The sequence below is a fragment of the Lontra canadensis genome, unplaced genomic scaffold, assembly GCF_010015895.1.
Source record: "Lontra canadensis isolate GAN:19392208 unplaced genomic scaffold, GSC_riverotter_1.0 scaffold93, whole genome shotgun sequence".
NCBI classification, from domain to species: Eukaryota; Metazoa; Chordata; class Mammalia; order Carnivora; family Mustelidae; genus Lontra; species Lontra canadensis.
The window spans coordinates 7,065,814-7,189,013 of record NW_022631087.1 but is presented as its reverse complement, the minus strand read 5'-3'; the positions used below and the strand labels follow the sequence as shown (position 1 = coordinate 7,189,013).

Below are 123,200 nucleotides of genomic sequence, written 5' to 3'. Positions count from 1 at the left end.
AAAAAAAAATCTTAAAAAAAAAAAAAAAAGGGGCGCCTGGGTGGCTCAGTGGGTTAAGCCGCTGCCTTCGGCTCGGGTCATGATCTCAGGGTCCTGGGATCGAGCCCCGCATCGGGCTCTCTGCTCAGCAGTGAGCCTGCTTCCTCCTCTCTCTCTGCCTGCCTCTCTGCCTGCTTGTGATCTCTCTCTGTCAAATAAATAAATTAAAAAAAAAATCTTAAAAAAAAAAAAAAAAAAAAAAAAAAAGAATGTTGCACTGTGGACGCGTCACTGGTTTGTGGTCTGGTCCTCTCGGTACCCAGCTCTGAGCAGAGGCTGCTGCTGCCCAGGGCAGCCAGCTATGGGGGTGCGATTTCTGGGGCTCTGAGAACTTGCCTGTCTCCTCCTCAAGCCAGAAGGGCTCTCCTAGAAGGAAACCCTGGGTGGTGCAGAGCCATGACATCCCAGTCCTGACAGCCCTTGAGAGCCCATGCCCTCAAGCCTTAACCCTGGCTCCAAGGGAGAGCAGCCCATGGAGGGCCAAGGAGAGGGGGCTCGGGAGATGGGGGGGGCGACATGCCGCCAGAGGGGCACCTGGTGGGACTGCTGGTTGGCCTCGGCCTTAACACGTGTCCTTGGGCTCTTGACAAGCTCCAAGAGCCTCCATTTCTCGTCGCTGCAGGCGTTTGAGGACGGAAGGGGAGGGTTTGAGCAGCAGGCCTGCCACAGGGCTAGGCCGGGCCTTGGTCAGGCTCCAGCTCCTGTGGTCTCCTCCTGGCCTGAGACTGGGGGCAGGGGCAGCAGGACGGCGGCGGAGACAGGCTCTCCGGCGGGTGGTGGCCCCTCCATGGCCCGTGGCGGCCACCAACAGAGGAGCAGTGTGCTGTGGTTGTCAAAAGAGAAACCCAAACGAGCAGCAGCCTCCAGCTGCAGGAATAGAAGTGGAAGTGTGGCTTCGGGGTCTGGGAAGTCCCACTGCCCCTGGTGTGGGGGGGTGGAGGTCACCCTTCGAGAGACAAGAGAACGCGTCTTCCCTGTTCTTCGTTCCAGCCGGAGGGCTCCAGAGGCTCTGGGTCTCCTGTGTGCTGCTCGGTGCTCCCGACTGCGGGCCGAGTGGACACGTGTTACTTGGTTCAGACTCCTCCAGAAGTGGAGGCTGAGGACCATCTCCCATCATCAGACCCCAACCCCTCGGACAGTGGCGGGGCTCCCGTGGCAGGTCCCTTGGGTCCACACCCTTCCGGGCTCTCCATGTGACATGCTGAGCTCCCGGCTCACGGGTTCCATGCCAGCCTCTGAGCTGACCCCAGGGCCTGCCTCTCATGCGGGCTACTCAGAGGCCCCTGCAGCGTGGCAGACAGCCCGACCGACTAGGGAAAAGGGAAGCGGGGAGGTCGGGAAGATGAAAAAGATATCCCTGTCCCTGTCACCTTTGGGTCACTCCAGGCCAACACCTTGGGGAACCAGTTTGCTCAAGGGCTCTTCGAGAAGGCCTCAGGGGCCCTTACAGCTCCCTGGGTCCTTCCCCACTATCGACAAGGAACCCAAAGGTGAGAAAAGGCAGCCCCTAGCTCAAAGCACATAGTGCGCCAGGGCCCCCACTGGGAGCAGAGAGACTCCCAGCCCAAGGCTGTGGACAGTCCCCCCGGGACTCCGGGGCAGGAGCGCAGGGAGCAGAGTTTCATCTGGGTTACAAGAGCCTTCCTACTACAGTCTTTTCAGGGACATCACAGATGTCTGCGCGGAGTCTGGCCTTTTGGGGAAGGTTACAGGAACCAGCCACGTGGCTGGGGGTGTGCAGGGGTCAGGGCACCCGGAAGTCCCACTGCAGGAGGCCTGTGTCTGGGGTGGGGGTGGGGGTTCTGCGGGGACGTGAAGCTCTCCCACGCGCATCCAGCAAGACCTGGGGCAGAGAGGCAGCCCTCCTCTGGATGGCAAAGAGTGAGCATGCTGGGCTCTGGGAAGACGTCCCAGTGGTGTCTGCGGGAAGGGGTTCAGCCCGGGAAACACCAAGTAAGGCAAAGTGAAACTGGTTTTTGAAGTACAGGACTCCCCATCATCTGCTTGGGAGGGGAAATAGTGGGCGGCCTTGCCCAGGCTCGAGGGGAAGCCTTGCCTGCAGAGCAGCATGGGAGGGCTTGCCCCACACAGCTCAGCAACACCCCCCACCCGCCCCGATGAACCGCCCCTTGCTCCGATCCTCGCTGGCTTTCTCTCTCGGCTGAGAGGCTGAGCCGTTCCCTGGGACCGGACTGGAGCCTCCCAAGGAAGAGAGGACTCTGGTAGCACCCGGGGGTGAGCGAGCCGCAGCTGGGCCTGGCAGGGGGCCCAGTGCAGCATCCCCAGGCCTCTCTAGAACTGAGCTGCCATTAGCACCCTGCTTCCTGGGAGCGGCCTCTGGGGAAAGTGAGAAGAGAAGGCGAGGCAGGGCCCTCTGGGGCCGCCACGAAGTCGTGTTTGGAGGGCTGAGAGCAGCAGGAGGAAGTCGTGAGCAGCCGGGGGGAGGGGGGGCTCCCACTCAGCATCTGCAGCAGCTGGGGCTCCTGGCAGGCCTGAGCAGCCACTCACTTCCAGCTGGGACGGCTCTGGGCCCGCCGCAGCCCTGGGCCCTCTCTGGTGACTGACTCAGCACCACCACAGGCCCCCAAGCAGGGCCTCTTCCGGTGAAGGGCTCAGGGGTGATGGGGGGCGGGGAGACGGGAGGGGGGGCTGGAGCTCCAAAGACTGAGCCAGAGAAGCCTGCGGGGCAGCCTCAGGGCCCTCCAGCTCCTGGACCCCCATCTCCCTCCACCTCAGAAAGGCCAGGAGGGCAGCTGGTACAGGAAAAAAGGACGTTTTTATTTCCATAAATACTCCTGCTCTCACTCACACACTGACCCCACTCGGCCCCCGGACAGATGGATGGGCAGAGGGGAGGCGCCCACGGGAGGCCCCAGCAGAGGCCGGCGACTGAAGGAGACACACTGAGGAGCTCCACTGCAGGGCCTCCCTTGGCCGGGAGCCCTGGAGCCCCCAGCTGGGGCACCCTGCTCCGCCACAACCTCTGGGCCAGCAGCCACAGCCCCCACAGCTCCTCAGGAGGCCTGACGGCAAAGGGGGCAGGTGAGTGGCGTGAAACCCCCATGAGGAGTGGGGGCCACGTGGGGCTCCCCCAACTGGGCCTCCTGAGACGGTGACCACAGGGCCACTGAGAAAGAAAAGCAAAGAGTCAAACCACACACCACAGAGTGCAAAGAGCTGGGGGAGCAGGCATCACCCCCCCAGTCACCCGGTTCCTATGGAGGAGACCTGAGCTGGTTCCCGCACCAGCATGGCCCCCCGAGTTATGGCTGGGCCTTCCCATAAGGCATAAGAGAAAGGTAGGGATGACCCCACCCTGGGCTGGGGTCGGGGCTGGGCCTGAGGTCCTGGCCCCTACCTGACAGCCATGCTTCTCCCTCATGACCCCAGGTCCTTCCAGGGCCACGCAGTTGCTCCCTGCTCCAGGCTCCCCCCTGTGGCGAAGGTCCCCAGAAGTGAAAACCCAGGCCCAGCCTCCTGCTGGGTTCAGCTCCGCAGGGGAGGGGGACAAGGAAGAAGGGGGGCCAGAGGGGTGAGGGGAGAAGCACCAGGCCCAAGGGATCTCGCCATGGGAAAAAAGGGTGTCCTAGGCCACCACAGCCTCCCACCCAGGCTAGACGGTGCCTGGTCCCACTGCCCTCTCCTCTCCCCGCCCCCTCCCTGTTCTAGAGGCTCCCCCAGGTCTCGGGTGGGGGGAACTGGTCCACGTCCCCCATCTCGTTGTAGGTCTGGTCGCCCATGGTGAAGAGAAGCTTGTAGCGGAGCCGAACCTTCTCCTGGGGCAGAGATGAAGGCAGAGTCAGAGGGAGAGAAGAGGCCGCCCCACCCCCACAGCGGTGCGCTGTCACAGCCAGGCCCCTCACCTTCTGGGGGTTGGCAAGGAGCAGGACCTGGGTGATGGCTGAGGGGTGGACGATGGGGTTAAATGCTGGCAGCTCCGTGCCTGAGGGCGGCTGCAGCTTCACTTTCATGACCTGCAGACCGTAGGGCAGGACGGCACCCGGCTAGCCCTGGCTTCCTGGCCCCATCCTGATGGGCCGGGCTCAGTCCGCCTGCCAGCTCCTCCTCTGGGGGTCCTGGGGCTCTGTCCTTTGCTTCCCTTCTATCCCCTAATTCCCAGAGGGACCCTGCCCCCTGCCCCCTGCCCCCCCCACCCCGCCAGCTGGCTCCCTTCCAGCCCCAAGTCACCCTGCCTCCAAAGGAGGGAGGCATGCGTGTGTCACCTTGGGGACAGCTGACTGGAAAACGATGTTGCGGATGGGCTGGGGGGCGGTGCTCAGCATGGAAACCACCACCACCAGCACGTCTGAGCGCCCGGGCAGCGGGTCTCGGGCAAAGTGGAAGAGGACCCGGAAGCCATGCTGGTCATACACCGTCACTGGCAAGATGCTGCCTGGCAGGGGGAAAGGTAGGGGTGCTGGGTGGTGCTAGGCCCGAGCCCCGGCGAGACCAGCCCACTCCCCCAACCTGGCTCCCCGCAGGCACTCGCCGCGCTGCTGGGAGGGGGTGGACGGGTCCGGGAGCTCAGGTCCTCGCCTTGACCCTGGGTAGCAGGGCGGCTGGGGGCTGCAGACTGGCACCCAGATGGGGCAGGGACACTTTCACTGTGTTGGTGGAGGCAGGACACCCACCCCAGACGGGGTCACAGCTGGGACTCCCCCAGTGCTGGAGTGCAGGCCAAGGGGTGAGGTGGGGTCACGCTCTCACCACGCGACCCTGGGACAGTCACCCTGCTGTTCAGGGTGCTCCCACTCCCCACTTCTTGGGGACACTGGGGGTGAGGCCCTTGGTGACAGTGTAGTCACGAGAGGGACAAAGCCGAGAAGACCTGCCCGTCTTCATCGGTCTGTTCATGGCCTGAGCTGGGCTGGCCTCCCTCTTGCTCCCGGGCAGGGGCAGCTCAGGCGTGGGCCTCCAGCTTGAGCCTCATTTAGTTTCACGATCTTGGAGAGACCCTGAACCTCTCTGTCCTGGCCCTGCCTTTCTGGGGAAGGCGCACCTAGCAAAAAATGTCCTCCTGCCTATGGGAGCCTGGGCTCTGTGGAGCGCTCTGCCCTCACTCTGGCACAGATGAGAAAGCAGAGGCCCGAAAAGGTAAGGGCCTTGCCCAGAGCTCCCAAGTGGACGGCGAGGGGGTCCTGGCCCAGCCCGTACCCGCCGGCGCCCCAGGCCCACTCACTGGGTTTGATGGACTCCAGGGGCACAGTGATGCTGGCCAGTGAGAAATCAGTCGTCGCGGGCTGCTGCAGAGGCCCGGGGGGCTCGGGGGAGGCGGCGTGGAGGAGGCCGGGGGCGCCGGAGCTGGGCGAGCTGCAGTTGCTTTTATTCTGCAGGTCCCGAAGTGTGAGCCGGGGGGCCGGCTGCTGCTTCTCCCTTGTTGGGGGATGTGGCATTGGGGTGTGAATCTTGGGGGGCTGAGAGATCAGGGGCACAGGAAAGGCTGGGCTTCCTGACCATCCCAAATGGCCAGCTCAGACGCCTCCTGTCTCTCAGGCCTTGGTCTCCTCACCTTGGAACAGGCGGCTCTTGCTCTTCTGCCCACCACCCCTGCCCTGTAGGGCGCAGCTTCCCCTTCTCCCATAACCTCTGTGCTCCACGGGACAGGGGCCCTGCACCTGCCCTGGGCACCACCACCTCTCTAGCCCAGCACAGAGCCAGGCACATGGCGGTCCTCCAGCAGCCGCTGCTCGCAGGAGCACGCAGGCACTGGGTCTCTCCCTGCTGGGCCTGGGAGAGCCCTGAAGCTGCCACCCGTGGGGGTGGGTGGGGGACGGGATGGGTGCGACTCCCACCCCACGTCAGCCCGGGGGGGCGCTCACCACCGTACTTGCTGGGACTCTGGGGGCAGTGACTGCTGCAGGAGGGTCTTCCCCAGGAGATCCAGGTCGTCCAGACCACTGCTCGCTGGCAGGGGCATCTGCGCGGAGGGCTGGCTGTCCGTGTTGGGGACCCGAGGCGGGGCTGGGGGTTCTGCGCCATCGGAGGACTGTTGGGCATATACAAAGCGTGCAGACGGGTAGAGCTGTGCTGGAGAAGGAGCAGTCACCGAACTGCCCCGAGGCCCCTTCTCCACCTGGCAGGTGACATCCGGGGAAGCAGCAGCATGGAAGGGGACAACATTCCCGCTGGCCCACACCCCTCTCGTGGGCTGGCCTGATCTGGGCTTCTACTCTAGAAACCATCACATTCCAAGGAACTTAAAGTCGCCCCCAAGAGAAAAAGAATGGGGAACCCCATCACAACTGAACACGGAGACACAGGGAGAGGGTGCGGGGGTGAGGAGAGCACGCCGGCCCTCCACCACCTGCTCACGGTGCCTTAGCCCAGGGCCCCCACATGGTCCTCCCTCCTCACTGCCCCCTGCACGCTGCCTGGCCCAGCCATCCTCCCCCTGGGACGGCTCAGGCTGGTTCCTGGCCCTTCTACCTGGAAGCTGTTCCATCCGGCACCGTCTAAGCTTGGGCCTGGAGGAGGTGTGGGGTCGCTAAGTCCTGCGAGGAAGCGAGACAGAGGTGAAGGAGGCAGATTCCCGAGCGGAAGCACGGGAGCTGGGGGTGCTGCGTGCTGGCCTAGGGGTCGCTGGCGCCTGCCTGCCCCCTGCATTCCCCCCCAGAGGCTTAGCTCAAAGGGGAGAACCCACTTTTAGAGGGAACCAGTGGCAGAGCAGAAACAGAAACCAGAGAGCCTGAAGGCCCATTCCCCGCAACCCTTCATGCTTCCATGCCTGCCACTCTAAAGCCACCTCCACCACTGGACCCCAGAATTCTGTCTTCAAAGCGAGCTGGCAGCTGACAGCCCGGGGGTGGTGGGGAGGGAGGCAGGGTGGGAGATACCAGGTGAGGAGCTACGGACAGGAGGTACCATTCTGCACTCCCCCCACCCCCCACAATGGCCTCTGAGCGTCCGGGTTGGGGGGCAGGCGGTGCCCCAGACTCCGAACAGCCCCCTTGGCTGGGCTGTGGTGTCCCCACGTGCACACTGGCCGGCGGAGCTGGCGCAGACCCTACAGGCCCTCTCTGCCCTGGCCCATGCCCACAGCGCGGAGGCATGGCTCTGCTTGCTGGCTTGCCGTGCGGCAGGTCACCAATCAGTCTAACCTCCGCCAAGTTCACCACAGGCTTTACCTAGGGAAGACAAGTCATCCCATTTCTAGCAAATCCTGCAGGAGCGAGCTGCAGCCTGGTGCAGGCAGCTCAGAAGGACTGGTCTCCTCCGGACGCACTGCCCTGAGAACCGGGATGACACGGGGGTGGCCGCTAACATTTCCCACGCGTACCCCCGGCCCCTGATATGTCACGCTCCTCAGGCACGGGGCTCACTGACTCCTCGAACAACCATGGAAGCCAGTGCAGAGATGTCATCCCTCTTTCTGGGCTGAGGAAACGGATGCCCAGAGGGGTCAGGAAATCTGCCCCAGGCCACGCGGCCGGCCAGGGGCAGCATCGGGGCCTGAACGGAGTTTGTAACCTCCTTACAGGGGTTTGAACGCAGCCCGGCCACTCGGCTGTGTGACCTCGGGCAGGTGACAACCTCCCTGCGCCTCATCTGTAAAACCAAGCTGACGACAGCGTCTGCATGAGGGGACCATGACAAACCAGCCCTTCAGAGGAAGTGCCTGAGCAGGGCCGGGACACCCTCCTCGGCAGGCGGGAAGTCCGCGTGGCTTCCCCTGCCCCCAGCCCTCACCCTTCCTGCCGCAAAGAACCGTTTAGGACAAGCCCCCTCTGTGGTCCTGGGGCTTCCTCTATTCCGCTGAGCCGGGCGGGTGCAGCCCTGGCACTTGCGGTTCCTGTTCCCACATTTTCTCTGTCTTTGAGTAGAAACGAACGGAAGCTGGAGGCTCAGGGCTCTGCTGCAGCCGCTCAGCGGCTGGACAGGAAGTACCAGGCACACCTTGCCTCTCATGAGGTGGCAGCTCGGTCCCTGCTGGTCGCCGGGGGGGCTGGGCCCCACTCTCCAACCTCCCAGTGGGGCACCGGCCACCGGGTGCCGGCCCTGCTGGGCTACCTGAGCCTGGATGTCCTGTGGTCAGACCCTCTTAGGCAGGGCGTCTGCTGGTGGTCCACTGTCCCCTCTCCCTCGTGTCCCATTCCAAGTCCTTATGTCCCTTTCCTGGCCGAGGAGGTGAGTTCAAGCAGCAGAGAGGCTCGGAGAGAGGCCTCAGGATCAGAGCACCCCGTTCTAACCTGCGCGCCCCCCTTAGGGCAAGTCACCCCGCCTTCCTAAGCCTTGCTTCCGCAACCGTGAAGCGGGGACGTCGGCGGTCCCCGCTCCTGTGGATGGTGATCTGTGATACAACCCTGCGGTAGCAGCTGTTAGGGAAGCCCCCTACCCAGTCCCCTGCCCAGGACCCCGGCACATGAGCACTTTTTCCGGTCCGTCAGGTTGGGTTTTTAACCTCAGACTTGGCTCAAGAGAACACAGTCTGACTCCTGCCTTCCAAGTTGGTTCTCCAGCAAAACCTTCCAGATTCTTTTGACAGAGCTCAAGCTCTCTCCGCCTCTAATAACTTCAGGCTGTCACTACGGTCCTCCACTTCCAAGCCCTCAGATGGGGCCGCTGCACCAGAAAGCTAGACTCCTGACAACCGTCTTCCCCAGGAGCGCACCCGGTTCCCCGTGGGCCCTGGAGCCCTGCGCCTGGCCTGTGGTCCAGGACCAGCTTGGGGCACGAGGTGCCTGGGGCTCCGATGCGGCAGGGCCAGCCACGCTCCCCCTCTCCCCCACGGGTCCGCTGCCAGCCTGCGCCCCTTCTCGGCTCTAACCCGCTGCAGGGAAGTCCTGCTGGTTTCCCGTGGGCTACCGGAGCCCAGCTGTGGCAGGCTCACTGGAGGTGGGTTTAGAGGCTGGCTGGCCTCACCCACGAGAACTTGTGCCAATTCTCTAACCTCCCTGAGCCTCAGCCTCCTCAGCCGTGAAATGGGCCTAACCCCCACCCCAGCCTCCAGAGGCCTCACCTGCTCCCGCAGCCGCTCCGCCCTCCTCCAGGCCCCACCTCCTCCTCACCCAGAGACATGAGCTCATCGTCAAGCAGGGAAACTGAGGTGCTAGGCTGCTCGGGGCTGGCCGGGTCAGCAGGGCGGGTGGGCATGGGAGGGTAGGTGGTGCCCGCAGGAGGGAGATCCAGGCCAGAGAGGTCCAGCAGGGCTGAGGTGCTCCCTGTGGGGAAAGGAGTCAGGCACGACCTGGATGAAGGACAGTAAGGCTCTTGGAAGCCAAGGTGCCTGCGGGGGGCGGGGGGATGCAGCAAGCTGCACCCCTTCCCCTCACAGCCCTCCTGCTTCCTTCCCCCTCCTTGGCCACACTGCCCTGGCTCCCAAATTTGCCACTAGGCCCTCTGTCTAGCCCTTGGTGTTCCTTCTGTTCAGAACCGATTTCCTCCTTCCCTCTACTTGGCCAACGGCCTCCCATCCTTTGAGATCTCGCTTAAACTCTGCTGCTTCTGTGTGGTGCCCCCCCTCGCACCTCCCCCGCCCCAACAGGGCCTATTCTAACCCCTGTGGGCCCCCATGGCTGTCCCTTCACCCTGACTGGAGCCGAGCCCGCAACTTCTGTGTGTCATCCCCTCCCACCAACCACCGTTTGAGAAGTGACTAGGCCTGGAGGGCGCCATCCAGCCCTGCACAACAGGTACCTGATTTATCAAATGAAAGACAGGTCTTCCCTCTTCTGCCCATCCTTGCCAAAACCTGGCTCCCAACCCCCTCTGCCTCATGTCCACACTTCCTCCCCTCCACAGCTGCAGCCTGGGCACAGACTCCCCCCAGCTCTTTCCCTAGGGGCCTTCCCCATCTTAAGGGGGCAGGGTCACCCCGGCAGTCCTAGCCCCAGGCTCTAGAACCTGCGCTTCCCCTCTGGGCTCTGCACCGCTCCAGCTGCCAGGCCCCTCCCGGGCTCCCCTGCCACCCGCTCACCAGGCAGGGAGCCGGCTGCCGCATCACCGTTCACCTCCTCGCCCCTCACCAGCTGCTTGTACAGGTTGATCACCTGGGTGAGGTTGTCGTTGGCCTGCAGGATCTCGGCTGGAACAGGCAGGAGGAGAGAGACTAGGCTGAAGGAAAGTGGGGGGCTCTCGGGGGAGAAGAACACCCTGCGTCCATCCAAACCCTCCTGTGAGGGGGTGGGGCCGGGAGCATCCCAACGGCTCTGCTCACCCGGACCCTCTGCCACCTCCCCTGTCCAGTGTCCCTGCCGCCCAGACCATGACAGCACGCTCTGGCCTCTAGGTCTTGGCACTGGCTCTGCTGCCCGGATGCCCCCGCATCTCTGCGTGGCTTCCTTCCTGCTTGACTTCAGGTCTTCATGCTAAGTCCCCGCAGGAGGCCTTTCCTCACCACCCCCCCACTCTGTCCCCTCCCTGCTGGCTGGTCTTTGGGTCCCTAATGACCACCTGAGAAACGACCATGTTCACGGCCTTGGTTTCTTGTCCGTCCCCTCTCCTTAGGCTACGTGCTCTGCTGAGGACGTGGCTTTGGTCCATTTTAAGCACACCACGTCCCCAGGGACTAGAATAGCACGCGGCATAGACTAGACCCGTACCAACATCACGCCCTCAGGGGCCGGGCTCAGAGGGGTCCAGGCAGCAAGTCCCATGGGCAGGGACCAGGCACTTGGCACAGGGAGGCCCTCAATGGGCTTCCAAGGAGTCGGGGGCTGAGATGGTACCCAGACTGTGACCCCAGAGACTCTAGCTGACACGGCAGCAGAGAATAAGGACAAGAACCTGATACGTGGCCCTGGCAGCAGTCACGGGGCCCAGCTCTGGAACTGCTCTGATCTCTGGGATCTGTGCTCAGCTTCTGGCCCTTACCAGGGAGGCAGTGTCTGGGGAGAGCCCCCGGTATACCCTGGCTCTGCCGCTGTCAGGCTCGGTGACCTGGGCCAGTCCCTTCTCCCCATTCCAGGTTGTTCAGCTCAGGAGCAGCACATGAAATGCCTGAGGAGGGACTTGGCCCCCGGGGCTCTCCTGTCACCCTATCAGCCCCTACTCCCGGCTTTCTCCTCAATGCAGAGGAACCCAAGGTCGGGGCTGGAGAAGGGGGCCCCCTGGTGGCAGCTCCCATCAACTGCAGATACTTAACAAGGCCTGGGAAAGGAGAGGGAAGGAGGCAGAGGAACAGAACACTCAGCCAGGGGCTCACCTAAGGCCTCATCATTGTCTTCTGTGTCACTGGCCAGTCGGAAGAGCGTTGGCCGCATCCGCTCACAGCGCTGGTACAGCTCCTGGGGCAGCAGGGTTGGGGGGGGTCAGGCCGGCAGGGGCCCAGAGAGGGCAGGGGGTGGGCAGAGGAGGCGGCGCACCTTCATGAGGTCCTCGCTGCTGCGGGCTGAGGCCCCGCCCTGGCTGTGGCTCATCACCATCTCAGTCAGCAGCTTCACGTTGTTGTTGACCTCCTCAATGGCGCTCACCCGCTTTGAGATCTTCTCCATCCGCTTCTGGTCCTAGGGAGGCCGCCGCACGGGGAGCCCAGGTCACGCCGGCTCTGAGCCAGGCACTGTCCACAGCACTCTACGGAGTTCGCACTGGCTTGCTGTGACCCTGCTCACGGGGCTCGTGCCCACCACAGGGCACTGTAGACCAAGAAGTCCTCTGCCAACCCTATGCTCACTTCCTCTCATCCTGCCGACGGCCCCTGGCCCCCGGCCTCCGCATGAGGCTGTCAGAACGGCTGGGGCCTCAGACACCACCTCCAGGATCGCTCAGGAATCTGGCCCAGGTGCTACTGGAGGACCAGAGCTGCAGACCACACGTGTGGCTCTCCGTGACCCTTGCCCCCCTTGCGTTTGTCCTTTGAAAGGAGGTGCCTACGCTTAAGAGAGAATAGGGGCCTCTGTGGCCATCCAGTACAACCAGAAGCTAGGACAGGGAACCTCCCACCCCAGGCCCCCTGTGCTGACTATATAAGCTCCTTCCTTGAGGGATGGAAGGTGGGCTTGTGCTGTGCTGTGCCATAGTCACCCTCCTTGCGGGGGGCTGCCCCGGTCTTCTGCTGCACTGTCAGGGCGCATAGTTGGCCCTTGAGAGACAGCCTGGGACTCCTGCCCTGCGGGTCTCCAGACCCTAAGCTCTGATGACCTGCCCTCGTCCACACAAAATTTTCAGTGTAAACCCACAGCGTCCGTACACTCACTTAGAACTTAAACACGCACACTTCTCTCTCTTGTGATAAATATACGTACAGAAGTACCTTAAATACACAAAGACCTCATTTATTTCTACCTCTTGTGGAAGAGGCCGTCAGCCTCCCAGAAGCCCAACTAGAGCAGGCTAGCTCGGCTGCTGGGAAATTCTCCCTCCACATGGGTCCTGGCTCTGCCCACTGGGCTGCCCCAGTAAGCTCTTTCTTGGCTGGCACAGCCCTTTACGGGGCCACCACAGGGCTCTCATACGCACATACACAACCCCCCTCAGTGGCCCAGCTCAAAGCCCGCCTCTTCCTCCTCCCCGCACTGTGGGCTTCGCGATCACCTCCTGCACCATCTCCTTGATGAGTTTATTGGCTGCTCGGAGGTCCTCGGGGTGGGAGCTCTTCAGCAAGCGGGCCAGCATCTGCAGGGACAGAGGGGCACACCTGGGACATCAGTACTGGGCCTGGGGTCATATCCTGGCTCCCCATGTCCTCGGTGGGGGATGTGGGGTACATTCTAAGCTCTCCGTGAGACAGTGAGCATCTACCGAAGCCTAACTGGGGAGCACTGAAACATTGCACGTGAATACTCCCCAACAAAATCCTCAACAGATGGTACAGAATGTTATGTTATTCTAACCAGAGAATCTTCTGGAAGGACGTACCAGGAACTCCACAGTGCTTACTCTCTAGGTCAGGACTAGATAGATATCTGCTTTTTATCTTACCTCTTCCATAGTGTTTAGTTTCTCGCCCGTGAGCACACGCTTCTTTAACATGAAGTTAGTAAAATTATCATCACAAGGACTGAAGACAAAAATATGCAAACTCCTGCTCAACCTATGAAATGCCCTCAAACTAATCCCAGGGACACCAGACACGCGCTCATGTCTACTGAACGCTAGGACTCTGGGTGGGACGTGCTCAGCACACAGAAGTGCTTCACCGACCCTCCTGTCACCCACTACGGTGACCGGGGCCCTCATGAGCCCCTGCTTCGGGGCGGGGCAGCCAGCGCCTGGAGCTCAGACCCCGTAGGCCCCGAAGGTCCTCCTGTACCCCTCCTACCCGCCCCTGGAGCTGCACCTTGGATTTCTCCTCATCTTCGAAGATCACATTCTTGGGTCGTGGAGGAGGAAGAGGAAAGGTGGCATCATCTGGAAGCTTCGGGTCAGACTTCACAATCCCTGGAGTAGACGGTGGTGGGAAGGCTGTGAAAAAGGCCTTGGGCCAGGGTGGGGGATGGGAAGGCAGGAGGGGTCTTTCTCCAGCATGCCGGCTCTGGACTCTGGTGGGCCAGGGCTGGCTTCGGAACTACAGTGTTGAACTGCGTGGTGGAGCCTGGGCAGACATATTTTGAGGCCACTCTGTGGGGGCCACTCTCTGAGGAGAAGTCTGACCCAAACTCACCTTCCCTCCACCCAACCTAGCTTCAGACAGAGCCAAAGGAAGGCCCCACTAGCTAAAGGTTCTTGAAAAGGTAAAGGAGAGCCCCATGACCTCACTGCCAGAAGCTGCCAGAAGCCCCAGCTCGGGGAGGAGGGGCGGAGGCACTGCCCACACCCCGCCCTCGGGCCCTCACCCTGCTTCTTCAGCATCTGGTAGGCCTCGGCGATTTTCACCTCCTCGGGCAGGCCGACCGTCCAGCTGTAGAGGAGCTCCAAGATTTTGTTCTTCACCTTCTCTGACGTCCTCGAGCCCAGGTACTTCAGAGACCGAGGGGAGAGAAGGCCGCTGCCATCGTCCGGCCCCGCTTGCTGCGGCCCCAACCCCCGGCCCGAGCTGGCTGCCTCCCCAGGACTCCCTCCGGAAAGCTCAGCCTGCAGGGCCCTGGCATTCCCTCCCCGCCCCTGAGCGGCCCCGTGCCCCGTGCACACTGAGCTCACCTCCGAGCGCCGCCGGCCCACCTGTTAAGCAGGGATGACAGCAGCAGCACATGGCCAGGAAGAAGGGCTGACCCAGGGAAGGCGCACAGCCCGGTGCCCGAGGCCAGCTCGTCTAGGGCTTAACCCTGACACCTCGGGAAGGAGGAGCCGCCTGGCTGGGGGCGGGCCAGGGAAGGGGCGGGTGTGGCCCCGCTCAGCGGGTCCCACCCCCAGTCTCTTAGCAGCAGACTAGGCTGTGGCGGCTGGCTGTCACACCAGTGGCCTTGTGGGAAAAGAACGCGGGGCTGGTGGGGACATTCAGCTGCTCTGGTCAAGAGAGGGCCGGATGAGAGAAGGAGGGGCCGAAGGGCTGGTGTCTCATCCAAGGGGCCTCAAACAGGTGCACGTCCTATGGGAGGACCCCCCAGGCCAAGGCTGGGGCTGGGCCCATGAGCGGCTCCCCCACTTAGGTGTGGGGCCTCAGCATCCTGAGGTGGGGACAGGGAGACCCCCCACTAGAGCCTTGGGGCGGGGCACTGCAGTCAGGTCTGTGGGGAGAGAGCGGAGCCAGGGTGGCCAAGCTGTGTGCATGCCCTGCGGTCACCCCTCACTAAGCCTGGGCAGCCCCGTCTGTGAGCAGGTCCAGAGCCGCCAGCCAGCAGGTGGCCTGGAAGCCCCCGTCCCAGACCCCACGCTGCCCCGGACTTCGCTGTGAAGTGTTTGTGCCAGACTTCTAACGGGGGCCGGGCAGGATCCTCCTTCCCCAACTCCCCCAAGCGACAGTGCAGGCCTGAACTGGGGCTCAGAGCACCCACCTTGGGAGACACGACCTTGATGAGCTCGTTGAGAAAGCGGAACTTGCCCACCTCATCATGGAACCTTTTGCCGCAGCTCTTCATGCATGTTTCCAGAACCTGGGTTGGGGGGGATCCCAGGGAGGGAAGTCAGAGGAGACAGCCTCCCCTCACACCTTGGCCAGGGCCAGAAGCTCAGGGGTGGGCATTTGGAAGGTAGGGGGGAAGGACTCCTGAGGACCAGAGGACTCTGAGGGTCAGAGCCCCGAGCCTGATTGCTATACCTCAAGGTGGGCAAGCACCCTCGAGGGCTGGCGATACAAAACTGGCAGTGCTGGGGGAGCCCCGCTTTAGCCTGGCCACAGAGCAGCACTGCTTATAAATGATTTTCCTGTGATTTTCTTTTGATGATTTTTTAAAAGTTGAACAGACACCATCTACTTCGCCTTATCCCACACATCTGTGCCCTCAGAGGACTAGGATGTATCTGAAAAAAACTTATCCCATCAAAACAAATACGGAACTATGAAAAGAAAAACTTTACCAGCCGAGGTCAGCCATGCTCTACAGTGGGTTGCTGTGTGGCCCGTGCCTGGGGGCCACAGCGCACCCCCCACCCAGTCTTCCGCTGATACAGCTTTGAAAGCTCTGGCCTGAGCCCGGCATCAGCACTCAAACCGTCACAGGAAGGGCAGCACCGTCCTGGGTCTGGAGACCCCTGATGGGCTCCGTGGGCCGCTCACTGCTCCTGGGACCTTTATGAACATGCGGATTCCTGGGAGCAGATACTGAAGGAGTTCAGCGAGCCTGGGGTGCAGCCCTCGTTCAGCATGCGCCCGGCCTCCTGGAGATCTGACACGCGGCTGGAGCAGGGAACCCCCGGGCCAGACGATCCTAGGGCCTTTCCCCCCACAAGAAGCCTAACTGTGCAGGGGCTGGCGCAGGAGGCCATGGGCCCCCAGGGGCTGGCCCAGACTCCCAGTCTAGGCCATTCTGGCACCACTCCTTTGGGTTCTAAAGAAGAGCCTGTCGGGACCCCAAATCAACCTCAGTCTTGGCCTTCCCGGGTGCCATCCCCATGGTCGGGGCCCAGATGGCACCCTCTCTCCCCTTCTCACCGTCAGGGCTTGGATCGCCTCCCACTCCTGCGGGGACTGGATCTTGTGAGCCAACAGCCGTGTGGCAAGTGGAGGCCTGGACAGGAGGAACGGCACAGATCCCAAATGGCCAGCGTCCAAGGTGCCCCAGGGGAGGGCTGCCACACCACCCAGCTGGGACCGCAGCCCCTGGCCGCTTCAGCGGGGCAGGGAGATGCAAAGGCCCAGCTTCTTTTCTGGTCTGATGGGGCCAGAGATGGCGGCCCAACAGGGCAGGACCAAGCAAGGATGCAGAGCCGGGGACCTTCAAAAGGCATCAGCTCAGGCCCTTAGCTGGCTTCGCTGAGAACTGTGAGCGGGACAGGGGGCCACGGCCTCCAAGGGTCTGGTCTGGGAGTACACTATGACAATGGACCATGAAAGACGGGCAGACAGAGCTCCCTGGGACATTTTGCTGGGAGAAGGCAAAGCAGCTCACAGTGGAGGTGGTGATACCATCTACTAGATCACAAAAGACCCATCACTGGTGATCGTGACACTGAACATGGACAGGTGCTTAGAATGGATGAAGCACCCCAGCTGCCTTTCCCTGCACAGCCTTCAGTGGGGCCCTTCAGAGTCGACAGCCCTCTCGCCCCCATTTTACAACAGAAAAAAATGGAAGCTTGCCTGGCTGACTCAGCTGACAGAGGGACAGGACTTGCACCCCAGCAGCTAGACTCTGGGTCGCGCCCATCACGCTGTATGCACAGCCTCCCAGAGCACAGCGCCTGCGCGGTGGCGTGCTGTGCTCCCCAGACTTGAGCACCACCTGGGGAGCCTGCTAGCAAAGCCACCCCATGCTACCTGCCACTCTAGCCCCTGCCTGCACCAAACCCCAAATGTGCATTAATGACAAGCACTAATTCTAATGCTGGTGGTTCTCGCTCTCCCTTGAGCAGAGGGCCCACTGGCCTCCTCCCAGCTGGGGAGCATGTCCCAACAAAACACTGGCTAGGGCTCAGGCGGGCCTGGGCTTAATTAAGCCCAGGACTACTACTTTCTTTGTGGGGAACCCCCGAGTCCCCTGGGCCTCAGCTTCTTCACCTGTACGATGGGTTCAGCGAGGCCCAGTTTACAGGTGGCGCACCTTACGGTAGTGGTGCCATCATCAGTTTGTGAGCTCGTTGAGAATGAAAGTGGAGTTGCAACCCACTCAAGTCTCCGCCCCAGGCCAGGGTGTGGAGTGGGCATGCAGGCACACAGTGGATTCTGTTGAGTACGTGAGCAAAAGAGGAGGCCACCTACCCCTCAAAGTCCTCGTTAAGCTGCTCGCAGAAGCCGTTGATGCTGGCCCAATTCAGCTCCTTGTTCAGGGGGTTGGTGGCCCTGTCTGCAGGAGGAGAGAGAGGGCCCCCACGGCCTGGCGAAAGGGTTCCTGCCTCTGCCGCTCCCTACTCCGGCAGCAAAGTTGGCCGGTAGGGGACGGGGAGAGGACTGAGCAAACAAAAAGACTCCCCTTGACTTCCTGGCCCAACAGCTTCAAGACCTGAGTGATTATCTTTCGGCTGGATCAGTGGACAGATGAGCTCCTGTACATGGGCTTCCCCTTGTGGCCTTGCCCGGGAGAGCCCTACTGTAAAGATGGTGCTTGGGGTGGTTCCCCCGCTCCCCAGGGCTCCCATCTCCGCAGCTGCATGCCTGTACCTCTTCTGATTCTGCTTCAGAAAGTGTCCTCACAATTCTCATGGAATTTACACACTCAGATCCAGAGGTAAGAAAAAAAAAAAAAAAAAGCCATAGTTCTGCTCTCAAGGAGTCGTGTGGCTGGGAAGTGGGCCAAGGGAAGCTAGGTTCTCCGCACAATGTGAAAAAAGGGAGGTGAGGGAGCCACGAGCAGGGGACTGACTCAGTTGGCCTGGGGCCAGGGAGGCTGCCCAGAAGAGGCAACACTCATGCAGGAGTTAACCGGGCTGGGGATAGCACGAGGGCCGTGCGGGCAGAGGTGAGATGTGGATCCCTGGGCACAGAGCAGGGCATGAAGGACCTTGGTAAGGAGTGCGGCTCAGGTATCACCTCCTCCACGACGTCCTCCCTAACCCAGGCTCTTGCCCAGGGGGGCACGGCCGGATCAGCTCTCTCTCGTGTGTGCCTCAGCTCTGACCTTCATCAGAGGGCCCAAGCCTGCTGTTGTGCGGCATCCCAGCCTCTTGGGCACACGCTTGTTTCCCCTCGGCAAACGATGAATAAAGGAGGGCTCAGCTGACGGCAGGTGGGCGCAGGGTCTGGGGGAGTCTGAACCCAGGTACAGGTAGTGGCCAGGAAAGGGTACAGGCCTACAGGAGGGGGTGACACACCAGGCCAGTCACCTCCCTGACACCCAGCGCTGGTTAGAAAACAATCAAGTAGCTAACATAACCTCCCTGAACCTCTGTTTCTCCATTTGTAAAGCTGGAGTGAAACGTGGACTGACTTAGAGGACAAAACTCCTGATGTAAGGTGGGGCCGTGGCGACAGCCAGAGGCGGATCCTTATCGCCTTCCCAGAAGCCTGTCTTTAAGCTTCTCCCTGTCCTGGCCTCTTCTGCCCAAGCCTGACACTGAGCCAGTGTGTGGAGGGAACACAGCCTAGCAGGTGGGACAGAGAAGGATCTGTGGATGGCAGGAAGCTGGGGACCCAGCGGGTGGCGCATGCCCACTTGGGTTCTATGCTGTGGGGGGAGGCCCAGAGCTCCGGGACCCCAGGGCCTGGCGGTCATTTATTTAGTCCAGTCCTATTGATTCAACAGAGATTCTGAGAGCCGCGGCCGCAAAGGTGAAAAAGACAAAATTCCTGCCCTCCCTGAGCTCAGAGCCCAGCAAGAGAAACGCCAACGACTCAGACAAACAAATACACAGGTCACTGCATGCTGCTGTGAAGCATCATAAAGAAAATGAAAACAAGGAGAACGTACAGAAGGTGTCTTCATTGGGAGGGGGGCTGCTGCTCTCTCAGGGAGAGCTCTCAGAGGAGGTACAGAGGAGCAGAGATCTGAATGAAACATTTTCTCTCTGGGTACAAATCTCTGTTCCAGGAGCCCTTCAGAGCCCTCTAGTCCCTCAGGGAGACAAAGACCCTGCTGACCGCCCAGGGATCCAGGAATAGACGCTCTTTCCCCCACCCCCAACCAAGGGAAAGTGTGGCCATCTACTCTGCCTTCTAGTCCCCCAGTGTGGCCAGAGGCTGGGGCACACTCGTCTGGAGTTAGAAGGATAGAATGGGACTGGGTCTTGCCCTCTCAATGATGTCTGGCAGGGAGACCCTAAAACGGGAAGTCCTGTACAAGCATCGGACACATGAGTCTGAGTGAGGACAGAGAAGCTAATTCTAGAAACTGTTCCAGAGTCAGAAGCCAGTGAGGAAGAAGCAAGGGCATCACGAGACATTAGCTTTTCTCCCCTGCATCTGGCTCAGAGTGAGAACCGCTGGGTCCAAGGAGGCCTGACCAACCTCTGTGGCCTGGGCCCCCAACCCCCAGCCCTCTTACCTCCACCTGAGGGGAGCACTTTCCCTGGCAGGAAGCAAGGGAGAACACCCAGGGAGGGCAAGAGGGAAGTCTTTCACAATAGGGCACGACTCTACCCTGTCACTCCACGGTGGAGACTGTATCATCATTTATCTACCAGAAACTACTCTTTACCTCCAAACCACTCCCGAGGGAAGAGCTTATAATTTTGGTGGGGCACAAAGGGGCAGAAAAACAGGATGATTGTAGCCTCAGTCTATTGAAAGAAAATCCAGCCTACTGCCAAACCCAGGTGCCCTGACTCCTGTTTCTCAGATGAGACTTGGGACTCTCAGAAAATCCCCACTGTTGTTAAACCTGACAGTGCTTTGTATTACTTTCAGCTCAAGTCCTGAGGTTTGTCAGATCTGTCAGCCAGGGCCCTGCCCATCCTCCCAAGCTGCTGCTGGGACCTGGACACTTGTGGAATTCTGGAACAGTCTCGAGGGCCACCTAGTGCTTCCTTTCCACACCATCCCCCTCCACTGACTAGACTGACTCTGAAACATGCCTGGAAAAGCTGTGGTTCCAGGGCCAACCTCAGGGTTCAATTCTGCTCAAGACTGGCTCAAAAAGGGCTGACTGTGACCTCAAATCACCCTGCACAGCTCCCTGGTGTGCCAAGGGCCAAGGAGCTGAGCTGAAGGTAGACGACCGAGGGGTCTCGGAGGCCCTGACATTGACGTGGACCAAGGAGAGAAGAGACCTGGGAGGGAGCTGTCATTAGCCCAGGGAGAGTCCATCGTGGGGCTGCGAGAGCCGAGGAGCTCCATCAGCAATATGGGATAGGAGGTCTGACTCGTAGGAACCATTGCCTGAGGACACACACAGAAAAGCGTTCAGGGGCTGCTGGAGGAAGGTCAGCAAGGGCTGGGAATGGGGTCTCGGGTGGAGGTACAGAACCTGAGGGGCTGGGCTGAGGGTAGTGACAGAGAACTTGACATTACTTCTGAAGCCTCAAATGGTACCCTCCTAAGCCTGTGTGGTTTAAGGGTTTCTCACTGTGTGGCCAGAGCTTGGAGGATCTGATGCGCCAGTGAATCCTCCCTTCCTGGGCGAGGAAACAAGCAAATCTGAGAGGAGCTCCAGGATCAAGGAACGGATAGGAGGGAATCACGCCATGCAGGGCCAGAGAGTGGAGGACCTGGGGCCCAGAGAGAGTAGGGTCCCTCCCTCGGGGAGATGCAGCCCTAGGGCCGCTGATGTGCAGCCCTAAGGCCGCTGGCTTTCCCCCTCCCGGGCCTAAAGGAAAGACTTGGGGGTCCAACCCTCTGTGGAGAAGTCTGGGCCTCAGGGGCTTCGAGACTACTGTCTCCGTCCTGGGGGTTCTGGGCGCAGCTCACTCCTCCCCGAGGGTCGCGGCCCACAGATCGGATGGGTGGGCGGTGCCCGCTCCCACCGCGGGCCCGCGCTGCCAGTGGGGTCTTCTTTCACCCCAGGGTCGGAGGAACCGGCTCCCGGGACCGCCTCTCCTGGGCCGGAGGCGGAGCGTGGGGAGGGGGCGCCGCGTACCCCGCCCCCGCCGGGAAGGGGCCCGCCTCGTGCCCCCGGTTCCGGTTCCGGTCCGGCCCGCGCCCCTCCCGGACACTCACTGATTCGCGCCTCCAGAGTCTCCGGCTCCATCGCGGGCTCCATCAGCCACGGGCCCCCAGCCTCGGCACCGCCCCCCGCCCCCAGCTGCTCTCGCGGGACCTCCTCGGCACCGCCCTCCGCCGATTAAAGGGGCAACGTCCGCCCCGACGCGCGGGAGCGGCGCACAGGAGTGCTGAGCACCATAGAGATGCGACCGAGCTCGCCTAGAGCGTCACCAGCTCTCCCAACTCCTCCCCCCAGGTGGAGTCTACGGCGCGGGAGGGACCGGGCGCCTGCCTTCCCGGTCAGGGCGCTCAAGCCGAAGAGGAAGCGCAGGGACTGGGGGCCGAGAGCTCTACCATGGATACCTCACGGGACGCTGTAACTCGTGCGTCACGAAGATACCCGTGACCGTTTCCGGAAGAACGCTCCGCGGCCATGTTTTTGAGGGGCTCTGAGGTCACTTCCGGAACCCTGAGGGGCTATTTCCGCTTAGGTGCGAAAGTGGGAGGGGCCCTTAAAAGGGCAATGACGTACGTTGGTCGCGACGAAAATGACAAGTCAAAGTTTGTTGAGGGCTTACAGTGTTCCAGGCGTTGTTCTAAGCACTTTTTATGCATGAATGCGTTCACTCCCACAACAAACCCATGAGCCCATGAGATAGTTTGAGGGCACGCAAGTGGCAGAACCTAAACCCCGTGCTGTCTCTGCATTCGTTCTGCGATCTTTTAATGAACTCTGCCTTTGCTTTGCTCTGTGACGGGCGCTGGAGGAGAACCGGAGGAGAAAGGCAAGGCCGGATATTTATTACAGTGCGGTAGCGGAAGCTGTGGGGTCGTGGCATCTCAGGGGGTTGCCCCGGCTCCAAACTGGAGTTGAGGGGTCTCGGGGATGAGGCAGGGGCTCTTGTGTGGGGAGGTTTCACGGAGGTGACATTTAGCAGAAAGACAGACGGATTTCTCCGGATAAATCTGGTGCGGAAGGGTCTTTCAGGTGGAGGGAACCAAACGTTGCGGGGCCCGCAGGGTAGAAAGAGTAGGATGCGTTTAGAGAATTGATAGCATGTCTGTAGGGCCCCAGAGGAGGTGGGCCTGGAATTAGGCCAGGGCAAGATCATGCAGGTCCGTGTTTGGCTTTTTTTCAGTAAGCTATGTTGGTGTCGTTGAAGAGTTTCAGGGGTGGCGACAAAGTCAGGCTTTTGTTTTAGCGCGGTCCAGGCGGCAACAGTGGGGAGACGGTATCGGTGGGGGCTAGTCTGAAGTCAGGGAGGGCAGAATGGACACACTTCCTAGCCACAGTGTCTTTTCTCCTGCCGTTTCTCCCTCCATCTAAGGTCTCTCTCCTCTGGCTTTCCCACCGGCGGCCGGTGGATCGCAAGATGACGTCATGCCTGGGGGGAGAGGGTCCCCGGCTCCGGAGTCCTTTGCAGTCTATCGCCCCCTGGCGGACCTCGGGGGAACCACTCCATAGCGCCCTCTGGAGCCACTCAGTCCTGGGGAGGTTAAAGCCGCAGACCAGGAAATCTGGTGAAGCCGGTTGGGCTTGGTGAGCGCCTTGAAGGACCTCGAGTCACCTTGCAGAACTGCAGTGACCTCATCTGGGAGATGAGGGGGTTAGGTTGTGCTGGGGCAGTTTTTCCCCTAAACTCACCATGCAGCCGACTGAGATGCTTTTCTAAAATTCTCCCCCGCAGGCCATTAAAATTATGCAGGAAAGTGATATGTACGTTTATTGCCTTGCTCAATAAAAGCAGTAATATAATGTGTACTTCGACCTCTTTCTGCTTCTTTTTTTACTGAAATGAATTATCCCAGAAATAAATGGCAACCGTATTTACCGTATTGATTTAAGGGCAGTCAGGAGTCAACTTTTTTAAAGGTAGCATGGATTTGACCTGGATTCAAATTCTGCCTTCACTGCTTTCCAAGCTATATGACCTTGGGCAGTCACTTAGCCTCCCTAGATCTCAGGCTATGATCTCATCTGAAACATCGTTGTGAGAATCCAAAGAAATGTGTCTGCAAAGTGAACCCCCCAACACATGCTTCCTACCTACTTTCTTTGCTGAACTTTTCTCTTTAGTACTTACCTTTATTGTGTATTTTATGTATTTTTTTTTTTTCCATTGTGTTTGCTAGTCACTTCCCCACCAGAATGTAAGCTGTGCTCACATCTCCCTTCCAGCCTGCTGGGGAGGGTGGACGGGGGTGGGGGGGGGAATGACAAAGCACCACAGGTGTCCTTGTGTCCCGTAATCCTCACACAGACCTCAAAGCTGGGTGTTATGCTCCTAGTCCTACAGATGAGAATTTGGAGGCCCTGCGTAGGGCTGTGTTTGACCAGTGTCACCACATGGCCTCCGTCACAAGGGCCTACGTAAGACCTGAGTCCTTGCCTTCCAAGGACAGAAAATACAAAAGCAAACAAAATACGCTGAGTTCATTATAAAAACACTGCGATGGGCTGCTGTGGGAGTGGAGGCCGGGTGCCGGGGCGGGGGGGGGGGGAGGCAGCCCTTTCTGATGAGTTCACATTATAGCTGAGAAGGAGCTAGCTGTAGGAAGTGTGTCCAAGCCAAAAGAATCGTTGAGTGCAGAGGTCCTGAGGTCATCAGACTCAGCAAACCTGAGACAGAATCTGAGCTCAAGCTTGGGTCTCTGCACCCACTATGTGCTTGGTTCCAGAAACCACGATTCCGGGTTCTACTGCTGGCCGAGGGGAAAGCAGGCATCAGAAAGGTGAGAGGGTTCACGTGGCTTATGTCTTCAGCCATTCCCGTATGTGCACGGGGACAGGGACAGGGGCTCCTATTTTCTGAATCAGAACTAGGCCACATGGTATAGGGAAGATTATTGCCCTGATTTATTAATTGACATAAATGAAAAGGCTCATGAGGTATTAAAATTCAGCCCTATTTCCCGGTACATTTACTCCCCTCTCCCCCGTACATTTAATGAATTATCCTTATTGAAAAGATTGACCTTTGAGGTGGAAGGAATGATAAATTTAGCACAGATCTAAAGCCTCTATTACAGAAAAGGATCTAATTGGTTGTTTACAATGAGAGCTGTCCCAGCAAATCTGGATTGCCTGAGATAATGGGACAGTAAACATGTGTTCTCAGGGGACTGGGTCATTCTTGTGTATAGAGGGAGAGAGAGGGTTGAGGCCCCAGGGGAAATGAACTTATTCATTGAACTTTTCCGCATCCTGGGGAGGGTTGGGCAATGTGGGCATCTCTCCTGTGACAGTTTCACTGTCTTCGCTTTGATTCCATGACAAAGATAACCTGCCATCGGTTATGGACTCATCGGCTGTGTGTGCCAATGACTTGACTTGAAAGTCAAGTGTGCCGTAACTCTTACAAATATATCACACCTCCGAGATGGAGATTCATCTCCGCATTTTGCAGAGGAGGAAACTGAGGCCCAGAGAGGTTAAAGAGGATCATGACTGAGGCTGCAAGTTAGTGGGGAGCTGGGACCAATTTCTGTCTGATTTCTGAGGTTGCGCTGGGACTACTCTGCTGATTTCCTCCGAGGTGACTTTGTGCGTCAGTGTCCCCTGGGGAGCTACTGAAGGATACAGGCTCCTGGACAACCTCATATTCAAGTTTGGACTTGCTGGGGTTGTGGCCCAGGAATTCACGGTCCAGAGTTATTAGCCTTACCACCTCCTGCTCCCCGGGCCCCTAGCACCTGCTCATTCTGGATCCTCCAGGACCTCGGATCTGAGATGGGCACACTTAGCACTACACAGACTCATCCTCGAAGGTCCGACCAGAGATCATATGGATGACCTCTGCAGCAGAATGGGACCCCGATTCCTGGCCTCCCTCTGCCCCAGCTCATTGTAACATCAACCTTTCCCTGCTTTGGTTCTCAGATGTACCAAGCGAAAGGCACAGTTTCCAGGGACTGAATTGTACACGCCAACCCAGCTGGGAGGGAGGAGGAAAAGGTGGGGGAATGAAGGCTCTTAGCAACCCAGCTTTCCCCCTACACCCGTTTCCAGCCCGTAGGGAGAGCTGGTTTACCGGGGTGTGTGGCCACAGAAACCACACTATGACCCTCACCCTATTGGCTGGAAGGAAAGAAGCAACCTCAGAATTCACCAATCGGAAGGCAATATTCAAACATGGCTCTTCTCTAATTGTGGATGGACAGGTGCTTACCGTTCATTACTGTGCCCTGGTGGGATTTACATTCTATGAAACTGACAAACCTGTAAATGACCAGTGTAATATCCAATGGGGTGATGCCAGGAAGATGATGCCCCAGGGAGCTGTAAGCTGGCTGCACAGTCATCATCCTTTAGGGTGTCTTCTAAGTGTTGCAGGGGGGCGGGGGGGCGGGGGGGGGAGACCAGTAATCCTGGTGGCGAACTGAGGGGTGAGAGGGGAGGTGCCCTTGAGCAGAGAACTAAAGTACAAGCGGGAATGCCCTCCTCAAGAGAAGGGGACAGGATGTGGGAAGTATGGCTTGGCTGGAGGGAAGGGCATGCAGTGCAGGAGAGAGCAGAGCTACCTGTGACTTAGGGCAGGGCACTCCACTTTGAGTCGTGACAGCGGGGAGGATTAGAGATAACACGGTGCCACACCTAGCATACAGTAGGCACTCACTAAATGCTAAATGAAAGAAGGCTCTGAACGGTCACTAGTGCTGTTATAGTGGGAGTTCTCCCCCCCACCCTGTTCTATCCCCTAGGTTTAGGGTTTGGTTCCTACCCTTTTGTCTTCCCTTTGCCCCAAAGTTTAAACCTTCAAGGTATCCGTCTTCACCTCGCCCTCCAGAGCTCTGCATCCCAGTACTTTGGTCTCCCTGCCAGAAAAGGACACGGAGTACAGCAGGAAAGACTTGGATAAGCTCCAAGACAGGACTTCCTTGTCTTTCTGCCGAGTCAAGCTGAGGGGAGGAGGGGGGCAGGGCGCATTTCCCACAGAGAGAATTCTGGAGCTGGAGGAAATCTCTGAGATCGTTTATCTAATCCTTGGCAGATAAACCGGACAGTCCGCTACAGAAGAAAGCACAACAAAGGACAGTTGGAAGAAATTCAAAAGAAAAGGACCTGCCATGAGGTCAAATTCCAAAGGGCCATCCTTGGTGCATTTCTTGCTGATACAGAGGCCCAGAGGAATCAGAAGCCTGAAGTTAGGAAGGCTCAAGGAGCGAAGAGGCCATCAGGGCTGCAAGGAAGCAAAAAAGGCTAAGCAAGTTTCTAAAACAACAGCAATGGCTCCCACGAAGACAGCGACTAAACAAGAGATTGTGAAGCCTGGGAAGGTTTCTGCACCTTTCCTCCACCCGTGGAAAATGCTACATTGGGCTATCAGATTTTTATTTTATTTTAAGGATCTTATTTATTTATTTGACAGAGAGTGAGAGAGGGAACACAAGAAGGAGGAGTGGGAGAGAGAGAAGCAGGCCTCCCAATGAGTGGGGAGCACAATGCGGGACTCAATCTTAGGATCGTGACCTGAGCCAAAGGCAGACGCATAACGGCTGAGCCACCCAGGCGCCCCTGGATCAGATTTTTAAATAAACATCTGACTATAACTAGGGAAAAAAAGAAGGGGGGGTGTTCAGTCTTTTTTTTTTTTTTTTTTTTTGACAGGTAACCAGTGTAAGCAACGTGCTTTACATAAGAACAAGGGGAACTCAAGTTTTATGGAGCCTGAAGCTTATAAGACTTTGGAGACCTCATTAAAACAAAAGAATATGAAATGACACATGCAAAATTAGGTATTCATGAAGAGTGAGAAAATAAATTCCTATGAATTACAAACTTTAAAAAAGCTGACAAATACCGTACTTGTAAGATCAGAACAATAAGAAATTTTTACCTAACTACCTGACATGCCACCGTAGTACATTTTTTAAAAGATTTTATTTATCTGAGAGATAGAGTGCGTGCACCAGCAGGGGAAGGGGCAGAGGGAGAGGGAGAAGCAGATTCCCTGCTGGGCAAGGACCCTGAGGTGTGGGGGGGCTCACCTAGGACCCTGAGGTCACGACCTGAGCTGAAGGTAGATGCCCAACTGACTGAGCCACCCAGGCACCCCGACAGTTTTTTTCCTACAATGTGGGCTGTATGCTCTTCAGAGAGCAGTGATTTTTTTTTTTAAGATTTTATTTATTTATTTGACAGCATGAGAGACACAAGCAGGCAGAGCAGCAGAGGGAGAGGGAGAAGCAGGCTTCCCACTGAGCAGGGAGCCTGATGTGGGGCTCGATCCCAGGACCCTGGGATCATGACCTGAGCTGAAGGCAGTCGCTTAACCTACTGAGCCACCCAGGCACCCCGAGTGATTTTATTACATTTTTTAAAAGATTTTATTTATTTATTTGACAGACAGAGATCACAAGTAGGCAGAGAGGCAGGCAGAGAGAGAGGAAGGGAAGCAGGTTCCCTGCCGAGCAGAGAGCCCGATGTGGGACTCGATCCCAGGATCCTGGGATCATGACCTGAGCCAAAAGCAGGGGCTTTAACCCACTGAGCCACCCAGGCTCCCTATTACATTTTCTATAATGAGAAAGAAAAGTCAGGCTTCTAGCCTGTTTGATCAAAAAAGTTTTATGTTTTATTTTTTATTTTATTCTGCTTTTTATAATCTGTTACTGGAAATGTCACATGAATTTTAAATTTCTCATATTGTCAGGCTTGGGGAAGCCAAACTTGGTGTGTGGTTTCATCAGGAACTGTAAAGTTTGGTCAGAACAAAATGCTTTCTACGTCAAGACACACCGCCACGCGCTGCGTTCTAGAAAACCTTCAGCGTAACACACGAAGGCACTTGGTGTTTGCGCTAGTTAGTTACAGGCTTGGATCCTACAGCAGAGACGTTCTGGTCCATTCGATTGCACAGGATTCCCAACAAAGAAGAAAACAGAGTGTGGTACATTTAGAGTCACACGTGACGACGTGTCATTGACTGTCTTCCCGACCACACGGAGTTCCCTTGTTGCTAGGTGACAGAACGGAGTTCACTGCTCATCTGAGAACTGGAAGTGTTTTCCGTAGACCACCTGCTGGTCTGTACGATGCAGACCTCGGTTCTCCCACATTCTTCCTGCGTTGGGTGCCTGGGGTATAGTCTTGGTGACAGAGTGGTGGGACCTCTTTCCCTGCATCTTTATGTCAGAACACCAGCTGGATCAGCAGAGGGGGCATGGTATTGGTGATGGCTGAATTTCTGGAGACCACTGTCTGCACTGGGGCAGGGAGCCATTACCTAACTATTCCTGGCAGTGACTGTGAGCTTTATCATGATAACCCACTAACACTCCAACTAAAGGCATATTCAACTCGGCTTCCCATGGCTGGACCTCAAGTTAGACCCAGCCTCTAGAGAAAGAAAATTGTTTTAGTGATATGGAACAATTTCTGAGACAAATCGTTAAGAGAATAAAACCAAGATATGGGACAGTACGGATGGCAGGCTCTGACTTGAGAGGCATGGAGCGTCACTCTGGAAGGAAACGTGAGGATGGTGTTCTCCTCTGGGTGGCCGTGGGAATTTTCGTAAGGGAACACTTGCTTTTTCCCTGTCGAACCCTTTCGAGCTCTACGAAGTATTTTCTAAATCACATGCATGTCGTAATTTCTCATTTTCCTGATATAGATGCTTAGCAATTGATAAGCTAATTTTCTTGTTAACTTACTTTATTCTTTTAAAAATATTTCAGGGGCGCCTGGGTGGCTGAGTGGGTTAAAGCCTCTGCCTTCGGCTCAGGTCATGATCCCAAGGTCCTAGGATCAAGCCCCGCATCGGGCTCTCTGCTCAGCGGGGAGCCTGCTTCCTCCTCTCTCTCTGCCTGCTTCTCTGCCTACTTGTGATCTCTGTGTGTCAAATAAATAAATAAAATTAAATCTTAAAAATATATATATATTTCATTTATTTATTTGACAGAGAGAGAGAGAGAGCACAAGCAGGAGGAGCAGCAGTCAGAGGGAGAGGGAGAAGCAGGCTCCCTGCTGAGCTACGTGGGGCTCAGTCCCAGGACCCTGAGATCATGACCTGAGCCAAAGGTAGATGCTTACCCCCACCACCCCACCTTTTTTTTTTTTTTTTTTTCCTAATTTAGATTGTTCTTTTAGTGGCCACCAGGAGGAGGCAAATGCTTTCTCTCTCCTGGAGAGAGGTTATCCCTTCCACAGCTTCCTAAAAACACAGTGGCTCTGTTCTGTGGCTAGACCCCAGACTCCAGGAAGGGCCTCAGGAGGAAAATAACTGAAAGAAGTTGCCATCATGAACTCCAGGCAAGCTCTGATTTTAAAATAGTTCTATCGTGGGGCTCCCGTCTGGCTTAGCTGGTGGAGTGGGCAACTCTTGATCTCCGGGTTATGAGTTCAAGCCCTGCATTGGGTGTAGACATTACATAAAAATAAAATCTTAAAAAAAATAGCTCTAGGGATGTATAATTCACATACTATACAACTCAGCCACTTAAAGCGTACAGTTCATTTTTTTTTTTGTAAATTGCATTGTTAATTTTTAAAAACTGTAGCAAAATTGGGGCGCCTGGATGGCTCGGTCAGTTAGGTGTCTGACTCTTGATTTTAGGTCATGATCTCGGGGTCATGAGATGGAGCCTGTGGGCTCTGTGCTGGGAGTAGAGGCTGCTTAAGAGTCTCTCTTTCCGGGTGCCTGGGTGGCTCAGTGGGTTAAAGCCTCTGCCTTCAGCTCAGGTCATGATCCTAGGGTCCTGGGATCGAGCCATCGGGCTCTCTGCTCAGCAGGGAGCCTGCTTCCCTTCCTCTCTCTCTGCCTGCCTCTCTGCCTACTTGTGATCTCTGTCAAAAAAAAGAAAAAAAGATTCTTTCACTCTGAGTGCTGGGCACCCCCCCCCCACCGCCCGGCTCGCGCACATGCACACTCTCTCAAACAAACAAACAAAAAATCATAGCAAAATACATATAACATAAAATTTCCATTTTAACTATTTTAAGTGCATAACTCAGTGGCAGTAATCGCATTCACAATGTTGTGCAATGTCACCATCTATTTCCAAAACTTTTTTTATCCTCCAAATAGAAACTCTGTGTTCATCAGATAGTAACTTCCAGCCCCAGCGCCCCCGGAACCGCTAATTTCCTTTCTGTCTCTATGGATTTATCTATGACAGAGACTTCATCAAAGTGGAATCATGAGATGTGTGACTTCTCGTGTCCTCCTTCCTTCACTGAGCATACGGTTTTCAAGCTTCATCCACGTGGCGACATGGATTGGCTTCTTGTTCCTTTTCAAGGCTGAATACCGTTCCATTGTGGGTGCACGGCTCGTCCTGTTTAGGCATCCACCCGCTGACGGACGCTGGGCTGTTTCCATCTTCTGTGTGTTGTGACTGACGTTGCTGTAAACAGGGGTGTACAAGGATCTGTTCAAGTCCTTGTCTGTCCCTTTTGACCCTACCTAGGAGTCAAACTGTCGGGTCACGTGGTATTCCTACTTTGAGCTTTCTGAGGAACTGTCAAACTGTTTTCCGTAATGGCTGCATGCTTTTACATTCCTACCTGCAATGAATCGGGGTTGAAATCTTGATTTTTCCTTTCTTTCTTTTTCTTTCATTCTCTCTTTCTTTCTTTCTTTTTTTTTTTTTAAGTAAGCTCTACACCCAGCGTGGAGCCCAGAGCAGGACTTGAACTCACGACACTGAGATCAAGACCTGAGCTGAGATCAAGCGTCAGATGCTTAACCGACTGAGCCACCCAGGTGCTCCATCACCTTGAATGGTTGCATCCGTGGCTTGCAGGGAAATGGACAGACTGCAGTGAGCTGAGGGTGAAGTCCCTTATCCTCTTTGCAAATCAGTTTCTGGGGGCGGGGCCCAGGGTCACCTAGGGAGGGAGACCAGAGAGAGAGGGGCTGGTGGGGGGCCCTCTAGAATTCTGCTGGGGGGAGGGGCACTCGGGCCTGTGAGCCATGAGAGGTGGGTGGCCATGGCAGGGCAGAGTGGCAGAGGGAGAAACCAACACCCAGAGAGACCCCTGGACATTGAGCTGGAGGGTCATTGCTCCTAACTCCTCTCGGTGCAGCTGGGGAGCCTGAGGGTGGGGGCTGTCATGGGTCCGGACGAGAGGATGATTGTCGCCAGAGTGTTTCTCTGTAAGCGCCTCACGGTAAATGTGATGATGCGGGTGAGGGAGAGCGCGGGAGCCACCCGGTAAATGCCAGCCGTCAGCTACTGGTGACAGAAAAGTCGTCGTAGTGGAGGTCCTACCACGTGCCAGACTCTGTAGTGAAGCCCATCACATGTGTTCTCCCATTTAGCCCCGTGGCAATACTGTGAAATAGAAATCTCCAAAATGACTTTCCAAGGGCGCTAGGGGGGCTCAGACACCAGACTCTTGATTTTGGCTCAGGTCCTGATCTCAGGGTTGGGAGATCAGCCCCGGGTCGGGCTGGACCCTGCTTGAGATTCTCTCTCTCCTCCTGCCCCTCCCCCATTGCTCTTTCTCGCTCTCAAATAAATAAATAAATAAAATCTTTTTTTTTAAAGATTCTATTTATTTATTTGACAGAGCGATCACAAGTAGGCAGAGAGGCAGACAGAAAGAGAGGATGAAGCAGGCTCCCTGCTGAGCAGAGCCCAATGGGGGGGCTCGATCTCAGGACCCTGAGAGATCATGACCTGAGCCGAAGGCAGAGGCTTAACCCACTGAGCCACCCAGGCACCCCAATAAATAAAATCTTTAAAAAAAATAAATAAAATGACTTTCCTGGCAGGGAAACTGAGGCCACCTGGCCTGGCCAAGGTCACAAAATGAATAAGGGGCGGAGCCAGGACTTGAGGATGACGTCATTCCACTGACACCGCCCCCCCTTCCCTCTCCCCCTCTTAGCTTTTCTGGACTTGGGGTCTCCATGCTCACTGGTCTTCTCTAGCCCTGTGCCGGCGGCTTGTGGTCTCCCGCGGGGCCTCTAGTTGGACGGGCCCATTACAGCTCTGGGCGGTGGCTCTCTGAATTGTGAAGTTGACTCATAGAAGTATTATGGGTCCCAGTTTCCATCCCCACTTTAACGAAAGAGGGCCAGACTCTGAAATGGGTATTTCCCCAAGGACTTCACCAGCCCCTGGAATCCTGCATCATCTACTCTGATTCTGGGGTGCAAGATGGTGACGGATGTTGACTCAATAAGAGGGAAGTCTTTCTCGTGGCTTCCGGAGCTCAAGGTGGACTGGAGGCCTTGGGAGGGAGTGAGCTTCCCCTGGTGCCGAGCTTCCTCTGCTGTTCACCAAAACGGGGCAGATAAAGGCCCCTTCCCTTTCCCTCACCCACACAAAGACCGCCCATCTGCCCCAAGGCAGATAGAGTGCTGCCCTTGAGTTTGCCGGGACAGGGATGGGGAGCAGGGTGGGAATGTCAGTTTGGGGCTGTTTCTGTCCCCCACAGATCTGCTCCGTCAGCTGTGTGATAAGGGACATCAAAGCAGACCATTGTCCACAGGAAGACGGAGTGGCCCCGGGAGGAGCAGTGGGGCTCAGGGCTGGGGTCTCCCCTCCGCCAGAAAGAGCACTACAGGACCACCTAAGGACAGAAACAGTTTGATACACTTGCTTAATTTCTAGAGAGACGTTCTCTATGGACATGTTCCTCTTTCCACTTACATGAAACAGAACACAGCACATGATGGCCTCCTCTGTAAATCTTCCCAGCACTGTCTGGGCATAGGGAGGTGTTACCCTGACAGGGAGCCTTCCTGGTCCACAGGGCCTGGGTAATAAGCTGGGGGGCAGGGAGGGAAGTGATGGGGCCATGCGTCCCTAGATTGGAGCTCCTGCAAATTCCCCCACTTCTGGACTCTGATGAGGGCTTCTGCTACCAATCCTCCATCCAGCCACCCATCCACCATCCAGCTGCCCATCTTTTTTTTATTTTTTAAAGATTTTATTTATTGAAGAGAGAGAATGAGAGAGAGAGAGCATGAGATGGGGAGGGTCAGAGGGAGAAGCAGACTCCCCACTGAGCAGGGAGCCCGATGTGGGACTCAATCCTGGGACTCCAGGATCATGACCTGAGCCCAAGACAGTCGCCCAACCACCTGAGCCACCCAGGCACCCAAAATTTTTTTTTTAACTTAAATTCAACACCCACCCACCTTTGGGATGAGATGGATATGTTAAGTTCCATCCAAGAGCTGGGGAAGGGTTCTAGGTAGAGGCATCAGCAAGGACAAAGGTTTGAGGCTGGAATGAGCTTGGTGAATTCAAGGGTCAGCCTGGCCGGGGGGACATGGGAGGTGACATGAGGCTGCAAGGTGGACAGGATCAGGTCAAGTAGGTCTCGTTGGCCAAGAGGGGAGTTAGGATTTTGTTCTAAATGCTGGAAGAAGCTACTGGAGGGTTTAGTGCAGGAGGCTGGGGTGTTGTCTTAGATTTATAAAGATCCCAGTGGGTGGCTAAGGTTGTGGGGCAAGAGTGGAGGACAGAGCGGGAGCGGGGGTGCCTGGGTGGCTCAGTGGGTTAAACGTCTGCCTTCAGCTCAGGTCATGATCCCAGGGTCCTGGGGTTGAGCCATGCGTCAGGCTCCTTGCTCAGTGGGAACCTGCTTCTCCCTCTGCCTGCCACTCCCTCTGCCTGTGCTCTCTCTCTGTCAAATGAATAAATTAAATCTTTAAAAAAAAAAAAAAGAGTGGAGGACAGTTTGAGGGTACGGCTAAGTGACTGTGGCCCAACCTCTCCTACCACTTCTCCAAAATCCTTCCTCCTTCGAGGCCCCTCCCCAATTCCAGGTGAGGTGAGGATGACCCCAGGGCTCCAGGGGACCTCAGCAGTCCTGGAGGGATGTGAGCCAGGCCTGTGGCCAGGTCTAGCCAGCAGCTGGAGCTCAGAGTGGAGCCACAGAAACTGGGGTCAGGTTAAATAAGGAAGATCCCTGAGGCAGATGAGGCAAGAACCCCGTGGAAGTCTCTTGAAGGATGGACGGATGGCCGGCTGTTTGGCGCTGGAGCAGCTGGGCCGGACATCTTCTCCTCAGCCCTAACATCCAAGTCGGCCCAAGAGATAACATTTAATACCAGCAAATGCTTATCCAACACTGAACTTGGCTCAGCACTGTGTTTAGCATTTCATGCACATTCTCCTTTAAGATTCATATCCACCCAGTGAGGTGTGACCCCGGGAGGTGTGACAGTTCCCATTTTACAGTTGGACAACTGAAGCCCAGAGAGGTTGCGTGACTTGCCCAAGGTCACACAGCAACAGACCAGCCTCCCTGTGCCTGAGGCTAACACACCTGAAGAAAGACCGAGACTAAGAGGGTTTTAATCTCCACGGGGATTGGAAAGCATAGATCACGAGCCCCAGCTCTGTCTGGGAGATGGGGTCCCCAGTGGATTCGATATTTGTGTATGGTACATCTGGCTGTCACCAGGATCTTTCTTCTCATGCCCCATGCTCCTGTCCAGGATCCCAGGCTCTGGCAGAATGGACACTGGCTTCCCAAGGAGAACTGTCCTCCCAGGGGGCAGGGGAAGGAGTGTGCTCGCCGGCCACTGTCCGCGGCTGGTGGGGCTGCTCGCTCCAGATTCACTGGAGCTTCTGCTCTGTCCACTCTCCTGGGCTCTGGGGTCATCAGTGCAGGTGGAACCATTCCAGGAATCCTCCCAAAGGAAGGAAGATACCAGTTTATTTATCTTTTTAGCATCTAGGAATGTGCCCCACATGCCATGTAAGTTTTTAAATTAAATTAAAAAAAAACATTCTCCAGCCACCCCGTGAAGAAGGCGCTCTTAGATCCCTCTCACAGATGAAGAAACCAAGGCTGAGAGTGACTTGCATGGCTCCTCAGCTCGTAGGTGACACTTGACATTTTCCCATTTGATACCCAGAGCTCGGGGCTTCCGTGCTCCCGCCCTGTTCCCTCTGCCATCTGAAGGAGGCTGTTGAGGAGGAGGGGAGCAGGAAAGCAGGAAGAATACCAGGGATGCGTTGGGCTGTTTGTTCTTTGGGAGGAGCAGGACAGGAGAGGAGATAGGACGGGATCTCACAGACCTCAGGACCAAAGTCCCCCAACAGCAAAAGGCCAGTGGGCAGCAGTCCCCACAACCCCACGGCAGACCCCGTGCCATGAACGCAGCACCCTTTGGAGGCTCACCGGAAGGTTTCCATTTCTTATAAAATCGGAAGAAAATGAACTTTCAGGTCGAAAAAAGTGTGTGCTCTGGGTGTTTTTATTTTTTTAATTGAGGAATAGTTGACATATCACACCTTATTAGTTCCAGGTACGCAAGAGAAGGATTTGACATCCGTGTATGTGGAGAAGTGACCACGGCCTGCCATTGCCACCACGTGTCCCTGTTTTGTTTTTCTTGGCTGTTTCTCATGATGAGGACTTTTCAGACCTATTCTGTTAGCAGCTTTCAAATATGCTCGAGTATAATTAAGCATAGTCACCGTGATGTACCTCCCGTGACTTCTTTATTTTATAACTACCTTCTGACCCCTTCATCTGTTTCGCCCACCCCTGAGAAAATGTTTAATATATAACGTTAATTTTTTTTTGAGAGAGTGTGTGTATGAGTGGGGGAGACAGGCAGAGGGAGAGGGAGAGACGATCTCCAGCAGATCACTGCTCAGCACAAGAGCCCCCCATGGGGCTCGATCTCACGACCTGAGCTGAAATCCAGAGTTGGGTTGTAACATACAGTGTTAAGTTGGTTTCCGGTGTATTAATATAGAACACTGACACATTCATGAGCGCAGTGGAAAAGACAATAGGTGTGTGTGCTTATGTATGTGTACATGAATATACGCGTAGTTACTGCAGGAAGAGGCCCACGAAGGCCGAAGTACCCTGGGCTCGCAGAAGTCATAACGGGACCCTGGGAGGTTGCCAGAACATTCTCACAGGCCTGAGGTCTGAGACTGAGGGTCCATACGCAGCTGCCAGGTGTGGGTGTGTGTCGGGGGATACGTTACCCTCCTCACAGCCAACACAAGGGGGGCACTGCACTCCTGGTCCTAATAACAAATAATATCCGTTAACTATTAACAAAACTCCAGGCGTTATCTCCCTTAATCCTTTTAACACTTTTGTTCTCATTTTACAGAAGAAGAGATCGATCTGAGAGGTTAAGTAACTGGGCCTGAGGTCACACAGCTGGCAAGTGGCAGAACCAGGATTCCACTGGTTCCATATTGCCCTCTCCAGGACATCCGAGGACCCCTTCCGCCCCAGGCGTCTGGAACTTTCTGCAGCCTTCCGCCAGAGTTGGGGGGTAATTAATTGTTTTCTGGTTGTTTCCTGTGCTCAAGCTTGTCTCCCTGCTGAGGCTTGATCTCTTTATTTATTTAAAAGATTTTAATTTACTTATTTGACAGACAGAGATCCCAAGTAGGCAGAGAAGCAGGCAGAGAGAGAGGAGGAAGCAGGCTCCCTGCTGAGCAGACAGCCCGATGCGGGGCTCGATCCCAGGACCCCGGATCATGACCTGAGTGGAAGGCAGAGGGTTAACCCACTGAGCCACCAGGCACCCCAAAGGTCAAACTATATTTTATACTTTCAGTCTCCTGTGTGTTTTTTTTTTTAAGATTTTATTTATTTATTTGACAGAAAGAGATCACAAGTAGGTAGAGAGGCAGGCAGAGAGAGAGGAGGAAGCAGGCTCCCTGCTGAGCAGAGAGCCCGATGCGGGGCTCGATCCCAGGACCCCGGATCATGACCTGAGCTGAAGACAGAGGCTCAACCCACTGAGCCATCCAGGAGCCCCCAGTCCCCTGTGTTTTGAATAAAGTCGTAGGTGCCTGTGTTCCAGGATGGAGACCCTGTGTGGCCAGCTTGGAGATGTCCTTCTCGGCACCCCGGAGGTGCCCACATGAGCAGCTTTGCTGTGGTTCGTCCTCGATGTTGCCTCTTAGAGCAGCACCCCCCAAAATGTGACCTTTGACGGCCTTATGATGGTTCGTTTGCTTAGCAAACGTTCAAACGTGAACGTAGCCAACTCTGTATTCGTGATATTTTATTTTCCAACAGTTCCCCAGTGATGATGGGAGTCTCTCTTCAGTAGGTCAGTCCCCAAATAGTTCTTAAGCGTGTACTGAGCTCGGAGAACAACGTTCTGGTGGTCTGGCTTCGGTCCAAGGTAACACTAGGATCATGAGCAGAACATCTTGAAACTTCTGAGAAGTGGGGCGCCTGGGTGGCTCAGTGGGTTAAGCCTCTGCCTTTGGCTCAGGTCATGATCTCAGGGTCCTGGGATCGAGCGCCGCATCGGGCTCCCTCCTTGGCAGGGAGTCTGCTTCTCCCTTTCCCTCTGCTCCTCCCCCTTGCTCGTTCTTTCTCTCTCTCTCAAATAAAGAGATAAAATCTTAAAAAAAAAATTTTCTGAGAAGTGGCCAAAGAGGCAGCGAGGGAAATGTATAGCTTCAAATACATTTCTTGGTAAAAAGATGAGATGAAAAATGAATGAACTGAACATTCAACTTGAGAAGTGAGAAAAAGAGCAATAAAATAAAAGAAACGTCAAAGGAAGAGCTAATAGGACATAAAGGAAGGAATTAAGGACAATTAAGGACACAAAACCAGGAGCTGGGTGTTTGAGAAGACCAGTACGATGGGATGTCTAGGGACATGCCCCGACTGCAGATTCCTCAGTGGGGGCCTTCGTGGATATTTCTCCCACCGAGCTTTTGGTAGTAATCGTTCGGCCAAGTGTACTAGTTATCCCTTGCCGTGTAACAAATTCATCCAAACGTAGAGACATAAAACCAGAAACAGGTTTTGCACAGCTTCTGTGCTCCGGAATCCAGGCAGGACTTTGCGGGGTCTCTCACAAGGCTGCGGTCAAGCTGTTGGCGACCTCAGCCACCCCACGGCTTAAGACAGTCAGAGGGCGGGGGGGGGATCCATTGCCAGGTTCACTCAGCAGGCTGTTGGTGAGCCTTGGGTCTTCACTGGCAGTGGGCTGGGGACATGGATTCCTCGGCATGTGGCACACTGGCCTCATCGGTAGGACTGATCGTAATGTGGCTTGCTTCCCCCAGAGTTAGGACACAAAGAGAGAGGGAAGGAGGGCGAGAGAGGGAGAGGGAGAGGGGATAGTCCTCTTTTATGTTGGTTTTTGTAATCAGTCTTTTCAGAACCCAATTTTGGAAGTGACACCTTGTGACTTTTGCCCTATTCTAGTATTCTCCTGGTTACATGAAAGTCTCTGGGTCCAGCCACAGCTGAGAGGAATCAATATATGAAGTTGTGAATGGCAGGAGGTAGGGATCTCTGGGCACCACGACCCAGGCTGTGTGTCACACAAAGGTCATCCTTCTGCAGGGCAACTCTTCCTTTTGCTAAGTGAGGGCCTCGAACCATGGGCTGGGAGCTAAGGCAAGCTCTGCTACTCAGTCCTTACATGGGACCCTTCCTTCCCCATCTGCAAAATGGGATCATAATAAATATCATCTTGAACATTTGTTGAGTTTATTGTGATGAGGGCTGGATGAACTGCTGGACAGAGTACCCTATAGGAGGAAGGCTTTATTTTATTTATTTTCTCGAGAAAGAGTGAGAGAGAGAGAGCACAGAGGGAGAGGGAGAAGCAGACTCCCTGGGGAGCAGAGAACCAATGTGGGGCTCCATCCCGGGATCCTGAGATCCTGACCTGAGCCAAAGGCAGACGCTTAACCAGACTGAGCCACCCAGGTGCCCCGGGAGGCAGATGTTATTAAGAGAACCAGATTGGTGATGCAAGAATTGGACATTTAGATATTTTCTTTTCTTCTCTTTCTTTCCTCCCTCCCTTCCTTTTCCCCTTCCTTTTAAAAGATTTTTAAAAATTTTATTTATTTATTTATTTGACACAGAGAGAGAGAGACAGAGACAGAAAGAGAGAGCACAAAGAGGCAGAGTGGCAGGCAGAGGGCGAGGGAGAAGTAGGTTCCCTGCTGAACAAGGATCCCAACTCGGGGCTCGATCCCAGAACCCTGGGATCATAACCTGAGCCGAAGGCAGTCGTTCAACTAACTGAGAAACTCAGGTACCCCTCTTTCAACAAATCTTTCACTGATGTCACACATACACACAGAAGAGTGTCTGATTCAGAACGTGGGCATGTGCTCCCCTCTTTAAGGACTTTTCTAAAACAAGTGAGTGTGTAAGTTCTTTCTACTTTGTGAGCTTATCGAAACCTTCCTCAGGGAGCTAGAATTACGCTATAATCAGAAAAATAGCACCTTTACAAGGCGTAGTTTCTGTTGATTAGGGGTTTTTGTGTACAGAGCACTTGAAAACTCCTTATCTTGCTTGGGCTTTGCCGCAGCTCTGGGAGGAAGGCCGAGAAGGGATTGATTTCCTTGTGGCTTAAAATGAGGAAATCACCCTCCTCTCGAGGCTGGCGGGGGCCTGGAGGTGGTGTCCTCTGTGAGCACTGGGCAGCAAGCCACCCATCAGCTCCTGGCACCCGAAGGCTCCCCGCGGGGCCGGCTTCCCCGCACCCCCTCCCAGAGCGGCGGCTGCCAGCTTGGATGGAAACCACTCTGGCCAGCCAAACCAGGGCTCTAGAAAAATCCCGCTTTTTCCGGAATCCACCCTAAATTCCTGGTCAGGATGCAGTCAAACGTCCTATGCAAATAGATTTAATGCAGCCGCACTTTTAAGAGCAAACATTTAGAATTAAGGTTAAGTGTTCAGCAAAAGGAAATGGGTCCAATCAATTTAGCCAGTGAACAGCGTGATAGTTCAGGGGCATTACACGAGCGCTGTGAAATACAGATTTGTGAGCGTTAACGTTTACTCAATGAAGCAGGACAGAAAACTGCATCGACAGAGGGCGGCCTGTGATATGAGTCCACAGAAAACCAGGAGGAGGGAAAGGCACCCGGAGAGCAAGCAGGTTTCTTTCTGGTGGGAGGGTTGTGAGTGCCTGCTTTGTTTCTGACTTTTTTCACCCTTCATATCTCGAACTGCCTTTGTGAGCCTGTCAGTGACGTCACCGAAGATCAAAGCATTTAAACCCCCAGTTTAACTGCCCACCTCAGCCCCCTCCCTTCTCTGATTTTTAACAGTTGGATGTAGATACTTCGAGAGTTTTCCTTGAATCCACCACGGGTTGCTTTTAAGACTTACTCGTACAATCAGAAAAATCATAGGGTGAGGGGAGAAAACAAAACGAAAGGCTCTCGGAATGAATCTTGACATCAGAGAAAATGAGAAGCTTTGAGGTTTTTTTTACAGAGCAAGTCTCTGTTTGAGGATGAGGAAGCAGGGCTCGGGACCTCGGGTGGCTTGCCAAGCTCACACGAGATTCGTGCTGGCCGGGCTGGGCAGGGGGTGGGCGGTTAGGAGCAGGGGGTCTGGAGGCTGGGTGCGGGGCGGGGGGGCGGTGGGGGCTGGAGGCAGGAAGCTGGGAGAAGGAAGTCCGGAGGATGCTCTGGGTGGGGCTGGGCACGCCCAGGTGAGAAGCTTCTCACCTGTTTGCTCTGGGTACTGGGAGATACCCATGAAGAGACACCCGGCAGAAGGGACCAAAGTCCCCATTTATGGCCTTGAGGGAGTTAATGTGTAATATTCTAGAATATAAACTGGGCCAGGAAGTGTGATCCTGAGCTCAGGCCTCCAGGAGCCCCTGAGAGCAGCGGCCAGGAGCTGCCACCATGTCGGTGAGGATGCCGGCTTCCCGGCTGCTCCCCTCCTCTGTTCCGGGATCTCTGCCTGAGCACAGCAGCTTGGTGGGGAGGGGGGCTGGAGTAGAGCATCACCGCCCTACTCTGGGCCTCAGTTTCCCTATCTGTATAGTGACCGAGTGGGACAGACAGACCGATGGCCTCCACCGCCCTGTCGCAGGGGTGTTTTCTGCTCTTCCCACCACCCTGCAGCGGGAGCCCGCACCTGCCTCTCCCCCTCTCTACACTCCGTTGCTTATCCATAATAATAATAATAATAATATTAGGAGTAATAATAATTGCCAACACCCACTGAGTTTTAAACAAATTATTTATTTATTTGAGAGAGAGGGAGAGAGCATGCACACGAGCAGGGGGAGGGGCAGAAGGAGAAACGGACTCCCTGCTGAGCCGGGCCTCAAACTCAGGACTCCGAGGTCGTGACCTGAGACCAAGGCAGGTGAACCAACTGAGCCATCCAGGCGCCTTTCGACTGAGCTTTCCAGAGATGAAGGAACCGAGGCTGGGGTCGGAAGTGGCCCAAGGTCACCACCTGTGAAGTGCAGGAGTTTGAGTGGATCCTCTTTGCGGTCCCTGGTTCTCTGTCATAGCTGGCTGTGTGTCTTCAGACCAGTCACTCTCCCTCTCTGAGCCTCAGTTTCCTGCCTTTGTGAACCGGTCACCGACGGCGTCTGAGGATCAGAAGGTGTCTGAGTGTCCTGTGGCTGCCGTAACACATTGATTCAGAGTTTCAGAGGGTAGAAGTCTGAAATCCAGGGGTCGCCAGGGTCAGGTCTCCCCTGAAGGCTCCAGGCAAGGATCCTTTCTGGTCTCTTCCAGCTTCCGGTGGTTGCGGGGAGTCCGGTGGTCCTTGGCTGCTGCCGGATGGCTCCCATCTCTGCCTCTGTCCTCGGAGCCTTCTCCTCTGCATGTCTGTGCCCCTGGACCCACTTTCCCTTTGCTTATCAGGATGCCAGTCATATTGGGCTTAAGGCCCGCAATTCTTAACTTGATTGCAGCTGCAAAGACCCTATCTCCAGATAGGTCACAGCCTCGGGTGTTAGGTGGCCATGACTTTTTGGGAAACACCATTCAAGCCAGGACGGATAAGATGCAGAATGTGTGGGGCACCTGGGTGGCTCAGTCGGTTGAGCGGCTACCTTCGGCTCAGGTCAGGATCCCAGGGTCCTGGGATTTAGGGTCCCTGCTCAGCAGGGAGCCTAATTCTCCCTCTCCCTCTGCCTGCCGCTCTACCTACTCGTGCTCGCTATCTCTCTGTCAAATAAATAAATACAATCTTAAAAAAAGAAAAAAAAAGATGCAGAACGTGAATGCCACGGGGGAGGGGTCATGTGTGGCAGGGATGACGTCGTCCCTGTCCTCGGTGTCTGGGGGTGGGGGGAGCTCTGTGGCCCAGAGACCTTCCCAACCCTCTTTCTGCTTCTCCGCTCATCCCATCCCTGCCCTCTCTTCCCTCCTGCTCCAGAGAGCACCCAGTCCAAATCTCTTATATTAATGGTGGGGGAACCCTTCCCAGCTCGGTGCCCTTGAGTGTGCAGCCCCACGAGACGGTGCTTGTGAGCGGGCGCCGCCAGCAGAAAGGCTCCGGGCACGCGTGTGATGGGCTTTTTGTGGAATGCTTCTCTGTCGGCACAGGGAAAATTTGAGATAACGAACATGGACATGAAGTTGGGGACAACCCTGAAGATCAAGGGCAAGATTGCCAGTGATGCTGATGGGTGAGCAAGGGGAGGGGCAGGGAGCGGTGGGGAGTGGGGGTGGGGGGGGGGGGGGGGGGCAGAAGGGGGCAGGGGAGCTGTCCACAGGCCCGAACAGGCCTGGAAGGTGGCAGCCAGCAGGGCAGCCCTGTGAGATGCACACAGAGAACAGCGACCTCAGGCCAAAGGGGCCTTTTTTACATCCTTGCTCACTCTCACACCCTCCCATACCCCCGATGGCTCCCTTCCTGTGAGGGGCCTGCCTTCATGGCTGAGGCTGCTTGGGGACCCTCAGAATTTCACAGCTCATGCTATATGCTCAACTCCCCAAAGATGGTCTCCAAAGATGTTGAAAGGGCAGGTGGAGAAGCCCCTGGAGCTCTGTCCAGTTCCCTGGGGGTCAGGTTATCTATTGAAAGCCCACGCCCGCCCCCTCCATCACCCTCTTTACCCCGCTGAACGGGCAGAGGGCCAGCCTCTCACGTTACACCAGAGACAGCCACCAGGAGGCGCCAAGGGATCTCACTTGCCTCCTCTCCATTATAAGGGGCCTCAGTGACCCTCTCCATGTTACAGCTCAGCGTCAGGGTCTACCTGTGTGCTGAACCGATAGAGAATTTCTTGGGGCCAATCTCCATGAGCTTTTGGTTGGGAAGGCGCGGGCTGATGTAGGCGGGAGGAGCCAAGAGCAAGGTCACCCCCTCCTCCTACTTGGGTTCCTCGAGTTTACAGACATTTGTGAGTCCTCGGGTCTGAGACCCCCCTCTGAAGGCACCCTCTTTGTGACACAGCGTGTCCTACTCTCAGGCACCTTGACAGCCTAAGCCAGGCTGTAGTGATGCGGTCAAGAACTCACACAAGCCCTGATCGAGCACCTGCAATGACAGGGAGCTCACATTTAACGTTTAAACCTTAGCTTAAATGTTTAGGGCCAAACTCAATAGGCCTCCAGATACCTGAGGACAGCAGTTCTCCCCCGCCAGGATGGGCATCTCCCATCCCAGAGACTGTCACTCTCAATGACTCTCCTGTCCAGAGCCTGAGTCTGGGCACCAAACGAACTCGGCACTCCCCATGCTAAGTTTGACCGGGTTGTCGGGTTGTCGCCTCCTTTGTTTTAAGGCACGGGCTGCAATTAACACTTTCTCTCGTGATCCTTTCATCTTGTGGTCAACCCAAGCAGTTTCCCCCAGGGCTGGCCTCCAATCCTGACTTGTCACCCTACACCCGCCCCCCACGCCCCGCAGATTTGTGATCAATCTGGGCCAGGGGTCAGAGAAGCTCAACCTGCATTTCAACCCACGCTTCAGTGACTCCACTATTGTCTGCAACTCGAGGGATGGCAGCTGGGGGCAGGAGCAACGGGAAGGTCACATGTGCTTCAGCCCCGGGTCAGAAGTCAAGGTGAGGTCGAAGGGGAAAAGTGCCTGAGAAGGAGGTCACTGGGAGAGCCCAGAGGGTAGGGCCCCCTGGCCTAAACACTTGTTGGCACTGTTTTGAGCCACCGAGGGCCGCCCCGGCCCACTTCCAGGGCCTCCTGCCTCCCTGACACCCTCCTCCCTCCACAGATCACCGTGACCTTTGGGAATGACGGATTCAAAGTGAAGCTGCCAGATGGGCACCAGCTGACCTTTCCCAACAGGCTGGGCCACAGCCACCTGAGCTACCTGAGTGTGCTGGACGGGCTGAGCGTCTCCTCCTTCAAGATCGACTAAGGGGACAGCACCTCCCTGGAGTGAAGACCCCGGGTGCAGATGCCCTCTCCCAGGCTTCTCTACCCACTCACACAGGACCAGTGGTTCCTGCCCCTGGGACCCTCCTCTCCTCCCCTAAGGCTAAGAACCAACAAAAGAACCTATCTTTAGCCAGTCTTTCCATGGCCAGTGTTTTCCACACGTTGTCACGCCCTCAGCATCCTCATGCTACGGAGAAGGAAACTGAGGCTCGAGGTCACAGGGCCGCAAGGTGGGGGTTGGGACGTGCTTCCAAACATTGCGAGCACCCACTGCTGCCTATTTGTCTTCGATTATCACCAAGCCAAGCGCCAGGCTGCCCCCTGGGATCATGGGGCAGGCCCTGGTTCCAGGCACCTGGGCCAGGGGCTGTTCCAGGAACTGCAGATAAGGCTCCCACCTGGGCCTCTTTATCACGGGAACATTCATTCCAACCTGGTTACTCATTAGCCCCTGCCTCGGCCCCTCCCCTCACTGGGGGGCCCCGGGGGTGTGGGTGATGGGGGTGCGGAGAGGTACCGTGATTCTTTGGTTTTTCCAAACATGACGGGAGGCCGTTTAAGCAGGTGGATGGGGACCATGTTCTCCCAGGTCCCCAAGCATCTTGCAGGACACCTTTTATCAAAAAGCTTTTTTTTAATCAGGACCCAGAAGCGGGTCTAGGGTGCACAGGAAGGTGGGATTCCTCCCCTGTGAGGTCACACCTGACTTTTCTCTGAGACTTTTGGGATAAGCCAGGGGTTAGGTTTGTAAAGTCAGGGAAGCAGCCTTAGGCAAGGGCTGGGGCTCTCGGGCATGCAGCAGGGACCCTGCTTGGGGCAGCTCTAGGATGAAGCTAGGGACAGGAGGTCCCTTTGGGAGAGGAGACAAAGGCCCTGTGTGGTATGCACCCCGCTGCCCCCCCTTCCACCCCCAGCAAGGACAGTTTTTCCAGCACAAAGGCTGCACTGTGAAGCTGGGCCCTCCACAACCAGCGGGGGGGTGGCACAGGGGTGGGGGTGGGCCTCAGGAATGGCTGTGGGTCCAGAGTGGCAGGGGGAGCAGGGCAAGGCAGCCCAGCAGGACCCAGAATGAGCCTGGTCTCCTCCGGCCTCCCTCCCTCGTCTGTCCTGCAGAGGTGCGGAGGAGCTGGGGGGCGGCTCGGCTCTTCCATCAATCACCAGGAGACCTAGTTGTCAGGTGCAGGCTCTGCACCTGGGCTGTTCCTGGGCGGCGCCCTGGGCCCAGGCAGGGTCCTGAGCTCACACCTTGACTTCATCGTCCTCCTCAGCATCAGCAAACTCGAAGGTGTTTGCTTGCACTGTGCTGGGCACGGGGGTTCTGCTGGCTGCCTGGGGAGCCCCCCACTCTTCGTCCAGGCTCTCCCAAGAAGCCCGAGCCTGGGGAAGCACCTTCCTGGGCTCTGGCCAGGAATCTATCTCAGTGTGGTGGCGGCTGTCCTGCCTGTCCCTGTCCCCCCAGCCTGCTCCCCAGTGCCTGCCAGGGGCCATGTGAGCAGGTGCACGGGGATACTCTTCCATCGGGCTGGCCCTCATCTCAGCTGCTGGGCCCAACCCAGTAGTTACCCCATTGGGGCAGTGTCCAAGGGGTTGGGGGCTTGAGGCAGGGGCTGAGGGACTGGCAGCAGGGGCCGGGGGGCTTGTGGTGGGGGGTGGGGTCTCAGCTGCAGAGGCTTCTGAAAGGCTCATGACCCCAAGCAGCTCACTGAGGAGAGATGGGCCAAGGTCGAGGTCCAGGTGGAAGGACAGGAGGGAGTCAGAGCGGTGAAGCCCGGACTCCGGGGGGAAGGTACTATCACGGTCTCGGTCACGAGGCTTTTCCTGGCGAGGCAGGCGGGAGATAGTGCAGAACCCAGAGTCCACGCCTGGAAGAAAAATGGGGAGCAGGGTCATAGCTGGGGTCCCTAACCAGGAACTGGGGAGGGGAGAGCCAGGACCGGGCCCAGGTTGCTAAGTGGCCTCTAGCATGTCACTCGTCCCATCTGGCCTCAGTTTCTCCCCTCTTTCCAATATAGTGAACCCTGGAGTCTCTCATAGGATCTTCTTATCAAGTCTAGAAGTGGAAAATGGACACACAGTCCTCACTCCCATTTTGCACATTAAGGAAGTAAGACTCAGTTGGAGACAAGGGGAAAGGTTTGCCCTGGGGCACAGAGTCTGAGGGGGTGGAGCCAAGTCTGGAGCTCAAACCTCCTGGCTCTCAGTCCCAACTGATGGTCATGGTCCCTGGTCCCCTTCCATGACAGGGGCCGAGGGTTGCAGGCGAACCCACAGCTCGTGAGCTGGTTTGTAGGCACAGGAAAAGAACCAGCAACCAGGATCTGACTGCACAGAAATCACAGACCCAAAGGACAGGCAGATGCCCTTCGAAGGATCTCTGGACCACACTCTTGCTCCAAGACCGTCAGGCCCGAGGCCGGGGGTGTTTACTGCCGACCAGCCCCCCATGGGAGATCTGAGCAGCGCAGTGGGGAGGCGGAGCACTGGAGGAAGCCCCTGGCGGTGAGGCAAAGCCACATGGCAGGGAACGGCCACCAGGGGGCAGCAGGGGCTCCACTTCCCAGGGGCTCCACTTCCCAGGTGAGCTGAGCAGTGGCTCCCAAGTGGCCCTGGCCACTCGCCCCACAGCAGGAGGGACTTCTGGCTACTGTCCCTGGGAGTGTTTTTTCCAAACTGGCCAAGTTACAGGAACTTCTGTTCAAATAACAATACAGCAGTGAGTCCTGTGTCCTAAGCACCTACTCTGCGACTTGGGGCCATACCTGATGCATGTTATCCCATCTGTGGATCCCAGCAACGACCCTTGTGGACCCATGATACAGGCAGGCCTTGACCTGATAGAGGCCAGCTGGCTTGTCGGACATCAGGCAGAACCAGGATTTTAATCCTGAGCCCAGACTCCCAGTCTCTCCACTCTGTCATTCTGATTCAAGAGGGCTGCTTCCGTTGAAGTGGACAGGAGGGGATGGGCTGGCTTGGCCAGGGGCCCAGACACAGCGGGGCAGGTTAGAGGCCCATAGGAGTCCAACTCAAGCTCCTCACCTCTCAACCTCAGTGTGTTTTGGGTTTTGGGGAGTGAGCTGGCTTGTGCCCCTTAGCCCCCACCCCATCCACGGTCTGCAGACTGGGCCTGACCTCCATGGGGAAACCAAACTAACGTGGGGGAAAAGCGGCCACTCGGAGGCTGGGCTGACCCATCAAACCCTACAGAATGAGCAGCAAGCCTGGGTCCTCACCGTAACTGGAGCGGCCGTCCATGGAGCTGGCAGGGCTGCGGTCGAAGGTGAATTTGCCCACCACGAGGCTGTCGTAGGCGGCCTGGTTGAGCTGGGGCAGGGAGATGGCGTTCTTGATGATCGGGGAGACCGCGGGTGGAGCAGGGGAGGGTGCAGGTGGGGAGGCCATCCGCCGGGGAGGCACCCCCACCCGCCGCACCTGCTGGAGCTTCTTGGCCAGGAAGCTTCGAGGTGAGCGGTGAGTGCTCCCCGAGTTGCCCCCGTGGTTGCTGAGAAAGGAGGTGTCGCCGAAGACATCCCCGCCACGGCCCACGTGCATGGTGTGGCGGAAGTCCCCAAGCGGGGGGCTGATCATGTCTGCCGTTAGCCGCCTCTTCCCGTGCGAGCTGGACACCCAGCCCACGGGTGAGAGCTTGCCCAGGCTCATGGCGGGGGCTCTTCCTGCCCCCTGGGGGCCTGGCATCAGCTCTGGCTCTTCACAGATGCTGGTCCATGCCCCTGCCCGGGGCTTGGGCTCGGGGTCCGAGTCTCAGCTCCCTCCTTCCCTGCAGAAGGGGGTGCACGAAAGCTGTCCCCCTCACCCCCTGCACTCCTAAGGTGTCACCCCCAAAGGCTGTGGCTGTGGAAGGCCCATGGCTGTTCTCTCCCTAGGGCCTGCCTCCTGGCCCCGGGGAAGCCCCCGTAGGTGTTTGGTCTCAGAACAGGGAAGGGACAGGTTGTGTCTTGAGTGTGGTCAGCCCCTCTCTGCCCAGGGGTAGATTCCTGAAAGAAAGAGAGAAAATGATGGTGGGCCCGGGGGATCCTGGGTCCAAATCATCTCGAGGGAGAGCAGGGGACTACATCCACCGGACAGAGATGGGGGTCACTTCCAGTGCACGAGGACACGCTGTATAATGCCGGGCACCTGACATTGAAGAGTAGGCAAAGGAAACGACAGGGGTAAGGTCGGCATTGTGGTTGCCACTGAACAGGGTCCACTGGGAGGGGGGACAGAATAATCCATCCAGCTGTCCACTCGAGATGTGCAGCAGGAAGAAGCGTGGATGGTCCTTACAGCCACCCATCTGTGACGCGCCTACTAAGTGCTAGTAAATTACCTCTGTCACTAATGAAACTCACATGACAGCCCTAAGGGAGGAGGTACTGACATTGCTGACATTACAGCAATGGCGGCACCAAGAAGTGAACTGACTTGCATGAGTCTACATGGTCAAAAGGCCGAGGCAGGGGTGCCTGGGTGGCTCAGCCATTAAGCATCTGCCTTTGGCTCAGGTCATGATTCCAGGGTCCTAGGATGGAGCCCCGAATCAGGCTTCCTGCTCAGCGGGAAGCCTGCTTCTCCCTCTCACTTGCCTTGCTTGTGTTCCCTCTCCCGCTGTGTCTCTGTGTTACTAAATAAATAAAATCTTAAAAAAAAAAAAAAAGTTTTTTCTTTTAAAAAAAAAAAAAAAAAAAAAGGCCAAGGCACAGCCCATCCCTTACTCCACCCCACCAACTCAGAGTCCTTGAGCCCCAAGCTAGTCTCCTCTGCTGCCAGACTGAGCAAATCACCCCTCCTTCTCTGTGGGTAAAACGGTCTTCAACTCAGAGAGGCCAGGAGGGAGGTGGTGCCCTGCCACGGACTTTGGGAACTACTGTGTAAACAGCCTCAGAACCCTCCACCTTCAAGGTGCTTCCCGGAAAAAGGATCCTGTGGTCAAAAGTGGCTTTTCCCAGCTGTCGATTGCATGCCTGAGCAGATTCAAGGCTCTGAGTAGGCCTGCAGGGAAGAACTTCAAATTGAGGCAGGAGACTTGCTGTCAGGGAACAAGTTTTGGAAAAAGCTTAGTTGGTGCCGGAAGCTATTCCTTGCTCTCCCCCCTGGCCCCCACCCCGACATGCCCCATCCTTCTCTAAGCTTCTCTTGGTCTGATCCCATCCCTGGAGAGGGCCTATGAGCCCGTGGTCTGATCTCTGGTTTTCCTGTGGCCCAGAGAGGGTCCAAGGTCATCTCAAGAGAGCTAATCGACACTTGAACTCAGGTCACATCAAGACAGCTAGTCAAAACTTGAACTCAGAGCCTCTGACTCACATAGCCTTTGACTGGCTCCTGGAGCCCGGTCTTGTTTCCCCAAATTGGCAACACACTGTGAAGGTGTGGCCGAGGTCTCGATGTTCCTGTCTCCCTCCCTCCTGGCACCCAGCTTGGGCTCTGCACGTGGCAAGTGCCATATCAACAGGGGTTCAATCGCAGCAGATAGCTACAACGACCTTCCTGCCGAAAGATGCCCCCCCTTGCCACCTTCCAAGGGAGGGCAGGTAGGTGGGTGGGTGGGTGGGAAAAAGCTTCACCGTGTGACCTTGAGCAAGTCACCTACCGCCAAGGGCCTGGGACCTCAGCTGATAAAAGTTGATAATAATCCTTAACAAGAACACCTAGATCTGTGCCTCAACTTTTTTTTTTTTTTTTAATTTTGCAGCCACCTCCAAGCAGAAAAATCTCAATACTGCCCTCTCAATGTTATTTGAAATTCAAAATAGGTTAAATAACAAGATAAAAACAAAGAAAGCAATAAAACAAAGCTTGCTTTGTTCTCTGACTACATTCTCTTCCCTTCCCACCTTCGGATCCTCCCCCGACGCTAACTCCTCCCCCTGGGGGGGTGGGGGCTGTGTGAATCATCCTTTTCCCTGGCACCCCCGGCACCAAGTCCTCGTGGAATGTTTGCTAAGTTACGGAGCACTCTGCAGTTGGCCAACCAGTACATAACGTCATCGGACTCCTAGAGCCCCGCAAAGCTGAGGAGTTAGCCCATTTTTACAGGAAGAGCCAAGGTTCAGAGGGAAGGGACTTGGTCAAGGTCACCTAGCAGGTACACGGCAGGGGCCAGGTTTCCAGGTTTCCGAGCTCTGCAGAGATGAGGAATGACTTTTGGGGAGGGGGAAGGAACTGGGGGGGTCACCCTGAGATGCCATGTGAGGGATCCCTATGTCTGCCTTGTGGCTACACCCACTGCTCTCCCAGCCCCCACCTCGAAGTAGCTGCTCTTGTCTCAGCAAAAAGGACCCTGGTGCCCACCGAATCCCCATGGCCACTTTGACTTGCAAGCCCAGCTTCTGCCCCAGTCTTAGGATGCTCCTGCCTCCCAGATGCCTCTGGAAGGTCTGTCCTCACCCTCTACCTTGCACACTGCAAGAAAGAGACCTTGCCTGTAGAGTGGTTGTGGGGTCAAGGGCAGGGCATTGCTACTGGGGACCTCTTTTCCCACGTGGAAAACAAGAAAAACATCAAGAGCTGGTCCTTCCCCAGAGGAGCTGTAAGAGCCCCAGTTCCTGGAGCAGAGCAGCCCCAGCTCAAACGCAACATGCCAGCACTAACACCTCTCATTCGGGGACCCCTTGGTCCCAGCTACTTGGCCCCAGGTGCTGACTGCAGGGTTTATTGGGGAAGATAAGATGCACCCACCTGGCCCTGGAGGAAGAGGGGCTCCAGGTGTCCCGGTGCAAGGCCTACTTCCTCCCACCAGCCCAGAATTACTACCTGTTAACGCTCAGGACACCCATTTTACAGGTGAACAAAATGAGGTGCAGAAAAGGGGACTGACCGGCCCCAAGTCACAGAGCAAAGAAAGTTAGAAAGAAAGCCTCCCTGGGATTCTGTCACCATCACTAGTAAATGCCAGGGCAGAGGCAGGACCACAAGAGCCCAGGGATGGTTGTTGGAGGAGGCAATGCCCAGCAGCTGAGTTCAGGAAGGGCAGGCGTGGGAGGCAGGAGACTCAGCTGCGTGGATTCAGTGCCCATGACCCAGGCAGGAGTGGTCAGCGAGCAGCCTCAAAGTCCCAGCAGTCCTTGTATTTAGTCTACAGAGGATAGTCAGGAGGAAGCACTTGGGAAGAGGTTACTCAATGGTGGTCATGACCGCAAAGTCAAGGTTTGAGACGGGAGGCAGGGACCACGCTTTCACAGCGGCCGACAGGGGCCGCTGTGGAGGCTCCGTGGTGCGGTGGAGGGAGGGGGCGGTCTGACATTGGGGGAGGGCAGAGGCGGGGCGCCTGCACCCTCGGGCTCACCTGGGGGTCACCCGCGTGCCTGCCAGAGCGCCACCTGTCACCAGGGAGGCCACGCACATGCACACAGCCCCCTCGTCACCGGTGTCCAGCTAGGTAACACCACCAGTACCGCTGGACAGCGCGGCCCTGCGTGGGTCAGGACTGGTCCTAGAATAAAAGATTAACTCCCTGGGGACCCTCGTAGCCCTTAAAGCCCCCACACCCGCCGCACGTGGAGAGACGGGCAAATTGAAACCAGGAAAAAGGCATCAAGCTGTCCGAAGTCGCAGCGGGTACCCTGTTGCTGGACTCTAAGGGGGTTAGGAGGGAGCACCAAGGGCCACAGGGGAGTGAGAGGGAAGAGCGTGGGGGGCAGGGGGAGACATTTCTTGGCCCACCACTCCAAGTTAGGGCCGAAGCCCTCTACTCGGGGAGGGGATTGGCCACGGACCAAGTGTCCCCCAATCCTGGTTTCCAGTCCCCGAAAGGCGCTTGGCGCGGCCTCGGGCGGGTCTCTCTACCTCTCTAGGCCTCAGTTTCCCGGTCTAGAAAATGGGCTTCAGACTTCGCGGGTCTTGCCTCGTAGAGGCAAAGACAGAACAATCTCGAGGCCATTAGGCGTTGGAAGCCCCGGGAAGACTCTGGCCATAAAACATTCCCTCTGGGAGGCAGGGGTTTAGAATGGGGAGGGTCGCTCCGCGGGAGAAGGGGACAGCCGGCTGCCGTGGCCCGAGGGGAACCGGACGGGATGACCTCATCCGCTGCTCGGCTTGGAATGCGGCGGTTGGGGAGGGGGCAGGGTGCCTGGTCCATCTCCCCAGCGGTCCCTCCCGCCCCCCACTTCCCGCTCTCCACGCCGGCCTCGCCAAGGGGCCCGACATTCCGGGACATCGCCCCCTCCCCGTTCCTTCCCTTCCTTTCCCAGGGCAGGAAGGAGCGTAGACGGCCCTCCGCTCGCCCCCTCCTCCTGCAGCCCGCTTTACCGCTCGCCCACCCCAACTCTGCGCCCCTCCGCTCGCCGGGGACAGTACAAAACAACCCACAAACTTGGAGGGACCCCCGCGCAGCTCCCGCGGCCGGCGGCTGGGCCTTCCTTGTTGGCACCAGGAGCGCCTTGGGCCGCCTGGCCTCCCCCCCACCTCAGCCCCCGGGTGCCTAGGAGGGTGCCGGGTTCCCCCCACCCCCGCCGGCGTCCACGCCCACCCAGGTGGCGCTGTTACCTTCGCTCCGCGAGCCCCGGGGGCCGTGGGCCGGGGACCGGGGACCGAGGGGCGGACGCGGCGGCAGGGGTGGCGGCAGCGCGTCCCGGCGCGCAGCCCGGGCGAGTGGCTGGGCCGGTCTGCGCCGCCCTGGCCGCGGGCTCCGCGGGCTGGCTCCGGGGGCGGGGGCGGGGTGTGGGCGCGCTCCCTCCCCGCGCCTCGCTCCTCCCGCCCGCGGGCGGGGCCGGGCCCCCTCCGGGGCACCAGTCGGGCCGCCCCCAGGGGCGGTGAGAGCCGGAGCGGGGGGAGCGGCCAGGGCGCGGGGCTGGAATTCTGGCCCGCGGCCCCCGGCAGGGGGAGACGCGGCGAAAGTGCGGGTGCCCGGGGGCGGGGGTGGGGTGGGGAGACGCGCGTTGTCGGCAGCCCTCCCCTCCCCCACTGGCTCCCCGCGGGGCCTCTGGGCGCGCAGACATGAGGACTCTGGCTCCTGGCCTCCCCAGCCGCTCCTTTCGGGTCTCCAGGGCCTTGAATGCCGGGAAGACCCGCGTAGACCCTGAGCTCTACAAGTTGGGATGTCCACTGCCTTTCTCCCAATCCTGGATTCTTTTCAGTCCAGTGCAGGCCTCAGGGGTACTGGGACAAGACCTGACTGAGCCAGACCCGGGAGCAGATCCCGGTAGGCAATTTGTAGAGTGGTGTGTGGTGTGGTAGTCAAGGATGGGGGCCCTAGAACCCAACCGCCTGGTTTCCTCCCGGGCCCTAGTCACTGCTTATCCTTTCTGGCCCTCAGTTTCCCATCTGTAAAATAGGATAATAGTAGGCATTAGATGTTATGTTCTTAGCTGTTCTCTGCTCTGTCAGCACCTAGGAGGCCTGCTGAACAGGTACACAGTGGTGGTAAGACCACACCTGAGATGGATGGGTTCTGAAAGCTTTATTGAGCATCCCCTCAACCCCAGCTGGGAGGGGCAGGGAACCGCCCTCCACAGGTCCTTAAGGAGGGGAGATGGAGCTCTGATCCCTGTCTCTCTCTCTCTCTCTCTCTTTTTTTTTTCCCATCTCTGATACTGTGAGTTCCCTGGGGACAGGCAGAAATTCCCCGGGGCTGTCAGTGCACAGAGACCCCTAACAGCCTCCAGGGGAGAGGACGGGCCCAGCAAGGGTGAAGGTGATAGCTGACTTAAGCTGTAAAGGACACGTAGGGGGGGGGGGGGACACGGACGGAGGGGAAGGGCACAAGCAAAGATTTGGAGCTAAGGATCTCCTGGAGGAGGCGGGTGTGGCTGGAGGAAGTTGTCTGAGTGTGTCGTTGGGCTGGGGAGGAGGGCTGTGTTTACCCTCAGGTGGAGGAGACAAGGTTTTGCTGTTGACAGAGGGCTCGCCCTCTGGCATTGGCTCCTGAATCCTCACACCTACCACCAAGGAACGGGGTTATTTCTCCAGCTGGACAGAGGAACAGGTGGGGAAACTGAGGCCCAAAGAATTCCCAGCACCTGCTCGAGTGGCACAGCAGTAGGACTGAGACTCCCATGGGTCAGAGCCCTTTCCTGGGGTCCTTTGGTGATTTGTCCTGGGGGGGGAACTGGGGACAGTCTCAGGGGTTCTGAAGAGCACGGGTGAAGAAGAAGGGAGACTACCCTTGAGAGGCAGGGATGGGGGCGGGGGCACAGTCAAGGGCTGGGAGAGAACTGGGCCGGGTGGTGGGGGCTTAACCTTGGGCCGGGTGTCCAGCCTCTCCCGGGCAGGATGGGGAGCCAGCCGGCAGTGTGAGTCAGATGTGTATTTGAAGCCCTTTCTCTGAGCCAGGAGTGGACTGGAAGGACAGTGATGGAGGCAGGGACTAGGAGCTGTTATCATTAATAGTGGTAGTAATAACCAGCATTTACTGAGCATTGAGTGTATACCAGTCCCTTACAGCCTCTTACAGGCAGTGCCACATTTAATCCTCATGAGAGCCCCATAGGGACAATAGTGCCTCATGTCCATTTTGCAGAGACGTGCAATGATTTGCCCAAAGCTTCCTGCTCTGGCACGATGGCCATACTTCCCTGTTTGCCCAGGATGGGCCCAGCACAATTATTTTATCTTTTAAAAGATGTTATTAAATTTTTTTTGAAGAGTTATTTATCTGAGAGAGAGAGAGAGAGGAGATGGGAGGAGGCAGAGGGAGAGACCATCTCAAGCAGACTCCATGCCAAGCACAGAGCCTGACACAGGGCCCGATCCCACAACCCTGAGACCATGACCTGAGCTGAAATCAGGAGTAGGACACTTAACCAACTGAGCAACCCAGGCACCTCTAAGGTTTTGTTTTTAAGTAATCTCTATACCCAGTGTGGGTCTTGAACTTACAGCCTTGGGATCAAGAGTTGCAGGCCCTACGGACTGAGCGAGCCAGGCGCCCCTCAGCGTATTAACAACAGTTCCTTTTACTCTCAAAGGTGACCTATTTAGACAATAAATTACTTGGCATTTGAGCCAGAGGATCCCAGAACAACTAGCAAAGGAAGCAATTTAGTGCCGTGCCAGAGGACTTGAACCCAAAACTTGGCTCAGGCACTGTGTGACTGGGGGAAAGGCACTTGGCCTCTCTGATCCTCTAGTTTCTTGTCTATAAAATGGTATATACCAGGGCAGATATTTGCCACTTGTCGCCAACCCCAGAGATGGCTGAGAAGGCATTCTTAATGGGAATGCTTACAGCCTGCCACACACTCTCTCCATCCTCTCCAGCTCTGGGCTGGGGGCAGGGAACCAGTGGCTCAGAACCTTCCTCCTATGTGCGAGGTACTTGGTCTCCACTAGCACCTGGCAAGGCGGTCTGTGAGTTAGGAATTTTTTTTTTTTGGCCCCATTTTACAGATAGGTAAACTGAGGCTAAGAGGTGCTCTCTCCCTTCATTCAAAGTCTCTCTCCAGACAGAAGTGACCTCTCCATGTAGGCTGTGTTCCTGTTCCTTACTCTACTCCTGATTTAAGGATCCAACTCAGTTTTTCCCTTTGGAAAATGGGTAGAATGCAGGGATCTTGGCACCCTTGTGAAGGATGAAAGGCTAGGCAGTACCCATTTCCTGTGTTCTTTTTTCCTCTACCCATTTCTCAGGGTCCCTTTCCTTCCCCTCTGGAGGGGCTGTCTGTGTCCAGGAGTGCACGGGTTAACCCTGGGGAGCTGTAATCACCGTGTAGAATGCAGAACAAATGTGTCCCAGCCAGGGACTGGGAGCTGCTAGCGGGTTCTGGCTGCCTAGAATTCAGGAGCCACTAGTGGCTCCTCCTCTGTCCCGGAGGAAGGGGGCTGCGGGTGGGGAGGGGGGTGGAGTTGGGCTGAATCACAGAGCTCAGCTGCCCCCTCAACTCACCCCTGCAGACTGGGTGGGCTGAGGCTTGGGGCTTATGCGCAGGAGGCAGTTTCTGGGCCGGGTGTCCTCTCAGAGAACAGCTAGAGAGGGACACTTCCCTCTTGGGGACTCAAGAATGCCAGTGGCTGCCCACCCGGCTCCAGTGAGGTTTGGAGTGGGATCCTTGAGCTGAGTGAGTTGGCTTGGCCACATCTATCAGCCCTCATCCCAGCCCCTCCCTAGGGAGCTTAGCACGTACCCTTTCCATCCCAAAGTCTATCTGGGCTTTTTGGCCCATGATGGGTGTTCCCGGTACTCTCTCTCCTGAGTAGCCAGTGGTCCATCCATCTACGATTCCACCCTCCTGCATGCCACCCACGATCCCATCTATCCCTCGACTCCCCCTCCACCCTCCATTTACCCACCCACTCACTCATCCATTGACCTGTTACCCATCCAATCACCTAACCACTTACCCATTCCTCAGCTGACCCACTAGCCCCACCCACCACCTTACCGTTTCATGTGCTCACTTGTTCTTTCCCCTGTCCATCCTGTCCAAACCTTTACATCGACTCACATCTGGTTTCTGCGGACCAGCATGGTCTCTGAACTTGTCTTCATCTTTCTCACATTCACAGACCTCGCTCACCTCCATCAGTGGGTCACCCTGGGGCAAAACATCCTTGACGGGCTGCTTTGAAATGTCGCCTCCTCCTGGAGGTCCTCCTTCAGAGTGAGCCTCTCCCCTGCACTGGGTCCATCCTGCATATTGATGTCTGTTGGCCTGCGAGGTCTCCCAGGAGAGGGTCTCCCAGTACTCCTGGCACATTTGGGGAAGTACTTGGTCACAGGCAGCATCCGAAGGGGATCCTTGTCCCCTGAACTTGACTGCCCTCACCATAAAGGCAGGAGCACTCCTCCTAGGACCACTTTAGGGAGAGTCTCCATGGGCCAGACTCCCGGCAGAGTCTCAGACATACCTAGGCATTGCAGGGGGAGGGGACAGCACTGGGTGCCTGAGGAAGTTCATGAGACAGATTATGTCCTCTGCTAGGGTAGACCGGCAATGGCGCTGAGGGGGTTACCCACCCCCCCACCCCATGCTCTAACCTGTACAGCCCAGCGTGTATCTGCAAGTTGGACCAACCCATATCCAAATCCCGCTTTGCCTCTCACTAGCAGAGTGACCTTGGACAAGCCGCTTTTTTGCCTGGTCCTCATTTGTGTTGTCTGTGATGGGCTAGAACGTTCACTGCCTGACCTGTATAGTTACTGCTCAAGGAAAGACAGCTACTATTATTTTCTTTCCCCAAAGATGATTTCGTTTAACACATTTTAAGTAAGTTCCTGCTGTGGGTCAGGCCCCCTCTTGTGAAGAGGCAGCTGTGAGTAAGGAGTGTCGTTCCTACTCTCCAGAGACTTCTGGTCTGGTAGGGAAGACACAGGGAAGATAATGGTGAGGACGAAGGGTCAAAACAGTGGTAGAAGGGACCAGGGAGCCAGCGGACTGATTGAGGAGGCCCAGGGAGGCTTCCTGGAGGAGGTGGTATTTGAGCTGTGCTTCATATCTTGGGGAATCATGGCCCATAGGTGAGCTGGGTAGAGAACAGGGGCCAGAAGGGTAGAGGATGAGCTAGGAAGGGTCTACTATGGAGGATGGGATAGAAGCCTTGAATGCCAGGCCCTCTGTGGCCTGAACTAGCTTGGGCTGCTGTTCTGCCCCCAGTGAGGGCTGCCTTTGGGAGTGGGGTGCTTTGGGATCCTGGTTGGGGTTTCCTCACTAATACAACAGACAGCGAGCTAGCCCAGGTCTTTCTCCCCTGGTGGACCTTGAGGATGGGAATGTGCTCTGAGGGAGCCACGGGATGGAGACCCTTCTGGAAGGAAACTTCCGTCCTCTCATTCCTTCCTCTTTACAGGAGAGCCCCAGGAGTCAACACTGGTTGTGGAGTGTCAGGGCCTCAGAGGGCTGTGGAGACACTGAGGACCAGAGAAGGCAGGTCTTGTCAGGGCTACCCAGCCAGCCCATAGCAGAGCTGGGAGTCCCCGGAAGCCACACTCCCCAGGGCTGCCTTCGGTGTGGGTGACCATCTGCTGAGTGCTTACTGGTGCCTTCTCCCAGCCCTAATGATGAAACACAAGCTCACAGACAGTGAAGGCTCAGACAGAGCACGGACTTGGCAGGGCTCCCAGGAAGGCTTCCTGGAGGAGGCAGGATGGGGCTCTCCACAGATGTGTGAAGCTGTGCAAAGCAGAAGGCGTGTGAGCCAGGCTGAGTACACTAAGTGTGCGTGTCTGGCACGAGCGTGTGCCCCATGAGGCGTGGGATGGAGTGATGACTGAGTGATGAGGGACAATGGGGCCCCACTGCGGGGCTGGCGGGTGGCCTGAGGGCCAGGTGATGGCAGATTAGTCCCTGGCTGTCCAGCTCAGCTGTTTCTAGGGGTGATGCCTGCGTGTGAGTGGCTTGTTGGGACGGTGGGGTTAGGATGGGAGTTAATCCCAAGGGTATTTGGGAAGGCGTGGCCAGGAGGCCTGGAGGGAGAGCTCAGCTCCCGGAGGCAGGCAGCTGTCAGGGCCGGAAACGCCTCTGGAATTCCAGGCTCTGGGAAAAGGGCCGGCCATGTGGAAGAGTTTTCTCAGCTGGACCCTTGCAGGCCAACTCAGCTCTGATTCCTTGTTCCCTGCTCTGCAGGGAAATGGGGGTGGGGAAAGGCTCCCCCACCCCCTCCCCGCAGCCAGGCTCCCTTTCTCTTGGAGAACAGGACAAGAAGTTGGACGGGGGCTAGGAAGGATGTAGGGTCAGTTCCTCCAGCCCCACCCCTGAGGAGGACAGTCCGATGGATGGATGGAGGCGGGAGTGGGGGTCTGAGGGGCCCGTAGCTTCAGGACGTGGGGAAGGGCAGCCGAAGGGTCTGGACCTGGTGACCCTGTTGTCCCAGGGGTGAAGGAACCAGGTTCTCCAGAGCTGGGCCAGGCGTCCAGGAGCCTAGATGGAAGGGCAGTGAGGAGGGGTCTTCCAGGAGATCTTTGTTCTCAAGGTAGGGGTGGGGTGTGGAGAGAGGAGGGGCAAGGGGGACAGGAAAAGTATTTGAGGAACAGAAACAATGGACTATTCTCTGCGGTCCAGCCTGGCCTGAGAGATAGGCTCGTGGGCTGGGAGCCAGCGCTGCGTTGGCCTGACCATCTCCAGGATCACCTCCCCCCAGCCACCTCGCCCAGCCCTTGGGGCTTCATGTGGCCCCATTTAGATGGGGTTTGGGGTTCCTTTCTCAACCTAAGGCTCATTCCGGGATGCATGGGTCCATCTGTTTTCTTCTAACAAAAGCTGGCTCGCTTGGGTCAATGAAGGGCTCGCTTGGGTCCCTTACAGAGGAGGGGAAGCAGGTATCCTGTTCCTGGTGGAGCTGGGGCTCAAACCCGGTGCTCCCAGCTCCCAAGTCTTGGGTTCATCCAATGACCCTTCTCCCTGCCACCTCTTCTCAGCTCCTGGTTTTCTCCTTCCTCTCTGAGACTGAGGGCAAGAGGAAGGTTATCAAAAGCCAGAAGAACATTCACGAAACACCACCTAAGTGTCTGGGTCGAGCTTGAGCTCTGGGCTGGGCACTTCACTTGGGTTTGCTCTAATCCTCACACCCCCATTGTATAGACGAGGAAACTGAGGCCAAGGAGGTAAAGTGACTTCCTCAACCTCTCACAGTGCAGAAGTGGTCCCACGGGATTCAAGCCCAGGCCTGTGGTGTCCCCAGTGTTCGGCTGCCTTGAGGGCAAAGGTTCTGAGGCCACAAGGGACCCTGTTCTGTCAGTCTCAGTGTCTTGGAAGGGCCACACACGCGTCCTCCTGGGTCCGGACTTGCTCAGAAGCAGTCTTGACTACTGGGTGTTGTCTCTACCTTTCTGGTGACTGGGAGCTCACCCCGAGGGGACAGCTCTGCCAGTCAAGAATTTCTCCCTGAAATGGAGCCAAAATTGACTCCCTATAACCCCTGCTCACTCTACCTCCTTCCACCTCCTGGTGCTGCACACAGAGGCCCCCAGGGGATCCCTCTCTCCCAATGTCCCCCATAGGAGTCAGAAGACCTGGCTCCCATTAGTCCCAGCTATGGATGGGGCCAGTTCCTTCACCTCTGAGGGCCTCAGTTTTCTCATCTGTAAGACGGGAATGACAATGCCTGTGATCAAGAAAGATAGCTGGGAAAGGACCTTTGCACACACAGGCTGGGGGTGTGGGTCATGATGATCGCAGATGTTTAGCCTTCTTGTCCTTCTCTGCATTGTTCCATGGGCTCAGTTGTCGCACCCCAGCAAGCCCTCTTAAAGTACCTACTTGGCACAGGCAACAGGGCACAACTCTTGCCTTTGGACTCAGGAGCGCCCCCTGCAGCTCGCAGGGACACAGTGGCTTGTGGTTTTCTGTGCAGAATAGCCTTTATTCATTCACAAAGCCAACGACAGGCTCAGGGGTGAGTAGAGGGTCTCACGGGTAAGAAAACAGACCCAGAGAGGTGGAGCGGCCTACCTGAAGTCACACAGCACCTCTCTGCAGGGGACTGACCAGCTGACCACCTCCTGGGCAGGCCTGCAGGGGTTAAGCGGGTTGGGGGTTGCTGAGACCAGGAGGAGGGTGGGTGGCCTGGAGAGTGAGGGGCGGGAGATGGGCAGCCCCCTCTTGGTCTCTGACTCTACTCCGTGAGCAGGCTGAGCCCCTGCCAGTCTCCTGTTGACTCAGCCAGTGTCTCTTCTGCCAAGGCCTGCTGGCCAGAGCTCCCGCGGGGAGGGTCAGGCCACATTCTTCCCTGGCGAGAGCCTGGGGGGAGGCTGGTACCTCCTGGTGGAGTTTGCATGCTGGTTTGTGGGTGCCAACGTAGATGCTGGGGTAAGGTAGGGAAATGCTTTTGGGGGGAGGCCTGGGGGAGGTCTCAAGGGACGACTGAGTGGGGAAATGGACTTGCCTGGGAACCAGGCTACTTGGGTACATGGCTTCGTTTTGCCCTTAATGAGCTGGGTGATCTCAGCAAGCCGCCGTCACCATCTAGTGCCCACCCCCGGTCTCGGTTTCCCCATCTGTCAAATGGACCCAGTGATAATAAGCGCCCCTCCTCCTCTACCTCATAGCCGTTGGGAGGATCAAAGGAGAAAACGGGTTGGGCCGGAGTGAACCCGTTTTGTAGGCCAAGGGCCCACGCACCTCGGCTGGCCAGCCAGCCAGCCTGGCATTCTCTAGGTGGAGTAAATGAAGGGGAACAGATTCCTGGACGGCCCTCAGCGGCGGTTTGAGTGTATGGGACATTTCTCTCTCCTCCCCAGAACTGACATAATGACAATACCAAGAAGGCTTGGAAGGGCAAGTGCACAGGCCCCCAGAGTTTACAAAGTCCTTTTCTACCCATGATCTGAGGCTCTCCCCTCCATCCCTGCCTCAGGACCTTTGCACCACATCTTCCTCTGCCCTTCCTCTGCCCGGAACACTCTTCCCCAAGGTAAGTGAAAGTCGGCTTCCTTGTCAGCCCCAATCCACCTCCTCGGAAACCTGCTAGACCACCCGTTTATTTATTTATTTATTTAAGGGGATACGTTTTACCTTTTATTGTTTCTTTCTTTTTTAAAAGATTTTATTTATTTGACAGAGAGAGACAGTGAGAGATGGAACACAAGCAGGGGCCAGTGGGAGAAGGAGAAGCAGGCCTCCCACTGAGCAGGAAGCCTGATATGGGGCTCCATCCCAGGGTACTGGGATCATGACCTGAGCCGAAGAGAGATGCTTAACGACTGAGCCACCCAGGCGCCCCTAGACCACCCATTTAAATGAACTTTGGCGCCACCCCTAGCCTCACCGGCCTTCATGGGCACACTCCCTCCTGTGCCTCTCCTCCGTGTCTTAAGAGACTACCATGACCTTGCTCATACAGGGGCCCCTCCCCTCCACCAGGACATTAAGCTCCCCGAGGGCAGGAACCACTGCTGCCCTGCTAACCGCTGCGCAGGGCGGTGGCACACAGCTTTCTGCGGTGGTTCTCACTGTCCAGTCTTACTGGAGGAGCCCGAGGCTGAGAGAGGCCACGTGCCACACCCAAGGCCACACTGCCTGGGAGGAGCTGGGGGCCCTTTCCAGAACTGCTCCACAGATGTCGCACTTGCATCCTTGCAAGACCCCACCTGTCACCCCTCTTGAGGTTGAGCCTGCTGGTCCTTCCTTACCCCCCAGTAGGTGCTGTGCTCATGTTTGTCTGGTGGACTGTGGGGGACACGGACGTTTGCTGGGCAGAAGAATATACCACTGGATTTAACATGCTCCTCTGGTTGCTGCCCCAGGGGGCCTCTGGGCTCTAACACCTTGGGCCCAGTGTGGGGGCATCCCAGGAGCCTCGCTAGCCTCCCGGAATTGTCCCAGCAGCTGCGGGCTGGCCGGATGCCCCGCCCCCAGTGCCTCTGGGCCCTGAGCCCAGGCCGCAGGCCGATCTGTGGCTGGCACCGCTCCTTTGGTTTGGGGTGGGAACACCACAGGGATTTTAAAAATAAAGGGCCTTGAGACAGTGGCCTGGCCCAGCCAGTCGTGGGGGGTGGTGTGGGTGAGGACCAGACAGGGACAATGGGATGCTGAGTCTTGGGGGGCTCTCTGCACACAGGGAGCAGCCAGGCCAGGGGAGCCCCTTCCCCACCCCCCCAGTAGTGCTACTCTCCCAAGAACACTCCCTTCTCGCCTATCCTAAACATAGGCCTCCCATGCTTGCTGAGCACCTACTACGTGCCAGGCTTCAGTGAGAGTGGGGTGCCTCTCTCTCCCCTAACTGTGCTCCTGTCCCCAGAGTGGCCCGCTCCTCCCTACTCAGCCGCAGGCCGCGTTATTTCCTGAGCACCTACTATGGGCCAGACTTCTGGCCTCCCCCCTTCTCGGCCTCACTGTGCTTGTCTCCACTGCTCTCACACTCCCTCAGGCCTCTCCCCATCTCGGGCCATTTCTGTCTCCCTCTCTCTCCTCTGGCCCAGCTAACAGGAAGCAGCCGGAGAGGTCAAGGACCGCTGGGCCTCCAGAGCCAGCGTCTGCACACACAGGGGCCTGTCTGCAACGGTGGGGGGGGGGGACTTCCTGTTTATGAGAATCACAAGGACCCCTGGGGCGGTGCCTCGGACAGGACTCGGGGCAGCCCCTCCAGTCCAGACCTCAGTCCCTCCCCGAGAGGACCCCCCCCCCATGCGGGCTAGCTCAGACCCGGGCCACTGCCCTCCCCCTACACCGGGGAAGGGAGCAGGGAGGAGGAGTGAGGAGTCTTTGGAATGGCCCGGAATGTGGGAGTCGAATGTCCGCAGGAAGCATCCCTGGCTCCAGAGCCCAGCCCCCACCCCCACCTTCTGGGCGCCCCGCCCCGTTCTCTTCCCCCCACCCCAGTGCTCTCCCTTGCTTGGAGAGGGGAGGGCTGTGGGAGCTGGGAGGGAGGAGGCCAGACCCCATCCTGCCTCGCTGGGGCCACAAGACTTCAGCTCTGGCTTGACCGGCTCTGGAAGCCACAGGCTCTCATCTGTGGGCAAGGGCCACGGGCCAGTGACAACGTCAGCCTCGTTCCTGCGGGGACCCCGGAGGATGGGGCAGGGGCTGCCTGGAGGCTTGGGACCCCTGGAGAGACCACCCATCAAGAAGTCACACCTCAAGGAATCCCTCCGTGTTCCAAGCCCCTGGCCCAAGCACAGGTGTGTGTGTACTGGGGAGGTGCAGAGAGGGGTGGGGCTGGCCAAAGTTGCCCCTCAGGAAGCAAACAGCTCCACCCTCCTCCCCCTCCAGTCAGTCCCTGCCAGTGTGTCCTGTGGTTGCCCAACAGGTATTGACTAAGGGCCTGGGGTCATGGCCAGTGGAAGAGGCAGGGCAGGGAGACTGGCCCTGTCCCTCTTCCCCTGCCTTGCCCGGAAGGAGGTGAGTGATACCTGTTCTCTGTCTCTGCTCCTCCTCCCCGCTTTCCCCACCAGCTTAGAGTACCTGGAGATAGATCCTTAGGTCACAGCATTATCCCTGTTTGAGGCAGTCATGCCCTAGAGAGCGGTGGGGGCACCGAGGAGCCAACTAACCCAGAGCAGCAGTCAGGAGGGCTTCCTGGAGGAGGCTGCCCTCTCAACATGGAAAGGGTGGGCCTGGCTGGAGGGGAAACAGCCTGGTCAAAGGCACTGCACTTCCAGAGAAAATGCTAGTGATACAATAGGCCTGGAGAAAGGAGCAGGTGAGGGAGTGAGGGGAGAGAGGATGGGATGGGGGATGCCTCAAAGCCTGGACTTGCCTTGGCTCTGGAGCGCCCTCTTCTGCCCTAGGCCAGGAGGCAGAGGCGAGTCCAGTAAAGGAGCCTGCAGGATTTGGTGTCGCTTCATGGCCAAGGTTAAGGGAAGGTCCTGGGGACTGGGACTGGGACCTTGGCCTCTAGCTCTGCGAAGCAGCTGGAGAAGACTGCGGGTTCCTGAGACACCTGTCCCAGAGCATCTAGGCACGTCCTTGAGGAGCTGGGGCTGCTGGCACAGGCCACACTGGCATGGCGAATGAAGTCCTGGCTCTGCCAAGTTCCCTGGCCTCAGTTTCTGCCTCTGTAGAATGGGGCTAGAGAGAGAACCTGCCTTAGAAGGCTGTTGATGGATGGAATGAGTTTAGCATTCAGTATAGCTGGTGAGTGCTCATACTGGTTTACAAGGTGTGGTGTTACTAACTGGGAAAAAGAGAAAGTTGGTTTCCCCCCAAGGACCTGTTGACAGGTGGGCGGAAGGTATGTTACCAGACGAATCTTCAGAAGACTTGACTTTCCAAGTCTTTTGAGATCTCCAGACTTGCCTGATTCAAGGAACCCCGGGGGCCCTTATTAAAAACATCAGCTTCCCACCCCCAGATTCTGACCTGGCAGGTGTGGCGGGGTTGGGGGGGGCAGGCCTCAGGATTTATAAGGAGGCCCCAGGCCTGAGCTTTCTACCAGACAGGTGTGGGGAACATTCCTCTCTGATGACAAGGATTCTTCCAAATGCTTTGTCCTTGGGAAAAGATTCCTTCAAAATACCCTTTAAAAAACAGCCACTGTTTATAGAGGATGCGTTGCTTGTTCTAAGCCTTCTCTGTGTCAACTCACGGGATCCTTATAACACTCTTGTGATGTGCAGGTACTTAGACTCCCGTTTTATTTTATTATTTATTCGTTATTTATTTTTTTAAAAAGATTTTATTTATTTACTTGACAGAGATCACAAGTAGGCAGAGAGGCAGGCAGAGAGAGAGGAAAGGAAGGGAAGCAGGCTCCCCGCTGAGCAGAGAGCCTAATGTGAGGCTCAATCGCAGGACCCTGGGATCATGACCTGAGCCAAAGGCAGAGGCTTTAACCCACTGAGCCACCCAGGCACTTCAGGACTCCCATTTTATTGATGGGGAAACTGAGGCCTATAGAAGCTAAGAAATGTGCCCAAGTTTGCCAGGATCCCGAGACTTGCCAGAGTTGACTTTGAATTTGAACCTGGACTTGGGCTCTTAACTATTGGGTTCTATAGTTCCCCCACCTCTGCCTCCAGCCCCAGGAACACATGACGATGGTCTCAGTAGTTCCTGCTCCCTGAGCTGGTTTCCCTACTTCTCAAATGGGGCTGCTGTACCTGGGTGTCATTGGTGAGTTGCCAGGGATGGGAAGAGGGTTTGTTTACAAGCTGTTCAGGCTGTGGGTTCTTTGGGATCTGGGTGTGGCCAAGTGGGTTCTGGGAGTGGGGACAGTCTTGGAGCTGCTCAAAGTCGCCTGCACCCAGGGCTCGGCACTTTCCACCTTGTATGGCCAAGACTACAGAGGTTTGCAAAGTTGTGTAGTGATGGCAGGGCTGGGGGTGGCAGGAGTAGGGGAGGCAGGTGGGGGAGCCTGGTTTCTCCCTTCCTGCCCGACACCCCAACAGGCCCTGGCTGGTGGCTGCTAGTGATTCACCCGGCTTTAAGCTCTAGTTTCGTCTGTAATCAGGAAACGGGCCACTAGAGAGCCTGAGGCATTTTCTGGAGAGCCCAGTGCCCTCCCAGAAACCTGGGGAGGGGGGCGGGGTGGAGGTGGTTGGAGGAAGGAGGCAGGGTGGGAGAAGGCAAAAAGTCTGGCTTCAGAGAGTTGCATAATTTATTCTTGCCTTTGAGGAGAGTGACACATTCCCAGGACCTGACATCTTTGGAAACCATTCTGTCATTCAGAATGGCTTGCTCATTCATTCTAGTTTACAGAACCCCTTCCACTGCTCAGTTACCACTGAGCAAGGGAAGTAAAGAGAGTTTTTCAGGTGCTTCCTAGTGGGGAGAGCATCGTGTGATCGGGTCACTCCTGCTCACTGGAGGACTGTGTTGACAAGGTTCAGAATCCATAGAAGAGCCAGCCATGAATTTGGGGCCAGGAGCTGCGGTGCGGATAAAGGGGAGGCATCGGCAGTGTTCGACTGGGACCCCCCATGGGAGGAGCCACAGTGCAGGCTGGGCTCAAATCCTTCTGTCATTTCTGAAGTTTCTTCTTCCTTCTGGACCTCAGCGGAACACTCTGGTGAGGAGTGGCACAAGGGTCCTGGGGAGAGATGGAGAGGATGTTTAAGGAGGGCTTTGAAGGGTGTATAGGAGTTGTATGGGGGGTGTGGACCCATAAGGAGGGGCACCCCAGGCAGCGGGCCACTGAAAGCAAAAGCATAGAGGTGTGAAAGAGCCCATGTTTGGCAAGCAGTGGGTATGGTGGAACTTGGATTTGGGGAGCAAATCGTGGGGTCAGGAGCTAGGGGGGCCTCTGGTGCTGTCCTGTAGGCTACTGGGGCTGGGAGTCAGCGGCCTGAGCAGTAGCAAAAGAATTGGTTTCCGGGGGCCGTTAGAACGAATGACCACAAACTAGGTGACTTAGAACAGAAATTTATTTCCTCTTGGTTCTGGAGGCCAGAAGTCTGAAATCAAGGTATTGGCAGGTGAGGCTCCCTGGAAGGCTCTAGGGGGAGGGTCCTTTTTTGCTTCTTCCCTGGTTTTCTTGGCTCATGGCTGCAACACTTCAACCTCTACTACGACCACAAGGCTTTCTCCCAGTCTGTGTCTTCCCTCCCAAGGACACCTGTCATTGGTTTAGGACCTGCCTGGGTAATCCAATGATCTCATCTCTAGAGACTTGTGTTAATTACATCTGCAAAGACTAGTTTTCTGAATAAGGTCACATTCACGGGTTCCAGGTCGACCTATCTTTTAGGGGACCACCCTTCAACACACGGCAAGATCTTAACCAAGAGCCCGATGGAACGTTTTTTCCCCTTTTCCCTCCTTCTTGGGCTTAGCCAGTCCCTATGGTCCTGCCTCCCTGAGCAGGGACGCCCTCCGCCTTTCACCCTTCCAACCCCAGGGCCCAGAAGCCTGAGCTGAGTGTGCCCGGGCAGCTTCTCCCACCTCTCCCTCCCTCCAGCCTCCACGGCCCTCGGAGGCTGGGACTTCGCGGGACCCGCGGGGGGAGGGCGCCACCGTGTGTCCCTTTTGGACCAGAGCGCGCGGAGACTCCGGGCAGTCCCCTCTCTGCAGGCGGCGTGAGGCGGCCACTTAGAGAGCTCCCGAGGCCCGCCGGCCACTCCACCCACATACCTCGGTTCTGCTGACATCTGAACGGAGTGGGGGTTATTGTCCCCACTTTCAGACTAGCAGAGCCCGGCTCAGAGGTCACACAACTTTCCACCCCCATCGGACTCCAAAGCCCCGGCCACTATCCTCAGGCCGGAGTCAAACCTGGGGGGAGGCACACTTGGGCTGCCCGTTCTATCTCCGGGTTTCCTGGCCTGTAAAGGAGAGGGGGTGCGCGTGAGCCAGCCCCCTCCCCCCACGCCTTGCAGTTCTCTGATCCCAACAGAAACCCAAATGAGGGGGCACCTGAGTTAAGCATCTGCCTTCCTCTCAGGTCATGATCTCAGGGTCTTGGGATGGAGCTCCAGGCTCAGCGGGGAGTCTGCTTTTCCCTCTCTCCACTCATGTTCTCTCTCTCTCTCTCTCTGTCTTTCTCAAAGAATAAGTCAATAAAATCTTAAAAAAAAAAAAAGTTAAAAAAAAAACACAAAACCCAAATGAGGTTCCTGTGGACCTTGCCACTTCCCAGTACTTTCCAAATACTGGTCTTTCAGACATTTTTTTAGGTGTTTATTGTCTTTCAGTAAACACTTTCACATGTGTGAACTATTTAATAGTTTTGAAAATGTACTTCCTGGATAAAACGTCACGCAGGCCTCCAGGTCCCACTCTGAAAGACAGTAAGCTGATGGCAGCTTCTAGATTCCGTCACAGGATGAAGTCTGCATATGCATATATCTGCATATGTTTGCATATATACATGCACTTATACACACCCACGCACGCATATTCACACCCCCCCATGTTTTGAAACAAATGGTGGCATGCAATATACATTCTGCATTTACTTTGTCACTTTATTACATTTTTACATTTGACCTAAACTAGTATGTGTAATTTACTTTTGTGGGTACAATTTTCTATTGAATATAACTCTACATATACATGCAAAACTCGTAAGTGTATACAGACTGAACTTGACAAGCAGCCAGCACCCACATAAAGACATGGAGGGGCACCTGACTGGCTCAGTTGGTAGAATATGTGAATCTTTCTCTTTCTTTCTTCCTTCCTTTCTTTCTTTCTTTCTTCCTTTCTCTCTCTCTCTCTCTCTCTCTCTCTCTTTCCTTCCTTTCTTTCTTTCTTTCTTTCTTTTTTTTAAGATTTTATTTATGTATTTGACAGAGATAGAGAGCCAGAGAGCACAAGCTGGGGGAGCAGCAGAGGGAGAGTGAGAAGCACGCTTCCTGCTGAGCAGGGAGCCTGATGTGGGGCTCGATCCCAGGACCCCAAGATCATGACCTGAGCCGAAGGCAGACATCTAATGGACTGAGCCATCCAGGTGCCCCAAACAGGCAAATCTTGATCTCGTGAGTTCAAGCCCCATGTTGGTCATGGAGCCTACTTTAAAAAAAATAAAAAATAACAAAGGCACCTGGGTGGCTCAGTCTGTTAAGTCTGCCTTCAGCTCAGGTCATGATCCCAGGGTCCTAGGATCGAGCCCCACGTCAGGCTCCCTGCTCAGCGGGAAGCCTGCTTCTCCCTCTCCCTCTCCCCCCACTGCCCTGTACCCTGTTGCTGCTGGTACTCTCTCTCTCTCTCTGTCAATTAAATAAAACCTTTAAAAAACAATAAAAATAATAATTTAAAAGAAGACACTGAACACCACCAGCCCCTCATGAACTCTGTGCCCCTTGCAACTCCCCACAAAGGGAACCACTGTCCTGACCTCTTAAATTTTGACCTATTTTTGTTCTCTTGTGAATAGAATCATATCCTCTTTTGTCTTCAGCTTCTCTTGCTCAATACCATGTTTGTGGGACCCCTCCATGTTGTCGTTGTGCTTGTACACTATTTGCTCACATTGCTGTGTGGTCCTCCAGTGTGCGAATATACCACACTTTATTTTTTCTATTCTACAGTTTTCTCTCTCTCTTTTCTTTCTTTCTTTTTTTTTTTTTTTAAAGATTTTACTTATTTATTTGACAGAGAGAGAGGGAGAGAGAGCACAAGCAGGGGGAGAGGCAGAGGGAGAGGGAAAAGCAGACTCCTCGCTGAGCAGGGAGCCCAAAGTGGGGCTCGATCCCAGGACCCTGGGACCATGACCCGAGCTGAAGGCAGACCCTTAAGGACTGAGCCACCCAGGTGACCCATTCTCTCTCTTTTTAAGTAAGTTCACACCTAACATGGGGCTTGAACTCGTGACCCTGAGATCAAGACCTGAGCTGAGATCAAGAGTCGGACTCTTAACCAACTGAGGCACCCAGGTGCCCACATTTTATCTATTCTACCATTGATGGACATTCGGAGAGTTTACAGCTCTTGCCTGTTACAAACAGTGTTGCTATTAATATTCTAGAGTGCTACGTGTCTTTTGGTTAGTATGTTGGGTGTATACCTAGGGACAGACCTGCTGGGTCAAAGGTCTGCTAATGATCTGTTTTAGCAGAAGCTGCCCTAAAGATTTTCCAAGGTGATGGTAGCAAGCAATTTACGTTCCCACCAGTTCTGATTACTCAACACCCTCCCTGACTTGCATTTTCGACCTTTTTCATTGTGGCCATTCTGGGTAGGTGTACAGTGCTGTTGCCTTGTGGTTTTAGTCTGCATTTCCCTGATGACTAATGAGGTTGAGCCCCTTTCCATGCATTTACTGGCCATCTGGGTATTCTCTTTTATCTGTTTAAGTCTTTTGCTTATGTTTCTATTCGGATGTCTGCCTTTCTCATATTGATTTGTAGGAGCTTTATATATATATGTGTATATATATATATATATACACATATATATATTTATATTTATACATATATATAAAGTAGAAGTTTTTTGTTGTATGTGTGTATTGTAAATATCCTTCCCTACTTTGTGGGTTGTATTTTAACTCTTCTTCTTTTTTTTTTTTAAGATTTTATTTGTTTATTTGCAGGAGAGTGAAAGTGAGAGAGATCACAGAGGGAGAAGGAGAAGCAGACTCGCTGCTGAGTGGAGAGCCTGACGCAGGGCTCAATCCCAGGACCCTGGGATCGTGACCTGAGCTGAAGACAGAGGCTTAATTGATTGAGCCATCCAGGTGCCCCTGTTGAACATATTTCTTTTCTTTTTTTTTTTTTTAAGATTTTGTTTATTTATTTGACAGACAGAGATCACACGTAGGCAGAGAGGCAGGCAGAGAGAGAGGGAGAAGCGGGCTCCCCGCTGAGCAGAGCCCGATGTGGGGCTCGATCCCAGGACCCTGAGATCATGACCCCAGCAGAAAGCAGAGGCCCAATCCACTGAGCCACCCAGGCGCCCTGAACATATTTCTTAATTTTAGTATCATCCATTTACACATACATATGGCTTTTTTATTTTTAATGGTTAGTGCTTTTGTTTTTGGTTTAAGAGAACTTTGCCTGTTCCAAGGTCATGAAGATGTGCTCTTGTATTTTCTTCTAAGGCTTTATTGTTTTAATCTTTCACATTTAGGTATGGAATTTATTTCTGTTTATGGTGTGAGGTAGGGATTGTGGTAGGCTGAAAAATGGGCTCCCAAAGATGTGCCCACCCAAACCCTTCCAGTGTGTTTGCAGATGTGATTAAGTTAAGGATTTTGAGATAGGGAGATTATCCTGGCTTATCTAGTTCGGTCTTAAACACAACCATATGTACCCTTTTTTTAAAGGTTTTATTTATTTATTTTTGTGAGTGGGGATGGGGCAGAGGGAGAAGCAGGCTCCCCTCTGAACAGGGAGCCCAGTGTGGAACTCAATCCCAGGACCCTGAGATAATGATATCTGGTACAGTACGTTCTCCGGTTTTGTCCTTTATTTTTGTATTTTATATAATGGCTTTTTCTTTGCATCTCCGTGTAAGTTTGAGAATCAGCATGCTAATTTCAGGGGGAAAGCTTCTGGGATTTTGATTGGGATTCAACTGAATCTGTAATCAGAGAAGAGTTGATATGTTTACAATATTGAGTCTTCTAGTCCATAAACATGACATGTCTCTCGATTTATGTAGATCTTATTTAATTTCAGTTCTTTTCGATCTTATTGTAGCTCGACACTAAAATGTTATTAAAAAATTAGAAGCTGAGATATAATTCACGTGCCATAAAACTCGCCAGTTTAAAGTGTACAATTTAGTGGCCTTTTAGTATATTTACAAAGTTGTAAAATCAGTACCACTATCTAATTCCCAATTATTATTATCACTCCCCAAAGAAACTCCATACCCAGTAGTAGTCATTCATTATCGTCCCCACTCCCAGCATTTGACAAACACTTGTCATCTCCTGTCTCTATGGATTTGCTTCTGCTGGACATTTCATATAAATGGAATCAACCAGGGACGTCTAGGTGGCACAGCCGGTTAAGCATCCAACTCTTGATTTCTGCTCACGTCATGATCTCAGGGTTGTGAGATAGAGTCCTACATCGGGCTCTGTGCTGAGAGTGGAGTCTGCTTGAGATTCTTTCTCCCTCTTTCCCTCCTCCTCCCTACTCCCTTCCCCCACTCTCTCTAAATAAATAAACTCTTAAAAAAATAAATGGAATCAAAATATGTCTGGCTTCTTTCAAGCCACATAATGTCTCCCAGGTTCATTCATGTTGTAGCAGGTGTGAGGACTTCATTCCTTTTTGTGGCTGGATAATATTTAATTGCAGGAATGTACACATTTTGTTTGTTCATGCATCAGCTGATGGACATTTAGGTTTGTTTCCATGTTTGGGCTCTTGTGAATAATGCTGCGATGGACATCATGTGTAAGTCTTTGTGTGGGCAGATATATTTTTGATTCTCTTGGATATTTTATACCTGAGGTGAAAATGGCTGAGTCATCTGGGAACTCTATATTTAACTTTTTGAAAACCTGCTAAACTCTTTTCCAAAGTGGCTGCACCTTTTTTTTTTTTTTTTTTTTTTTTTTGCATTCCTATCAGCAGTGGAAGAGCATTCTCATTTCTCTGCATCCTGGCCAACACTTGTTACTGTCTGTCATTTTGATTAAGGTATTCTTGTGGGTGTGGAATAGAATCTTCTTGTGGTTTCTGTTTCTATTTTCCTGATGCTAAATCTGATTTTGTATTTTCAGTGTAGGGATCTTGCACACCGTTCAATTTTCGGGTCCCCCCCCCAGTTTTCCAAAGTTCATGTCTCACCACTTCGTTTTTACAGAGGACCTCCATTGGCACCTGTTTTCACTAGCCGAAAGAAATCTGAAGATTTTCAGTTTTACAAAAAAGGCCCAAAGCAAAAACATTCAGCATTGGTTTTGCAAGGAGCCATTATAGAAGCAGCCTGCCCCCGCCACCCCGTGTGGCAAGGGTCACCCCGCTGAGCTCCTTCCCTGGGGCTACCCTCGGCATCCAGCCACCAGAGCTTTGAATTCTGCGCATCTCTGCTTTATCTAGGTTTATTTATTTTTTTTAAAGATTTTATTTATTTATTTGTCAGAGAGAGAGAGCGCGAGAGCAAGCACAGGCAGACAGAGTGGCAGGCAGAGTCAGAGGGAGAAGCAGGCTCCCTGTGGAGCAAGGAGCCCGACGTGGGACTCAATCCCATGACGCTGGGATCATGACCTGAGCCGAAGGCAGCTGCTTAACCAACTGAGCCACCCAGGCGTCCCTATCTAGGTTTATTCTACACATCTCTTAGCAAGATGTGTCCGTAGCTATCAGAAAACCCTAAGACAGGTTGTTTCTTTGGGGTTTGGGAACACTCAGACATGTTCCCATACAAATGAATGGTGACTGTTCCTCAGTTTACAGGATTGTGGCTTACAAAAGTTTTCATAGCAACACTCCACTTGTGCATAGTGGGGGAAATCTGTATGCCTAGGAAGTTGATATTTTTGTTTTTGTTTTAAAGATTTTAATTATTCATTTGACAGAGAGAGATCACAAGTAGGCAGAGAGGCAGGCAGAGTAAGAGGAGGGAAGCAGGCTCCCCGCTGAGCAGAAAGCCCGATGTGAGGCTCAATGCCAGGACCCTGAGATCATGACCTGAGCTGAAGGCAGAGGCTTTAACCCACTGAGCTACCCAGGCACCCCGGAAGTTGATGTTTTTGATGCTCTTATAGATGGAGCATGGATTTTATTTTTTAATTTTTTATCTTTTTAAGATCTTATTTATTTGAGAGAGAGAGAGAATGGGAGAGAGAGAGAGAGAGAGAGAGAGAGAAAGCAAGCATGAGAAGGGGAAGGGTCAGAGGGAGAAGCAGACTCCCTGCCGAGCAGGGAGCCCAATTTGGGACTTGATCCCGCGACTCCAGGATCATGACCTGAGCCGAAAGCAGTCGCTTAACCAGCTGAGCCACCCAGGCGCCCAGATTTTATCTTTTAGAGCAGTTTTAGGTTCACAGCAAAACTGAGCAGAAGGTTCAGAGGGTTTCCATATATTCCTTGCACACATAGCTCCCGCCACTACACACAGCCTGTTTTATCAAGAACCAAACTACACTGGCGCTTATTGCCTAAAGTCCATTGCTTACCTTAGGGTTGATTCTTGGTGTTGTACGTTTTATGGGTTTGGACGAATTTGAAATGACATGGGCTCATCATTATAGGACCATACAGAATAGTCTCATCGTCCTAAAAGTCCTCTGTCTTCTGTGTCTTCATCCCTCCTTCCCCACCAACCCCTGGACACCACTGATCTTTTTGACGTCTCCATAGTTTTGCTTTTTTTCCAGAAAGTCACAGAGTTAGAGTCATACTATATCTTGTCTTTCCATATTAGCTTCTCTCAGGAATATACATTCGAGGTTCTTCCTTATTTTTCATGGCTTGACAGCTCATTCCTTTCTGGCGCTGAAAAATATACCATTGCTTGGGGATGCCGTAATTTCTTTATTTGTTCACCTGATGAAGGATATTTTAGTTGCTTCCAATTTTTGGCAATTGTGAATAAAACTGCCACAAACATCCATGCGTGGGTTTTTGTGTGACCTTAAGTTTTCAACTCCTCTGGCTAAAGACCAAGGAGGGCGACAGCAGGATCGTGTGGTAAAAGTCTGTTTAATTTTGTTAGAAACTGCCAAGCTGTCTTCCAAAGTGACTGTACCTTCTTGTATTCCCACCAGCCATGGATGAGTCCTCCTGTGGCTCCACATCTTCGACACCATTTGGTGTTTGTCAACGTTTTGGATTTTGGCCATGCTAATAGATGTGTAACCTCACAGTTAATTTAACGTGCAATTCCCTAATGACATATGAGGAGCATCTTTTTGAAAAAATTACTATACTTCTCAAGTTTATTTCTTTTTTAGTAATCTCTACACCCAATGTGGGGCTCGAACTCACAACCCTGAGATCAAGAGTCACATGTTCCACCAACTGAGCCAGCCGGGTGCCCCAGTTCCGGTAGGTTTTGCTCGTATTTTGAGCTCTGTCCCGGGGTACGGACACATCTGGGATGATTGATATCTTCCTGACTGACATGTCCCTTTTATTTCTAGTAATGCTTCTTATCTGCAGGTCTACTCTGGGACAGCTGTAGCAGACTTGATTGGTTATGGTTTGTGTGGTATGTCTTTCTTTCTTCTTTTTTAAAAAAGATTTTATTTATTTATTTAATAGAGAGGGAGAGTACAAGCAGGGAGAGCAGCAGGCAGAGTGGAAGGGAGAAGCAGACTCCCCACTGATCCAGGAGCCGGATGTGGGACTCAATCCCAGGACCCTGGGATCATGACCTGAGCTGAAGGCAGCCACTTAACGAACTGAGCCATCCAGGCATCCCTGTCTTTCTTTTTTTTGGAAAGATTTATTTATGAGACACAGAGAGAGAGTGCATGAGTGGGGGTGAAGGGCAGAGGGAGAGAGAGAGAGAGAAATTCAAGCAGACTCTGCACTGGGCAGGGAGCCCGATGCAGGGCTCGATTTCATGACCCGGAAATCATGACCTGAGCCAAAACCAAGAGTCAGACGCTCAAACAATTGAGCCAGCCAGGTGCCCTGTGTGGTATGTCTTTCTAACCTTTTCAACCTTTCTGTGTCCTTAGATTTAAATTGTGTCTCTCATATGTAGCACATAGTTGGGTTGGTTATTTGTATCTAGTTGCACAATTTTATCTTTCCCTTGGAATATTTGGAGTAAAACCAAAAAACGACATATTTCCATTTAGTCAGAATGAATGGACTCTTTGATGTTGGATTCCCTCTCCGCTTTCTCCCACCTGCCCTCCTTCTCACTTCTCTGTTATTATTGCTTACATTATTTTTGCTTTGTTGGAGTTTATGACACTTACGTTTTGTGGGTTTTTTTTCCCCCACTCTAACTTCTTCCCTTGTTTCGTTTTAATTCTACAGTGAGATGGATTTCGTGCTCGCTTCAGTCCCCACGGCTTCCCCATTTCTGAGATCATTGCTCTAGGGTCGTCTCCTACGTGGCTCCTTGTCCTTGCCGGCAACCTTTCCAGAAAAGCCTCAGACATGCCTGATGTTTGTTATTTTTCATCTTATCATACAGAATCACCCCAATAGAGGTAGCGATACATAACACAGGGTCAACCAAGTCCAACACAGACACCGCGTTCCCTAGTGCTCAATTTCACTTCACGTCTGCTTTCATTTGTCTTAGAAACGGGAGGAAGACCGAGCTTGAAAAAGTGGTTTCCACTTCATCTCCAAGAGGCTGGCTAAAATTAAACTGATCTCAGCATGTGCCGGGGAGGGTGTGGAGCGGGAGGGTACCGTGGTGCTGTCGTGGGGATGGCTGACTGCCTGGCAGATCACCAAGGCCCTGCAGGGACCCACCCCCTGATCGGGCCAGCTTCCTCTTGGAGGATGAATCCAACAGAAATGCCCGATGTGTTTATCAGAAGTGCTCCCTGGGACCCCTGGGTGGCTCAGTCAGTTAAGCCGCTGCCTTCGGCTCAGGTCATGATCCCAGGGTCCTGGGATCGAGTCCCACATCGGGCTCCTTGCTCAGTGGGGAGCCTGCTCTCTCTGTCTGCTTGTGCTCTCTCTGACAAATAAATAAATAAATAAAATCTTAAAAAAAAAAAAAGAAGTGCTCCCACATGTTCACAGCAGCGGTGAACCCCAACAGGAACTGCCCCAGATGCCCACCCCACGAGCCGGTCACGTAACAGAGCACCACTCAGGACTGAGAACGAGCAGTCTACAAGCACAGGTACCGGCGTGAAAGACCCCAGAGACCAAAGGGCACCTGCTGTGTGGGTCCCTTCACGGGAAGAGTACAATTGCTGAAACTCAATCCATGGGGATCGAGGATGGGAGAGTAACTGCCTCTGGAGGGGGTCTGGACTAGGCACGGAGAACGCTCAGTACCTCAATTGCGGGGGCAGTCGCCCAGGGGTGCGCATACGTAGAAATCACTTGGGCTCTCGCTTAAGATCTGTGCACTTCCTGTGTTTCAGACGGGAGTAAAAGTGTTTGCGGAGCCTTAAAGAAAGGCTTGGGGCATAAGGTCACCCTCCCCCACGCCTCAGAGACTGAATCTACGGTGTATGGGCTTCCTGGCTGACACCTTGATCCAGCCCCAGCCGTGTGCTGGGACGGAATAAGTCTCCCCAAAATGTCTGGCGGAACACTGTCACTCCTCCATCCAGAGGGGCCGTCTATGCCCTGTCCCCCGTCCCTGCCAAACCTGGGCAAGCTTATGACTGCTTTGACCAGTGGAGGGTGACCAAAGGGACCCTGGCTGACTTCCAGGGCCAGGTCATAAAGTGGGATGGCTTCCTCTGACTCTCTTTTTGACGTGTGTTTTTGAAACCGCCGTGTGGGAAGCTGGCTGTCCCGCTGCCACCACGCCCTGGAGATAGACCGTGCTGTGAGCCCACGGAAAGAGAGAGGGGCCAGAGGAGCCCTGGCTGTCTAGCCTGCACCGCCGTTTCACGTGTCCCAACGGGTGCCATGGGAACAGAGACCAGCTACTCCACTGCCAAGTCACAAAGCCGAATAAAGTGGTGGTGGTTGTTTCATGCTGCTGTTTGGGCTGGGTTGATATGCACCAACAGGCAACCAGAACACCTCCTAACTTCCTTCCCTAGGGCTCCCTCCAGGCCCTCTCTGCTCACCTCATGCCAGCTGCGCCCAGGTACATTCAGTTCCCTCCTGCAGGAGCGGGCCAGCTCCCCCTGTCTGCAAGCAGAGATCTCTTCCAATCTCCCAGGCTCAGCTTCCGCCCTGCCTCCTCCAGGAAGCCTTCCTGTCTGCAGTTGGGCAGTGCTGACAAGGAAGCTGATGGTGATAATGGGGGAGGCAGGAAGTATATGGGAAATCTCTGTACCTTCCAGTCAGTTTTATTGTGAACCTAAAACTGCTCTAAAAAAAATAAAAGCCTATTAAAAAAAAAAAAAAAAGGCAAGCTGACTCCAAAAGTAGATTATGTCTGCGTTAAATTCCCAGATTTCCGACTTCCCAGGTGGGTGCCCTTGGGCAACTTACTTAGCCTCAGTCTTCTCATCCATGGAATGGGGTGGTAGTAGTGACTAATTCCCAGGTCTGTGGTGAGGATTAATCTGTGGAAAGCCCTCAGAATGACCCCAGCATACAGGAAGCATTTCCACAGTGTTGGTGAGCCTTATTATTGCCCCAAGCCCTGGGGTCCTGTCAGTTCTGAGCTCTGGGAGCTTACTTGGTTTGTGAGATGCATGGGACCCTAATATGTATTATTTGTTCACTCATTCATTTATTCTCCGTGTATTGCTGCTGTACCCTCTGTGTGCCAGGCACCGAGCTAGGCTCTGCAGATGCCGGGATGCGGGTGTGGACACCACATTTGCCCTTAGGGGCTTGCATTCTATTAGGGTTGGATGTGGACAGATGCATTGAAGAACTGACAGATTTGCACAAGAGCCCCAAAGGGCAAAAGAAGGAGGGGGAGCCAAGAGAAGTAACAGGAGGGTCTCCTTTCTGCAAAGCAGACAAGGAAACTGCTCTGAGGAGGGAATCTATGAGCAGAGAATTAAAGGGTAGACAGAAGCCAGTCACGAGGAAAAGGGAGGGAGGAACATTCCAGATAGACTAGGGCAGAGGTTCCTTTGGGGTCCAAGTGTGCCGGCACTGAAGCCAGGACGAATGCGGAGGTGGGGTGGCCAGGACCGGGGCAGAACCCAGCAGACAGAGCCCTCGTGGATTCCAGCAGCCGGTACTATGCTGAACACCTATTACGTGCGGGGCACTGTGTGTGTTAACTCATTTCATCCTCAGAATAGTCCTATCTGATTGGTACTGTTTTTTTTTTTTAAGATTTTATTTATTTATTTGACAGATAGAGATTGCAAGTAGGCAGGGAGGCAGGCAGAGAGAGAGGAGGAAGCAGGCTCCCTGCTGAGCAGAGAGCCTGATGTGGGGCTCGATCCCAGAACCCTGGGATCATGACCCGAGAGGAAGGCAGAGGCTTTAACCCACTGAGCCACCCAGGCGCCCCCTGATTGGTACTCTTATCCTCCCCATTTCACAGATAAAGAGACAGAGGCACCAGGAGAGGGCTTTGAATGCAGGCAGTCTGGTTCCAGAGCCTGTGCCAGGTCACAGTTTCACATTTTGTTCAGACTGGTCCCACTGCATGGGCGGGGGAGACTAAGTCAAGAGAGGAGTTTCCAGCTCCCCGAAGTCCAGTACAGAGTGAGGGGCAGAGTAGGGATTTCAACCTGGTTTCCTCGTCCACACCGAGACTGCTCATTCTCACAAGAGGGTGTTGAAGTCAACAGTTTCCTGGTTGGGGGTGGGCGGTCGGCCCATGGCCTCACCGGAGCTTCGGCTTCCTCACTTGTCCTTGAAGAGTGGCTGACGTCCCCTCTGGGCTTGCGTGAGATGTAATGAGTCCAGAATCCAGCACAGGGTCAGAACTCCCTCTGCAAAGCCAGTGGGGTGATTAGTCACCATCCTTCTGGGCAGGACCGCCCACTCACCTCATCTCTACCCCTGGGGGGTTCTGAGTCATGGAGACTTGGTGAGTGGGACCGATGGCTTGGAATGGTGCAAGTTTGAGCAAGTGAGAGGAATGAAGGACCCTTTGGGAATGTAAAGTGAGATTTCCTACCCCGGGGCCTTTGCACCATCTGTTCCTTCTGCAGGACCGCCCTTCGCTGTCTTGCCTCTTCCTGAGTTTTAGTTTTTAATGTCCCGGGGCAGAGTTGAGGATTCCCTACTCTTAGGGCCGCAAGCAATTTGCTCTAACGTGGCTGGTCCTGGGCACCGAACAGCGCTGCTCCAAGAGACTGGGAAGGCAACCGCGCTGGCAGGTGGCAGGGGGCTCATATAGGGCAGGGCAGACCCCCATCCCTCCAGGCTTAGCACGGCACCAACAATATTGCCCATGTGGCTCCGCGTGTTTTAGCTATTTCCTCATCTGGAAAATGGGGCTAATAGGAGAAGCCCCACGAACCCTAACAAATGGGTTTGTTGATTTAGGGAGCTATATATTCTGGAAAACGATCGTACATAATATGTCACATACATAATAAGCGCTCAAAACTGTTTGCTATTGTCATTGAGGCCAACTCAGTGCCAAGCACTTTACGTGAAGTCATTTAACGGGTTTATTGTCTCCACTCTCAGGCCCACCCAGCCTGATAACCTCACTGGAGGGGCAGGGCTAGGATTTGGCCCCGCCTGATCCCCCCCTCCCAGCAGACACCATCGGCAATTTCTAATGCGCAGAGAGATAAGTATCGCCTTTGCCAGTAGATATGGGTATAGACTTTATCATGGTAAGTGACCATGAGTTTCCCAAGGCGGAAGAGGGGAGAGTATGGACGCAGCGTTTCTCAAACTTGACTTTGACCACAGAACTACTCCCAAGCATTTCTGGATTCAGCTTCTCCTCTGGAGGAACCCCTTTGCGAAGCATGGGTCCCGGGCCCCATGTTCTTCGACGAGACTTTATGTAAGGTGGGAGTTAGTAGTGGTGGCCTTACAATTCAGACTCCCATCTCTGAGGCGGTGGCCGTGACCTCTGTCCTTTGTTGCCCACCCAGAGGCTGCCCTGAAACTTGAGGGGGTTGACAGAGTTGGGAGTCTATGTGGGGACACCGAGACCCAAGAGGACAAGCACTTACCCAGTCGCCCAGATCAGGAGCAGGTCAGAGGCGTGGCTGGGATCACGATCGAGTGCTCCCGGGCGGTGCTCCCACACCCAGGGCGCCAGTGGCCCCACAACCCAGCGGGGCTATGGATGTGCTTTAGACGTGGGCGGCCTCTGGGGTTCTGTAAGCACGGGAGCCCTTGCCCCACGCTTCCTGGTCAGATCACGGAGCAGATAGGACCGAAATTGGGTGTGTGGCTCTGCACAGAGCCGCTGCGCTGTGTGCGTCGTCGGACGGGACCCCCGTGCCGTGGGAGCTCCGTGTGAGGACCCCGAGTGTCGGAGGGACGCGCGTGCCTGGTGCGCTGCGTGCGGGCGGGACGCGGGCCGGTGCGGCCGCCGTGCAGACTGCGGCGCTGGGGGCAGCCGACGCCCGGTGCCGGGTGGCGGCGGGGTTGGTGGGGGAGGTGAGTCCAGGCGCGGGCCGGGGAGAGCGTGCGTGGCCCTCCCCCGCCCCGCCCGGAGGCCGCGCAGGTGTGGGCGGGCCGCCTGGACCCCGCGGGGGCCGGGGCCGGGAGCGCCGGCGGGAAACAGGAAGCGGGGGGGAGGCGCGCGGCCGGAGGGCCGAGAGGCAGGGCGTGCGGGCGGACGTGCGGGTGGCTGGCGGGGCCGGACGCTCGGCCCGGGCCGGGGCGGCGATGTGGGGGGGCCCGGGCAGCCCCCGCGGCCGCGGGGACGGAGGCGGAGCCCGGGGCGCCGCGGACACCGCCCCCCTGCGCCGGCGGAGCCGCCGCCCGAGCGCGGACCCGGGAGCCCGCGGCGGCTGCAGCGTGCGGGGTGAGTCCCGCGGGCGCGGGGCGCGGGGCGCGAGGGCCCGGCGAGGAGGGTGAGGCGCGGGGCGGGGGCTCCGGCGACGATGGGCGGCCGGTCCCGCGGGTCGCCGTCCGGAGGAGGGGATCGGCCGGCCCACCCCGACCCTGGGCGACCCGCCTGACCCCGCGCGCGCCTCTGGCCCGCAGAGCCCGAGGACGCGGCCATGCCAGGCGGGGCCGAGGCTGGGGAGGCCGAGGAGGAGGCTGGGGCCGGCTCCGGGTCCGAGGCGGAGGAAGACGCTCTGTGGGAGCGGATCGAGGGCGTCCGACACCGGCTGACTCGCGCCCTCAACCCGGCCAAGCTGACGCCCTATCTGCGCCAGTGCCGGGTCATCGACGAGCAGGACGAGGAGGAGGTGCTGAGCACCTACCGTTTCCCGTGCCGTGTCAACCGCACCGGTGAGCCTCGGGGGGCGCGCGGGGTCGGGCCTTCCCGGGGCTGAGCGCCGCGCACGGAGCCTTGGCGCTCGAGGCCCGGGGTTCCATCCCGCCTCCCGCTGAACCACCGTTATGATCCAGGGGGTGTGTGGCGCCCACTCGGACATCTGGGGTTTATCTCTCTTGGACTTTCCTCCCACTTCCTGGGCCCACTTTAGAGCCGGGAGGTGGATGCAGTTGCCGGTGCCGGCTAGATCTAGGGACCTCCTGCCATCTTTCCTGAGCCCTTTGATCTCCTGGGTCCTCTCTGCCCTCTCCCTCTGTGTGGCACACATTTCCTTGGAGAGCCTCTTTTCCTTAAGTGCTCAGAGCCATCAGACTTTGCGAGGGTGCCCTCTCCCACAGGGTGTGTCTTTGAACTAGAGCGAGCTGGCAGAGGGATGAGGGTCTAATGGTGGAATTTCAGGCATTGACCGCTGGGAGAAATAATAGTATTTTTCTTTGTGTTTGGGGTAGAGGGGGCTCGATGTGTGCCACTGAAAAGGCAGGGAGTATTTGCTGGCCCCAGATCTGTGTGTGTGTCTGGGGGGGGCAGGCTGGGGGTTGGGGAGCCCTAGGGCTCCTAGGGCAAGTGCCCTAGCAGGAGGGTCCTGGCTTTCTTGGCTGTGGCAGATAGGCGCTGCCCACTGATGTGTTGAGACAAGCCGCTGTGTGTGTCACGGGCTTAAAAATCTGGGCAAATAAAGTCTGGGGAATGTGGGCTCTGGAGTATGGGGTGGGAAAGGGGGAGGAAGTAGCTAGGTCCTGGGGGATGCCCTGAACTTGACCCTGGGGCACCCCCCCCCCCACCCCGCCACTCCCCAGGGCGCCTGATGGACATCTTGCGCTGCCGTGGCAAGAGGGGTTATGAAGCCTTCCTGGAATCACTGGAGTTCTACTACCCCGAGTACTTCACGCTGCTCACAGGCCAGGAACCTGCCCAGCGCTGCTCCATGATCCTTGGTGAGTCCCCAGTAGGTGTTGGCCTCGGGCAACCATGCAGAGGTTCCTTACCCCAGCCCTGTCGTGGAGGCGCTTCCACGATCCCTGTTGAACAGATGGGGAAACAGAGGCATGGAGAGACCGAAAGCAGTTTGCCCAATTTAGTCTGAGTTCAGAGCCTACGCACTTAACATGGCCCTTTCCCCCCAAAATTGTTTTCGGACGCGCGTGTGTCAGGCCTACAAGGGTTTACAGTTTCCTGTGTAAGTAATTCAGACACTCCGGGTGACTTTTACTTCTTCCTTCAGCTCTGTTCTGCTGGTGACAGTTTGGTGAGTCTCTTTTTTCTTTGCATTTGCACACACACGGACATACACACTCACAGGTGTAACTACTTGAGTTGCTCCGTTTTTCACTTTTCCTGAAAACGGATTTTAGTAATTCTAGCACATCTGGTGCATTTATTTGAAATGACTGGAGTTGTTCCTTAGTGATGGGCCGTAAGTCATTCAATGGACCCTCTGTTCATGGAAATCCAGGTTGCTTCTCATTTTGTAACATTTACCAGTGATGCTGGGAACATCTTTGTATGTGTATGTTTGTGCAAATGGGTGTCTTGGGAGGAGAAGTTCTGGGAAGTAAGATTTCTCAAAGACTATACGTATTTGAAGTGTTAAATCAGCGTTCATCCCACCAACGTGGTATGAGTGCCCATTTTGCTGTACCCTCGTGAATCCTGGGGATCATTTAAAAATGTTTTTTAGAGTTTCCTATGTCAAAAATACCTTATTTTAAATTTGTACTTCATTGAGAGATGTAGTTTACGGCTTACGAGTGAGTAAACCTTGGGCAAATGACTTGACCTTCCTGGGCTTCAGTTTTTTTGTCTTTCAAGTGGTTGTAATAACAGTACCCTATGCTCTTTTCATGAGATTAAGTAAATTATTATATTTACTTAGCACAAAGAAGGAAGCCAAATGTACATAGCTACTGTTACTATAATTATAATTATCATTATTATTGTTGGTGAGTTGTAGTGTCCTTTTCTTTGTTTATTAACCAACTTTGTTTTGGAACTTGCTCATTAGTTTTTGCCCATATGTTTAGTTGGTTTCTTTTCTTTTAGATTTGTAGGAGCTCTTTGTATACGTGGCTCCAAATCCTTTGTTATATTTGTTATATTTTCTCCTGCTCTGCTTTTTACATTTGAACTTTTTTTGTTAGAGCTTTCATTGTTTAGAAGTTTACAAAATTTTTATATGGATTTGTCTGTTTTTTTCTCTTATAGCTCTTATTGATTTCTAGGAGCTGTTTACATATTGTGGCTCTGAGTCATCTGTTATGTTTCTTACACTTTCTCCTGTTCTGCTGCTTATCTTTTAACTTTTTGTTACTTTTTTTCCTACATGGTTCAGAAGTTAAAAATTTTTTTACATGGGTTTGTCCATCTTTTTTCTTATAGGTTCTAGATTTTGTACTTTGATTAGGAAGGCCTTCTCCACTCCAGAATGATAAAACTGCATTCCAAAATTTCCACCTAGTGTTTTTACAGTCTGGGTTTTTCTGTGTGGGCTCTTGTCCCCCTGGATTTTACCTGCTTGACCTGACGTTTCTCTCCCCTGTCCCTGGCAGATGAGGAGGGGCCGGAAGGCCTGACCCAGTTCCTGATGACAGAGGTGCGCCGGCTGCGGGAGGCTCGTAAGAGTCAGCTGCAGCGGGAGCAGCAATTGCAGGCTCGGGGCCGGGTGCTGGAGGAGGAACGGGCAGGGCTGGAGCAGCGGCTTCGGGAGCAGCAGCAGACGCAGGAGCGCTGCCAGAGGCTGCGGGAGGACTGGGAGGCGGGCAGCCTGGAGCTGCTGCGGCTCAAGGATGAGAACTACATGATCGCCATGCGCCTCGCACAGCTCAGCGAGGAGAAGAACTCTGCCGTGCTGCGAAGCCGGGACTTGCAGCTGGTGGTAGGTCCCGGGGAGGGGAGCGGGGTAGGGTGGGGAAGGAGGGAAGGGACCACCTTTGCAAAAACTGACTCGTCCTGTGGTAGCCGGCCTGTGTCCCAGAGCCACTGTCTCCCAGCCCTCGGACCATGGCACAGGTCCCTTCTGCGTCCTGTGCCTCAGTTTCCCCATCTGTAACATGGGGATGTTGGTAGCACTGATTTTATTGGGTTATGATGGTGGTTCTCAGTGGAGGGTGACTTTGCCCACCCCCGGCGACATTTGGCAGTGTCTGGAGATGTGTTCGGTCATCACAGCGAGAGCGAGGTCATCACACCTCTCGTGGGTGGCGCTCCGGGGTGCTGCTGAGCAGCATGTAGTGGACGGGACAATCCCCGCAGCCACACATTACCTAGCCCCAGATGTCACTAAGCGCCGAGGGGAAGCAGCAACCTTGGTTAGTGCAGATTCCAGGAATCTCCAGAGTTTGAGAAACACAAGGGCCTGGCGCCATTGGCTAAGCTCAGACCAGTGTTGTTGACCACTGTGGTTCAGTGCGACTATGTGCCGCCCCCCCCCCCCCCCCCGCCCCCCTCCCCCCGGTTATACACGGTGTGTCGTGCTGTCCTGCTGAGGCACCAAGCACCAGATTTCATTCTGAAACATAGGCACCAGGGCTGGGATTGCGGGGGCGCTGGCTCGAGGTCCCGGAGCTGGGAAGTGGCACAGCCTGGCTTGGCACCCGTGCTGGCCTCTGCCCGGTGACGCTCTTCTGCCTGCTGCTGTCCAGAGGCCATCTCACCTGCTCCTTCCTGGCGGCAAATGCACCTGCGCCTTGTCTAGGCTGAGAAGCCGAGCCTTGCGTCTGTGGTGGCGCTTTTACTGGGACTTAGCACGGGGCTAAAGCTGTTGTGTTACCACCGCAGAGACTTGTCCCAGGGGTGTAGTAAGCGAATGCTAGTCCAGGATTTAGTAGTGCCAGTGGCTCTCCAGCGATACGGTATGGGGTCTACCAGCGGGGGGGTGGGGGGGATGCTGATGGTGTGATTTGAAGCCCCCTGTCGCTGGGGTGCTGTGGGTGTGGCAGGTTCCCCGGGACGATGGGTGGCATGCGTGATGCTGTAAGTGCCAGAGCCTGTGGCTGCGCGTGCTGGTGGGTTGATGTTTGGGGAGGAGCGAATCCTGATCGGGGCATTGAGGCCACTCGTTGAAGAGTTGTTTGGCGTGCGTGTAGGTGGTCAATGCGAGGGTGTGAGGGGACAGTGAGGCTGTCCTCTGAGCATCTGCTCTGTGTTTGGCATGTGATGGGGCTGCCTGGGGCCTGCAGACTGGCGGCAGATTGAGCAAAGGGTGGCCCCGGCAAGGCTTCCCTCCCTGTGCCTCAGTTGCCGTCTCATCCTTGCGGAAGGTTGCGGAAGAGGCTGCTAGACCCGTGGCGCCATGCCTCCTGTCTCACACACGGTCCTCCGTGTCTGCCCGACACCAGCTCTCCCGGACTTCTGCAGCAGCTCCACCGGGCCAGGCTGGGGCTGGGGGGCACCCTGGGAGCACCCCCAATTCTGGTTGAGGAAACAGGCCCAGAGAGATTGGTTGGAGCACTTTCCCAGGGTTCTAAGAGTGAAGGATTTCTGACTTTGCTGTCAGCTGCCACTGGGGGTGGCTGAGGGTCCTCCCCATTCTTCACCGTGTCTGCTTTTCCTGGAATGGATGCGGGGGTTTGCTGTGAGGATTTCCTGGAAGAAAGGAGTCTGCTACTCAGAGCAGATTGGGGGGCGGCCACCAGCCCCGGGGTGTCAGGAGAGGCATGGCTTATTTCGTCTTTGGCTTGGGTGTAGTTGTGAGTTGGGGCCCTGGAAGTGGCAGGTGTGTGTGTGTGTGTGTGTGTGTGTGTGTGTGTATACAGCTGTCTGGGGTCTCCAGGGGTGGGGTAAGGGGATGAAGAAGAGGTATTGGGGGTGTCTCTGTGTGTCTGCGGATTAGCAGCGGGCTCGTTTGTATGTCCCCCCTTGGGCGGGGTCATCTGCCCCTGGGCAGTTAGTGACTGTTTTCCCCCACTTTAGGGGCTAGAGGGCAAGGAATGAACTTCGATCAGTAGATAGGATTTCCTTTGAAGGTAGCCTGCGTAAATTTGCCTTAACTTTCTGGAGCTTTCCTGCCACAAAGTTGAGAGAGGTGTCGCAGGTGGATATGAACAGAACAGCCAACAGCGCCTATCTTGGCCGCTTGGGTCCCCTCCCTCCACGGGCAGGTGTGTGGTGGCTGTGATTTAATACCGTGTTTTATAAGGTGCAAATTTAATGAGCTCTTATTTCTGAGCAACATAAACTCCAGGCCCGAACGCTGTAATTTTGTGCTCAGTGAGTGTGTATGCCGGGATTAAACGCGTCCACGTTTCCTGGTGTTTGGGCGGGGGCGGGGGGAGACTCCCAAGTGGCCTGTCCTCTGAGCTCATCGGGGGCGCCTGCTGGCCGCGGGGCAGGCCCGGGGCCGTGGTGTGTGGTTGTGATTCGCTGGAGAGGGTGTGACTACACTTGCCCTTGTAACTAGCCGCTGTCTTTCTCCGGCAGTTCACAAAGCATGTTTTGTGAGGGGAAAGGAATGTGAGAGTCATGAATTTCTTTCTGAGTCCTTTGTGGAGGAGGAGTGGAGCTGCCTGACCCAGCATCCAGACCCACATGCGAGTGTGTGTGCGTGCGTGTATGTGCGTGTGTGTGCGTGTGTGCGGCCATGCCTGGCTCTGAGGGGTGCGGGGCCACCCGCTGTTTCCCGGAGAGCGCAGGGCCCTCCTAGGACACCGGACGTCGGCGCGCCTGTGCCAAGCGCCAGAGGTCGTTGCGTCCTTATCCCAACAGTGACTTCATTTTGTGGCCTGCCACCTCCTGTTGCCCTTGTCACTGCCCAGCCACCTCAGACTCCACATGGGAAGTAGCTCTGGCCAAGCACTCTCCTCACCCAGCAAGCAGGCCAGGCCTGTGTGTTGCCGTCGGGCAGGCCACCGTGCGGCTGCCCACCCACCCTCTTGGGCCGGCTTCCCACTGTGCACGCTCAGCTGGTGATAGGTTGGGGTTCTGGGGTTTCAGCAAAGACTGTGAAGATAGCCACCGTCCCATCCCTGGCAGTCCGAAAGCCTCTGACTGTTCGAAGGCCTCTACCTGTCGACCGTGTTGTCGAATTTTTGCAGTGACTTCAGGAGCTAGCGTGTGGAGCAGGGGCATGGAAGGGGGGCCCCATCTAATGGGTGAGGAGACTGAGGCACAGAGGGGGGCTATGACTTGCCCAAGGTCATGCTGAAGTAGAGGCAGAGCTAGGCCCAGACCCCGGCTCTCCCCGTGCCTGGTGTAGCCCGGCTCCTCTGTCGCATGGGGCCCTGGGGCTGGATCACCTGTGCTCATGTTGGAGCTGTGGGACAGGAGAGCCTGTTGCGGGGCGGGGGGGGGGTCGCTACACCTGCCCCCGAGTCCTTGAAGCGTGGTCATTGCCCAGCCTGTCCCTTCTCCATAGACCGGTCCAGGGAGGGCTCCTCCTGCTCAGGGAACCCGGATGGCAGCGGGAGCTGAGGCCCCGTGGCCTTGCTGGTGGCCCTTCCCTGGGCCCTGTCCCTCCGGGGCTGATCCGAGTGTTGGGCCGCAGGTGGATCAGCTGAAGCTCCAGGTGAGCCGGCTGGAGGAGGAGTGCGCCCTGCTGCGGAGGGCCAGGGGGCCGCCCCCTGGGGCTGAGGACAAGGAGAAGGACAAGGAGCCGGACGGTGTGGACCTGGTGTCCGAGCTGCGCGCCGAGAACCAGCGTCTGGCTGCGTCCCTGCGGGAGCTTCAGGAAGGCCTGCAGCAGGTGCGAGGGGCGGGACGGTCGGACCACGGCCCGGAGGGTGGGGATTCCAGAGCGGGACACGGGATCCTGGCGGGCGTCTTGTCTTAAGCCCTGAGCGGAGGGTCCTTAGCGCTCGGCTCTCCCTGGGTGTTTGCTCTGGGGCCTGGGGGTGGCCCCGGGAAGTGTCTGAACATCCCGAAAGGGTGCACCTGATTTCGTGTGTGAGCATTTTTCTGGGGATCGGCCCGCAGCTTCCCTCAGATTGGTAGAGTCTGTGATCCTGGGACGGTTCAGACTCCAGAGGTTTGGGTGACGCTGGGACTTGCTTGGTGTCCTATGGCAGGTCAGTGGTGGGTCAGTGGCAGGTCAGTGGCAGTGTGGGGGATGGGAGCCGGGCCTCTCTTGTCTTTCAAGGTTGGGGTGCCCCGGGGGCGCCTGGGTGGCTCAGTGGGTTAAAGCCTCTGTTTTCGGCTCGGGTCATGATCTCAGGGTCCTGGGATCAAGCCCCGCATCGGGCTCTCTGCTCCGTGGAGAGCCTGCTTCCTCCTCTCTCTCTGCCTGCCTCTCTGCCTACTTGTGATCTCTCTGTCAAATAAATAAATAAAATGTTTAAAAAAAAAAAAGGTTGGGGTGCCCGGCTGGGGTGTGGATCTGGGGGCTGTATCTCGGGCCCATGTCTACCTGCCTGGGCCAGGCTCAGCCCCTGTGAAGACCCCTTGTCAGTGGGCTGGGGACAGACTTTGAAAATAGGGCCCATTTGCTGGGCCGTGGGTGGGGGCTAGAGCAAGAGGGAACGGGCCTGGTTCTTGTTCAGGAATAAAATCCGGGCCAACTTGTGTAAGCACGCCCTCATACACTTACTTCATTTCCATCCCAGATGTTCCCTGGAGGGTGTGCAGGGCTTTGGGCCGCACCCATTCTGCAGATGGGGGAAGTGGAGGTCCAGAGAGGTCAAGGCGCTTGGCCAAGGTGGCAGAGCGAGTGGGGCAGGGCTGAGGGCGGAGGGCTGTGTGTCCCCCTCTCTCCTGCCCCAGTCATGGTGGGCCCTGCTTGAGAGGCTGAGGCGGCCTCTGAACTGTGACCCTCAGGAAGCGAGCAGGCTGGGGGCCCCGGGCTCAGAGCGTATCCTCCTGGACATCCTGGAGCATGACTGGCGGGAGGCTCAGGACAGCAGGCAGGAGCTGTGCCAGAAGCTGGACGCCGTCCAGGGGGAGCTGCAGTGGGCCGAGGAGCTGCGGGACAAGGTAGTGTTGCCCTCGTGCCCTCCCCCACCACCCTGCCTTGTCTCGGCCTTGTCCCCTTGGTCCTCCTTGCTCACAGCCTGGCTCCCGGGGAGGGGAGGGGGCTGGGCCTCAGCACTGGGCTGCAGCCCACCTTCTCTGAGCATCCGCTGTGTGCCAGGCAGCTGGGCTAAGAAACGTGCATTCGTTTGTTCTCAAATGTTGAGAACAGCCGCCAACAAAACAAAGGTTTCTGGCCCTGTAGAGGGCAAATTCCAGCAAGCGAGACCCACAGTCCTCTGTGCGCATAATCCCGAGTCCGTTACTGCGCGTGGCAGAGGGTCAGTGCCGGGCAAGAAGCTGAGCGGCAGGGCAGATCCCTGTTTAGATGGGATGCGGCCAGGGTTGCGGGGGTGGGGTGGGGTGGGGGGACGTCGTTGTTGGGATTCTCCCCGTTTGACAGGGTAGACCACTGGGGCCCAGGGAGGGCAAGTCAGTCTGTGGCCCAGGCCACCCAACAGGGGAGGTGGGCCCTTGCGCTTGAGACTCTGATCTCTCTCCCTGGACCCGCTGGGCACCTGCTGGTGAGCTCGGGCTGGTCTCCGCCCCGGGGTCTGACCGGGCCTGCCCCACCCCGCCCCACCCTGCAGTACCTGCAGGAGATGGAGGATCTGCGGCTAAAGCACCGCGCGCTGCAGAAGGACTGCGACCTGTACAAGCACCGCATGGCCACCGTCCTGGCCCAGCTGGAGGAGCTCGAGAAGGAGCGGGACCAGGTGGGGCCGGCCGCTGGTTCTCGTAGGCGGGACGGGGGGGGGGGGGCAGAGAAGTGGGGCTGGGGTTGAAGCTGGAGACTTTTCTGGTGCTCCAACTGGTCTGGGTGGGGGGCAAGGAGGCCCGCAGAAGCACAGACTCTCGCCCATAAGCCCTCAAGAGCCATCAGCCCTGCCCCCTGAACACACCTGCCTCACCAGAGCTCCCTGTTCAGGAGAGCTGGTCCCGCACTCGTCGTTTTTGACCCCTTGTTCCATTTGTGTCGAAGACTAGGCCCACATGGGAAGGCGTTGGAAATATTTGCCAGGGAAGAAATTCCCTAGAAAATCCTGGGCCCTGGATCCCATGGCCTTCATCTCCTGAGGCCACAGGGCGAGCTCTCTCCTCCTGGCCCCCCTTCTTCCTTGTGGAGGGCTCCCCACGTAGGGCAGGGCGCAGGGCAGGTTTTGTCCTTGCACCAAGTTTGAATCCCACTAGAGGAGTTGAAGTCTGCATTAGAACGAGCCTGGGGCCCCCTGTGGGCGTGGTGAAAGTGCAGGTGCCCCCTGCCCTGCCCCGGGGTCTGGAGTGGGCCCAGGACCCTGCACCCCTCTGGGGCCCCCACTCCCTCTGAGGCATTGGGGGGCAGGATACAGCCGTGGTCCAGCTCCCAGGGATCCCGGTCTTCATAGTGGGGACAAGTGCTTTGGGTGCCGGGTGCTGGGTTTGAATCCCAGCTCACCCACTAGCCCAGATGTTGTGAGTAAAGCCCGGGGCACGTGGTGGCTTTCCTCGAAGACGCTGAAGTTGCCCTTGGGAGACAGTAAGAGCCCAGACTCGGCCCCTCCACTGCCTAGTTTGAGCCCTAGTTCTGTCCCTGCTGGGTGGGCTGGTCTGGAAAACGAGAATAAAGACAACGTCCACCTTGGAAAGTTTGTGGGAAGGTTAAACAAGCTGATCTTTAGCCCCGGGCTTACTATATGTTAGCTGCTGGTCTTGTCCCCTACCCCCCGCCGCCCTCCGCTTGGGCGAGTGTGGCTCCTTCACTCTCCCTGCCTGCTCTCCCTAGGCCATCCAGAGCCGTGACCGGATCCAGCTGCAGTACTCACAGAGCCTCATCGAGAAGGACCAGTACCGCAAGCAGGTGCGGGGCCTGGAGGCTGAGCGGGACGAGCTGCTGACCACGCTCACCAGCCTGGAGGGCGCCAAGGCCCTGCTGGAGGCACAGCTGCAGCGAGTCCAGGGCGGCCCCTGCCTCAAGGTGAGTGGGGTCAGGCTACGGGGGTACTGGTGGGAAAGCTGGGGTCCCGGCCGGAGCTCTTGGCCAGGTTGGGAACATGCGGGACCTGATGGGAGACCTCAGCCCTGGGGGTGGGCCTCCACAGGACCCCGTGGGAACCCTTGGCTGAGCTCGGGAGGAAATATGTGGGTTCCTGGCTGGGGCCCTCCGCCTGGGGCCCTAGCCGTCTGGGTCAAGAACTTGCTGGGAGGGAGCTCTTGGGCAGGACGGAGAGTATGCAGGTCTGGTGGAGCTTTCTGTGGGGGTGGGTGTGGGTTGGTACATCAGGGAGCGGGAAAGGGGCACGTGTGTCTCTGAGTCTCTGGGGTTGCTCCCGGGGCACTAGGAATAGTGGAGTGTGTTTCTGTGTACACTTGGAGAAGTACAGCTTCATGAGGGCCTGAAAGCCTTTCAGAGACCAGCTAGGCCAAGTCCCTCATTGTATGGGGCCCAGAGGGTGTGAGGGCTTGCCCAAGGTCACACAGCCAGCCAGTACCCTTTCAGCCAGATACTAGTCCTCCGACCTTTGTCGGGAGCTCTGCCATTTCCTGTCTTGGGTTTGCTTAAAGATGTTCCCTTGGCCTTGTGTTTAATGCATGGAGCCTGAAGGAACAGAGTAAAGGAAGCATAAATCTGTCCCTTCTCGCTTAAAATTCTCAGTGGCTTTTTTTGCTTTGGGGAAAACAGAGCCCCTTATCAGACCCTAGAGACCTGAAACGTGGGCCCCTTCCTCCTCTACCCTTGTTCTCTGGGTCACATCTCTTCATTCCCGGATGGTGTCACAGTCCTGCCCCAGGGCCTTTGCGTGTACCATTCCCTCTGCCTGGACAATCCTCCTCAACTTCATTAGCTTAACATCTACTTACCCTTGAGTCCTCAGTTCAAACCACACTTTCTCTGGAGGCATTTCGTTGCCTCCAGGTAGGGAGGGCCCTTTGAAGGCCTTCCTCACCCTGGGCACCTTCTTTCCCTGCTCTCTTGGCAGTTTGGGGTTATTTCCTTAATCAGCCTGCTTGTTTACAGTCTGTGAGCTCCCACGAGGGCAGGGATCCAGCTGTCTCATTCTCTGCTGTGTCCCTGTTCCCGGCATTCAGTAAATGACTGTGGCTGACCCGCCCTGCTCACCTCCTCTCCCCGCTTCCTCTCTCAGGCTTGTGCCTCCTCCCATTCCCTGTGCTCCAACCTCAGCAGCACCTGGAGCCTCAGCGATCTCCCCCCGCTGCTGGGAGGCCCGGAAGCAGCCGGGGAGGTGGCTGTCATGGGGGGATCTGAGCCCCACACCTCGGTAAGACAACTGCCCTCCCTGCGCGTGGACGCGGACGCTAAGAGTGTTCATGTCGTGTAATTACTAACATGGGGAGTGCTGTCCAGTTTGCCAGCAGTCCTGTTTCACACGTGAGGACGTGGAGGCCCCTGAAGGACAAGTGTCTTATTTAAGCTTGTCCAGAGCCAGCTCGGGGCTGGGCCCGGGTGCCGGGAGACTTGGAACCCCCGGCGTACTCTGGCAGAGCCCACACCCCCCGCCCTGGGCCCCACTTGTCACCTATGGAATGGGCACAAAGTAGGCACGTGGAGGTGACCCAGACCCTGTTGTGGCCCTTGGCAGGAGGAGGCCACCGACAGCGAGAAGGAGATCAACCGGCTCTCCATCCTGCCCTTCCCCCCAAGCGCTGGCTCCATTCTCCGCCGGCAGCGTGAGGAGGACCCTGCGCCCCCAAAGAGGTAAACAGGATGGGGAGAAATCAGTCGAGGCTCAGGGAGGTGCTGCTGCTTTTTCTCAGAACAGCTGTCTCCCAGAATCCCTAGTGCCAGCGCCAGTGTCAGGGCTGGGCCCGCGCCTCCCCTGACTGCTCTTCAGCGGCTGGGGTGCTGGGGACTTAGGTCTCAGGAGTCATAGCTGTGACCCAGGTCCGGGGCTAAGACGAGGCCAAAAGGCCCCTGCCGAACACTGTGGCAAGAGAGCCACTGGAGGGCAAGCCTCCATGATTCTAAACCCTGGGAGAAGCCTAGGTGGTTCAGGACTAGGGGACGAGGAGAATGTTCCAAGGGGTCAGGGGCCTCAGGCAGGAGAACCAGGCCCCGTGTTCAGATGTGAGCGCAAACGGGGTCCAGAAAAGTCAGGCTATGTCTGCTGGTGGCAAGACCAAGGGCAGGGGATGGCATATGTCCCCCGTCACAGCTTTTTCTGGGTAAGTTGCCCTTGATTTGTTCCCTCACGGATGCTGGGCATGGGGGGCTGTGATCGACATGGGCCTGACTGATAGGGTGTGTGACGAGGCAGCTGGGAGTCATGAATGACAAAGGCAGAGAGTAGGGGTGAGGTGAGGGGGTGAGAGGTCAGGGGAGGCTTCCAGGAGGGGGTGGCATTCCAGGCCAGGCCAGGGGGCATTCTAGGGGAAGGACGTGGGGCAGGCGGAGGTCATGACGTTAGCTTCTTGCCCTGTGAGTTTAGGGGGTGCTGGTTGGCACAACTGCCCTGTGCTTGGGACTTGCCTGGGCTGTAGCTGCAGGGGGTGCAGGACCCCTCCGGGGCCGGGGTGCATGGAGGAGGGAGTGGGGCAGAGTGCCCCCTGTGCCTCAATTCCCTCCTCTCCCCCACCACCAGGTCCTTCAGCAGCATGTCCGACATCACAGGTAATGACTCTCGGGGACTCCGTGGGGAGGGCTCATCTTGGGGGAAGGCGGTGGCTTTCCTGCCCACCTGAGGCCTGCACTGCCAGCTCTGCCCTTGGCCCCCCTTCCCAAGGCCCCACTGTGGCCAGGCCAGGCAGGGAGGCTGTACTCGGGAGGACCCTGGGGCGTTGGGCCACGTGCTGCTCCCCCAGAGCCCAGGCCCGCTCCTCTCTCCCATGCCTGGCTGTGCTGTATGCAGGTTCCTTGGTTCCAGCCCGCCCTCCGTCCTCTCCCAGGGAACCAAAGGGTCAACCTGGCCAGCCGGGCCCAGCCCTGAGCCGTACGGGTCGGTCCAGTGTGCTTCTGGGGCCTCAAACCTGCCAAGGTCCTGCGCAGTCCCCAGGCTCAAGGGGCTCACCCCCTTCTCATGATCCCCGGCTTGATCCCCAAGAAACAGGGGTTTCTTGGCTTGGCACCCCAGAACCTCACGCCCCCCCCCCCCCAACCAGGGAGTGTGACGCTTAAGCCCTGGTCTCCTGGCCTCTCCTCGTCCTCATCCTCCGACAGCGTGTGGCCTTTGGGGAAGCCAGACGGCCCCCTGGCCAGAGGCTGTGGCCTCGATCTCATCAACAGGTATTGTGGCTGCTTGGGTGGTGGAGCTGGGCTGGGGGTGGGGGGCGGGAGTATGGATGGGGTGGCGGGGGTTCAGTGTGGGGCAGGGTGGTGGTGGTGGGAGGGTCAGTCTCCTGCAGCAGGGTGGCAGTGGGGGTGGGAGGGAGCGCAGCTAAGCCTTGGTCTCCCATAGCTGTAGAATAGTCAAGCTTTTCACGGAGACCTGGGGTTCACATCTTGTCCCTGCCTCTCACCCTTTGGGTGACCTGGATTGGCCACTTCTCTCTCGGGGCCTCCGTTGCCTCTTCTGGAGGCGGTCAGTGATCTCTTCTGCATGTGGGTGTTTGGGGGTCTAGAACCCGTGTCGGGAGAGCACCCTGCTTTGCCAGGCGTGGTAGTAGGTGCTCAGAAAATGGTTAACTGTTACTCATTCCCCTGGCTCTGAGCTCCCAGCAGAGTGTCGCTCTGTGGGTGGGCCACCCTGGGAGCCATGCCGCTGGGCTGGCCGCAACCCGCGACGACGGGAGTCACAAAACAGATGGGTTCAGCATGCATGGAGGGCCAAATGCTTTGTCGGTGTCGGGTGAAGGGTGACCTCCCGAGTCAGGCTCACTGGTGGGTCTCAGGAGGGTGAGTAATAGAGGAGGCCGCGCTGAGAATGTGGCCTTGGAACTCAGGTAGGGAGGGTGGCTGAGGAAGAGCAGAGGCCAGAGGCTGTCCAGGGAGGAGGGCCCTGCGCTTGGCTGTGATAGGAGCCCGCGGGGGAGGTGCAGGGACGAGCTCTGTGAGTCAGGCTGGTGGTGTGAGTCAGGCGGGAAAGTGTGGACTTTGGCTCGCGTGCTCCGGGAAACCGTGGCGAAGGTTTGGCTGTTACTGCCGGCTGCTGCGGCGTCCTCTCCGTTCAGGGCGGTGGGTGTTGTTATGATTTTCCCTGTTTTATAGGGGAGCAAGCTGAGACTCAGAGAGGTTAAGGCGCTTGCCTGAGGTCCCACAGCTGGGAAGCGCCGGGGCCAAGGTCCACAGTGACCTGACCAGATTTGGGTCTGGGGCGGCACCGAACGTCAGAGCTGGACTGTGGGAATGCTATTGGCCGCGCAAGGAATCGGGCCAGAGCAGGATCAGGAGCCTGAAGCAGCTGGGCCCGGCCCTCGTCCAGGCCCCCGCCCCCACTCTGGTCCTCCCGCAGCAGGCCCAGTACTACATTGTTTCTCCCTTCGCAGGACATGCTTCTGGGGGAAGGGCCGGAGGTGCCTCCCTTCCTGCCTGCCTCCCTTCCTGCAGCTTGGCCTGCAGCAGGGGTCCTGGCCGCTGTCCAGGGGGCACCGGGGGCAGGAGGTTCTGGCCCAGCCCCTGCCGGGGGCCCGGGATCCCAGGGGCCACCTCTGCAGTTCTGGGGGGGACCAGAGCACAGATCAGAGCGGGGCTGGGATCGGGGACTGAGAGAGAAAGATGTGGATAGATGGGTGGGGAGGGAGGGGGGAGCCCAGACCGGTGGGCAGGGTGCTGCCCACGTGTGTGTGCGTCCCGGGCTGGTGGTACCGCACAGAGCATGGTGGGAAGAACAGATACTGAGGCTCTGTCACCAGCTGAAGAGGGATATTGTGCAAGTCTCTAAATTTCCCATGGCCTCCGTTTCCAGCTCTGTAAAGTGGGGTTGTCGTAGGGCCCCAGGGTCCCCATGAGAGTGTTTGGAACAGTGCTGCTCGGTCCCCACAGGAACCCTGAGGGCCAGGGCATTTAGCCCCATTATACAGATGACGACATTGAGGCCCAGGGAGAGTCAGGAAGTCCCAAGGCCACTAGGCGGTGGAATTGGGGATTCCGTCGTACCTCCCTTCTGGCTAAGCTGCTTTCAGCTCATGGTCGTGTTCCATGTTCACTGTGTGCTGGGCCTCTGCAACCTCCAGGTCTCCCTGCCCTTCTGGGCTCCTAGGGCCTCAGGGCAGGGCAGGGGTTGCAGCGTGAAGGCTGGGTGGACACCCGGGCAGGCGGGGAGATAGCAAGAAAGAGCCAGAGAGTGTAGGTGAGGCACTGAGTGGGGCAAGCGCTGGGCGAGGGTCGCTGGGTGAGTGTCAGGGTGGGGCTCGCTGGCAGGCCCACTGCTCACATGGACACCGAAGCTCTGGCACTGTCTGCCCCTGCCCAGAGATGCTATTGGTCTAGTCCACCACCCGCAGGCCGGGCCACCCTTGTCAAGTTATAACTGCCCCGTGCCTCAGTTTCCCTCTTCTCTAATGTGAGGGCTCACAGATGGTTCCCATGGAGCTATTGGGAGGATTTTTTTTTAAAGATTTTATTTATTTATTGACAGACAGAGATCACAATTAGGCAGAGAGACGGGGGGTGGGGTGGGGCAGGCTCCCTGATGAGCAGAGAGCCCGATGCAGGGCTCCATCCCAGGACCCTGGGATCATGACTGAGCCGAAGGCAGAGGCTTTAACCCACGGAGCCACCCAGGCGCCCCTATAGGGAGGATTAAATGAGGTCATTTATGTGACAGGCTTGAGTCTGAGGGTCATAGGTCCCTGGCCTGGAGCAGAGCGGTCATGTGCACTGCCCGGAGGACTTCCCACAGTGCATGGGGCAGGGGAGCACTCTTCCAGGCTGCTCTGCCCATCACTGCTCAGAGTGGGCAGAGCGAAGCACTGGCCCGGTTTCCCTCTGTGACCCGACTCCTGACTGGACCTTGGGGGAAGGGACTGGGAGATGGGGACCCCCATCCTTCCCACCACTCACAGGCAGGGTTGGGGTCAGTCTGATTGTGTTGCTAGAGACCCAGGAATCCAGAGGCTGGAGGAGGCAGCCCCATCCCCCGTCCCCATGTACTTGTCTGCTGAGGCCTGGTGCTGAGAGGGACCCAGTTTGGACCTGGCCGCAGGGACCTTTCCGGTGGATTCTCCCTCTCTCCCCAGCGAAGTCACTTAGTCCCTCGGGGAATTGGGCAAGGGTGTTCTGAAGGAGGTGGTGCCAGAGCCGGGTTGGGGGGAAGAGCGTGAAAACCTGGGGTTTCCGGGAGGGATTGCGGGGGTGGGGGTGGGGCAAGCAGTTGGGACTGAGAAGGGCTGAGTGCAGGCTGCTGGGTGGGCTCTCCACTGGGGAAGCCGTGATGCTTGGTTGTCTGTGGGTCTGGAACAGGTGGGGAAAGTGGGGGCCACACCTGAAGACAGTAGTTGTCCAAGTCTTCCTGGGCTCTCAGTGTTACCCGGCCACGTTCTGAGCGCTCCGCGTTTGAGTCACTGAGCCCCACCGTGAGGTCGTGGATGCCGCTGGGGCTGCTGAGGACCAGAGGCTAAGTGCCCAGGCCGCCTGGCCCCAGAATCCCTGCTGCTGCCCCTTCCCTCAGACTCCCCTGACGGCACCCCACAGCGACAGATACCCAGTACACAATCCTGAAAAGAATCGCGAGACAATGGTTGGATTTACTCCACGCACGATTTCTATGCCATTCCGTTCAGAAATGGCCCTGGCCGTGACCTTGTGAGTTTCACAACCCTCAGGGGGGCTGGGCCTGCAGCTGGGTGTTCCCTGGAGCCCTCTGGTTTACACTCTCCCTGCATCTCTATATTAGTTTGACTGCCACCCCTGTGGTGGGAGGCGGTGCTCTGTGGCTGTGGTGACAGAATCAAGCAGCCAGCTCACTCGTCCAAATCCGGGGCCCAGTTAATGCTGGGCGTCAGCGGGACCATGTGTCTCCAGCCGTGGGACAGCCTAGCCAGGCCCAGCCTGGACCTCCCATCTGGCTGGGCCACACTGACAGCAGCCAGGACAGTCCTGGGGCCGAGGGGCCCGTGAAGGCAGCGTGGATGCCTCTGGCCCCCATGTCCAGCTGCAGCCCCTCGGGGTTGGCTCTTTGTTTTGACTTGAGGGGGTGGGAGCCAAGAAAGACTCTGAACGTCATTCCCCACTCATCCAAGTTCTCCACTCTGCATTGGTGCTGATGGGGTTAAAGTCCTCGCAGCCTTGCTCACCACATGCTGGCAGCAGGGGGCAGTGTGGCTGCGTGCACTGCAGTTGCAGGGGCGGGTGGGGAGGCCCGCCACATTCTGGCCTCTCCTCTTCCCTGATGCTCTGGCCTGGGGGGTGGGGTGGGGGGGGAATGCTCACAGAAGGGAATTCCAGGCAGTTGTCTCTGAGCCGGCAACTGGGCCCAACCAGCTCTATCCAGGGACAGGAAGAGCGCCGCTATGATGGGGATCTGGGTGACTCTTTGTCTTAACTGTCAGCAGTTTCCACTGCCCACAAGGGGAAGGCCAGACGCCTTCATTCTGTGCCCTCCGCAGGCTGGCTCCAGCCAGCCTTTTCTGGGAGCTGTTTCCCATGATGTTAAATTAGTTAATTAGGACAAGGAGCTTAGCGTGGCGTCTGGCACATGGGGAGAACTCAGTAAGCGTTCGCTGCCGCTATCGTTACTGTTGTTACTGAATCCTTCCCCACATCCTGTATTCTGTCCTCTACACCTCTGCCCCTGCCAGCCCTTCGGCCTGGAACACCACCTCCTCTCTGTCAATTCCCGAAGCGCCTCTCCTCTCCATCATCGTGTAGCCCTGAGGCCTCTTCCTCCGGGAAGCTCTCCTCTGTGCTCCCACAGCCAGCTGTAACCATCTTTGGTCTGTGTTGTGTTCTCACGGTGACGTTCCTCCCTCAACTGTGAGCGTAACAAACTTTTATTTGTCGTCTGCCATGTGCCAGACACTGGGTTTGGTGCTAGGGAGCTGGAGCCGAGCCAGCTAGCAGGCTGGTTCCAAGGGGGTTTTCCCCGGCAGGTGCCGAGCTTGTGGCTGGGTCCTGCAGGAAGAGCTCTGCCTCACCATGTGCAGGGGTCTGGGAGGGAGAGGTTGCTTCGGAGCTGAGCTTTTGCAGGCAGAGCAGAGGCAGAGAAGAGGGGGAAGGGCGTCCCAGCCACGCGGCAGTTGCAGCGGCTCCTGGGTGGGAGTCATGTCACATTTTGGGGATAGCTGTGATGGCTCTCCCAAGAACATTGAACTGAGCGTAAATACTGACTGAACTCGAATTCCCCTCTCCCTTTTCTCTTCCCAGGTCTCTGGCCATCCGGGTGTCTTGCCGGAGCCCCCCGGGGGGGCCTGAGTCCCATGACAAGGGCCCAGATGGCCTGTCGTTCCTTGGGGACAGCTGGTCTGGGGCGGTCGTGCGGAGGGTGCTCTCTGGACCAGGGTCCGCCAGGGTGGAGTCCAGGGAGGTGAGATCCCGCCCCTCTGAGTTGGGGGCGGAGCCAACTCATTAGCTAGGCCTGGAGCTCTCTGATTGGTGAATGTGGGTCACTGGGCGGAGTTTCTGGGAGGGTTGATCAAAGCAGCGGGAGGCTCAGAGATGGCACTGCTGGTTGTCTTACCTTAACCAGCAGAAAATTAAATCTGATCAGGCAGGGGCTGGGAGGTGGGGCAGACTGACAACACCTGGACGGATGTCCACCCTTGAATACGGGAGAGACGGGATGTGCCAGCCTGGGTGGGGAGTCCCGTTGATGGGAGACGGATCTGATTGGATAGGCATCCTGGCAGATGGGGGCATCAGAATTATGGGACATGTCATCCCCACCCCAGTCTTCCTCCAGCCCCAGAGCTGTGTTGCCCTGGGAAGCTCACTTCTTTCTCTGCCTGGGTTTTCTCTCAGCCAAGGGCCGAGGCTGCTGGCCTGGAGGCCACAAGCCTGGAAGGTGAGGTCCCACAGAGAACCTTGCCCTGGAACCAGGTGTCCACGCTCCCCTTCCTGATGGACTTCAAGGGTAAGTCTGGCCTGGGCAGGGAGGACCTGGGGACTCCGGATCTTAGAAGGAGGGAGCCCAAGAGAGGGCTTGTCCAGCCCATTGTGTAGGTGAGACAACCAAGACAAGAGAGAGAGAGAGAGAGAGAGAGAGAGAGACTTTGCTGCTTGACTCTTGGCAATGCTTTTCCCTCCCGAACTGCTGTCCTGCTTGCTGGTTGACCGTCTCATCCTCATTAAGGAGCTTACCGTGAAAGGAGCACCCGACAGGAGTCCAGAGACCTGGGTTCAAGTCCTGGCTCTGTTCCTGGTGGGCTTGGTGGAGACCTTGGGCAGACCCCTGCCCTTTCTGGCCTCAGACTCTGACTTTAGAAAGAGGAAGTGTAAGGTTTTGGAAGCTCAGGCCTTGGAAGGGGTGTGTCTGTGACCTGAGGCTGCTGCCTGACTTTATCCTTCTGTTGCCCTCCTTGCTGCCCACGTTCAGCCTGTCAGTCCTTCCACGAGGCCCTGGATGCCTGGACAAAGGGGCTGAGCACCGAGCCCTTCTATATTCGAGCCAACCTCTCCCTGCCCGAGCGAGCGGACCCTCATGCCCTATCTGTGAAAGCCCAGGAGATCCTGCGTCTGGTGGACCCGGCGTACAAGCGGCGGCCAGAGTGGTTCTGCACCCGGGTCGACCCCCTGACGCTGCGGGACCTCGACCGGGGCACGGTGCCCAATTACCAGAGGTGACACAGAACCAGGAGTCTGGGGACAGGTCCCGCAGGGTGCCAGGAGCTGGCTGGGAGACTTTTTTCCCCTCTCCCTGCAACCCCCTGGCATTCCTCCAGGACAGGATGAGGGGGCTGGAGGGGAGGGGCTCTCTTTCTGTCTACAAATGCATTACATGTGCCCCCTATTTTCCCCCACAGAGCCCAGCAGCTCCTAGAAGTTCAGGAGAAAGGCCTATTCTCGAGCCGCCACCGAGGGTCCCGAAGTAACGTAAGCGGTGCTGAGCAGCTTGGCAAGGGCCTGGGGTGAGGGGCTGCCAGGGATGGGGTCCCAAAGGGTGAGGCCGGGCTCCGTTCTCCGGCAGCCCTGCAGGGAAGAGGAGAGGGAGGCCCCCACCTCGCTCCTGCCCCTGGACGTGGCTGGCGGTCTGCTGAATTCCAGGTAGACGGAGCAATGGCGGGGCTCACTAGCCAGGGGCGCTGGGGGGATGAAGGGAGGTAGTGGGTGGCCGGCCTGGCCACCGAGAGCACTTGACGGAGCAGCAATCACACCCCTTTTCCCGGTCCCTGGATAAGGGCCAGGCGGGTGAGCCTCCCGGCATCGGTAGGGGCAAAGCGAGGCTCAGAGAAGTAAAAATAACTCGAGGCTGTAGGGCTCGCAGGGATGAGAACACGGGCTCTGGAGCCAGGCTGCCCGGGCTCGAGTCCCAGCTCTGCCACTTGCCACCGCACCACCTTGGACCAGCACCTGGCCCACCCTTGAGGCTCTGTTTCCTCATCTGTGACGGTGGGGGGTATGTTGCCTGCCTCTCGGGCTTCAGTGAGCTCTTGACATCTGGGCCTCAGTGTTTGTCACATGGTAGCCACCAGGGGTCTGGGGTGATTGGTGCTGTCATCGTTATTATTAGTACTTTTTAAGATTTTATTTATTTATTTGACAGAGAGAGAGATCACAAGTAGGCAGAGAGGCAGGCAGAGAGGGGGAGAAGCAGGCTCCCCACTGAGCAGAGAGTCTGACAGGAGGCTCGATCCCAGGACCCTGGGATCATGACCTGAGCCGAAGGCAGAGGCTTTAACCCACTGAGCCACCCAGACGCCCCTGGTGCTGTCATTATTGACGTTCTTTTTCTCCTTACACGTGGTCACCTTGCTCATCCATTGAAAGAGTCCCAAAGTTTGTCTCTTATGTGACATTAGTTTCCTTGGGTCGCTGGGCCTTGGTTTCCCCATCTGTAAAGTGGGGGGTAGACCTCAGGCGCCTCTGACAAGCTTGCTTCCCTGAGCCCACAGGGATGGTGGCCCTCACCTGCTGGGGTGGTGGTGGGGTGCTCTGCACTGGGCGGGGAGACGGCCTGGTGGGGAGGGGGCTCTCCTGCTGACCCAAGCTCTTCCGCAGAGCGTGGACAGCAGGGACAGCCTGGCCCCGGGGTCCCGTCCCTCCTCTCCTCCCTGAGGGTGGGACAGAGCTGGCTCTCAGGGGCTCCTCTTCCTCTGCCCCCTCCTCAGCTGAAGAAGCGAGCCCTGGACCAGCTCCGGCTGGTGAAGCCCAAACATGGGGGAAGCTCGTCAGGGGATTCTCCAGAGCCGCTTCTGCCGGAGCCCTGCTCAGGTGAGCATGTGTGGCCGCACGCACCCCGTGCGGCTTGTAAGCGTGTCTGTCTGGGGGCCTGGGCCCCGGGTGGTCCTTTTGGCCTAAGAGAGCCTGCTGTGGGGCTTTCCATGGGGAGCAGGGTGTCCAGGGGCCTGAGAGGCTTCCTGTAGGGGGGGCAGGGGGGAAGTGGGCCACCAGGGTGGAGGGAGCTGATTGAAGGGGGCATACGTGTGCACGTGGGATCGTGGGTCTGTGTGACTTTGGGGCACACGTGAGCACAGCACCGTTCTTGTCAGGCGGAGCGGGCGGAACTGCGCCTCTCACAGGTGTGTGCTGGGGCGCCACGAAGACCCCAGAGTGGGTTTCTGGAGGCAGTAGGGGAGGCCTTGGGTCAGATCAGGGAGAAGGGCTTGGGGGAGCCCAAATGGGCAAGAGGATGGTGGTTGGGGAAGACTCTCTGGAAGGGAGATGGTCTGAGGTGGGGTTTTCAGGGATGAAGAGGAGTTTGTTCCAGGCACAAGGCACAGCCATGCAAAGGCACTGAGGTATGACTGCATGTGGTGTGTGTGCAGGCCATTGAGTACAGCAAGCGTATACCAAACACCAGCTCTGTTGCGAATTGTGCTTGGACGAGGGGACACTGTGGCACCTCCCCTCGGGGCATACTGCCTCGTGGGTGCCAGGGGGCAGCTGCAAAGTCATGTGGAGGCCCTGTGATTGGAGGCAGCTGGTCTGGGTGTTGGGGCGTGGGACTCGCCCCTTGTCTGGGTGCTGGCAGGGCTGGGTCACCCGGGTGGAGGATGTGGCCTTCTTCCTGAGGGTAGTGGGAAGTCACTGGCACACTGAAGTATGTGTGTGCTGTGTGTGTGTGTGTGTGTGTGTGTGTGTGTGCATATGCGCACACACGTACGAGGAGCAGCAGCAGGACTCAGGAAGGGAAAGAAGAGGTGATGGGGTTTTGGGTATGGGGGTGCTGGCCGCCCTCGGAAGGAGGAGCTAGGGACCCTGTGGGCAGCCTCATCTCTTCCGTACCCCACCCCACTGCAGAGCCTGAGCGAAGCCTCAGACCCTACAGCCTGGTGCGGCCACTGCTGGTATCTGCCCTGCGGCCCGTGGTGCTGCTGCCTGAGTGCCTGGCGTCCCGGCTTATCCGTGACCTGCTCGACCTGCCCAACTCCCGGCTGGACTTCCAAGTGTGCCCGGCAGGTGAGCCTGTGCCTGGGCAGGGGTGGGGAGGGCAGGGCAGGGCTGGGCAACACCCCAGGGCAGCCTGGCCCACTGGCCCCTCCTCCCTGCCTCTTGCTGCTCTGCAGAAAGCCTCTCTGGGGAGGAACAGTGCTCATCCGCAGCACCTGGAGCCCCCAAGGCCCAGCCTGCCACCCCCAGGCTGGGCAGCAGGCTCCGTGCCATCCAGGAGTCTGTCGGGAAGGTAGGTGCTGGGGTGGGGGGCTGCCTCTCTGGGCTGGGAGGCTAGAGTCTGAGCACAGGCCTGTGCTGCTCCCTGCCCTTCCACGGGCCTGTTGCCTCACCTGCGAACAGGACGGCTGGGCTGGTCACACATGGGTCAGCCTCGAGGTGTTTGGCTGGTCCATCTCCCCTGTCTGTCCTGTCTCAGATTCACTGCTACCTGGGGGGCTGGCCAGGGGCTGCCAGGCATGGGGGTGGTGGTGGGGTTCACTCCATCCCACTGATGGCAAGGGTGAGGTCCGGAGCAGGGGTGAGACTGACTTCTCCAGGCCTCTCGCCTTCCCTTCTGGGTCTTTCCTTATTGCCAAGGCCCTTCTGGAGAGGGACGGGGGCCCCCATGGGGGGCTGTGCCCCAGGGGCCCAGTGGGGGCAGGGAGGTTCGAGTCTCTGGGCTGGAGTAAAATATAGCCTTGGTCTCCGGAGAAGAAGCACTGCCTGCTGGAGCTGGGCGCACGGGGCGTGCGGGAGCTGGTCCAGAACGAGATCTACCCCATTGTCATCCACGTGGAGGTGACAGAGAAGAATGTCCGGGAAGTCAGGTAAGGAAGGCTGGGGGTGGGTAGGACCAGCCTTTTCCTCCTCTTTGGATGTCTGTGTCTCTCTGTGTCTCCCTGCCTCTGTCCATCTTCTCTCTGGCTCTCCACACTCTGGTGTGTCTCTGCGTCCCCGGCCGTCCTTGTCCCCAGCTCTGACCACTGCCCACCCGCTCTCTCGGCAGGGGTCTGCTGGGCCGGCCTGGCTGCCGGGACTCGGAGCTGCTGCGGCAGTGCCATCGCTCGGAGCAGGTGCTGTGGGGGCTGCCCTGCTCCTGGGTGCAGGTGCCAGCGCACGCGTGGGGACACTCTGAGGAGCTGGCCAAGGTGGTGCGCGGCCGCATCCTGCAGGAGCAGGCCCGGCTCGTGTGGGTGGAGCGCGGCAGTGGCGGCGGCGGGGGCGGCAGCAGCGAAGCCTGAGGGGCCCCTTGTGATGCCTACGGCTTCCTCACACGCCTGCGAAGCCCCCGACGGGGCCCCAGGAGTCTGCAGTGGAGCTGGGTCCTCCCCATCCTGAGCCTAACTAGACCCTTGGACTCCCAGACATGGGGCTCCTGGCTCTGGGCTCTCCCCGATCTGGAGCCAATTTCCAGGAGCCGTTGGGGTAGAGCTCCCACCACCCCTGTACTTGCTGCTCTGGGCCTTCTGTGCGCCCCCCGTGTCTCCGTGATGCCACTCGTGGGTCTCACGCGCACGTCTGTGTCCTTGTCCTTCTTGCCCCCCAGGAGCATCTGAGCTCTCACTCCTGTGCACTGGTTTACACACCCAGGTTCTCACGGCAGGCACCTGAGGTCTTCTGGGTTCTCGTTCCCTTCTGTCCGAGGAACCCCAAGCCTGTCCCACAAGCCCCTGCCCCCCCCGACCCCACTCACATTCCTTATGTATACCTCCACACGTGGGCACCGTGGCCTCCCTGGCCCACCGTGCCCCTCACGTCTTCTCGTCTCCTGTGTATCTGTGGTTCTCTCCTGTGTAAATGTCAGACCCCGGCCTGTGACCTTGGGCACTAACCGTCGTGTGTTCCTGGGAGCACGCCGAGGACCATCTTCTCTCAGCGCCATCTCTTTGCGGTGACCCGCCTCTCAGAGGGACAGCAGGGAGAAGGTGGCTGCTCCATCACCAGAATGTATGGCCTGTAGATTTTTAACGGGCCCTTTTCACTCAGAATATGCACATTATGGAACATTAAACAGTTTGTTATAGAAGCTGGTGGCTTTTTGCTTGCCTACCTCCCTGTTGCAGGGCCCCCTCTCCACTCCCCCGACTTGTCCCCACCCCCAGATCAGGCTGATACCACCTCTCAGGCTCCCCCATCCCCCTGATTACCCATGGGAAGGGTCAGATTTCGTACCTGGTTCATCCCAGAGCCGCCCGCCATCTGCTGGCATTACCTTACCTGCCCCCGAATGACCGAAAAAGGGCACCACAGATGGGCCACCTCCACGCTCAGCTGTGCCTGTGTCTGATCATCAAAGGAGCGTCCCATGGAGAGGGGACACTGAGGCTAGCAGGGTATGGTCTTGGCTTAAAGCGCCCGGTTACCAAGTCCAGGAGACCCAGAGCAAACCGTCTGTGCATAGTCAGGTCCTAAGACTGTTCTGCTAGCGAGAGGACAGTGCAAACAGGATTACTACGGGGCTGCTGCTTCAGCTCAGGGTCTGGGATTCCTTCAAGAAGTGTTTATTGGGCCGATGTGCCTAAGTGCTGTCCTCGTCATCCTCTACTGCCCTCAGTCACAGTGATGAACTTGGGTCAGCCTGTGCAGGTTTTGGGAGAGTGGGTTACTAGGTGGAGGGAATCCCCAGAGTGAAGCCTCAGAGACAGAAAATGGGTTGAATTTGGCCCCCTGGGGAGTGGTAGGAGATGAGGCTGGGAAGTCCAAGTTCAGGGGTGGGGGCTGCCTATATCTTAGTGTCTTGAGGTCTGGCTCAGATACCATCTCCATGAAGCCTGCTTGATTCTGCCAGACCTTGGGACTTCTTAGCCATGCCATGGGCTGCCTTGTGGCAGGATGGTGGATCTCTGAAGGTGGCTGTGGGCCCCCTGGGTGTGGAGACCGGGTAATGCCCATTTGGGTAAATGAACCTCCCCACTTTCTCGCTATGTGCTTGGAGAAGTGCTTGGTCTATGGACCTATGAGTCTGGGTAACATTGTGGGACATCAGTGAGGCAGCTGCCTTTGTCTGGTCCCATGGTAGGTATGCTTTTACTGGGAAGCCCTCAACCCCTTAATCCTCACCAAGTCTTAAGTTTGTCTCCATTTGTCGAATGGTGAAATTAAAATTCAGAAAGGTAAAGTAACTTGCCCAAAGCCACACAGCTAGTAAGTAGCCCAGTCAGTATTTGAACCCTGGTCCGTGTGGCATGAATCCTAGGATCAGCTCTCGGATATGCCATTCTGAGAGGGTGGGCCATGAATGGGCTTGGCATGGGGTTGGCCCACAGGAAGGTGATTCAAAAGGGTTGGTTCTTCTTTCCTCTCCCTCCGCAGACCTAGTGCAGGCTTGGACCATGGAAGGCCCAGTGCAATCCACCAGCCATCTGGTATCTTCTTGTGTTTTTGGTACTTTCTTATGTTTAATGAATATTTCTTGAGCTCCTATTATGTGCTTAGGCAGTGGGGATTCAGTGAATAAAAAGACCCTTCCTGACCTGATATACACGTGAGAAAGACAGACAATAGACAAGTGAAATATACAGTGTATTGGAAGATAAAAAGTGCTGTGGAGAGAACATAGCAGAAAAAGGGGCAGGCCTGGGGGCGGGGGGGGCGGCTAGGGAGGAGTGGGGAGAAGATACTGCAATTTTTAAAAAGTGGCCTGGGAAGTCCTTATGGAGAACATATTTATGTAGATCTGAAGGAGGTGAGGGACTGAGATGTGCAAACTTCTAGGGAAAGGCCCAGGCAGGAACAGCATTTGCAAAGGTCCTGAGGTGGGTATGTGCCTGGACTAACCAGAAGTCCAGTGGGTCTGGAGCGGAGGAAGCAAGGGAAGAGTAGTAGGAGGAGGGGTTGGAGGGAACGGGGAGCCAGTTCACACAGGACCTGTTGGCTGCTGTATGATCTTGAGCTTTTGTTCTGAGGGAGATGAGAGATGCAGGGTTCTAACAGAGGAAGGATGAGATGTGAGTGGCCTTGTATCCAACCAGATGGAGGCGCTGGCTGGAGAATGCCCTCTGTCCCCACCTGGCTGGGAGAGAGGCAGCAATAAAGACTGCTGAGTGAGATGGGGGGTGGTGAGCCACAGCAGGACAGGCACTCCCTGGAGTTTCCTGTGGGCCAGGGGAGGCCCAGAGACCTGGGTTCCACTGGCTCTGTGGCTGAGCTGCTGGGTCATCTTTGATCGTTCCGTGCCTTATGTGCTCAGCTCTCGATTGGGACTAGCAATGCTCGAGCTGTTGTCAAGAGCCAAGGAGCAGAGCCAACTACTGTGGGTGCCCTGGAGGTTGGGAGGGGGGCATCAGGGAAGGCTTTCTAGAGGCGGGAACCCTTGAGCTGAGCCTTAACGTCCAAAAAGTATGATGCTGGGTGAAAGGAACACGGGTGACAATGGGGAGGATGGGGGAGGGCATCCAGGAGGAGGTACAGTGTGAGCAAAAGCTGAGAGGCTGGAGAGCAGGACACCAAAAAACAATGCGTGTTGAACGAGCTAAGCGACAGCCTCTGGGGAGTGGGGAGGCTGGAAGGCCCCTCCCTTCCATGGGGCACGGAGGGTTTGTTGTCCCCACCCCCACTGCAGCAGCTGGCCGGCGGCCGGGCCTGGGGCTGTCCCTTCAGCGGAGCCTTCTCTGGCCACCTCTGGGGCTCCCCGGGGCCGGCCCCGCCCCTCGGGCTGCGCGGGAGGCAGGGGCGGGGCCAGGCGTCCCAAAGCCGGGCGGGAGCTCGTCGGGAGCAGGTGGGGAGGGCCGGCGGCGGCGGCGGGGCCGCCGGGGCTTGGCCTCCGGGGCCAGAGCACTAGTCCCCACCTCTCCCCTCCTCGCCTGCCCCCCATGCCTACCAGACTTTTGCCTTGGCCGGGGCCCCCGACGAACCAGCCTCACCTCCCTGTCCGGCGGGGATTCGGGGGCTGAGCTGTCTGGGGTCCCAGGGCCAATGCAGTGCCGCCTCCTCCGGGGCCTGGCGGGAGCCCTCCTCACCCTTCTGTGCATGGGGCTCCTCTCCCTACGGTACCACTCGAGCCTGTCCCCACAGGGCGTGCAGGAGACCCCCAGGCTGTGCCCGCCAAGCCCTCTGCCCCATGAGCTGCAGCTGCACGATGTCTTCATTGCAGTCAAGACGACCCGAGCCTTCCACCGCTCCCGCCTGGAGCTGCTGCTCGACACGTGGGTCTCCAGGACCAGGGAACAGGTGACAAGTGGGCAACTCTGGGCCCCAGGAGTGGGCCCTGGCCTGAGGGATGCCTGGAGGCCTTTCTTTTGGGCTGGGGTCCCTGGTGGCCTCCAGGGAGAAGCCACCTGCCCACCTGCCCTATCTGCGCTTGTCTTCCCATTTCTCTCTCCTCCTGGGATCAGGGAATCCTGCCGTCCTGCCTGTGCCCCTCGCTGGCCCTGGAGCCAGGTTCTCCTCAGGACCCCTGCTCCCTATCTTTCAGGGGCCAGCCCGGGCCCTGCCCCAGACTCCTGGGGGTCCCTCTCGTCCCTGGCTGTTCTAGCACCGGTTTGCTCCTGCCCACCTTAGCCCAGCCTGGCGATGGGGCCAGCAGGAGATTCCGGGAGGCTGGGGTAGAGACCTCTGTGAGGTCCTGACTCTGATGTGTGCCCAGGCCAGGCTGTCCCCAGTGCAGGCCCCGGCGGCTCTGGCTGTGCTGGGGTGCGGGGAACAGGCACTGAGCCGCTGAGGAGGGGAAGGTCTGGGGGTCGCCTTTTGGGCGGAGAGGGGCGGGGCGGGGGGGGCATCCTTTCAGAATTCCTGACAGCCCTGGGCCCCAGGGCGTGCCCAGCGCAGCTGCGCCTCATCTCCTGTGCTCCTTTCCTGTGGGGCAGTTTGGGACGGAGCGAGGAGGTCCGCTCTGAGGGGGTGGGCAAGCGAGGGAGCAATGGCGGGGAGAGGTTAGAGGTGTGCCCAGCATGTGAGTATGTGTGTGTGTGTGTGTGCATGCGTGTGTGTGTGTGCATGTGCCTCTGCATGGAGCCCGGTATCCGCCTTAGATGGGCCATGACAAGACGTGTGTGGATGACAGGGGTGCGTGACTTGTGTCTTTCTGGGGACAAGCTGAGTCCCTCTGGCTCTTGCCCTCCCCAGACCCCGTGCCCTCCCCAAGCCAAGTCAGTGATTTAGGGAACCATCTCTGGGGAAGGTGAAGGCTTTACACACACACAGAGCTTTACACACACACTACTACGGGTGACTGGCTCAGTGGGAGGAAGTGACTAGGCCTTTGGAGGGGACTGGGGGCTCCTGGGAGACCAAGGAGTAGGGAAGGTGATGTCTATAGGAGCCCAGGGCCTTCTGGGACGAGGGCACCCCACCCCCGATTTCCTGACCATGATGTTCTAGCACCCTATCTAACCCTTCCTCCAGTGGGACGCCAGCACCCAGGTTCTTCCCTGGGGCCCCCGCGCTGCTTCTCATCTTGGGGGAGATTCCGGTTCCTCCTGCGGAAGCCGCCGAGTCTGGCCCTCCCCGCAGACCTTCCTGTTTATGGTGCTGTGTCTGTGTACCCGGGAGCCTGCCTCACGTGATCTGAGGCCCCTTCCTGCCTTGTCTTGATCACCATGGTGGTGCCCTTGCCCCGGATGAGGAAACTGAGGCCAGAGAGGGGAAGTGCTTGTCAGCGTCATGCGAAAGGCCTAGTGGCGCAGAGCCCAGGGGAAGCCAGCCCCCTCCTCCCGGCTGGGACCCTTCTTTCTCTGCTGAGACCCAGGATCCTGGAGCTGCCTCATCACTCGGCTTACAGGAGAGGGTCCTTGGGCCCCCAGCCTGGGTGACCCTGGCAGGACCAGGTCAGCAAAGGAGAGGAAGCAGCCACCCATTCTGTGTCTCGAGCTCAATCCCACATGCCAGCTAGGCAGGCAGTGGGAGGAGCTGTCAGCGGTTCAGTACCCCAGGGGCTGCCCATCAGATGCCTCGCTCCCTTTCACCCCCACGACAGCCACGAGAGGGAGGGATTGAGGTAGGAGATGAATTCACTCAGTTGCACAACCCCCACCCCAGCACAAAGGGACAGAGTCTAGAAAACTTGTCCTTTATGCAGAGTTGAGAACAGGAAGGATGCTTGCATTGAGGAAGAGGAAGGGAGACAGGGAAGACACATTCTTACCGCACCACACCTCGTCTGGGGCCCCTTTGTCTCTATCCTTTGGCTCATCTCTCTCTGCGACCTTGGCCGAGGCCCTCCCCTTTTCAGCCCTCAGTTTCCCCATCTGCACGGGACAGGAGGGTCTCAGAGCCTCTCTTAGCTCTGCCATCAGGAGCGGGCCTGAGCTGGTTAACTCCAGGGCTGGGCGCCCGCCCCAGCTGGTTAAGGGCAGGCGGGTGGCAGGTGGGCCTTTGTTGCGGCAGGCTGGGGCTCGTGTGGCCTTTGTCCCAGGCAGAGGGGGCGGGCTGGGGGAGGCCCGTTTTGTGATCAGTGGGGAGAACTTTCCCTCCCCTGCAGACCCCTCGAGTGCAGTGGGTTGGGGGTGGGACCGCAGTGCCTGCCTCACATCTTCCAGCAGATGGCCCCCAGCCCCCCTCCTCTGACCCCAGCGGGCTGCCTGGCCTTTTGTTTTCCTGTGAGGTTTTAACCATTGTCAGAGTCTCCTCAAACAAATTAAATGCAACCCTTGGCTCAGAGGAAACTCTGCCCACTGCTCTGTGCCAATCTCAGGGTTCCCGGGGACTGGAACGCCAGCCTCACGCGCCCCGCCCAGCCCCCAGCCCTGCTGCAGGAACCCCCCACTTCCCCACTGATTCGGGCTCATTCATCCATCAGCAAGTATGCCCTGACCCATTTGGCCCGTGCTCCAAACTCCAGAGAGTTCCAACGTCTGACGGCTGTTTGGTGGCAAAAGTTTGCCAGGGAGCAGGGCAAGAAAGGCCTGATTTCTTTCCTTGGCTCCCCGGGGGGTTGTGTTGAAAACAGACTTGGGGTGAGGGCAGGACAGAGTTGGGAGACCAGGGCAAAGGTGACAGCAGCAAAGCCGGCAGGAGAGGACCATGGAGGGGCTGGGCCACCGCTGGCCATGCTCGCTGCTGTGGAGAGCTGGCATCCTGGGTGAGGAAGAGAGGAGGCATGGTGACCCCAAGGTGCTGGGACCCAGCAAGATGGGGAGCACCCAGAGGGGCACAGGTCTGGGGGGAGCTGGGCCACTGAATCTGAGGCACCCAGGGAGAAACTGTGGTTGCCGTGGGGTTTGATGTCTTCTTGATGGGGCTGAATGCTGAGAGGCAGGATAGCGTTGCTGAGGCAGTGGATGGGACAAAGAAGAGGGCCAGTGTCGGGCCGCCAGCACTTTCTCCAGGGATATCCGAGGACCTCCAGTGTTCTCTAAATCTGAAGGCAGGAGACACATCCCAGGGAGGGGCTACTGAGGAGGTGGGTGCTGCCCAGGCCTCTCGGAGGTGAGCTGGGTACTGGCACAGGGAGATAAAGCAGACCAGGCCTGTGCCCTTCAGGATGTCACTGTCTCTCTCACTGTGGGAGAGTCCAAAGGACAGATTTCTGTAACTGAGGGGCTGCTGTTACTTACCATCAGGAAGAACAGGTGGCTGAGGGACACATGGGAGGGGTGTCAGGGAAGGCTTCCTGGAGGAAGCGGCGACTGAACTAGGACTTAGGGGACAAGAAACGGGCACAGCATGAGCAAAGGCTCAGAGGAGTGTGCATGTGTGTGGCACATTTGGGGAACTGAAAAACCTTTGGGTTTAAAAGAGGGGTGGGGCAGGAAGTGGCAAGATAGGCTGCATCAGGCCCAGGGGCTGGGTGGACCCTCATGGCCACACTTAGGAGGTGGCCTTTATCCCAAGGGCAGTAGGAGACACAGAAGGCACTAGGCGGGTGGTGAATATGGGTATTATCTGGTTTTGGTGCCAACAAGAGAACAGATCTGAAGATCTTGCACGAATCCATTGGAAGATAGTAAGTAGCTCAGAAGGCCCATGGTTATAGGCCCTGGGGAGACAGGACTTCTTCCTTTGTGCCCCTTCCTGTGCCCAACCCTGGCTTCTGGCCACCGATGCCTCAGTTTCCCTCAAGATAGGAAGCGGAGCCTGGCTTCACTGCCACCTCTTTCTTCTCCTTTCTCACATCATCTCACTTTACCATCACAGCTACCCCTAGTCCCCATTTTCCAGCCAGGTAAACTGAGGCTCAAGGCAGGGTTCAATCTGATCTGAAGAGCTGGTTCCTGGAAACCAGGGAGAAGTTTGTGGCTGAGCAGGGAGGGGCATGCAGTTGGAGGCCCTGAGTCTGGAAGGAGGACAGGGCCAGCCCCGGGGGGGCGGAGGGCCTTTCAACAGGTGGGATGCTTTTTCCTTGGTCCTCCCTTGGAAAGAATTCAAAATTGTCCAGGGTCTGGGCAGGGCCCCCTATGGGTCAGAGGAGGCTCTTGCTGTGCTTGGCAGATGAGAGGACCTGCTCAGGCAGGGAAAGGGACATGTACTGGGCAGGGCGTGGAATGGGGGTTAGATGGGTCCCCAGCTGCGTTCCGTCTGGCCCCAAGCGACCTCTAATTTGTCTCTCGTTCAGTTTGTGTTCAATTTATCTAGGGCCTGAGCGGCCTCTCCCTGCCCAGGGTTGGGGGTGTTCCAAGACCTGTGGGTCTGAATCCCAACTCACCAGTTTCCAACTGTACAACCATAGTCTGTCCCTTAGCCATCTTGTGAGGGGAAGAGCATTGCCCTCTGTGAGGGGAACAGATCACCTGGCTCGAGGTTCAGGGAGGTCATCAGAGCTGGGGTTGGATTGCGATGTAAAACTTCTGAGATGTGTAAGGACCCCGCACCTGCCCTGGGGCAGCCGATGTGGCTATGGAGAGACACGACTGACTCCCCAGGCTGGTGTGGTGCCCCAGGGCGTGGGTCTTCCCACGTAAAGTCTGTCTCCTGACAAAGTGTCTTGGGTTGTGTAAGTGTGGTGATGGAGGGGCCAAGTGGGACTGCAGTGTGTGTATGTGTGTGGGATAGAGGACGGTGTGGCTCTGGGAGGGTCTCCATGGGCGCTGGTCTATAAGGGTGCTCGTGCAGGTGACACAGTGGGTGGTGCGTGCTGGGAGGCTGTGTTGTGTGTCTTGTGGGGGTAGCTGAGAAAGTCATAGTGTCTGAAAGGAGTCAGTGATGACGTTGGGGTTGTGTGTCTGTCACTGATGGAGGCCACAGCTCTGGACCCGTGTTTTAGCAAGGGCGTGGCTGTGGGCTGCCCTTGGCCGACTCGGGTCCTGACTCCTCCTTCTTTCTCCTTCTTAGACGTTTGTCTTCACTGACAGCCCAGATGAAGGCCTCCAGGAGAGACTGGGTAACTCCAGATGGGGGTGGAGACTCCTCAGTTGTTTCTAGGGAAAGCTGGTGTGGCTGTCCCCTGGTCCCGGGTCCCCAGGAAACAGGGCTGCCCTCCTTTGCCATGTCGGGAGGGGAGCAGGCTTCTTTCCTGGAAGTGGGTGTGGCATGAGGAGCAGCTGTCCTGGACAGTACCCTGGACACTTGGGTCCCAGCCTAGCCTCCCATTCATTAGCTCTGGGGTCCTGGGAGAGTCAGCCCTCCCTGGCGTCTGTTTCCCCATGTGTAAAATGAGAATGGGTGGGGTCTTGCTCTTCATTCTCACGGTGGGCAGGGCTGCAGGGAGGACCTGGGCAGGGTCCCCTGACTTGTCCCCACTTTTCAGGGTCCCACCTCGTGGTCACCAACTGCTCTGCTGAGCACAGTCACCCCGCCCTGTCCTGCAAGATGGCTGCTGAGTTTGACACCTTCTTGGCCAGCAGGCTGCGGTGAGTGCACCTGGGTCTCTGAGGGCAAGTGTGACCTTTGCCTCAGTCTAGTTCCTGAATAGGTGTTGTGACAAAAAAGTGAAGTCAGCTGGGTCCTATGAATTTAAGCATGTAAGGGCCTTCTGGGGTCTGTCTCTGGGCAGACGGTCTGGGTTCAAATCTTGCCATTTACAGACTGTGTGACCTTGGGCAGGTGTCTAAACCTTTCTGAGCCTCTGTCACCACCTGTTAAGCGGGCACGCTTTCCTCAGGAGCTCACATAAGGCATGGGCCTTCGGTGTTAGCTACTCTCTCCCTGCCTAATTTTGCTGACTGACTTACGGGGGGGGACAGGGGGAGTCTGGCTAGCCCTCAGCCCTTGGGAACCCTCCTCCAAGCTTCCCATCCCCTTTCTGTCCCCACAGGTGGTTCTGCCACGTGGATGATGACAACTACGTGAACCCAAGGGCACTGCTGAAGCTGCTGAAAGCCTTCCCACAGACTCGCGACGTCTACATAGGCCGGCCCAGCCTGAACCGGCCTATCCGAGCTTCTGAGCCCAGGCCCCACAACCGCACGGTGGGTCCCTTGCTCCCTTCCTTCCTCCTTCCTCCTTCATGCGTTGACCATGGGCAGAGCCATATGGGGGCGGGGACACCGGGGGCGGGGCCATATGGGGCGGAGCCATGTGGGGCGGAGCCATGTGGGGCGGGGCCGTGTGGGGCGGGGCCGTGTGGGGCGGGGCCATGTGGGGTGGGGCCGTGTGGGGGCGGAGCCAGGTGGGTTTTCTGGCTTTCCTATTTGGTCTCCTCGCTGTGTTTGGGTTGCTGACTTCACCACCTATCCTGTCTTCTCTGTGAAATGGGGAGACTGAGATGTTACCGGTGAGGCGCAGACTCTGGCATACTGTAGGGCCTCAGTCACTGAGGAGCAGCGGCTCCTTCTGGTCACACAGTGACAGGGATGTGGGGGTGGGGTTGGGGTGGGGTGGGGGGGTGGGGATGGTGAGCTGAGGCTCCGGCTCCATGACAGGGCTCCCAGCCCCTGATATTGTAAGGCAGTTGTACAGACTGTTCAGATGCCGGATACCGTTGGGCCTTGTGGTAAATTGCGCTGCCCCCCACCCCCTGAGCTCTCCCCGCCCCTCTGTACCCCTCCTTTGTCCGGACTTCACTGACTGGCAACTAAAGAGGTGACACCCGGCACAATGGGGTCCCCAGCACCAGCTTCAGCTCCAGATCTAGATGGACGCTAATGAGGGCTGTGAGATTTAGGAAACAAGCCAAAAATCAGGATAACAGTTAAATTGGACTTTCAGCTGAACAGGGAAGAATTTTGTAGTGTAAGTATGGAGCGTGGTTCTCTCCTGGTCCCCAGGACCCACCAGGCTTCTGGCATTGGTGTGGCCCAGGCCCCTAGAGGGCTCCCTTGGCCCCAGGGAAAAGGCTAGTCAGAGGGTGCCCCTCTCTCGAGACAGCACGTGGAGCAGGAGCTGGGCCGCAGTGGGGCTCTCTACCACCCCTGCTCACCATCTGCTTCGTTAGGGAAACCAAGAGTAGGAAACACACAACCTTAATTATCAGCGGATAATCGGCCTCTGAGCTCTAATTAAATCCTCTTGGGCCCTGGTTACGGGTGTGTGTGTAAGTCGACTCCCGGTGAGCAAGGGGTGCCCCAGGCCCCCACACCGCCACATGCTTGGCTGTAGGGGTTGAGAACGCCATTCTGGAGACTGGTTCCCTGGCTTCATACACCAGCTCTGCCACCTCCTGGCTTCCCGACCTTTGCTCAAGTCACCCCACTCTTTTGTGCCTTAGTTTCCTCATCTGCAAAATGGATGATAACCATCCCCACCTAAAGGGTTGTTGTGAGCAGAAAGGGGAACAATTCAATGAGGTCACGTACCCAAGTGCTTGGAATGGGATCTGGCACGTGATGACACTAGTGAGTATCAGCAGTCAGTACCCAACCCAACCCAGCTCAGCCTTCATCTCGGGGCCTTCTTCTTGGGGAGGTTCAGTACCTGCTGGGGACACCCAGGCCCCAACCCCTCAATAGGCACTAATACCCATGCACCCTGGCGGGATTCCTAGACTCTGCCCCAAAGTGTCCTAGCCTGTTTGGATTCTGGGGTTCCCCCCAGGCTATGTGGTGTGGGGGGAGATAGCAAAAGGGGGCAAGATTTCCGGCTCAGGCTCAGTACCAGCTGTGGGACCTCAGGCGGGTGACCTCCCTTCTCTGCACGTCAGTGCTCAGGGTTGGGCATGTCTACTGTTACTGCTGTTGTTCCTTTAATTATCTGGGAGGAGAAGCCCTGGACCCATAGGTCATTAAACAAGCATTCATTGGGCACCAAATGTATGTCAGGATCTTAAGAACCTGTTCATTCTGCTTAGAGGCCTGAACACCTCTGTCCAAGAGGGCGGCATTTCCAGAAGCAGCTCATAGAGGTCTCCTATGGGGAGGACACAGGGATGGCTGAACTGGAGCAGGGGTGCTCAAAGGTGACAAATCTGAGGCCCAGAGAGGAGTGGTGGCTTTCTCTTGGTTACACAGCTGGGCAGTGGAGGAGGCTGAGGCCACAGAATCAGGCTTCCCAGCTTCCTGCCCCGGGTTCTTCTCATTGCTGCATCATAGGAAATAACCCAACCCCATGCAATGTGCATCAGTTAAGCACCAACTGTGTACTTGGGAGAAGGTAACCATAGGGAATTTGGTCAAGAGATAGGACAGCTGAAAGGGACCAGAGTTTGCCAGAGCCTTAGAGAAATTCTTGAGTTGTGACTTCACGAGGCCTCCTGGAGAAGCAGGGCAGAGAGTGGTTTAAACCCCAAAGGAGGTTACGGGTTCCTGAGACTGAGATGTCAAAGGGTTTGCTGGCCTTGGGGGCTCATAGGCCTACCCATCCTTCTCTCTTTACTCCGTGAGAAGCTTCATTCTCTCCTTGTGCAGAAAAGCTTTCTCAGTCCCTGGAGCTGGAAGTGATGAGGCCAGTGCAGGTGGCTTGGTACGGGGTATTTCAGGAGTACCGCTCCCAAGCCTGGTGACCCTGTAGAAAGCGTCTCTTCCTCCCAGCTAGCATAGGGAGCTCAGGGAAGAACTTGGATTGGCTGGCCTAAGTCATGTGCCTGTCACTGGGCCAATCACAGCGTCAGGGGGTGTGGCCTTGCGATCTACCCTTCCTGGGGCACCTGCCCCCTTCCTGGGACCCAGGGGAGCAGGTGCTGTATTTGATGGCCCCTCCTGAACCACTTGGGGTGAGGTGGGGGCATTCCTCTGGGGAAAGGGGTAAGGTGTGCTCGGCGGACAAATAGGTTACATCTAATTGGTGACTCCATCGCTCTTAAATAGCCATGTGACTTTGGGCCTCAGTATTCTTGTCTGTAAAATGGGCATGATGATGTCAAGCTGTAGCAAGACTTTAGTGAAAGGTGAAATAAAAAGGTTTTGAGTCATGCTGGTTGCCAGTGGAGGGGGGCCCAGCTGTGGCCCCCCACCCCCAGGCTCATCCTGCACCTTGGCCCTCCCCACCTCTCCCCCCAGAGGCTGGTACAGTTCTGGTTTGCCACCGGGGGTGCTGGCTTCTGCATCAACCGCGAACTGGTTTTGAAGATGGCCCCGTGGGCAAGGTAAGCAAAGCCCCACAGGTGGGTGGTGGAGAGCAGGGCCTGGTGTATGGGAGGGTCCTTTGCTGCAGGAAGGGCTTGAGAGTGAGCTCAGGAGAAACCTGCCTCTCATTCATGCTGTGTCACAGTTACACAGTTAGTGGTGAGAAAGCCACCTGCCATCCTGCCATCAGGGCACTGTGCCACACACAGGCAAGTTGTGTAATCCCTGCGAGCCTCAGTGCCCCCATCTGTAAAATGGACCTGATAATATGATAGCTAACGGTTGGCAGGAGGGTGAACAATTGGGCTGGCACCCAGTCTCCCATGTCACAGGGGAGGTGAAGGCCAAGTGTAGAGGTGTTCAGAGGAAGGAAGAAGTAGGGCCTTCTGCTTGGGGCCAGGAGAAAGGCTTCCTGGAAGAGGTGGCCTTTGAACTGGGATAGCCCTAGAGGTCCCCGAGCGAAGGGGATCCTGGGGGTTGCCAAAGCCCCCAATATGGGATGAGGGTACTGGTATTCTGGAGAGGAAGTAGCAAAGACCTGGCCTCTTGAGGGCTGCGTGGACAGGCTGTTGTTATTAGCAACTGTTGTTATTAGCAACAGTATCCATATTGCTCCCTTATATTGGGGGCCCATTCTGAGCCGGACCTGCACTTCACTAGGGCGTCAAGACTGACTGCTTGTCAGTCTTGTTTCCACAGCTAAGGAGACTGAAGCTTGAGAGGTTGGGCAAGTGATGGTCCAAGGTCACCCAGGTCTGAGGTCACTCAGCTGCTGGCTTTGACTCCAAGGCCTGCCTGCTTTGCCACTACACCACTCCAGCCTGTTCCAACCTGGATGGGAGGGGTCCTCCAGGGGGGATGTCGGGCCCCAGTTGGGAGCTGTAATGCTGTCATAGGGCATGTCCAGAGCAGGTGTGTACACGTGACCAGGGGTCCTCCCTGGGCCTGGTGCCCCCATCTGGGCTTCCGCCCACTTTTATGGTATATTTGTGTGAATTGGAAAAAGTATCCCCCCTTGGGCAGGTGCAGCCCTTGGGCACAACCTGGAATGAGAAGGGAAGGCTGGGTTTCTGCACCCACTGTGCCCCTCAGTCAGGCATTCTATACAGCAGGACAGCCTGCCCAACCCGGACCCCAGGAGTGTTCATGGGGTATGCAGTCCGGTGATGCCCTTCCCTGGGACACAGCCCCTTCCCTCCTCCACATCTAGCTCACTCTGGTGCATTCTGTAAGACTCCGTTTAAAGCCTGCCATTGCCATGATTAAATGAAAAGCAAGACAAAAGTGTGCCGCCTCCTCTGGGAAGCCCACCTTACCCTCCCTCTGTCTCCCAAGCCTCATGCTTTCCTCTGACTTCAGAGCCAGTCCTGCCCTGAAATGATGTGTTCCTCTGTCTCCCTTCAGAATGGGGGCCACTGTCAAGGGCAGGAACCTTTTCTTTCTCATCTCTGTATCTGCAGCCCCAGCACGGTCCCTGGCACACAGGTAGCTCCTGGAGTTTAGCAATGAATGACTGAGTGAATGAATGTAAAGAGAGGAAGGGATACATTTATAAAAGGCTTCTTCTTGCCATTCTTCCCCTTGAACTTCGCAATAGCCCAGTGAGGGCAGGGCCATGATCACACCCATTTCGCAGAAGAGGAAGCTGAGGCTCCCCTGGTTTGTGGCTTGCCAGAAGTCACCTGGTGCCCAGGATGCAGATGCTGGAGCTGGAGCTCTGCTCTACCCATCTTTCCCTGGGAGGGAGGGCCTTCTGGGAGGCAGGGTGAGCTCTGTGCCACTCACCAGTGCCCGGCTCTCTCTCTCAGTGGCTCCCGCTTCGTGGAAACATCCGCCCTCATCCGGTTGCCCGACGACTGCACCGTGGGCTACATTGTCGAGTGCAAGCTAGGCGGCCGCCTGCAACCCAGCCCCCTCTTCCACTCCCACTTGGAGACCCTACAGCTGCTGGGGGCTTCCCAGCTCCCAGAGCAGGTGAACTGGCCTTGGGGCGATAGGAGAGGGATGCATGTGTGTGGGGAGGTATTCCTTACTGAGGGGGAAACTGAGGCCCAAGGTGGGAAACACCCTCAGATGGACCCACGTGACTCAGCCCTCTCCACCACCAGCCCTCAAGGGTTAGCGTTTATGATGCTCAAATTCCTTGGTCTGGTCCCCAGTGCCAGCTGCAACGACCTACACGGACCACGTGAGCTTACCTTCAGGTTCAAACTGCTCCCCTTCCTGCCTTCTCCACTCCCTCCTGTCCCTTTTCCATCCCCCAGCATCCCTCCAAAGGGGTCAGGCATGCCCTTTCCAACTCTGCCTGTTGGCTGTCCCACCTTCATCAGAGCTTACCTGCCCGCTGCCCCCCTGCTTTTGTTCTAACCCAGATGTTGCTGGGAGAGAGCAGGTGCTTAGTGGGAAACCTCAGGCATAATGTCTGGCTGGGGGGGGACCCCATTCCACCACCTGGCAAGCAACGGCTCTACGGAGTTCCAGCTGCCTCTGTCTTGCGCCCGCGGCCGTCCTCCTCTGGGTGGCCAGTCCTGTAGGGGATCCTGGCTGGGAAGGTCCCTGAGATCCGCCACCCAACAGTGTGAGTCAGAACCCTTTGGTAGCGAGGGACACAAATGCAACACAGGCCGTATGTTGGACATGTAAGGGCTCATGGGCCTGGGAAGCTGGGTGCTGCTTGCTAGTTCTGGCTGAGTCTGTGTGCCCAGACTGTCCCCACTCTGGCCTGTCTTCCCTGACATTGGGCTCACCCTGAGGGAGGCTCGCTCCTCGGGGGGCAAGATGGCAGCTCTACGTTTCCACCCCACCCCGAGGAAGAGCACTCCTCCTTCCACCACATCCCAGGGCTGGTGCTCAGTGGTCTGAAGGCCTGAGCTGGTGTTCGTGGAAGGCCGGCTTGTGTCACACAACCCATCCCCTCCCAGAGCCAGGAGTTAGTGTGGATTCACCAGGCCTGGACCTGGGCTGTAGTGCTGGCCTCGGTAAGACCGGATGGGCTGAAGCCAGGAAAGGGGCGCAGACTTTGGGCAGCCCAAACCAGGTACCCTAATGGCAGGGATTTCTAGAATACCCGCCACGCCAGACACCGTGCGTGGCTTTATCTGCTTTAACTCTGCTTCCTTCCAACATTTGTGTGAGGGGAGCTCTAACATTCCCATTCTGTAGGTGGAAAAACTGAGGCCCAGAGAGCAGAACTAACCATGGCACAGTTAACATTAGGCAGTGGGGGATTTGAACCCTGACCGGGTGGCCCCTAAGCCCACAGGCTTTAACCACTGTGGTCGACTGCTTCTCGACAAGGGGCATTAGCCCATGTCCTCATTGCGTGTGGAGTATCCCAAGGGTCCAGGAGGAGACAGAGTGCTAAGGCCCCACAGTGAGTCTCAAGAAACCGCTGTCCAGGCATGGAATTTACTGGAAGGGTGCTTTCCCCTCTTGAGACTCAGTTTCCTAGTCTGTAGGCAAGGGATTTTTTCCAGCCTCTCCGTAGGGCCACTGCTGGGGATGCAAATTAGGGATAGGGCCCCACAAGCTTGAAGTTCCTGCAGAGTGGGGTGGCTCCTCAGTGAGTGCTAAAGGTGGGACGTTAGGGGCAGAGGCAGGCTCTCTGCGCCCCTCAGAGTGCCTTATGGGCTTTCCCTGCTTCTGCCCCAATACTGCCCCCTTGTGGTGTTCTCTGTGGGACACCCCACCAATCTTCATTTTCTTCTCTGCTTTTCTCTGCCCAGGTCACCCTCAGCTATGGTGTCTTTGAGGGGAAGCTCAATGTCATTAAGCTACAAGGCCCCTTCTCCCCCGAGGAGGACCCTTCCAGGTGAGTCTAGGGGCTCAAACTATAGGATCGGAGCTGGGGGTCTGAGTCTGGGTGTCCAAACATAGGGGAACCTGGAGGGAGGGAAGGCATTGGAGGCTGACAGCACAGAGCTGGGAGTGCAGGGAGTGGATTTCAGTCTCTGCTCTCCCCCAGGATTGCTGTGTGACCTTGGGTGAATACCTTGCTCTCTCTGGACCTCAGTCTCCCCATTTGGAGCACAAGGAGGCTGGGTGTCGTGGATCTGAAGGGCTCTCTCAGGCCTCTGGGATTCTTTAGGAGCTCCTGGAATACTGAAGCGTCTTCCCTGAGCAAAGGAGATGTTCTAAGGGAAGAACTTCAGGCCCTGATGGGAAAATTTTATTTGAGCTTTTGTAGGCTCTCTGTTTCTTTGATACTCTTCAGTGGTCCTTTTCAGTAGGGAGGGCAGAGGGCTCATGACTGTTTAAGGGGCCCTGCGGCCTGGGCTGCATTGAATAAGTTAGACATTACACGGAGACAGAGTTTGGCTCAGTATAGGGAAAAAAATTCACATTTCTCAGATGAAAGGAACCGCCTTCTCATGGGGTGAGCTCCTCATCAGTGGAAGGGCACAGCTATAGCTAGACTATCAGGAGGTTTAAGAGCAGATGTGAAATTCTCTCTGAGCCTGAAGATTCTAGAATCCAAAGGTTCCTGCCTTGTAGGGCTGGAGCTGACTGGGGACTCAGATACATGTGACTGGATAGTCTGGCCTCAGCTGGGGTCTCATCGTGGCATCTCTGGCCTTTGGATTCTCTCTAAACAGGTGGTTTCCATGAGTCCCGCCCCCCTCCCGGGGACATTTGGCAATGTCTGGAGACATTTTTGATGGTGATGACTCAGGAGGATTCTACTGGCTTCTCATGGGAAGAGGCCTAGGGTGCTGTAAACATTTGACAAGGCATAGGGCACCCCACAACAAAGACTTATGTAGCCCTAAATCGTAAGGGTGCTGAGGGGGAAAAATCCTGTTCCAAACCATCTCTGTGACATGGGCTCCCCTAGGAGCCCGTGG

General features: G+C 56.6%; 5 protein-coding genes across 15 annotated transcripts in view; 3 read left to right on the top strand and 2 right to left on the bottom strand.

The window, feature by feature from the left end:
- Positions 1-2,796: 2,796 nt before the first annotated feature.
- On the bottom strand, positions 2,797-21,413 carry GGA1 (golgi associated, gamma adaptin ear containing, ARF binding protein 1). Of its 4 annotated transcripts, none has more exons than XM_032836610.1 (17): positions 21,038-21,411; positions 17,210-17,294; positions 15,944-16,019; positions 14,847-14,945; positions 13,749-13,872; positions 13,253-13,353; positions 12,508-12,588; positions 11,340-11,480; positions 11,180-11,261; positions 9,953-10,060; positions 9,045-9,197; positions 6,466-6,530; positions 5,859-6,061; positions 5,219-5,412; positions 4,263-4,432; positions 3,903-4,013; positions 2,797-3,815 (listed from the first exon to the last, which is right to left on the bottom strand). In XM_032836610.1, exons 1-17 carry the CDS (start codon positions 21,078-21,080, stop codon positions 3,705-3,707), a joined length of 1,947 nt encoding a protein of 648 aa, XP_032692501.1. In that variant the 5' UTR covers positions 21,081-21,411; the 3' UTR covers positions 2,797-3,704. The 4 variants fall into 4 exon arrangements, with proteins under 4 accessions (XP_032692501.1, XP_032692502.1, XP_032692503.1 ...); XM_032836611.1 differs by having other exon boundaries at positions 5,859-6,025; positions 21,038-21,410; XM_032836612.1 differs by lacking the exon at positions 3,903-4,013 and having other exon boundaries at positions 21,038-21,413.
- Positions 21,414-39,747: 18,334 nt separating this feature from the next.
- Positions 39,748-44,281, top strand: LGALS2 (galectin 2). 3 transcript variants are annotated; one of them, XM_032836743.1, is made up of 4 exons: positions 39,748-39,843; positions 42,269-42,351; positions 43,578-43,734; positions 43,899-44,281. In XM_032836743.1, the coding sequence occupies exons 1-4, from the start codon at positions 39,748-39,750 to the stop codon at positions 44,043-44,045; spliced, it is 483 nt and encodes a 160-aa protein (XP_032692634.1). In that variant the 3' UTR covers positions 44,046-44,281. The 3 variants fall into 3 exon arrangements, with proteins under 3 accessions (XP_032692634.1, XP_032692636.1, XP_032692635.1); XM_032836745.1 differs by having other exon boundaries at positions 39,831-39,865; positions 43,899-44,277; XM_032836744.1 differs by lacking the exon at positions 39,748-39,843 and adding an exon at positions 40,564-40,609 and having other exon boundaries at positions 43,899-44,276.
- A 391-nt stretch (positions 44,282-44,672) lies between these two features.
- Positions 44,673-47,881, bottom strand: CDC42EP1 (CDC42 effector protein 1). The gene is made up of 2 exons (XM_032836704.1): positions 47,299-47,881; positions 44,673-45,927 (listed from the first exon to the last, which is right to left on the bottom strand). Exons 1-2 carry the CDS (start codon positions 47,759-47,761, stop codon positions 45,305-45,307), a joined length of 1,086 nt encoding a protein of 361 aa, XP_032692595.1. The 5' UTR covers positions 47,762-47,881; the 3' UTR covers positions 44,673-45,304.
- Positions 47,882-80,416: 32,535 nt separating this feature from the next.
- On the top strand, positions 80,417-106,070 carry CARD10 (caspase recruitment domain family member 10). 4 transcript variants are annotated; one of them, XM_032836635.1, is made up of 21 exons: positions 80,417-80,451; positions 81,414-81,665; positions 82,509-82,646; positions 84,258-84,583; positions 88,190-88,387; positions 89,455-89,610; positions 90,237-90,362; positions 91,409-91,600; positions 92,769-92,903; positions 93,225-93,340; positions 94,224-94,252; positions 94,741-94,864; positions 99,881-100,040; positions 100,475-100,586; positions 101,049-101,292; positions 101,476-101,545; positions 102,781-102,883; positions 103,913-104,071; positions 104,179-104,294; positions 104,756-104,871; positions 105,051-106,070. In XM_032836635.1, the coding sequence occupies exons 2-21, from the start codon at positions 81,431-81,433 to the stop codon at positions 105,283-105,285; spliced, it is 3,090 nt and encodes a 1,029-aa protein (XP_032692526.1). In that variant the 5' UTR covers positions 80,417-80,451; positions 81,414-81,430; the 3' UTR covers positions 105,286-106,070. The 4 variants fall into 4 exon arrangements, with proteins under 4 accessions (XP_032692526.1, XP_032692527.1, XP_032692524.1 ...); XM_032836636.1 differs by lacking the exon at positions 80,417-80,451 and adding an exon at positions 80,731-80,754; XM_032836633.1 differs by lacking the exon at positions 80,417-80,451 and adding an exon at positions 81,011-81,231.
- Positions 106,071-108,727: 2,657 nt separating this feature from the next.
- Positions 108,728-123,200, top strand: part of MFNG (MFNG O-fucosylpeptide 3-beta-N-acetylglucosaminyltransferase) — a 15,435-nt gene continuing 962 nt past the window's right edge. Inside the window, exons 1-7 of one of the 3 annotated variants that reach the window (XM_032836607.1) lie at positions 108,728-109,213; positions 114,251-114,299; positions 114,666-114,768; positions 115,173-115,326; positions 118,291-118,376; positions 120,165-120,330; positions 122,082-122,167. In XM_032836607.1, coding sequence (XP_032692498.1) covers positions 108,959-109,213; positions 114,251-114,299; positions 114,666-114,768; positions 115,173-115,326; positions 118,291-118,376; positions 120,165-120,330; positions 122,082-122,167 — 899 coding nt within the window. In that variant the 5' untranslated portion in view covers positions 108,728-108,958. The remainder of the gene's footprint in view (positions 109,214-114,250; positions 114,300-114,665; positions 114,769-115,172; positions 115,327-118,290; positions 118,377-120,164; positions 120,331-122,081; positions 122,168-123,200) is intronic. The other 2 variants (XM_032836608.1, XM_032836609.1) reach the window with 2 other exon arrangements.

What these genes read in the sequence shown, in the direction of transcription:
- GGA1 (XM_032836610.1), bottom strand. Translation starts at nt 21,080, where the DNA reads ATGGAGCCCGCGATGGAGCCGGAGACTCTGGAGGCGCGAATCA. An exon ending in AGGCGATCCAAGCCCTGACG is followed by an intron (nt 14,946 to 15,943) that starts GTGAGAAGGGGA and finishes CCCCCAACCCAG; the next exon opens with GTTCTGGAAACATGCATGAA. An exon ending in TCAAGGTCGTGTCTCCCAAG is followed by an intron (nt 13,873 to 14,846) that starts GTGGGTGCTCTG and finishes CGGTCTCTGAAG; the next exon opens with TACCTGGGCTCGAGGACGTC.
- LGALS2 (XM_032836743.1), top strand. Translation starts at nt 39,748, where the DNA reads ATGAAGCAGGACAGAAAACTGCATCGACAGAGGGCGGCCTGTGATATG. An exon ending in GGCACCCGGAGAGCAAGCAG is followed by an intron (nt 39,844 to 42,268) that starts GTTTCTTTCTGG and finishes CTGTCGGCACAG; the next exon opens with GGAAAATTTGAGATAACGAA. An exon ending in ATTGCCAGTGATGCTGATGG is followed by an intron (nt 42,352 to 43,577) that starts GTGAGCAAGGGG and finishes CACGCCCCGCAG; the next exon opens with ATTTGTGATCAATCTGGGCC.
- CDC42EP1 (XM_032836704.1), bottom strand. Translation starts at nt 47,761, where the DNA reads ATGCCAGGCCCCCAGGGGGCAGGAAGAGCCCCCGCCATGAGCCTGGGC. An exon ending in GGACGGCCGCTCCAGTTACG is followed by an intron (nt 45,928 to 47,298) that starts GTGAGGACCCAG and finishes TTTTTCTTCCAG; the next exon opens with GCGTGGACTCTGGGTTCTGC.
- CARD10 (XM_032836633.1), top strand. Translation starts at nt 81,093, where the DNA reads ATGTGGGGGGGCCCGGGCAGCCCCCGCGGCCGCGGGGACGGAGGCGGA. An exon ending in CTTCCTGATGGACTTCAAGG is followed by an intron (nt 100,587 to 101,048) that starts GTAAGTCTGGCC and finishes GCCCACGTTCAG; the next exon opens with CCTGTCAGTCCTTCCACGAG. An exon ending in ACGGTGCCCAATTACCAGAG is followed by an intron (nt 101,293 to 101,475) that starts GTGACACAGAAC and finishes TTTCCCCCACAG; the next exon opens with AGCCCAGCAGCTCCTAGAAG.